This window comes from Rhinatrema bivittatum, chromosome 19 (genome assembly GCF_901001135.1).
Source record: "Rhinatrema bivittatum chromosome 19, aRhiBiv1.1, whole genome shotgun sequence".
Taxonomy (NCBI): domain Eukaryota; kingdom Metazoa; phylum Chordata; class Amphibia; order Gymnophiona; family Rhinatrematidae; genus Rhinatrema; species Rhinatrema bivittatum.
The window spans coordinates 41,501,427-41,621,872 of NC_042633.1; the positions used below are offsets into that span (position 1 = coordinate 41,501,427).

The 120,446-nt window shown below is 52.0% G+C and overlaps 4 protein-coding genes across 7 annotated transcripts; 2 read left to right on the top strand and 2 right to left on the bottom strand.

Annotated features, from left to right (window-relative positions):
• Positions 1-7,923: 7,923 nt before the first annotated feature.
• Positions 7,924-54,339, bottom strand: KANK2 (KN motif and ankyrin repeat domains 2). Of its 3 annotated transcripts, none has more exons than XM_029585196.1 (12): positions 54,256-54,339; positions 22,467-22,573; positions 20,245-22,038; positions 16,578-16,718; positions 15,671-15,773; positions 14,695-15,036; positions 14,164-14,251; positions 11,834-12,053; positions 11,152-11,294; positions 10,543-10,743; positions 10,291-10,389; positions 7,924-9,606 (listed from the first exon to the last, which is right to left on the bottom strand). In XM_029585196.1, exons 2-12 carry the CDS (start codon positions 22,501-22,503, stop codon positions 9,550-9,552), a joined length of 3,225 nt encoding a protein of 1,074 aa, XP_029441056.1. In that variant the 5' UTR covers positions 22,504-22,573; positions 54,256-54,339; the 3' UTR covers positions 7,924-9,549. The 3 variants fall into 3 exon arrangements, with proteins under 3 accessions (XP_029441056.1, XP_029441055.1, XP_029441057.1); XM_029585195.1 differs by lacking the exon at positions 54,256-54,339 and adding an exon at positions 53,935-54,182; XM_029585197.1 differs by lacking the exon at positions 54,256-54,339 and adding an exon at positions 52,821-53,129.
• Positions 54,340-61,313: 6,974 nt separating this feature from the next.
• On the bottom strand, positions 61,314-104,275 carry DOCK6 (dedicator of cytokinesis 6). Of its 2 annotated transcripts, XM_029585729.1 has the most exons (50): positions 104,111-104,275; positions 98,326-98,416; positions 96,810-96,985; positions 96,510-96,578; positions 96,286-96,415; positions 95,979-96,191; positions 95,678-95,763; positions 95,204-95,270; positions 94,946-95,098; positions 94,729-94,809; positions 94,375-94,531; positions 93,739-93,863; positions 93,439-93,532; positions 93,181-93,343; positions 88,106-88,223; positions 87,823-87,893; positions 86,913-87,051; positions 86,394-86,495; positions 86,085-86,171; positions 85,756-85,987; positions 85,110-85,274; positions 84,501-84,676; positions 83,556-83,660; positions 82,302-82,391; positions 81,825-81,920; positions 81,415-81,555; positions 80,522-80,635; positions 80,190-80,360; positions 79,757-79,896; positions 79,338-79,507; positions 78,045-78,208; positions 75,967-76,149; positions 75,651-75,777; positions 75,408-75,492; positions 75,171-75,267; positions 74,784-74,918; positions 74,348-74,500; positions 74,017-74,175; positions 73,726-73,826; positions 73,128-73,320; positions 72,530-72,673; positions 72,308-72,439; positions 71,397-71,411; positions 67,805-67,930; positions 67,102-67,191; positions 65,025-65,261; positions 64,501-64,644; positions 64,154-64,260; positions 63,416-63,583; positions 61,314-62,050 (listed from the first exon to the last, which is right to left on the bottom strand). In XM_029585729.1, exons 1-50 carry the CDS (start codon positions 104,158-104,160, stop codon positions 62,008-62,010), a joined length of 6,375 nt encoding a protein of 2,124 aa, XP_029441589.1. In that variant the 5' UTR covers positions 104,161-104,275; the 3' UTR covers positions 61,314-62,007. The 2 variants fall into 2 exon arrangements, with proteins under 2 accessions (XP_029441589.1, XP_029441588.1); XM_029585728.1 differs by lacking the exons at positions 71,397-71,411; positions 94,946-95,098; positions 95,204-95,270; ... (5 more) ...; positions 98,326-98,416; positions 104,111-104,275 and having other exon boundaries at positions 94,729-94,803.
• LOC115081207 (angiopoietin-like protein 8) lies at positions 89,653-92,811 on the top strand. The gene is made up of 4 exons (XM_029585730.1): positions 89,653-90,420; positions 91,332-91,502; positions 91,617-91,727; positions 92,404-92,811. The coding sequence occupies exons 1-4, from the start codon at positions 90,142-90,144 to the stop codon at positions 92,422-92,424; spliced, it is 582 nt and encodes a 193-aa protein (XP_029441590.1). The 5' UTR covers positions 89,653-90,141; the 3' UTR covers positions 92,425-92,811.
• An 8,092-nt stretch (positions 104,276-112,367) lies between the features above and the next one.
• TSPAN16 (tetraspanin 16) lies at positions 112,368-117,982 on the top strand. The gene is made up of 7 exons (XM_029585756.1): positions 112,368-112,424; positions 113,373-113,579; positions 114,373-114,447; positions 115,098-115,205; positions 116,129-116,266; positions 116,545-116,628; positions 117,877-117,982. Exons 1-7 carry the CDS (start codon positions 112,368-112,370, stop codon positions 117,931-117,933), a joined length of 726 nt encoding a protein of 241 aa, XP_029441616.1. The 3' UTR covers positions 117,934-117,982.
• Positions 117,983-120,446: the final 2,464 nt, after the last annotated feature.

Here is a 120,446-nt window from a genome sequence, read left to right on the forward strand (position 1 = left end):
AGATTTTCCTTTAACAGAAAAGGGAAAAGCCCTTTTAAATCTGGTGGTAAATACCATCACAAAATGGCTTCAGCAGACTAACATGATATTTGCTTTTGATGTTTAGGTCTAGATCATAACAGCATGACCTGTGGCCCCAGTGGCAGAATGTCCCCAAGGGCACTCGTCTATTGAGATCTAAAGTTTAGATTTGAGTTTAAAAGCGCATTGGAACACAAAAATGTGGAAACATCACAAATAGACTTTGATCCCCATTTATAGACATCTCAGATGCAAAGATATCATGGGGTAGGTCACCGGAGCAGAAAAGCCATGAGAGCTAAATCCCTGTGCTGAGGCATCAAGACCAGGTACCAATCAATAACAGCGCAGAGCTGCCCACGCCAGAAAGGGTTGGTGCAGATACAATGGTGTCAGGTACAAAAACTGCACCAAAATCTCATGGTGCTGAGTTTTTGGCACTGAGTAGCATTAACACTTTTGCGCATGCAGAACATGTTGCAGAATCACCGGTACCACAGAAAAAGAACAGTACAGAAAAAGACTAGTTTAACTTAAGCATACTACAAAATCCTCGGCTTCTTTAAGTGCCAGGACATCACCACATTTGCTTCAACTAGAGGCATGAGTAAAAAGGAACCAACACTTCCTTCTCTCTCAACTATAAGATTGTCATTTATTCATCCAAAAACTATGGACTGATTTTGTGAAAACTTATGTGAAGCAATTACCAACATTCAATTAACTTCCACATCTTATTTTCTAAAAACAGAGAAACAACCATTGGAAGAACCCGTTGAGGTTTCATCAGAAAAAGAAGTAAAATCACAATCCCCATCATATGTTTTATCACATTCAGAAGATAAGATTGCTATGACAAATTGAATATATACCTGGAGACCATTCACCTGATCCTCCATTGGACCCATTTCCTGAACCAAACAGAGCTTCAGCACCACAGAGGGTACTAGGTATCCATTTTTCATACAGAAAATGTTTGAGGTTCTGCCATTCAGTCTTCAAGAATTGGAAAAGACTATCACTGAATTGAAAGGCATTCTTCAGCACATACACCCACCACTGTAGAGCTACCCATATGCATTAAGCACTACTGGATATCCAGGTGAAATTATAAAAGACTCTCTTCTCTATCATACCAGTGGCTAAGAATGTCGACATCAAATATAGAATGGAGGACATAAGGCGCAATTACCACATGATTCTCTATTTGGACAATCAGCCAAGAAGAAAGCCAAAAAGGTCAACATGTACTCAAGAATCCTAGACAAAATAGGAAAGTATTAAAGGGCGCAATCTAGAATTGAGGCCCACCAATTTCAAATGATCCAGACCAGTACCACTACAATAATCTGCAAAAGCTAAAGCAACATGCAGAAATTTTTCCTAAACAGTTCAAACAACTCACTGAGGTTATAAAAGAAACTAAAGTGATGCACATAAGGAAAAGTAACCCACACTGTAGTTACATGATGTTAGGTTCCATAGAAGGAGTTACCACCCAGGAAAAGGACCTGGGCATCATCATGGACAATACTTTGAAATCTTTAGCTCAATGTGCAGCAGCAGTCAAAAAAGCAAACAAAATCATAAAAATTATTAGGAAAGGAATGAAGAATAAAATGAAGAATGTTATAATGCCTCTGTATTGCTCATGATGAGGCCACACCGGTAGTACTGGGTACAGTTCAAGGTTGCCGGATTTCAAAAAAGATATAGCTGAACTGGAAGAGGTACTTGGACCGGTGCTTTTCAATATATATTTATAAATGATCTGGAAAGAAATACGATGAGTGAGGTTATCAAATTTGTAGATGATACAAAATTATTCAGAGTAGTTAAATCACAAGCAGATTGTGATAAATTGCAGGAAGACCTTGTGAGACTGGAAGATTGGGCATCCAAATTGCGGATGAAATTTAATGTGGACAAGTGCAATATGATGCATATAAGGAAAATAACCTATGCTGTAGTTACACGATGTTAAGTTCTATCTTAGGAGTTACCACCCAGGAAAGAGATTTAGGCATCATAGTGGATAATACTTTGAAATTGTCGGCCCAGTGTGCTGTGGCGATCAAACAGAATGTTAGGAATTATTAGGGATGGAATGGAAAATAAAATGGAGGATGTCATAATGCCTCTGTATCAGTCAATGGTGAGACCGCACCTTGAATACTGTGTACAATTCTGGTCACCGCATCTCAAAAAGGATATAGCTGCACTGGAGAAAGTGCAGAGAAGGGCAACCAAAATGATAAGGGGCATGGATATTTTCAGCATTCTCCAGTTATATTAGCTTGAAATCTGTCCTGTCTTCCTAAGCCCTTGTTTTTTGCGCGCTATACTAGCGCCCAATGCAGTTAGAAGATTAGAATGCTCAAAATGGGTGCCCTAACAAATGTGTACCTGATAGCGCCCATCACATGTAAATTCTATGTAGATGAGGACATTATCTATTACCCCCCTCCCATGCAGGAAAGTGCTGGGAGCCCAATGCACACTTTTTACTGTGGGGAATTTAACTCCAGCTCCAGAGGCAGAATAAAGTCAACGCCCACTCAAGGGCTCATGAGAAACCAAAAAATATAGTCTTCTCTGTTGCAATAAATGTGTCCTCTTCTGTAGTATCATTGTGACTCTAATTTACTGATTGCGGAGAAAAATAAATGTATATTGACTTGATCAAGAAGAAACCCACTTTTCTTATGGCCACACAATTTAGACGCCCGTAGCAAGGGACACCTTATATAACACAGTTCAGCAACCTCAGCAAAAACAATAAAAGTGGGATCAAAACACTCCTATTGAGCGACTGTTGCAATTGTGGGCGCCCGATGCAATGACTTACTTTGAGTGTCAGGCACACAATTATCCCTTAGTGCGCCCTTTTTTATGCTGCCTCTCATTTAAATACTGCGTCGGGCACCCATTGGATGTGGCTGCATGCGCATTTAACTGCATCAGCCTGACAGTCAGTGAGAGAGGCAAGGATTAGAAGTGAGGCAGAGAGAGATAGTGACTCACCTGACTTCACATAATCATTGCAGTAATGTTTCCTCCTGACACTTTCCTCAAGCAAGCATTTTCCTTCTCTTGGGACAGTCATAAAAAGGGACTCACAGGTCGATGCAATAATCTGAGTTTTAAGAAACTGCACTGCTTTTGGGGACAGTAGCTCCAGCTTCTTAAAGCAATGTACTATTTGAGGCAACAGCCACACCACCTACCTGCCCTGGATCCTGTTTATATTGGGACAGATAGAAGGTGAGGGATCTTCACTTTTCATTCTAACATGAGTGGGTACAGAAAATTTAAAATGGTCTTTTTGTTTACAGCCAGAAAGGATAAGCCTTTTTTCTCTAGTCACGTATTGGCTGCAGTGTGTAGGATTCTTATGGATCTGGGAGGGGGAATCTGATAGGAGGATGTAATCCTTATATATCCAGTTTAGGGAGGGGAGTCTGGGAGATGGCAGTGTTGGAATTTTTAAGAAACTGTTGGAGAAAGGAGTCTGGGGATGAGGGTGATCCTTATGGATCTGGCTTGAGCAGAAGATGGGTCCTTATATGTCTAACTTGGGGCAGGGAGGAGATCATTATGTATCTGACTTTAGGAGGGGTAGCTGGAGGGTGGAGAGGTGGGGGAGATGCTTATGTATCTAAGTTTTGCAGGGGGTATGGGGGCATGTGTGTGATTTGTGACCACTTCAAGAGGTGAGGATTTTGGGGCACAGGTGCAAACCTATGACTTTGACTTCAGGGGGAGGAATCTAATGAATGTTAGACATTCACCAATTGTAAAAAGTCACCTTAAGGTTTCTGTAACACTGTTGCTCTACTTTAAATGGTTTCTAAACTGTGGATCATGATCCTCTATAGGGTTGCGCAATCAGTAGATAGGGTCAGAAGGAACAGGGCACGCTGGCCACATGGACATACTCTTCTCTCTTCCTCTGGGTTTCCACTTCAACTTGCAGCTGTCTATGGAAATCAGCATGGAGTCCTAGGCCCCCCTCACCTCTTGCAGTACAGAAATCCATGTGGAGAGCTGGGGGTCTGTTAGCTTGGGCTGGATCTCAGGCCCATGTTGAGTGTAGGAGAGAGAAGGGAGGGGGAGTAGAGATCGGAGGGGAGAGAGAGAAGGGTCTGGCGTTTTGCTTTGGTCGGCACGGGGGCTTGGTTATATTCTCAAATGTAAAAATGGGATCATATTGTATAAAAGTTCAGGAAGCGCTGCTCTGGTTTCTGATTTACAAGTTTCACATTCTAAAGTTCTCGCCCAGAGCGAGGGACAGAATGGGAGTTGCCTGGCATCTGCTGGCTATTCCCAGGAACTACATCATAGAAAGAGTATTAAACTGATAATAAACAGGCATTATATCACTTCCTATCCACCAAAGGCCATTAATTGCTCACTTTGACATTCCTAAATTTACGTGCAAATACATATTTACAGACATAGATGTATTTTCAAAATGTGTATGTGCGTGCAAATGCACATATATGTATTTGAGAGCAAGGGTTCTTGACCTTTTTTGCTTTTAAGCAACCACCAATTGTAAGAATTCCTCAACATGAATATTTTTCTATATATAAATTTGTTTAACATTTAAAAGACAAAAAAAAAAATAAAACAAATATACATGTTTACAAAAAGGCATGGGCTAAACACAGAGGATCTCTAAGGCAGTAAGAGGGGGTCATAAGGCTGAGTAATTAATGTGGATGGGCAGACTAGATAGACCATATAGTCTTTTTCTGCCTTCACATTTGTAGTACTGTTTGTTAGATTTGATCTTTTGCAGACCATTAAGAGAAGCCCCAACTGCCTGGCTGAGAAAGGACAAGTGGTCTTACCTGCTAATTTTCATTCCTGTAGTACCACAGATCAGTCCAGACTCCTGGGTTTTGTCACCATCTGCTGGCAGGGATGCAGACTAATGTGCCACATGCAACCCCTCAGTATTGACCTGTACCCAAGCCAAGATGAGATCTGAATATCAAAATGTAACATGCACTCCACACCCCCACAAACAGGAGGTTGGCAACTTGATTCAACTGAAAACTCTAATCCATAAAGAAGAAATATAAAACCAGCGTAGTAACCACCAATAACTCTGCAATCATACAAACATCCAAACAAGCAGAAGACTCTCCTTTCATAACACTGGGCAGGTCTTTGGACTGATCGGTGGTACTACAGGAAAGAAAATTAGTAGCTAAGAACCAATTTTCCTTTCCCAGATCAGTCCAGACTCCTGGGATGTACCTAAGCTCCCCTAAACTAAGTGGGACCCGAGAGTCCCGTTCGCAGAACACTCTTACCAAAGGTCTCTGATGGCGGAGCCCCAAAATCCAATCAATAATGCCTGGTGAAAATATGCAGCAATTTCCAAGTAGCTAGCCTGCAAAGCTCCTCAGGAGATACCTGCTGCACCTCACCCCAAGAGGCCACCTGAGTTCATGATGAGTGCGTCCTCAACCCTTCAGGCACTGGCTGACCCTTAGAAATGTATTTTGAATTAATTGCCTCCTTGAGCCAACGCACTATCATAGCCTTAGACACCCAACACCCCTTTTTCAGCCCATTCCAGAGAATGAAGAGGTGGGTCTGGTCTATGAAAACCATTCGTAACCTTCAGATATCGCTGCCGTCTGATTAACATGGAAAGATGAGACCAGTTTGGGCAGGAAGGAAAACACTGTATGCAACAACACTCCTGACTCCGAAATCTGAAGAAAAGGATCCCAACATCACAATGCCTGGATCTCCAAAATCCTCCTGGCCAAGCATATAGCTACCAGGAAAATCACCTTCAGAGGTGTCCTTTAAAGATGCCCTTCTGAGTGGCTCAAACGGAGCCTCACACAAACCTCCTAGCACTAAATTTATTCCAGGAAGGTCATGCCTTCCTCACTGGAGGTCACAAATTCTTTGCGCCTTGCAGGAAATGTAGGACATCCAGATGTGCCAACAAGAGCATGGCCCTGCAAAGTACCTCGGAGGCAGCTCAAAGCTGCCACCTGTACCTTAAGGGAGTTATAAGCCAATCCCTTGACTAAATCCTCCTGAAGAAAAGACAAACACTAAGGGAGGAGAAATAGCCTAGTGGTTAGAGCAGTGGACTATGAACCAGGAGACCAGGGATCAAGTCCAGCTGTCACGCCTTGTGACCTTGGGCAAGTCACTTTACCCTCCATTGCCTCAGGTACAAAAACTTAGCTTGTAAGCCCTCTGGGGAGAGAAAAATACCTAACCGGTGTGATATCTCAATTGAGATCAAAGGTCAGTATATAAATAAATAAAGATACCATAGCATCCAGAGACTGAACTCCATTGGCAAGACACCAGGAGTCAAAAAACTTCCAAACGTGCACATATATCAAAGATGTGGAGGATTGCCTGGCCTGCAACAACGTGGTAATGACCAAGGCAGGATAACCTCTCTTTTTCAGCCTTCTCTTTTCAAAAGCCAAGATACAAGACAAAAGTGCGCCACCTGATTTGAAAATACTGGACCTCGGTGGAGTTGATTCAATAGATGACCAAACGTTAGAGGCCCGTCTATGGCCACGTTCACCAGATCTGCGAACCATGGATGACGAGGCCACTCCGGAGCCACAAAAATCCCCTTGCCTGGATGTTTTTCTATCTGCCCTAATACCTTGTCCACTAGAGGCCACAGGGGAAACGCATACAGCAGAGCTCCCCGGGGCCACAGATGAACCAGAGCATTGACTCCCTCTGCCTCTTCCTCTTTTCTTCTGCTGACAAAACAGGAAGCCTTGGCATTCAGCTTGGTCACCATCAGGTCAGGATGCGAATCCCATTTCTAGCAAATGAGACCTATTGCACTGTCCAACTTCCCCTCCCCCGGGTCCAATGTCTTTCAGCTTAGAAAAGGCGCCTGAACATTGTCCACCCCGGCAATGTGAGAGGTAGCTCTTTGCTTCAAGTGCTGTTCTGCCCAGCAAAACAATAGCTGGGGCTCCTGAGCCACTGCTCAACGCTTGGTGCCCCCTGCCAATTGATGAACCCCACATTGTTGCACTGTCTGAGAAAACTGACTGATCGCTCGAGCAACCACAGCAGAAAGGCAAGTAATACGAGTCTGACCTCTCTGGTCTCTAATTGATTGATAGATCGGCCAGCTTCTTTCTTTGACCACTGGCCCTGCACCAACTGACCCTGAAAGGCTGGCATCGGTGGTGACCAACACCCAATCCGGAACCTTCAGTTCTACACCACGTTCTAGGTTTCTTCACTTGTAATTCGTTGTTTTACTTGTAAACCGGAGTGAAGGCCTCTAGCTAAACTTCGGTATATAAAAGCGTACAAATAAATAAATAAATGCATTAAAATCCAATTCTATATTCCCTCTGGCTTTTATGCCTGGCCGCTATTACAATTTAATGTTTGAATAACTGTTCTATATTTACACAGCACTACACAAATACATATAAAAGAAGGAACTATTTAACCGGTGCTATACTGTCGGCAGTAGAATAAGGGGACGTGGTCATGCTTTTCTATTGGCAGATGCCATTTTAGTAATTTTTTTTGCTACCCAGAAAAGGGTCAGGAACGTTGTGAGAAGGGGGTTTATCTACCTTTTTATTACCATTCAGTCTTTTCTGTTGCAGATGTAGCTCATACAGGAGAAATGCATTCTTCCATCTCCCCTCTCCCCCAGTGTCACCTGAGTTGGCCCCAATCCTTGTGTATGAGCTGCAGGTAAAGTGGGAATGCTTGTTTTTGAATAGTTTTACAGAGGTATTGTATCTGCTGACTTCCTTTTAAAAGTCAAACTGAAAAGGAACAAGAAGAAGATACTTAAAAAGAAGATACTTTATAAAGGAGAAGCACAGCACGTATTCTTTTTAATTTTGAAAAAAAATACAAGACATTTTTGGTTGTTTTATTTAGGCAGATTATAAACATTAACATCACAGTTCATATAATTCTGTTCTTTGGCAACCAGATAAATGGTATAGAAAGTGCAAAAAAATAAATGCAGCTCCGATTACAATCAAAATGAGGAGCGTGATTATAAACAGGGAAAAAAACAAAAAAAAAAACAGGATACATGAGGTGGTAGCTTAAAACACCTCCATAGTGAGCAGAAGCAAGCAGATCCTCCTCAAAGATGAGACTGCTGAGCTTGGTGGCTGTAAGGATAGGGATTATTTAAAAAAACACAGTTTAGCAAAAATACTTCTTTAAATAGGTTACATAGTCAAAACCTGCAGACTATAAAAGGATTCCTCTATTAGCCTATTATTCTGAATCCCCTAGCTACTCTCTGACATAGTGCCCTGCCTCCCATCCTACACAGTAGTGCACAAAGCAGTAGGGACCTGGATCGAAGCAAAATACCAGTCAAACAGTCCTTGACCAAATAAATATGAAGCAGGCCAGCTTGGTGTCCTAAAATTTATGGGTGTGGCTTCTTGCTTTAGCTAGGAAGCAAGACCCTTGCTCTCCTTGATCTACTACCCTGCACCAAGTGGTGTGCAGAATACGTTAAAAGGACTGTTTGAAGGTAGATCTGGTTTACATTAATTTATATGGAAGCAGAATAAAACCCATGCTGAGGTCATCTACCTCCTTTCCAAAAGGCCACACCAATAACCAGCTGCAAATGGCATTCACACCACCCTTGGTCTGCACTGGCGATAGCCCTGGGGAGCTAAAAGGCAATTTCTGCCCCGACCCTAAAGGGGACTGTGAGTTTAAAGCACCCAACACATATGGCTCAACCCAGCTCTCCCTAAACAAATGGAACGTGAGAACATGCAGAAAATTAGGTTGGCCTATGGCGTGGTTAAAAAGAAGTTTAAAAACTATACAAGTGTACATAAAAAGCTGAAATTCCTATGCTTTCTTAAAAACTCCAGCCTACCTTGCAGCCACTGCTAGTGGGCTTTTTAAATACAATTTTATTATAATACTTATTATAGGGGGATGGAGTTTATTTTGCTGCAGAGAGCTCATGCTCAGGCTGAAATCCTTCCTTCAATGCAAGTTTATTCTGCTATTACCTGGAAAACCTGTCCCTACATACAAACAATACTGCCCACTTGTTGGGGGACTTGATTCTCAGTGCACGGATCAGGACCGAAGAGGTAGGAGCCCAGACCCTCTTTCTCCTTTCGATGTTTGCTAGAGAATTTTCTCTCTTTAAAAAGAAGTGCTGTAGGTGAGTTCCTGCTGTAAAAAAAAAAAAAAAAAAAAGGCAGGGACTTTGTTCCCAGGGTCTCAAACAGCCTCCTCACTGCCACCATCAACCTTCCTGTGGCCACAGAGCAGCAGAGCAGTTCTTTGCCTATATTGCCTGAGCCGCCCTGGAGTTTGGGTGCAGTTTGCTTTTTTTTTTCTTGGCTGTGTCCCCTTATAGGAGTAATAGTGAGGGTCTCTGGCTGTTCCCAGGGTAATGGACAGCATGCTCCTGCCTGGGATTTTAAAGTCCTATTTCTGCTTGTACCGGATTCCTTCAGATTCTGTTCTGGGCAGGGTGCCCCTCCTAGCCTACTCCCCATCAGTGGGCAAGAGGGTACACTCTTCTTTCAGCTGTGTGGCAGCCCCCTAGGAAGACAAAGAAGAAAAAAAAAAACCAGAAAGAAAATGACTCACTGCATTTGTTTTCTGGTCCATTTCTCAGCCTGCCCAAATTTACCAGGCATGCAGGCACCAACTCTGGGTGGACAACGTCTCTCAGTATACTATGCCTAGTCCTGGAACAGCAACATGCAATCTTCACCATGCTTACAGAACGTTCAATCAGCCAAGCTGGTCCAGGCCCTCAGCAAGCTGGATTTTTTGCTCTTATAGCTAAAACCAGGGAACCTGTATGGTCAGGAGAGCTTCTGTATAGCATCAGCTTAAGAGAAATCTAAAAATAGGATTGCACAAGAATCTAATGTGCTTAATGGTGAATGCTCATAGCCTGCCTGTGAACATTTAATGCTCAGGTGCTTCTGACATCAGATGTTACTGCTGAGATTATGCACAATACACCCACTGACCCTCATGTTAACCATGGTACAGGTCACATCCCAACATAACTTGCGATGGGGAGATCGGAAGAACAACTGACAGAATATTTCATGCACAAGTCACTTTTCCCCCCAAAGTCTCTACGTCTGCATCAAGGCCTAATTCTAAAATGTTAAGCCTCTAGAAATTCACTGGGACCTGGGTGAATTTTAGGAAAATGATGATAAGAGTACTGAAAAGCAGGTTCTGGTACTTCCCAGATGTAGAACTGACCAGAGAAGGTGATTTTGTGAAGTTCATGTGAGCGTAGAGCAGCACTGCAATGTCATTGTTTCCAGCCTCCAGCGCGATGGACAGAGCAGTGCTTCCATCCTGAAACAAAAAAAAATATGGGTGTCAGAGGCAGCAGCCACACCATGATGCACATCAAAGGTAAGAGCAGTCACATGACACAAAGGTCAAAGTAATATCATGACTCTTGAGGTACCCGTCAAGGGCACAGCTTGATGCAGTTGCACAACTCACATTATCCGTCAGGGTGATGTCACAATCTGGCATGGCCAGGAGCAGGTTCACAATTCCTACATGTCCATGTTCACAGGCACACATTAGTGCCGTGGAGCCATCGTCATCCTGCAGGTTCACGTCAGCTGCACAGGTGAGCAGTGCCTTCACAACATCACTGCGCCCATGGCTGACAGCCAGCATCAGAGTAGTCTGACCTGCCTGGGAGGGAGAGAGAGAGGTGGGGGTGATTACCAGCACCAGAGTGGTCTGACCCTCCTCCTGAGAAGGGCAGGGATTTTGTGGCTTATCAAGAATCAGAGCAGTATGACTCACCTGTAAAGAGAGACAGACATGCATCACTAACCCATCAGCATCTATGTGATATTAGCAAAAGTATCTTAATAAAATATCAGGGGCTGCTGGACAAGATAGTATGCTCCCGCTCCCCTCATGTCCCTTAGCATTGCTACTTAGTGTCTGTATGCTGCATAAGGCAGGCACACTCCATAACAATCAATAGTTTTAAGTATATTTTTATGCCGAAGTGTAGAGATTTTCCCTCGTCCTGTAGTTCTGCTCATCCTCTCAACCCACTTTGCTCTGGTGGCTGGGATGTGGGAGGCTGACCTGGCTGGCTTTGGCGTTGACATTGCCGAGTTTCAGCAACTGCAGGACACTCTCCATGTCCCCTTCTGAGTGCAGTGCAGCCAGAGCTGTCAGCATGATTGGGGTGTATCCCGCCTTGTTCTGTCTGTCCACATCACAGAAGCCTGCAAAAGAAAAGGATGGCAGGGCTAAGGCAGGAATGGCCAGAGGACTGGATTATGCAGGCTGTGACCATTAAGAGCCATGGAAATCTAATTAATCAAATGTATGTCAGTGCAATTAAAATGGCTAATGTTTGCTTAGGTGTGTATGTATTGCTGGCTGTGTAACATAACATAGTAATGATGGCAGGAAAAGAACAAAATGGTCCATCCAGTCTGCCCAGCAAGTTTATGGTAATAACTGCTACTTTGTGTAGGTTATCCTCATGCACTTTGTTTCAAGGTGCTGCTTCTATGGGATGCCTGACAGCAGTTACAGTGCATGAACTGGGGATGGGAGGGAGAAAGAAAAAATGTTGGGGGAGTGTATATACAGGATTCAAAACATCAGCTGGGAGGGAGAAGAGAATTAGGGTGAACACCAGGATCCAGAGCAGGCAAAAGGTATGGGATACAAAAATCAATAGTGAGGCACTGTGAGAGAGTGCACAGACATCAGCAGGGGGTAGCAGGGGGAGAGAGAGGCACAGAACAGCTTTTACCCGTTTCGAGGAGTAGTCTGACTATGGGGAAGCTGGACTGCGAGACGGCATAGTGCAAGGCTGTGTTCCCGTTCCCGTCCGCCATGTTGATGATGAACTTCAGCAGCTGCGGGGACATGGCTCTGAAGATGGCCATGTGATGACAAACCACTTCTGGGTCAGCATCCTTGTGGCGCAGGACCTGCAGCCAGCCCTGTAGAACGGAGGCGTACGCTGATCTCTGTGGGAGAGAAAAACAAGCCTTCAGTCTAATGGGAACGTGCTCCCACAGCTTTAAAACCCTTAGTGGCTTCTTTAGATGAATAGGAATAGAACTACATAAGACTTTCCCCCCTTGTTCCTTCATCTCCCTGTTGAATGTAACTTTTTATTTCTCCTCCAGGAACTTATCCAAACCTTTTTTAAACCCAGCTACACTAGTTGCCTTAACCACATCCTCTGGCAATTAATTCCAGAGCTTAATTGTGCAGCGAGTGAAATAATTTTCTCCAATTTGTTTGAAATGTGCTTCTTGCTAATTTCATGGTGTGTCCACTAGTCCTCCAAAAGAGTAAATAATCGATTCACATTTACCCGTTCTAGTCCTTTCATGATTTTGTAGACTTCTATCATCTCCCCCCCTCAACAGTTTTTCCTCCAAGCTGAACAACCCTACCCTCTTTAGCCTTTCCTCATAGGGGAGCTGTTCCATCCCCTTTATCATTTTGGTCACCCTTCTCTGTACTTTCTCCAGTGCAATTATATCTTTTTCGAGATGCGGCGACCAGAATTGTACACAGTATTCAAGGTGCGGTCTCACCGTGGAGTGATACAGAGGCATTATGACATTTTCTGTTTTATTCACCATTACCTTCCTAATAATTCCCAACATTCTGTTTGCTTTTTTGACTGCTGCAGCACACTGAGCCGACGATTTCAATGTGTTATCCACTATGACACCTAGATCTCTTTCTTGGGTTGTAGCACCTAATATGGAACCTAACATCGTGTAACTTCTGCATAGGTTATTTTTCCCTATATGCATCACCTTGCACTTATCCACATTAAATTTCATCTGCCATTTGGATGCCCAATTTTCCAGTCTCACAAGGTCCTCCTGCAGTTTATCACAATCCGCTTGTGATTTAACTACTCTGAACAATTTTGTATCATCTGTAAATTTGATCTCCTCACTTGTCTTATTTCTTTCCAGATCATTTATAAATATATTGAAAAGGGTCCCAATACAGATCCCTGAGGCACTCCACTGTCCACTCCCTTCCACTGAGAAAATTGTCCATTTAATCCTACTCTCTGTTTCCTCTCTTTTAGCCAGTTTGCAATCCACGAGAGGACATCGCCACCTATCCCATGACTTTTTACTTTTCCTAGAAGCCTCTCATGAGGAACTTTGTCAAACGCCTTCTGAAAATCCAAGTATACTATATCTACCGGTTCACCTTTATCCACATGTTTATTAACTCCTTCAAAAAAGTGAAGCAGATCTGTGAGGCAAGACTTGCTCTGGGTAAAGCCATGCTGACTTTGTTCCATTAAACCATGTCTTTCTATATGTTCTGTGATTTTGATGTTTAGAACACTTTCCACTATTTTTCCTGGCACTGAAGTCAGGCTAACCGGTCTGTAGTTTCCCGGATCTCCCCTGGAGCCCTTTTTAAATATTGGGGTTACATTTGCTATCCTCCAGTCTTCAGGTACAATGGATGATTTTAATGATAGGTTACAAATTTTTACTAATAGGTCTGAAATTTCATTTTTTAGTTCCTTCAGAACCCTGGGGTGTATACCATCTGGTCCAGGTGATTTACTACTCTTCAGTTTGTCACTCTGGCCTACTACAAAGGAGGAAATTAGTAAATAAAATCATTTGCAATTTGACTTTTTGTACTCTCATAGGTGCTCTGTGACCCAACTGCTCAGAGCTCAGCACCCTAGTGTGCCCTGCTGCTGCCAGGAAGAGTGCAATCTTTTATCTCAGTTTCTAAAAGGACCTCACACCTGTGGACCTAAAGACTGATTCAGTGATGGCCTCTGCATACAGACTGCCATCTTTTCACACCTCAATTTCCTGTGCAGTTAATGCATCACTTCCTTTTTCAGAATTCATTAAAAAAAAAACAACAATCTTTAATTGAGCCACAGCAGGGCAGATGCAACAATAATTAGCTACTGACACAGCAAAATTCCAGAGATGTAAAGAGAAAAAAAAAAAAAGCAGCAATTTCTGGCCAGATAAGAGATGCATGCTGCTCTCTCTCTTTATCAGAGCCAGGCCTGTATGGGGAGCCTTTGTAGACATGCACATGACACGGATTGTTCATTACCCATACCATCTCTGCGTCCGTCAGAGTGTCAGGGTTCTCCAGATACTTCTGAAGAGACACACAGGCCGACAGCAAGTCTTTGCCGACCTCCACCCTACAGAGACAGAGAGACAGGAAGGAAAAAAAGTGTGCGTGACGGGAGCAAGAGAGAGATCAGTTACTAGGAATCTAACTAGATAGGCACACAGCACTGATAAGCTGTCTTTGATAAGTATTCTGCAATAGCAGGAGTCAGGGCAGTTGCTGAGAAGGGTAGAGCTCCTTCCAGCTATGCTGTCCTTGGCCCACGTGGTCTCCCTGGGTTGTTGTAAAACAGAGTCTGGGACATCTTGTAAAGATACTGATCTGTCCATGCTGAATATTGGAACTTCATGAGATTGAAGTAGGGAAGAGGGGGGCAATAACTACTGTACTCTTCCTCCAGTTCATATAGCCCTCCTCCTACTTACTGCTGGGAATGTGACACGTTCAATAGATCCACCAAGAGATTTCTCATCAGGTGGGGGGCACGCATTACACTCTGCTCCTGGATCTTACCGCTTCGGCCCTTCTTCACATTCCTTTCCACGTGGACTTTCTGCTGCTGGGGATGCACATGATACAGATGGGGTTGCTGCTGCAGCCACAGGGGATAGGGATGCTGGTGATGAGGAGGATACGGACGGTGTGGCTGACAGAGATGAAGGTGTTCCTGCCATTCTTGCCTCCTCTTTGCCAAGACCCGGGGCATCTGTCCTCAGAATCTGGGACTGGTTCTCACCAGTTTCCACGGGCACCAGCAGGAGGCCCTCGCAGGCCTCATGGTACTCGCTCTCCGTGCTCTCATTGTCCGAAACGTTCTCCGCTGTCCCAGAGTCCTCGGAAGAATTGGACTCGTACCTGGAGAGGAAAGGATGGGGTGAGCTGGCTGCTAATATCATAGTGTCTCTAGAAAGTGGTCTCCTTTAGGGCTGGCCTCACAGATTTGCTACTGTAGTACTAGAGGCCAGGGGTTTGGTGAGGAGTACTGAGCCTATGCTAATACCAAAGCAACTGATTTGACAGTAAATTTCTAATTCTAATTGAAAGGCATTCTGGGCAAATGTACTCCTCTATTCGTAAGAACAGGGCTGTAAGTCATAGATGGTTTGAAGCTAGGCCTGGCTATGACCTGGGCCTATTCAGCACTTCTGTCCTTCCAAGAAGCAGTAGGAGGTCAGTTGCTGAGGCCACATTTTAAAGAAGAGGGATCTTGGGAGACCCCCCCCCCCCCCCCACCCACACATCAACCCTACTCCAGACTCAGAACAGAAATCTGTTTCCAGCCCAAGATGGCCATCTTCTCATTAGAGATACAAATCTGTTTATCTGGTGGGATTACGCACAGGGTAGACTGTCACAAGCCGGCCTTCCAGTAATGCAGTTTATGGGAATTTGCAACATATTAGCAATCCAGTTAGCTAGTTCTGGCTTGCTGCTTCTATGATCACATGTGCACATGGAACACCACATGTCATAAATCGGGAACACTCACCCTCCATTCACCCCCACAAACTGCAGACTCTTTCTGGTGGCAGGGGAATCACCACTGTCCTCCATCTTCTTCATGATGGATTTGATAGCTGCCTGGGATGAGGCTGCAGTGCAAGAACAGTATTAGGACCATTCAAATGTTCCTACACGACGTGCAGTGCTGCAAGAGAACCAGAGGCTGGGGCATCTGGGGGAGACGCTGCCAGTGACACCACAGCTAAGCTAGCAGGCACTTGAAGGAACTCTGAGACAGAAAACCATGTCACAGTTGGGTAAGGTACGTGCTTAAGTCTAGCAGTAGCCAAGTAGGACATCACTTCTCAAAAAGATTCCCTAGAAAGGCTGCTGCTGACGGCTCTGTCTAGGTCAGGTGCCAAAAATCCCTTGTTTAGCCATCAGTTTCAGTAAAACCTTTGGGGCTTGTCGCCCCCCGCCCAAAAGCGACTCTCGTCGCTTATAGAGAACACAGATAGAGTCGGCATGGATAGGGGAACACTAGTGGATTATGTCTTGCCTTTCCTTTCACCAGTCTTTTTCAAATAAAACATTAATAACTGAAATGGAAGCAACCAAGAGATTGGGGTTCAAATCCTTTTTCTTCCACTAACATACCTTATGACCTAGGGCAAGTCACTTTCTGGTTGCCTTTCAGACTGTATGCTTTTTGGGTCAGAGACTTATACCTTTGCCTAGTTTTGGGTGCTCGGTAATCTGAATTTTAGATTTAATTACAAATCTAAATGCAAGGTGAGTTACAACTTCAGGTTTAATTAGTAGGTCCTAGTACTAGCAATTAATAGGTGCTCAAGTGATGTCTCTTATGGTAGAGAAGTTTAGTGGTATCAGGTGGGTGGATGTAAGTGATACCACCTGCTGGAGTACATACTTGCTCCTCTTTCCCTTCTCACCCAGTTCATCCTGTGGGGTGGCAGCCTCCCTTGTCGCATCTGCTGTGGCGGCTTCTTGCAACGCGGCCTTTGCAGTCTGCGAGGCAGCTGACTCCACAACCGCTCTGGTCATTTCCCACTCAGGCAGAGCCTCTGGAGGAGCTGCAGCCAGAACAGGCAAGTCATAGCATTAATGCACATGGAAATAGTCACAGTGCTGGAGGCTCTTAAAAACTGCATGCCTATGAAGATGAGGCAGCAGCGGCCATGTTTGGGAGAGCAACAAAAATCACAGACAGATTAACACTGTTATACACAATTACTGCACACAGTATGAGAGATGTCATTTCTGCATGGGACAATGTTAGGCTCCTCCCCACTAGACAACTGTAAAGGCTGAGGGACTATGAGCCGAAAAGTGCAATAGTAGGTTAGATGGCCAGGACTTGTACTACCCACTCCTCCCCCTGCCAGCAACCTCAAATATCTCATTCCTGGCCCAGAAGATGATTTTCCACCAGCTCACTTTGTTTCCCACTGCATCACAGACAGCATGGCCTGTCAGTAATCTGGGCAAGCTAGCGGACCCTTTGATCTCCCATAGAGGAACCTCCAGCTTCCCCTCCTCCTCTTTCTCCCTCTCCCACCCCCACTCGCTGTTTCAAGCTGTTCCTTGTCTCCTTCTGCACTCCGTCAGCAAAGTTTTCTTTTTAAATGATTTTAAGTAACAAAAAGACTTGTTTTTAGGAGGTAATTGTGGTAACACCCAAGATACCGCAGCAGTCAGGGTGAGAGATGGATGGAATCTGGACAGATCCCACAGCTTTCCCACAACTAAGGATCTTCTGTGCTTATCCCAGGCTCTCTTGAATTCAAATAATGGTTTTAGATCTACCATTCCCATAGGGGACCGATCCATGCATCTGTCACAGAGCTAATGACTTTGAACCCGCTGCAGTTGACGCTTTCTGAAGCTATGAGGTAATCAACTGGGTGATCAGAACAGGGCTGGCTTAATCATTAGGCAAACTCGGCGACTGCCTAGGGTGGCAGCAGGGGAGGGGGGTGCCAAAGAAAAGCTGCACTCACAGCAAAACAGTAGTGCTGTTTTAGTATGGCAGGTTTGTCTTTTTTTGCAGGGTCCTGTGTTACTTAAAGTATCTGGTAATGGAGAAAGGGAGTTTGTCACTGCTGCTGAGGTGGACACCAGAATCTGTTTTGTTTTGTATAGCGAACATTCTAGTTCAGCCAAGCCAGCCATTTCAGAAATTACCTTTAGCTATGATGATATGAATTTCTTTTCATTTATAAAATGTATGTATTCCTTGATTTTATTTATAGTCCACCTACACAAATCAGAGGTGACACATTCATCAGATACTAAAATATATTTCAGAAATCATGTCAAACATTTAAAAAGTCTAATGGGCAATTATGTATTTTTACAGATCATTCTGGGAGGGGTAGTAGTGAGGTGATTGGCCTGAGGTCCTGAAAGTTAATTGAGGGGGGGGATGGGTCACAAGGCTGAAGGTTTACCTGAGATACCTGTTAATATTGCACCAGCCCTGGATCAGGCAAACTGCTGAGTCATAAAGCACCATGGGTTGAGAGGCTGCAATTTTATTTCTCTACACAGAGCTCTAAATACAATTTAACCTCTGCATATGGGGTAGGAAAGCAGAAAGAGTGCTCTAAATGGACACTTGCCTTACTAGCACAAGGGTACTGGATCTCATTAAGCCAGAAAAGATATAACATAACCAAAACTGAAAACATAGAGGGGCTAAAGCCAATTACTGTAGCTAAACCACTTCATACAAAAAAATTCCACTTTAAAATGATAGAACATGGATTCTCAGGGCCATCTTCGAGTCACAAAACAGGTGGTTTCTCAAGTGACCAACATCTGCAGATTCTCTTAGGCCAAACATATGCAAACTTATGCAATACACATTCACCATGAAGAGAACATGTGCATTAGAATATAAGAACATGCCATACTGGGTCAGACCAAGGGTCCATCAAGCCCAGCATCCTGTTTCCAACAGAGGCCAATCCAGGCCATAAGAACCTGGCAAGGACCCAAAAACTAAGTCTATTCCATGTTACAGTTGCTAGTAATAGCAGTGGCTATTATCTAAGTCAACTTAATTAACAGCAGGTAATGGACTTCTCCTCCAAGAACTTATCCAATCCTTTTTTAAACCCAGCTACACTAACTGCACTAACCACATCCTCTGGCAACAAATTCCAGAGTTTAATTGTGCATTGAGTGAAAAATAACTTTCTCTGATTAGTTTTAAATGTGCTACTTGCTAACTTCATGGAGTGCTCCCTAGTCTTTCTATTATCCGAAAGAGTAAAAAACCGATTCACATCTACCCGTTCTAGACCTCTCATTCTGAAGGCAAGGGTGCAGGAGAGAGTAGGAAGCAGAATCACTCTGGTAGAAGACCTGGCCATTGCTGACCATATTCACTGGGACTGTGGTGGCATGTGGCTGATCTCGTACTGGAGAGCAAAAGAGAGGCAAGTTAAGAGTAGTCTGGGATGCCAATACCAAAAAAATGCTCAAGATCTGGAAACCTGAGGGCAGAAGATGGCACCTGATAACTAGGTCTTTTGTGGGAAAGGGGGCTGTATGTATTAAAACTGTGGACACACAGCAAGACCGCTTAGACTGTTCTATCAAATCAGCAATGATATCACCTCACTTAGAACACTACCTAATGCAACATAAATTGTTACAGTATTTAACATTTAGTGTGGGGTAACAGCAACTTTTATTTCTTCAATGATTATCTTATTCACATAAATCAAATTATCTTACAAACCTATAATATATATCACACTATTGCATCTCTATTATTTCTATCAAAGACCCAATATACATCTTATTCATTAGAGATGCATTAGTGTGATAAACGGTTTTGTATGATAATTTGATTTATGTGAATTTGATAATCACTGAAGAAATAAAGTTGCTATTACAGTATTTAACATTTAGTGTGGGGGAACAATTTCTGTTGCATAGGTACTGCTCTAAGTGAGGTGATATCATTAAGAACTGTGGAACCAAAATTAAATTGTCAAAAAACTGCACTTAATTTTCAAAACATCTCACCACCAAATCACTTGGACAAGGAGTAACACAATAATTGAACAAAAAAACACAAACCACAACCAATAGGCCAACATCAGGCAGCATGTTGCCAGTAAAGAGAAGATAGGAAAGGACTCTTTGCCTCTTTCGCTATAAAAGGTTTGTTTTCATTTTATTTCGTGTATACGAGTTGTTTACAAATTTAAGCACATAACCCAGTGCTCACGTTACGTATCATCACTATTTCATTTTACTCGATTTCAAAGATTTCTGATATACTTCCAGTAATTACAATCCCCACCAATGGGGCTCCAGCTTCCACCCATCAATGCCCTAAAAGGATTTATTTATACCGCCTATACAAAGGTTTTGTTAAGATCTAAGCGGTTTACAATAAAATAAGAAAATACTAAATTCAAAAGGCGGAAAGAAAGAAGTCTAAAGGAGAATAAAATGCAAAAACATAATAAGGTAAAGCCATAGGATACAAAAACATGAAGTGATAAAAACATTAAAATGAGTTGGATTAAAAAAGGGATCTCTCAAAAAGTAAAATACAGTGTAAAGATTCAGTTCTCATACCTTGACAAAGGGCCATGTCTCCTTTACTGCTGCCTGCACTCTCCTCTCCATGGCTTGTGATGCTGATTTTCTTCACCACATGGTGAAAGAGACTTGTGGTGGGACTGGCATGGAGTGGGAATGATGTCTGTATCACCTCATCAGTCCTGTACACTGTATATGGTGTTTCTGTGAGATGGTGAGTGGCTACCTCAGCCTCCGATGGGTCTCTCGCTGTCAATGCCTTTAGGCTAGCATAGGACTCCTTGTTCTCCAGGCTCTGAGCCCGCTGGGGCTTGTGGTCTACCCCTGTGGCAGTGCTTGCTGCAATTTCAGGTTCCTTACGAATTTGGACAACTCTCACAGTGTCCACTTTAATAGGGACCTCTTGATGCTTCCATAAGTCACCCATGGAATGTTCTGTTGTGCATACCGGCACTCCAATAGTCCTGTCCACACTAGGGTGTTGCCAACTGGACATTTGGAGCCCAATGTCAACAACCTCCCTACTCTGTCGTTTTTCTTGCCCTTCCGCATCTGTCATGCTGCTAGCATCTGCTACTGGTGGCTTGCTAACCTTCTCACTGTCCTTTGTCTCCATCACTTGCTGCTCCAATCTCTGCTGAGCTGCTTGGAGCTCACTCAGCGCCTTTCTCAGCTGCTTTTCCAGCACCGCTATCTTGGCTGAGAGTGCATGGATGACTTGCCGCTGCTTGTCCACCTCCACCTGGGTCCCCAGGGATGAGATTCCCAAGTCCTGCTCTTTGACTAAGACTCCTCTGCTGCTCATCTCTGGTGGACTTCCTGAGGCCACGTCTACCTTTTCTGTTTCACTCTTTCCAGTCGTTGGACTTTCTTCTGTACCAATGCCTGCTGACTTAGCTTCTTTCTTCTGAACTTGCTGGGTGACTTGGACTCTAGATCTTTCCTGGTCACTTCCTGGTCCTGATGTTGTTGGCGAGAGCACCTCATTCCCTCCACGATCATTGTCTTCTTCTGGTATGTCAATGTACAACTCTCCCCTAGATCTGCTCTTCCCCAGGTGCCCCAGGAACTTCTGGCTCTTCAGCTGTACACCGAGTTGGCGTTTCTCCTCTTGAAGGACAGAAATTTTCACCTGCAACACGGGGATCATCTTCACCTGCTCCTCCAACTGCCGCAACTTCTTCAGGGCCACTGCCATCTGCTCACGGACATGCTGCAGATGTACCGGAGTTGGGGACACTGGGGTGGACAACCCAGAGCTGAGAGGGGTGAACTGGCCTGGAGCTCCAGGCTGGGAGCCATTATGGGAAGACAACTTGGAAAAAGATTGATTCAGGCCAGCCCCCACTAGGGAGCTTGTTGACCCTGACCGACTGCCCTGCAAGCTTCCTAAATTTGTAATCTTTGACTTGCTACTGTCCCCAGAGTCTACGTGATCTTCCTCCAGCTTCTTTTTGGCATCAAGGAGGGTCTTCTCCACTCTCGCATTGAAGCCTCCCATAAGGGGAGCTCTGTTCTCCAGCCCATAGGCTGGGTAGAAGCCCTTCCCACAGTACGAGAAGGAGGACTGCCTGCTGTCCACGCTGGCATTGGAGCAAAGGGACTCCGTTGACGTCCACCAAGAGCCTGTATAGCCATAGCCCCTAGGGAGGGAGCTGTACCGTGGCCTCCGATGAACGGGGATCCGTTTGATGGTGTGTCCCTTCTCAATGTCGTCCACATACTTCAGGAAGTCCAGGTCCAAGCGGTAGCCATAGGGAGTCTCCACTGAGTAGGGCAGATCCTGCTCTTTCCCTCTGAAGGCTGAGGGAGATGTAGGGTTGGATTTTCCTGAAAAGCACAAGCAGTAGATGTCAGGTTGTGCAGTGAGGTGCGACTGGTACAGATCTAAGGAACAGGAATTAAAGGGACAATGGATTTGGTACAGAAAGGGGCAGTAGGGTCAGGGGATGTTTTTTTTTAGTTTGTATTTCCTATGTAATACAATTTTTATTTTAGCTGCCACTCATTTGCAGTTTTTGGTTTTGGCTTTTTCTCCTCTGTCTTGTTATTTTGGGCAGGACACTCTTTCTTCCCCCCATGCCTTCACCAGCATCACCATCATCCCCCCTTTGGCTGGACTTCTTCTTGGCTCCTACAGTTCTGAGCTTAGCCTACTCTGGCCCTGGCTTGAACTTTCAGCCCTGAATTTTCCAGCCTGCAATTCCACTAGGTGACATTACAGAAACTTTGAAGGAGGAATGGAGAGAGACACATACCTGGGAAGGCTGATTCCATGTGCAGAACCTGGGCCATTTTGACTTTTCACCTTCTTTTCTCCAAATCCAGGAGAAAGTAGCAAAGGTCTCAGTAACAGAGAGCCTAACTGGAGTTAGGAGACAAAAAGGAGGACAGCATTAAGGCTCAGTATTGTGGGACAAAGCGCAGAAACTTTTTCCCCACCCCCAACATGATATTCTGACACCAGGAAGCAGGACCGCTCCTTTATTCAAAAAAGGTTTCATCCAGCCAAGAGCTCGTTTGCTTTCTCTTGAGGGAGACAGGGGGTGGGGGTCACAAGAGCCTCACATGCTCAGAACGTTAAGACTCCATTTAACAAGCAGTGGGCAGTGCTCCAGGAGATTTTGCACACGGAGAGCAGCAGAAGCATGCAGCATGGGCATGCTTCAAATGTATCTCTCCAGCCAACACATTAAACGCTCTGCTCCTCGCACGCCCATATTGGTGCCTTGAAGCCAGCAAATTCACAAACCATCCCTGACCCCTAATCAGAAACAGCTAATCCCAGGGGTGCCTGGGCCATGGGACTGCTCCCAAACTCCATGTCACAAGGGTCTGGTTAGGTCAGGCCTGGTTGTTCCCCCACAGCATCTGTGGACCAGTAGTCCAGAAGGTCCGTGCATACAATAAAATAAAGGGGAGAGGTAAAACCAGGACTGACTCTGCCTCTTCTTGGTGATCTGCAGCTTTCTGAGAGCCCTAGGGAGCAGTTGCTACAGAGGCAGATGGAAAATAAAAAAAAAAACCCCCATGCATCAGGTTGTCATAGGACTGGTACCGTGTACGTTTCAAAGCAAGGCACTGTGGATGGCGTGAGGTCTTTGGCAGCTCTCAGGGGGATACACGGCAGAAAGATGACCTCAGCCTGCCTTTGGGCATCACACATCCTAATCAACAACCAGCAGGTTCTCGCCAAAACCATGCAACTAGTTATGAGCTGTTACTGTGATACCCAGGCCCAGCTTAATACCCTACCAGAATACACAGCTGCAGTGTGTAGCCTTGAACGTAGCAGCACAAAGTGAACGACACCAAAATGAGCGGTTTAGTCACATCAACGGTGCAAGTTAAATACACTCTGTAAGTCGCTGGAAAAAGAAATCCTCTTGCACACAGGAATGCAAGTTCACATTCTATTCAAGGCATCCAGTACAGGTCTAATTAACTGCCTTTTTTTTTTTCACAAAATATCCCTTTGCAGCATAGAAAGAAGCTGCAGACTGGAAATAAACGGTGCCCTAATGACTGTTATCTGCTCGGAATTAATCTTTATATACTTCTTGTTGCTTCATAATTTATCGATTCCAGCAATGTATACTTTGTTTTTTTCTTTTCATTATTGTCTTGATAATTTGAAATTAAGAAAAAAATAGCATCAAAGCTTTCAAAAATCCCCTGAAGATGAAAGCGCCAATATCATATTTTGGGGGGGGGGGACACGGACAAAGACCAGGTGGAAGAATCCTCGGCGTTGAAGAGCATACAAACCATTATTTTTTTTTTATCACAGCAGGACAGGGACAATTGGGAAGGGGGGAGATCTGTTTATGAACATGCACGTGGAGGGATGTCCCTGTGTGTGTGGCAGGAGTGCTTTAGTCTCTTACCTTGGGTAACTCCTGCCTCTGACATTGCTCTGCGCTTCTGGATTACCATCAATCCTACATTACTCTGAAATAAAGTGCTTCTCTCAGCCATTCCCACAACTGCCAGCACACTGCAGTCCCTGATGAGCAGATTACAGGACAGTTACCGGACTTGGGGAACCAGTGGCATGAAGTCAGGCATATTCCAAGGCTAGGTGATTGCCTTGTGCTTTGGCTTCTGATTACAGCGCTATTCAGGGTTTGGGATTTGGGGGTGCCCCGTAATGAGAGGAGATGCGTTTGAATGGGTGGGGGTCCTGCCCATTGTGACAGTGGCTTTTCCTTGGTGATCAAGTGACTAGATTAGTTTACCACTCTTCTACCCTATACCATGGTAATGTAGTGTATAAGGCCAATTGGCCCACTCAGTCTGACCAGTTGTCTTCCTTTGATTCTCTATAAATTCCCATATTTAAACCAACATCAGCTGCCCAGCCCTCATGTCTCTTACCCAACCTCTCAACCCTGTTCCTGGTGGCCTTTCTATATGCACTGCTGGGGAGAGGAGGTGGTAATGCATTAGGGGTGACTCTTTGACAACCCCAGCCTTATCAGGGGATAAATGGAAACCAGCTCTGCCCAGTCAGCACTAAATTCACTAAGATTAAACCCCTCCACCCCCAAAAGGGATAATAAATAGATGTCCCCATGTCCTCTGCAGCATCCTTCTAGAGCCCCAGCTTCCATTATCCCCACCCTCACCTACCACAGTCTGTCAGGGCAAGATCAAAGCTCTGACGAGGCAGGAAGGGAAGGCAGCTCAGGAAAAAAACAAATTATAAAAAATACAGGTCAACAAAACCAGGAAACAGCTCAGGGCCTTATTAGGGAAACACAGGAGCCAGTGGGGGGGAGTTGCACTGCTAGCAGCCTTGCCGTGGAGGACTTTCACCATAATAACTTTGTAGTTCTAGATCGCATTGCCAATGTTTAGCTCAAGACAGTTTAGAGCATGCCTAGAAGAGCTTGCAATCTAAGCGAGTACTTGATAAACTGACTTGCCCAAGGTCAAAAAGGAATGTCAGTGGGAGAACCGGAATTTGAAACCTGGGTTCTCCGACTTGTGGCTCTCACTGCTGTAACCACCAGACTGTTCCTTGGTGCTGGCAGCCCCGGAGCAGAAACCCATTATTCCAGGGTTGTCAGCACCATGAAGGCCAAAACCAGGGAAAGATACTTCCAGGGCCACACAATAAATCCCCCCACCATGACATAAGCTCTCATCTCTGCCTGACTCTCTCGCTCTCCAGTGGGGGGGATAACTAAGAGAAACAGGATGGGACGATAGCCTCGTTCCCTGGAGTGAGGACAAAGATGAGTCCAGAGCAGCATTACAAGGCACCAAGAGGCCATTACTGAAACGCTATTTAGCTAGGTAAGTAGGACTTATCTGGTTACGTGGTGGCTGCTGAATATATCCGGCTCTGTTCAGCAGCAGCTGCTTATCTGGATAAGTCATTTATCCAGCTAAAGTAGATAACCGGACAGTTAATGGGCGGCTCGGAGCAGGGCTACTTATTTGGTTATGTTAACCGGATAAGTGCCTATATTCAGCCTTTTTTGGTTAAATTAAGCAAATAAGTTAAACCTGCCCAATAGCAGGTCTAAAATTATCCAGATAGAACTTATCCAGATAACCAGAACTTATCCGGTTCTATTCAGCAGCATAGCCATGCACTTGAATACCCCTTCTAAGTTGTCCGGATAACATTTCTGGATATCTTTGAATATTGGGCTCCAAATGTATCAGGATGGGAGTCTGACAAAGAAAGGAGCAGAATGCAGACCTCCGCCAGCCCTGGGGGAATGGCACTGTCCCCGTGTGTCTGTGACTCTGAGACTAGTGCAGCCACACAAATGCAGCCAAAGCCTTCACAGACTTCAAAGGCGAGAGGGAGGGAAACCTAGAATGAAAACAGAGACAGACTGCCATTTCAGAGGAGAAAGGGTTCAGGCCAGGGTCAGAAATCTCTTGCATCCGCCTCCTCTTTCTGTTTTTCTTGAGACGTTTCGGAAGTAGAACCGCAAAATAATCTGAAAATCTGGAGCTGCAGCATAGTAGAAAGGTTTCAGCTTAGGAGGCCAGACCACTGGACCCAATCTATCTAGCTGAAAGGGAGGTCACTAGGGCTCTCTCCATCCTCCTGGTGCTCAGAGGCCTCTCCAGATAAAAAAAAACATTTGATTCACCCTGAAGGACAAGCAGGAGGGAAAAAAAAAACCAAAAAAAAACAGGCCCTTTCCCTATATGGAAGCAATTTTCTCTAAAAATAAACAGTTTTGCAGGCTGTTGGATGGGAACTTCCTGCAGCAGGCAGCAAAGAACTTGGCTAGTTCCCCTGCTACACCCAGTCCATGGGGAAGGAGGGAATGTACGGGGCTGGGGCTGGTAACCAGAAACAAATGCTGGAGGAGGAAAAAAAAAAAAATAATCCCAGCAACATCCAACTCAAAACATACAACAAAAAAACAAGAAAAGGCAGACAAATCCAAGAGACAGATTAGTCAGCTGGGAGGTGACTGCAGGGCTGAGAGGCCTGGGGTCTGCTCCTCAACCAAGCAAAAAAAGAAGCTGGAGCTGTTCAGAGGGAGGCTGCAGAGGAAGCTGCATCCTGATCTCGGCCACAGGTGGAGGGACCATAGCCCTTGGGTGGGGCTGATGGCTTGTGAGCCACAACACCTAACATGTGTTCTTAGCTGCCCCAAGCCACAACCCTACACATGCTTTTCAGGGCTTGCCCAAGGCTCCATGGGAATCTCTCAAAGACTGGTCAAGTGATGTTTAACCTCAATTTTCCAAATCCAGGGAGGACGACTCTTTTTAACAAGGGTCTCCTTAACCTTAGGGTCACACCACTGGCAAGCATAGACAGACAGCTGCAAGGACCAGGCATGAATAAAGGGTGCCTTGGACCACACGTGAGCCTTGCCTATCCCCCCTCTCCCCCCACACATCCCATTCATATGGGAATACTGTTTACCCTTACCTTTAAATCTGACCCTGTATGGGCTCCTCTAGGCTTGGGCCCTGGGAGACTGCCCTATCTGTACCCCCAACCTTTCCTTTAATCCATCACTGCTAAGCAGTGAAGCACAAGGTGCAAGCATGGGGGGTAACTTGCTGATGCGGCTGTTACTACCCTGATGCTTTTGATGCAACACTGCTCTCTGCTTCAACGGCAAGAGGTAACAGGGAACTGGACTCAGACAGTAACCAAAAAAGGGTCCCGACTTTTACAGTCTGGGGAACTGATAAGATTCAGGGTGATCTGTATGGTGCGGCAATGCTACCAGAAGCTTGTTGGGCAGACTGGATGGACTGTTTGGCCATATCACCGAACTTGCACTCTTATTTTATTTCTGGCCTTTCATGGAAACATAGAAATGACGGCAGAAAAGGACCAGACAAGAATTAAACCGCAACTTCCTCCTGATCCCAGGGGCATCTGCACTTAAGGTATTTTCAGCAGCAGGTACCATACCTGGAGTTTGTATGTGTGTGATGTTAACCTTTTCCTGTCTGCCCATGCTGCCCTGTGGGTCACAGGTGCTCAGAAGCAATAGACATTTTGCATCTACCTATTTTGACATTCTTCTTCTCTCCTCCCCATCCACACATCTATTTTTCCACCACTGCAGCAGATTCTACAAAGTCCCTCATGAGAGGCTTCTAAGAAACTAAAAAAAGGTTTGGATAAGTTTCTGGAGAAGACTATAAACTCCTATTAATCAATAAGGAATAAGCACTGCTTGTTGCCGGCATTAGTGGTATGGGATGTATTTAATGTTCAGGTACTTGCCAGGCACTTGTAGCCTGGATTGGCCACTGTTGGAAACAGGGTGCTGGGCTTGATGGACCCTCAGTCTGACCCAGTATGGCATCTCTTATGTACAAAGTTTCTGCTGCTGGATTGCGAGTATGTCACAGGAACCCTCCATTCCTCCAGAGTCATTCCCTGGGACATACTATAGGAACATTTCATCTGTCTGCAAAGTCCCTGGACAGCAACAGGAGGCCTTCCCCCTACCTCAGACTAGTGCCCCTCAAGACCTGTAGCTTTGCTGACCTGGGCCCATGGCCCTCCCTTCTGCAGCTGTCCCACAGCCCCTCTTGCCAGCAGAAGGTTACTTTTAGCTTGAGGGTTGGTGGTCAGTGAACCATTGCAGATCATAAAAGATTCTCACTTTTTGAAGGGGCATTGTGAGTTCTGGGGCAGTTTACCCACATTGAGTTTACAAGATAACCCCCCCGTGTTCTGGAAGCTTGAGCTGCAGAAGTACCTACCCTCCGTCTCACTGGGATGCAGTGTGAGATTGGTGGTAGCAGTGGGATTGGAACCTGGATCTGCAGAGGTCACAACACTGGGTTTTCAGCACTCGGCTTCACACCTAGCTCTATCAGAACGATAAGGTGCTACCAGAGACCCAGAGGCACATGAACAAAACCTGTTAACAAGTATTCCACTGCTCTTTACTGCTTTTTCTGCACAGAAAACGATAAACTAAACCAAGGTATTATAGCAGCAGAGAGATACTCTCACAGCAGACGGAGAATTAATTGGGCCAGCAAGTAGCCAATCATAGGCGATTTGACTACCATCCTGCCACTGGCTATCCATGTCCCCTGGATGTGTGTCCGAGCAGCAACTACACAAGGATGGCGCCGGGCGTGCACAGCTGGAGCCATGAGGTCACCAGCGAGATTGCTCAGAGCTGAAGCTCCAGGACTATTATTAGCAAGATGTGTGTGCTGGAGCTGGAATGTCAGCAAAAGATACAAAGAGCCCTTTATAAGATCAGGGCTCCCTCAGCGGGAAGAGAGAGGGGCTAGAAAAAGGCACGCGCGCTAGAAAGACTTGGGGGTGGGGGTAGGAAGCAGAATGAACATCAGCAGATATGCAGGGAAAAGCCATCTCCAACATACACAGCCAGGAGAGTGGAGGAGAAGGGGGCAGGGAAGCAGATACAAACACCACAAGTCTACATGCAAGATTTCCAATGCTCAGGCATCGCCCTGGGATCACATGTGCACACAAGACCTGGGTTTCTTAAGTTATTTCCAGCCAGAAAAATTCTGCTGCATGTCACCTGATCAGCTATCAACCAGCCCCACACCTCCCTTCCCACTACCACTGGACCACGTTTTATGATTCACTTATATTTCCTGGTAATGTCATCATTCTGTTCTGACCTGAGGGAGGGAATATTAGCACTCCAAAGCTTGTCAGGAAATTTATTAAGGGGGGGGGGGGGGGGGAGGTAGTTGGCCAGGTCTCTGCGTGACCCTGGGGAATGTGAGGGAGGAGTCAGCAGGGTGGGCACCAGGGCTGGATTTAGGCAGAGGCAACATAGGCAAGGGTTTGGGTGCCAAATTCTGAAGGCACTCAAAAACTGAGACTCTCCCTGCTGCATTATGATTTCTAGGGGCAAAACATTCTACCCCCCTTCCGTTCTCTGTCTATGGTCACCATAATCTTAAATCTGACCCTGGAGGGCGCACACAGCTGCAGTGAAAACATCTGGATCCAAAACACTCTTCTCCCTCTGCAAAACACCCTTGGGTGTTCATTCCTGAGGTTACTGTGTCTGTTGCCATGGTGAATGCTATGATGTAAGTAGTTTGACCTATGACATCACATGCTAGAGTAGAAAGAGGTCACAGGTTCCATAGCCACAAAAAGAACAGAGAGCCCAGATACTGTGAGCACAGTCACTTTCAAGGCTGCATGTACCCTCCCAAAGTCAATATCATCTGTCTAAATCATATCCACACAAGAGAATGGCATTCTCTGCGCCTTCCCCTATATATATACTAAATATTAGGCCAGAGATGCAGGAAGAGCAGGTCACAAAAGAGCCAAACATGTCTGCCACTGAACCCTGTAATCCTAGAGGTGATGGGTGCCGTATCTGTGCAGAGGAAGGAAACACCACTCTAGCGAAAGAGGCGTTATCTGCTTAGGGTTAGCTGCTAGAAGAGGACCAACATAAACAGGGGAAGTCTCTGGAGCATGGCACTTGCTTTGGGGATGATGCAGGATGGAGCGTGTTTATTCAGTTATCCATCTTACTACAGCAGGAATGTGTCGACTCCAAACACCAGAGGAGCCCAGTTACCCACCCCCACCATATAAGGGGAAAGAGGCAGTATTATCAAGCCAGCGCCAACCTGCCATCGTCTGATCTAACACAGCTTCTCACACCGTCTACCTACAAATTTCCAACTTATACTACAGCTTCCCGAAAATCTTGAGCTTGTGCCTAGGGATGCTGTTGAACTGTGCAGCATTCCCCTAGGATTAGAACCCCCCCAAGCATTTTGCTAGGAAAAATGCTCCTCTAGAACACCGCGTTATCCAAAACATTCCCCTAGCGATGCTGCACTACAGTACGACACAGTTCCACCTCTAAACACCTTGCTGGGCAGGCTGGATGGGCCAGTTTGGTCTTTTTCTACTGTCACTTATGTTACACCCAAAGTATTCCCCCTAGGGACACTGAACTGTAGCATGCCGCACCCTGAATTAGCCTTATGCCAAATCTATAGTGTGCCACACCTCAAGCATTCCCTTGGGAATACTCCACCAGGCGCTGCCAAAGGTGGACCCACACGCACATTGGGATAGCCCAAGCCCACTTCCTGAAAACCCAAGGACATGCTCCTCCTTCCATCCCTCCCCGGCAGCTGAATCTGGAACATTCCCACTGGCTTAGCAGTGCTCTCGCTCTCTCTCCCATCCCATAACATGCCCCAGATGTGGGGGTTTACAACTGTTTCACTCCAATGGCATGTGCCTTGCTGGACTACTCCCAAACCCCAGTCTAAAAAACCCTGCACTTTTATTTTCAGAAAAAAAAAAAAAGTCTAGCACTCGTTGCCATCTCGTTTTCCCTTTCCTCCCTTTATCTTCCGTTTTCTTCTTTTGCCAGCTGAGATGGCCCCAGATTTATCCACTTTTATTTAAAATAGCGAACCCTCCTCCAACCCAATATCTCCATGGGCTGGCGGTGTTCCAAGCACAACATAAATACTCATTGTACAAAGCAGCGCTGGCCAAGTCCAGTCTTCTGGGACCTGGTTTCCAGAATATTCAACCTAATCAATAGGCTGAATGCATGCAAAGAGAGTTCATGATTATTAATCATGGATACCCTGAAATTCAATGGTTGGCACATTGCCATCACCCCTACAGAGAGTTTCTTGCAACTCTCGTTGTTGAATATATGCATATGGAGGGGAGGGGAAAGAGTAGAGAGAGAAGCTAGACACCACCAGCTCATATAGAGGTGGTCTGGGCTTCTCACAGCATGCTGGGTATTGTAGTTCTAATTTTCTTATAGATCATAAAGCCTGGGAATGCCAGAAAGGAGGGGGGGGGGGGGGGGGGGTTGTGGAAGGGTCCGAGTGGAGGAATAATCTAATAATTACAGGAGCAGGCTGAGAACAAGGATTCAAATCCCACAGACATTCCTTGTGATCTTGGGCAAGTCACTTTACCCTCCAATTCTTCAGATACAAGCTTAGAATTGTAAGCCCTCTGGGACAGGGAACCACCTACTGTACCTGAATGTAACTCACCTTAAGCTACCAGTGAAAAAGGAGCAAGCTACATTTAAAAAAAAAAAAAAAAAAAAAAAAAAAGACAGGAAGAGACATGAGTAAAGAGCGTATGTTTCTGAAACAGGAGAGAAATTAGGGGATATTTCCCTGTAAATCCTGCTCCATTTGTATAAACTCTAAACCTTCACTGGCCTATAGTGACTGAAGCTGGCTGAAGTTCTGGTGTTTTGGAGGAGAAGACTTCAGTTTAGTTAGAAAAAAATAGCCATTCCCTCAACACCTCACTCCTCCCCCCACCCCAAAAAAAAAAATTCAATATAGTACTTTATAAACTGCTCGCTTATCCCCTCACTGTCCTCCTTCAAAACATCTGAAAGTGATTAGAAGAGAGCCAACAGGGCCTGAAATCCTTGAGAGGATGAGGCAGTGCTCACTAGCTTTCTGTAATACAAAACGTATCCAAATGGCATCTCATTCATTGTTTCTACTTCAGCTTGGAAACCTAATGGAACTTTTCTCCTCCTAAAGCAGCCTATTCCAGGGATGCACTGTGTCCCTAAGAAAAGTATTAACTCCATCTCCCAGTGTGCAACAGGGAGAAACCTGGACTCATCTGGGTTGAGCTGGGCAAGATCGTAACCCTGCCCCATCCCAACTTCTCACTGTACAACCTTCAAGTTGGGGGCAAACAGCCCATTATTAGGATCATCAACCAACTCCATTTTGCTTGGGCAGGCTAATCCAGCTCTGGATCTATCCCAGGTGCATGTAGGGACTCAGACCTGCTCTTCTTGGGCACATCAGAAATAAAAATCCAGGATGCAACAAAACATAACAAAGATATAAGATACGCCATACTGGGTCAGACCAAGGGTCCATCAAACCCAGCATCCTGTTTCCAACAGTGGCCAATCCAAGTCACAAATACCTGGCAAGTACCCAAACAGATAGATCACAAGCTACTATTGCTTAGTGATTACCATCATAGCAGTTTATGGATTTATCCTCGAGGAACTTATCCAAACCTTTTTTTTTTTTTTTTTTTTTTTTTTTTTTAACAAAACTAAAACCAAAACTGGTGCAGCTTGTAACTCTACACTTGGGATGCCTCAGGCCCAAAACTCCTTAGGTCCCCTTCCCCCAGACCCCAACACTTTGACAAAAGTGGCAATCGATCATCAACTGAAAGCTAAAGGTTAGGTTGCCACCAATTGCCCAAAAAAAAAAGGTTTTCCTATATGCCCTTTCTATTAAGAGGCTCACAACAGTGCATTATGGGGCTTATAGTGGTTTCTTCTATTGGAGTAGTAGGATTAACAGAACAGGAGTAGTGGGGCCAAGCAATCCCCCTTACCATTTAGTCCAGGACAGCTCTGGATTTCTCTGTATACTGAATGGGATGGGGATGATCTCAGACACTTAAAACTAAAAGGAACCAGGGCCTCAGGATAGCAGCTCAGATAAAAGCAGTAAGCAGCCAGATAAGACCCCGGTGAGAGTCCTGGGAACTTCAGAACAAGGCCCAAGGCAAGCGTGAGGCACGAGATAAAGAGCATATTTGGTGGCTGCTCAGATTATTATAAAGCTTGGTGGTAAGACTCTAGGGGTGGGATGAATTAAATCTGGGACTTGTAAGAGCCAGAAGAAGATGTCAAGACCTGGAACAGCCGACCAGCAGAGGTAGTGCAGGCAGCGCTGTGATGGAATTTAAACATGCTTGGGACAGATTCAGAGGGCACTGACAGGACAGCGTTGAGGGCTTGGATAAAAGAGATGGGTGGGGAGCTGGTGTTGGTTAAGTCTGGGAATTCTTATGCTCATCTACCCAAAGAGACAGAAAACCAAAAAGGCAGGCAACCGAGCAGACTGGATGGGCCAATTGGTCCTTATCTGCTGTCATCTACTACCACTATGTTACAAGGAGAAAGGCACTCCAGGGCCAGCCAAGTACCTTAGTCTTTCATTATTTCTTCATCCATACTACAGTTTCTAGAAAACACGAAGAAGGGTACAAAACACCAGTTTTCTCCTGCCCCGCAGCACATCTTGCTATTCCAGTACCGAGACCCACACACACATGCACAGCTCTGCAATGCACCTCACTCTTGCTCTTCAGCAGCTCCTGCTATTTCAGTATAGATCCCTCCTCCCCCCTCTCCATCCCTACATATACAACAGCTCTGCCAAGGCACCTCATTCCTGTTGTGCAGCACCTCCCTGCCATTCAGGCCATACACAACTATGCAAATGCACCTCCATTCTTACAAGTTTTGCCGCATTATGGTGAGATTATTCTTACCTATTCGTTTTCTTTCCTTGAGTCCTGCTAGACCAGCCCTTACACAAAGGATTTCCCCTCCCCTCAGATGACACACCTCTTTCACCTTCTTGCTCTGGGCTGTAAGAGATGTTGCCCCAGGCGGCTGCCAGTAGCCTTCTGTCAGCACTGTGACAAAACCAAAAAACTCCTAACACTTTAATCTAGTCCAGGATCTGCAAGGTGAAAAGAGGCGATAGCAAGAAATAACCTGCTATGGAGATGTTATTTCACTGGCCCTGGTCTGGTCTAGCACCACTTGAGGAAAGAAAATTATCAGATAAGAATAATTTCACCTTCCTTTTCTTCCAAGCTAGCACCCTGTAGTCCATCTGGCTTCCTCAGCTCTAGGCGAGGTCCCTGTAAATCCACCCAGCTTCATTACCTCCAGTGTCTTCTGGCACCTAAATCTGTATTCAATGTAGTACGATGATTTGTTTTGTATTTTGTAATCTGATTTATAATGTAGTCATGTAATTTTTGTTACCTACGTCTGTCTGTTTTATTGTACTCTGCCCTGAACACAGGAAGGGTGGGTAACAAATGTTTTAAAATAAATAAAACATACTTACACGTAGGATTTATTTAAGCTTGTGTCTTGCCAGGGAGAAAGATGACAGGGCTATTTTAAGTATTCCCGCCCCAAAGGCAGCGTCTGCCTTGGCTTGCGCATCCAGTCTATAATGCCTTGCAAAGGGATGACTATGTGACTGCCCTGCAGATGAGCTTAGAGAGGCCTCTTGTGGAAGGTGCACAGAGCGTAGATGGCATCTGCCTACCTGAGAGAAGCTAGACTGAAGCTATTGCCTCCTTGATCCTTCTAGGCAAAGTAGCCTCGGAGGCTGCTTCCCCTTCCTGGGGACCGGAAAACAAGACAAACCACCTGTCTGAGGGCGTTTGTCACTGTTAGGTATCTCAGGAGTATCTGGCGCATGTTAAGAGAGTGGAGGCTGCTATATCACTGCTTTTTCTAAGGGTGGGGAGCGAAATTGACTGATTTAGGTGAAATGCAAATACCACCTTGGGCAAAAAGGATGGCACCAGCTGCAGGGTGACCAAGTAAGGACCTGCACATTAGAGGGCCTGTACTTCCAACATGCACCTGGCAGCTACCAGAAAGGCATCCTTGAAGGACTTCTTTTACCGGCTCGAAGGGAGACTTCGCTAAGGCTCTCAAGACTATATTGAGATTGCATTTTGGGAAAATTGGTCTGAAGGGAGGTCAAAGGCACTTTACCCCTTCCAGAAACCATACAATGTCAGGATGCCCTGCCACCTGGATACCCCTGATCCAGCCCCTATAGCAAGATATAAGGAAATTAAAGGCCAAGTCTTTCTCCAAGCTGCTTTGCAAAAGTTTAGTATTTGCAAAATATATGATCTCCATGGGGAGCTGCCAGATTCTGAAGTATATTAAGGGAGGTCTTATGCGCCATTAACATGGTTGATATTACTAACAGAGCAGATTGCATGCTGGCCAGAGAGACATATGACGGCATCTGTCCCACTGGAGCCTCTCTCTGCCCGGGAGCTGAGGAATATGTTGGTTTTGGCATTTGCCCGGGTAGCCATCAGATGTACTCCCAGGTGACTCCATTGGGTCAGTTATTTGGAAGGCCTCAGATGAATTCCCATTCCCCTGGTCTGGTCCGTCTTTGCTGAGGAGGTCGGCCTGAAGATTCTTCTTCCTAGCTATGTAAGCTGCTGATAGGAGGAGCAAGTTCTCTTCCGTCTATTTGCACAGCTGGGCCACTTCAAGCACCAGGGTGACACTGGAAGTACGTCCTTGCTGTGATATTGTCCGACATGCTCTCCCTTTTATCAGGTATGGCCCTTGCCTCTAGCCTATTTATCGACTAAGATGCTGCTTCTGTTGTCCAATGCCCTTGTATTACCTGGCCCTGGCCAAGAGACCCCCCCCCCCCCCCCATCGACTGGCATCTGTGCTTACCACAATCCAGCTGGGAGACTCTAAGCTTTCTCCTTTCTGAAAGTTGGAAGGTTTTAGCCACCAATCCAGGCTCCTTCTTACATTGGGCAGTTCTTTTAACTGAAGTTGGTAGTCCTGAGATGCAGGGAACCAGCAGGACAGCAGGTTTACTGCAAAGGGCGTATGTGTGAGCTGGCCCATGGGATCAGGTCCAGTGATGCCAACATCAGTCCATGCAATTGGAAATAGTCCCTTACCTTGGGTGCCTCCTGAGCTCAGAAGGTTAACACCTGATCGACCAACTTGGAGGCCCTGCTTGGGGATAGGATGACTTGCCACTCTTGCGCATGAAATAGGGAAGATACTAAATTGCTCTTTGCATAGTTTACTACCCAGTCCATCTGTTGCAGGAGGTGGACTACAACATCTAAGGCCCGACTGTTCTCCTGCACGGATCTGGCTCTTATTAATCAATTGTCCAAACAAGAGAGCACCATTATGCCCCATTGGTGGAGGGCTGCCACCACTACCACCACCACGGTAAAGGTTCTGAAGGGTAATGCCTGAAACTAAAAATCTTGACCCTTTACACAGAACTGTAGCAGGCTCTGATGGGACTCTCGAATGGGAATATGAAAATATGGCTGTGCGAGGTCCAGAGAAGCTAAGTACTCTTCTCTTCTTACTAGCGCAATGACCGAGCGGAGAGTTTCCATTCGGGAGTGAGGTATGTAGAGGCATCTGCTGACCCCTTTTAAGTCCAGAATAAAATGGAAAGCACTGTCCTTCTTTGGTACCAGAAAACAAATCAAAAGGGTACCTTGAGTCTTACCCTGAGGGGAGAAATCAATACTATAACCTGGAAGTACTGCAGCCTCTGGAGGGTGTCTTTTACTGCACAAGCTACATGGGAGACCCTTGGGACTGGCCTCGGCCTTGCTCATTTCGGAGCATACGCCCTTCAAATGATGTCCACTACCCACTGGTCTGATGTAATTTGGTTCTACTCTGAATAGTGCGGTAAGAGGGGGGCTCTCTCTGGCATTATCATCAGAAGGGACTGCTGTATATCACGGGGTCCAGTGGCTTCCTCCTGCTATCGCAGGGGGGGCTCTGCCTTGGCTCTTCTGGCTCTGTGAAAGGGATAGATCTTAGTGCTTGCGATACACTGAAGGGAGCACCTAGCTGGTTTCGAAGCTGCACAGGTCTCATAGGTACTGAAGCCTAAGCCCCTGTGGACCCTAGCCAGGTCCTAACTTCCAGTTATCTTTGGTGTGTTTCCCCCCCCCCCCAAATCTTTGACCAACTTCTCCAAGTCTTCCCTGAAGAGTAAACACCCATTAAAGGGTAATTTACAAAGGCACATTTCGGAAGCCGAATCTGCTGCCCAGGTTGTGCAGTTAAAGAAACCGCCTGGCTACCACTCCAGAGGTCAAGCTGATCAAATCATACATCACATCTGTTGGCTATGGCAGACACCAGTTGCGCTGTTTTGGTGCTCTCTGGGAGTTGTTGGATCTAGCACAACGTTGTCTGACCATGTAACCCCCAGCAGACAGATGCCTGTAGAGCCATAGAGCTTGTAGAAGGTCTGTTTTAGAATGGACTATCTTCTTGACATAAGGATCTTTCGGGGCTGTTCCTCCCTCTACAGGGATTGTTTTTTTGTGTTATTGCCGAAACAAGGGACTTTATGCAGGGAATCCTGAGGAGAAGATTTCTCTCCTCCTCTAGGGGCAAGAGGGCATACTTTATGCATAACTCTAGCCCCTTAGAGTCCCCCTTGGGGTTTGTCCTATTCTCTTAGAGCCATACAGAAGCCTCCTTATTCCTTGAAGAATGGATCTCCTTCAGCCATATCCTTTGGGCCGGGGTCTGCAAATCTTAGGGCGGATACCACACCTGAAATAAGGGCTGCAAGTTCCTCCTTTTGGACAGACTGTGGACTTCTCGTCATCTGAGGCTATCCCCTTTCTTCTTAGAAACCCCCTTGGGATATATCTTGATCCGAGGCATCCCCTGACCAGGAGGTAGCCCTTGGCTCTACAGAAGATGAACACGAGAGATATCGTAGAAGCTTCCCTCACTCGCTTGAATACTGAGCTTTTCATGGGGAGTTTGAGACTTACCAGTCCTCACCTATCCACAGTTACAGGAGACAGAGACTACTGGCAACTACCTGGTGCCACCTCTCCCTTATAGCCCAAAGAAGGTGTGTCGTATCTCCATCAACTAATGGGAGGAGTAATTCCATGTAAAGACTGATCAAGCAGGAAGAAAAGGAATTCACTTTTTCAGGAATGTCTCTCTCCATCCTGCCATGAATGTAAAAACAAGAGCAGGACAATAAAACTACACAAACAGTGACAGGGAGCGACAGAATGCAATCAGAACAGCCAATGAGCAAGTCTAGCTGAACATTGCGCTGGTGCAGTTTTTAAATCAAGAGCCTGTAATGAATTGCTCAGTTCCCTCCCTGGTAGTCTGGCTGATGTCTCTGGCACGCAGCAGGATGCCCAACGCAGTGCCCTGTGGAGTCTGTCTCCTCTCAGAATAATCACTTTTTGAATGGTTAGAGCAGCGAGGCTAGGAACCAGGGATGCCAGGGCTCAAATCCTGCTTCTTCCACTGCTGCTCCTTGTGGCCACAGACAAATCACTTCAACCTCCCTTGCCTCAGGGGGCAGGGACCTTCCAACTATACTGAGTTAATGTCTGCTGTGGTACTGGTGTTCATTGAGAGTGCATTATTGCAGGGAGAAGCTTGAATTCGATATGTGGCTGGCTGATTTTTCCCAGACAATGTAACTGGCATACTGAGGCTATCAAGTGGCCTACACATTTGGCCTGAGGTGTTCTGGCTGTGTCTCTCCCTGCAGTGTGAAAAAGTAGAAAGGAATCCAGAAGAAGCCTTAGAAAGGGCCTCCTGTCTTGGGGGTCAGAAGGAGAAGCCCCTTTCCAGGCCAGAGTACCTGGACAGGGGCCGTTAACTTGGTGCCATTGCCTCCACCCATGGTTGCTGCTACTATGATGAGCAGAGAGGAAGATCAGAAGAGTGGACAGCCAGGTGGCTTGCTCTTTCATTTTTTCCTGCTGTAGCCCACCCATCCTAGTTGAGGGCTGATTATGGGGCATGGAGCTGGGGTCGGGGTACTTAGGAAAAGGATTATGGCTACAATGCAAGCTGTGGGGAAGTGGGTGCCTAAGCCAGTAAGCACCCAAAAGTGGGGTTGGCAAGGAGTGACTTGCACGCTTACCAGCCCGTCGTCCGGGGAGGTGGGTGTGGGCTGGGTTTGGGTTGCTGTGCCAGCTGCTTACCTCAGCCTTGGCTGAGAATGGAAAGGGGATGCAACAGGTTGAGGAATGGGGACCGGTGTGGCTTGGAATGCCACATGATAATATGGAATAAAGCTGCAACCCTGTTACACCAACAAAGTGAGTGTGCTGAGGTTGTGTGTGAGGAGGAGGGTTGGAAGGGATCCTCGTGGCTGCCTGAGTTAATGTCTGCTGTGGTACTGGTGTTCATTGAGAGTGCATTATTGCAGGGAGAAGCTTGAATTCGATACGTGGCTGGCTGATTTTTCCCAGACAATGTAACTGGCATACTGAGGCTATCAAGTGGGGACTCTGTGTCTTGTTCCTTTGATTACGTTTTTTTAAACTCATGAAGGGTAACTGAAGAGCTGCTGGTGGCAGCTTTGCTCACGTGCTGCGGATTCCAGGGCAGATCAGACTATATGCCTTTCTAAGAGAATAATTCAGGTAGGCATGATGGGATTATGATGACGCTGAGGAAGATAATTAATTTTGGATTCGATGACTTGCCTTTCAAAACTCGTGCCTAGAGCAAATTGCAGTCCAGTATTTATTTATTTATTTAACGGCTTTTATATACCGACGAACGTTGGGAACATCTCATCGGTTTACAAAGAACAAAATTAGCAACAGGCTTTACAGGTAACGCATGATTAAAGGAGGAACAAACTTTACAGGTAACACATAACTAAGGAGGAACAAAATCATCAATAACTTTACAGGGAAGACTTAAACTTAGTGGAGCAATAAATTCTAAAACGTTGAGACGGCATATATACACAGGATATAAAGATAATGCTATATATAAGTGATGTACAGGGATAAGATCGCAAGGACGGTAAGAGACAGGGGTAGTTGTGGAGAGAAATATACAATGTGGTGCTGGAATGTGCGTGCGGTTAGGTGTAGGAGTGCTTGAAGCACTCCAGCACCACATTGTATATTTCTCTCCACAACTACCCCTGAGTCTTACCGTCCTTGCGATCTTATCCCTGTACATCACTTATATATAGCATTATCTTTATATCCTGTGTATATATGCCGTCTCAACGTTTTAGAATTTATTGCTCCACTAAGTTTATTTAAGTCTTCCCTGTAAAGTCTATTGATGATTTTGTTCCTCCTTAGTTATGTTACCTGTAAAGTTTGTTCCTCCTTTAATCATGCGTTACCTGTAAAGCCTGTTGCTAATTTTGTTCTTTGTAAACCGATGAGATGTTCCCAACGTTCGTCGGTATATAAAAGCCGTTAAATAAATAAATAAATACTGGACTGCAATTTGCTCTAGGCACGAGTTTTGAAAGGCAAGTCATCGAATCCAAAATTAATTATCTTCCTCAGCGTCATCATAATCCCATCATGCCTACCTGAATTATTCTCTTAGAAAGGCATATAGTCTGATCTGCCCTGGAATCCGCAGCACGTGAGCAAAGCTGCCACCAGCAGCTCTTCAGTTACCCTTCATGAGTTTAAAAAAACGTAATCAAAGGAACAAGACACCGAGTCCCCACTTGATAGCCTCAGTATGCCAGTTACATTGTCTGGGAAAAATCAGCCAGCCACGTATCGAATTCAAGCTTCTCCCTGCAATAATGCACTCTCAATGAACACCAGTACCACAGCAGACATTAACTCAGGCAGCCACGAGGATCCCTTCCAACCCTCCTCCTCACACACAACCTCAGCACACTCACTTTGTTGGTGTAACAGGGTTGCAGCTTTATTCCATATTATCATGTGGTATTCCAAGCCACACCGGTCCCCATTCCTCAACCTGTTGCATCCCCTTTCCATTCTCAGCCAAGGCTGAGGTAAGCAGCTGGCACAGCAACCCAAACCCAGCCCACACCCACCTCCCCGGACGACGGGCTGGTAAGCGTGCAAGTCACTCCTTGCCAACCCCACTTTTGGGTGCTTACTGGCTTAGGCACCCACTTCCCCACAGCTTGCACTGTAGCCATAATCCTTTTCCTAAGTACCCCGACCCCAGCTCCATGCCCCATAATCAGCCCTCAACTAGGATGGGTGGTCTACAGCAGGAAAAAATGAAAGAGCAAGCCACCTGGCTGTCCACTCTTCTGATCTTCCTCTCTGCTCATCATAGTAGCAGCAACCATGGGTGGAGGCAATGGCACCAAGTTAACGGCCCCTGTCCAGGTACTCTGGCCTGGAAAGGGGCTTCTCCTTCTGACCCCCAAGACAGGAGGCCCTTTCTAAGGCTTCTTCTGGATTCCTTTCTACTTTTTCACACTGCAGGGAGAGACACAGCCAGAACACCTCAGGCCAAATATGTAGGGCCACAGTGCCATGGCTCTTTCCCCTTGCACAGGGATGGGAAAGAGGACATTAAAAAAACAAAACAGAAGAGGCTATGCCAAAGAGAAAGATAAACAAATATAAAACAAAGTCAAATGGAGGAGGAAAAAGGAAGAGAGATGGAAAAAATGAGGAAAGTGGAAGAAAGTGCCAGTTTGAGCTTCTTCTATTTCTAATGAGAGAGGGTGGCCCTTAGAAACAGGGGGATATCGGGGCATTTCTAGGGAGTCCCTTCCACAGAAGACTAATATTTTCACATCTGACCTCTTTAGAGGTCCGTGAGACTGGGGTGGGATGGGTGAAGGGCACACACAGGTGCTAACCTCATTCTTGGCTCCGGCAAGGCGGCGAATGGCTGCAGAATCTCTCCCAGCGCATATTCTTAGCTGTGTGGCACTCCTTCGGAGACGGCGCAGGGTGCCCTGGAAGACAATGTTCCAGCTCCCTCTCCTCAGCTCCTCTGTTTGTTTGTTCAGCCCGTGCATTTAGTCCAGATGCTGGAAAATATTTGAAATCCATGCAGCCTAGATTTCCCAGTGCTGTTTTAAAGGTGGTGGTGGTGGTGGGGAAGATTAGGCATACATATGCCAGCAAAGAAACAGTCCCTCTTCCAAACAGAGCACAGTCTAAGTGCCAAGAAAGCTGGTGACCTGCTGAAAGACACACACACACACCAATGCAATAACGTGCACCCAGCCTAGCGTATACGTTTATGCACGGTTGGACACGCCAGACTATCACCCGATGCAATAAGGAGATAAGTTCATCCAAAATGCATGCCCACACAAACGCATAGCTGATAGCGCTCATCATATGTAAATCCCATGTAGGTGAGGCTATTAGCTATTACCCCCGATGCAAAAAATCGCTGGGTGCCCAACACACAGGCAAATTTAACTCCAGCCCCGGAGGTGACGTTAAGTCAATCCGCAAGTAAAGGGCTCAGGAGAAATTTTAAAAAATGCGGTCCTCTATGGTTCCTGCTACTTAATATTTTTGCAATACTTAAATCTACTGCTTGCGGTGTTTAAGAATACAGGCTTGATGTAAAAATAAAATTCTGGACATGTAACAAACACGCTGCAGGCCGATTTTGCTCCTTGCTATTGCGCGTGTATATTGGGGGGAAATCGACCTGAAGTGGGATAAATTGGACACTTGTATTGAGCGCCCATTGCAATTGTAGGCGCCCGATGCATTTGAGCACTAGGGACGCACAATTCTTCCCTAGCATGGTCCTTTTTAACACGGCAGCTCAATTAAATATTGTACTGGGTGCCCAGGAAAGGTGGCTGTGCATGCATCAGGAAAACTCAATATGAGCACCCGTTTTAACATGGCCCCACTGTGTGAACCTGGATTTGCAGGTGTTCCAGGTGGCATCTAGATAAAATGCTCTTAAAACTCGCCCGTATATGAAGGCCTAACAGAAGGCTTGACATAGGGAGTGCAATAAAACTGCATACTGAAATTCAATAATAAAAATGTAAGTCCCAACGAAGCATACAAATAGTATGCTAATGCATCAGGAGTTAAAATGTGTGCTCAAACCTTTTGCACAAGCCTAGCACACATTCTAAGGAGCCTCTTCGACCTTTGATTTATGTGCATGAAAATCCTTTCTGCACATAAAAAAAACAAACTTTTGTATGCACAATTCCAACTACAGGTCCCGACATCAAACTCCTGCTTCTGCCCATAGACTAACACAAGTGTCCAAAACTTTACTTCACACTAGGAGTTAAAAAAACAAAACGTGTGTGTGTGTGTGTGTGTGTGTGTCTGACTAATGCCATCATTAGCATGAGAAGGTCCTAACCTGCATGCACATTCAAAGTAAAATTTGCACCCAAAAACCAAAAGTTAAAGTGTGTCCACCTTATTACATCGGCCTCAGAAGCTGCTTTCTCAGGCAGTTTAACCTTCCTAGGTGCTAACCGCATATGCCTCATTGGTGAGGGGGGGGGGGGGAAGGGGACGGAGAGAGAAGGTGGAGCAGTCACATGAAGAAGGGCAGCACCAGCCACAAGCATCAGCTGAAAGAGCCTCAAGGCAGGAAGGTCCTAAAATTGTTAAAAGTGAAATAACACACCAATTTGACTAGTGCAATGCAAGAAAAATGCCCCATTTATGTCCACCTAACAGGCCCAGTGTAAACGCTCACTTCAAGCCTGGACAGTATTGCCAGCACTGGAGTAGGCAGACTATGATTCTCTGCTACATCTACCCATGCCAGCAGGCCTGTATCCATCAGAGAACTGACCACCCACTACAGAGCTTGCCTCATTGTTCCATCTTCTACGGGAGTCAAGCCAACGCAGAGCACACCCATGACTCACTTTTCCTGAGACACATGGCAAAGACACAGCCAGCTGCTCAGAATTCACTTCACGGCATGGAGAATCCTCTGGATCACGATGGCAGCAGTTAAGAAGGTCCAAGGAACTTGACTACAAGGAGTTCCCCATATCCTCCCCCCCCCCCCCCCCCAACTGCACACTGAGCCCAGGGATCAGGACCCCCTGCCCCCCTCCCGCACAGAGTCCGGGAAATCTGACTGACCATCTTTGTTTCAGCAGGAAGACACCAACCAGCTGTCTTCATCTGGGAAATAAAATAGAGCCTGGAACAGAAAGATCAACACATTCACAAGAGAACCCATGAAACACAGCCTGTAAGGGAAGACACTCTCACTTTCTGACTCAAAGCAGGTCCACTCATCTCAGTCAAGCTCCTACCCGGAGTCTGACTTAACCAAAGTGATGCCTCAGCAGGACAGAAAGACTGTAAACTGCTCTCTTTATAAACCTCTCAACTAGATTTACAGACATCCTGCTATTTCAGTATTGATACTTCTCCCTCCTTCCCCAACACCCAAGTAGCTCTGCCAATGCACCTCACTCCTGCCCTGCAGCACCTCCTGCTATTCCAGTACTGAGACCCTCACACACAGCTCTGCCAATGCACCTCACTCCTGCCCTGCAGCACCCCCTGCTATTCCAGTACTGAGACCCTCACACACAGCTCTGCCAATGCACCTCACTCCTGCCCTGCAGCACCTCCTGCTATTCCAGTACTGAGACCCTCTCACACAGCTCTGCCAATGCACCTCACTCCTGCCCTGCAGCACCCCCTGCTATTCCAGTACTGAGACCCTCACACACAGCTCTGCCAATGCACCTCATTCCTGCCCTGCAGCACCCCCTGCTATTCCAGTACTGAGACCCTCACACACACAGCTCTGCCAATGCACCTCACTCCTGCCCTGCAGCACCCCCTGCTATTCCAGTACTGAGACCCTCACACACACAGCTCTGCCAATGCACCTCACTCCTGCCCTGCAGCACCCCCTGCTATTCCAGTACTGAGACCCTCACACACAGCTCTACCAATGCACCTCACTCCTGCCCTGCAGCACCTCCTGCTATTCCAGTACTGAGACCCTCACACACACACAGCTCTGCCAATGCACCTCACTCCTGCCCTGCAGCACCTCCTGCTATTCCAGTACTGAGACCCTCACACACAGCTCTGCCAATGCACCTCACTCCTGCCCTGCAGTACCTCCTGCTATTCCAGTACTGAGACCCTCACACACAGCTCTGCCAATGCACCTCACTCCTGCCCTGCAGCACCCCCTGCTATTCCAGTACTGAGACCCTCACACACAGCTCTGCCAATGCACCTCACTCCTGCCCTGCAGCACCCCCTGCTATTCCAGTACTGAGACCCTCACACACAGCTCTGCCAATGCACCTCACTCCTGCCCTGCAGCACCCCCTGCTATTCCAGTACTGAGACCCTCACACACAGCTCTACCAATGTACCTCACTCCTGCCCTGCAGCACCTCCTGCTATTCCAGTACTGAGACCCTCACACACAGCTCTACCAATGCACCTCACTCCTGCCCTGCAGCACCTCCTGCTATTCCAGTACTGAGACCCTCACACACACAGCTCTGCCAATGCACCTCACTCCTGCCCTGCAGCTCCCCCTGCTATTCCAGTACTGAGACCCTCACACACAGCTCTGCCAATGCACCTCACTCCTGCCCTGCAGCACCTCCTGCTATTCCAGTACTGAGACCCTCACATACAGCTCTACCAATGCACCTCACTCCTGCCCTGCAGCACCTCCTGCTATTCCAGTACTGAGACCCTCACACACAGCTCTGCCAATGCACCTCACTCCTGCCCTGCAGCACCCCCTGCTATTCCAGTACTGAGACCCTCACACACAGCTCTGCCAATGCACCTCACTCCTGCCCTGCAGCACCTCCTGCTATTCCAGTACTGAGACCCTCACACACAGCTCTGCCAATGCACCTCATTCCTGCCCTGCAGCACCTCTTCTTCCCTGTCCCCTGTGAGTCACTGCTAAGGTTTATTACAGAGTCTGAAGTAAACATTCAGGAAAATATTTCCATCTGTTTTCTTTCCCAGGAAGCTGTGGGCAGCACTGTGGCAGGAGTAATGGGATGGGATAGAAACACTTTGAGGCCACCCCCACCACAGAACCACCTGGCTCAGCGCGAGTACATGGAGAGGGTCTGTGCTAGCCCCAGAACTTTGAGGAAGGGGCAGGCATCCCAGACAGATCAATAATAATCAGGGTGACTTCTTCTGTCTCCCCTATTCCAGCAGGGATTGCCAAGCAAGCTCGGCTGGAAGTTTGCCTCTTTCTTTAAAGTAATGAGTCGTTTCCACTTTAAGGAAAGCTGTAAGCATGAGAGTTCTCCCTGGTCCCTGACTACATATGGAAAGGATTAGCCCATCCCTTCCAGTCTTCACCAGCAGGGAGCGGGGAAGGGAGAGCATGCCACAGACTCCCCCTCCCAGGCCAAAAACTGCATCCCCCTCCCCCCAGCCAGACATCCCCTCACTTCCACAGTACAGTGCTGCTGCCTGCACAACCACCGAGGACTCGAACCTGGATTCTTACAGTGCCCTTCAGCCAAGCGGCTTGCAAACACAGGCGTGCAGCCACCTCCGGGGTGGAAGGGCAGGAAGCGAGAGAGAGTGCTGCTGCTGCCCAAAGTGGGGTGGGAGGTGTGGCTGCAGCCTGGCGTGCACCAGAAACCCTCAGATTCCTCTGCAATTAATAACTGCTGCTGGGAGAATGCCTTCCGTTCAATAGGAAATAGTACAAAAGGCCTTAAGACGGAAAAACGGACCAACTAAACCAGCACAAACTCTGAAAGAGGATGGTGCAATTGTAATGCCTCTCCACCTCGCAGGGCAGATCTAATGAAGCAGGTGGCGAAGTAGAAATGCAGCTGTAAGGTATCTTACTGAGCCAAACGGATCAGCCTTTACCTGCTTGGATGGGAGCGTGTCAGACAGCTCCTGCTCAAACAGAAGCGGAGAGAGAGAGCCGGCAGCCCGTGCGGTAAAAGTGCACGCGACTTTGAACAAAGACACAAGAGATTACCCCCATACTGAAATGATTGGCCGGCCGGGATACTTCCTGTTACCACTCACCAGGAGAAATAACATAAAACCAGGCAGGTGAGAGGACAAAATCCTGCAACAAAGTCACTCCAAACCCGTACAGCAAACCTGCGATAACAAAACAGCACCAACTGCCAGAACTCAAACAGCAATAGCCCTGCCTACGAAAAGGCAGCCTTGCAACCTTCAACAGCATCACTCTTCTTCCCAGTAGGGAAATGGCGTGATCCAGCGGCTAGAGCAATGGGCTGGGAACCAAGGAAACCGCTTCCCCCCCACTCCTGGTGATCCGGGTGAAGTCGTTTTATTTCCCATCATAAATTACACAGTGAAATATACAAACATTGTCCCCTTCAGCCTCACTACCAACCAACCTTTGCTTTCCCTTCATGAACAGGAAGGCAAGGGAAAGAACTGGATTAGGCTACAGAGCGGCTCTTTTGCTCTGTTCCCCACACACTAGAGAGGAGGGGGCAGGAGCGGGAAGCCCGAGACAGGGCTCCTGCACAAGCAAACTAGCTGCTGCCCCAAAACTGCTGCACTCCAGGTCTTCCAAGTCTGGTTAATGGGATGGCTCCAAGAAAGCTGGCTTTTGGGGTGTGCAACCTGGCACTGGGCCGAAGAATAGCCAGGGTCCTTCAGAAGGGTGGCTGGCCCCTCCCCCCCCCCCCGAGTGCCAGGGTAACAGTGCTACTGAAATCCCCACTGACAGAAGGGCTGCGCTGGCACCCTGACCCGGAAGAGGAGGGGGGAGAGAGACAGAGATTCCAACAGCAGAGAGAAAGCAGCATTTATACTGCTGGCGGGGCCTGGGCAAGGATGGAGGGAGCGTGAAGTAAGAGGGAGGCTGCAGGTGATGGCATTCTTCGCCACAGAGGCATCAATTTCACTTTTCACGCAGGGCGCCTGCCAGTTCGCCTACAGCCAGCCCTGCTGACGCCAAAGGAAACTTTGGTGTGTTTTAATGAGAAGCAGGACAGGAGCTGGAGCGGGTCTGGCTGCCTTGGCCAGAATTGCCGAGTCAGCGCTCCAGGGTTAAAGCCATATCCTTCCCACCTCTTTTATGCAATAGCCGGGACATTCTCTCTCTCGTTTTTCCTGTGGAGTCAAGTCTGAATTCTAGGAATTTCCATTCAACATTTGCAGAGCCCCCTGCGGTAACAAGTCTGCCACCGGGGATCTGCATGACTCCGCCTCCCCGGCTTTTCTCTCTGTGTGCGTGGTAACTGCAGAGTGACACTGGATCGAGCAGCTCAGGATGTGTTCTGGGGATGCAGCCATCAGGCACCTGCAAGTCCTTCTCCAAGGAGATGGTGAAACTGCCCTAGAATACCAACTCCACAAACTATTTAAAAGGTCTGCTTTACACACTAGATTTTCATGCTACGAAATTACCAATTCATTGGTGCAAGCAGTTTGCTATTTCCCTTATCCCTTTATAGAGGTCCAGCACAAGAGGTCATGGCCTCTCCTGTCCCTCTTCTCCACAGCTGTCCTTGGCCATCCTCCCTCCCCACCCAGAGAGCCCAAGGAGGAACAGCACAGCAGGATCCCCTGACAGTCAGACAGGCTTTGGAGCACATCTCTTAATGCAAAAGAGGAGATGGGTGACTGCAAGCAGCCCAAAGAACTCTCCTTCCTCCAATGACCCCACAGCTGTCACCCTGTTCCAAGCTCAAACACACATTGGCTGGATTAGAAAGAAGAGCAGGAGGGCTTTTTCTCCATCTCACCAGGGACAGGACCAGAGTCACATGTAACTGGGAGATGGAAGGAGTTCCCCAGGCAGAGGGTGGGCTCACCCCACCAGGACAGTCCCAGCGTCCCATCATGCAGACAGCGACAATGGAGTTAAAAAAGCCCTACAGACAGTGAGCCAAGATTAGCCAGTGTGACCTCAATACCCTGTCGGAGTTGTACCGGAACGTGCCTACACACTGCCAGTCATTCACATCGGCTTGAGCACTAAAAAGGTACAACGTTTAGCTCTCTTTGTATTACTTGTGCATCCCAGGAGGTTTCTGACTCATCACGTTTTCAATAAAGACAACGCAAACACAAGAACGCACTCATCCCACCCACACAGAATACAGGTGGTATAGACTCTCCCAAGTCAATTTCTTCAGATGGCAGCAGCTCTGGCCAGAACCCGTTCTGCCTCGGTATTATTCTGCAAGACCCTTCCTTACATAAGTCATCTAAGGGGCACAGTGGGATCACTGGTAAGAGATGTTAGACCCTGCCATGAAGGCAAAGCTTGGGAGCGTTCAGAGAAATGGGAAAAGGCATCAGTGCTGTCCCCTGTCACATGTTTTATTCTGGGAACTTCAAGTAAATGCTAAAATGTTCTGGGCCAACCCTAGATCTTGCTGAAGTAGATGTCGCCTCACCGGGATCATCCTCTCTTCTGCACAGGCAGGCCTCGAGAGCCCTTGATCTGGGAGGGACTGAACTATAATTCTCCCATTCCCTCCAGCAAGTCACTGAGGCTTTCTACCAGGGTAAGATCAAGAGCAGCTGCAGAGTTTACAGCAGCTTTGGACTCCCACCACTCCAGCAGAGCCGCGCAGATAGCTTGAAACCCAACCGCAGCCCCTACAGCTTCTCCACGCAAAATTATTTTTCATGGATTGAAAGATCCAAGGATGATACCATCTTTTTACACAAACACACACACACACAGCTCTGCCAATGCACCTCACTCCTAGGTCTACCAACGTACCTCAGTGGATTTGTATGCGACACTATCCTTCTTGACACAAACTGAAACCTCCCACAGGTCCCCTCACTATTCGGGGATTCCTGGTCTCAATATAGTCCTTGGTCTGAGTCTGCCTTTCCATCAAGATATTTGGATTCACAACTGCTTTCCTTAAAATATCAGGAGACGGCAAGGCAGAGAAGGCTGCCATCAATAACCATCAATACAGCCGGCAGGTGCCCTTTCCTCCAACAGAGCAACCCCACCCAGTCTGTGCCAGACCAGTCCCACTCTGAGAAAACCTTGGGTGCAGGGCGGGCATAGGATAAAGCACCCAACAAGCTTTTCTGTCCCTCGGCTCAGGAAGTCTTCGGGCAGAGAGAGGATGGAAAGTGCAAAGAAGGGAATCAGAAGTCAGCAAAGGAGGGCACCAGAGGAAGAAAGTGGGGAGGGAGGGCGCACGTCCAGCCCCATCTGTATCTCATCAAACATTTCATGACTGGGACTCTTTTCTCTAGGAACGGCCTCTGACATGTTTTTGGCTCTCTCTGAAACCCTTCTTGCTTTTGTCTGAACTTTGACTCCCTGCCTGCGAGCTACTCAGGCCAAGAATTTACCGGGGGGGGGGGGAGAAGAGGTACCAGGCCCGTGCCAGCGGAGACTCCTGATGCCCCCCGTCCTCTGCACCATGAGCCCAGCAGACCACGGCGGGCTCTGCATCCCTCTGGCATTCTCACTCTATCTACCTGAGACTCACATTCCAAACTCTCCTCTTTGGGGGTGGGTTTTTTTTTTCCATAGATTCCCTGTGACCAGGGGATAAGTTAATGCGGGTTCTGATTCTGCCCCAGTGCATAATGGAAGATGTAGTTCCTACCTACAGAAATCAGCAGGGCAGCTTCCTGCAAGCAATAGGGCAGAGCCAGGACTGGTTCAACGTGACCCCCCTTGACAAGAAGCCATATGGTCACCCTACCCGTCATGAGGGGGGGAGCTCTCAAAACACTTTCAACCCTCCCTTCCTCCCTATGAGCTTGCTGGACAGAAGGACTGTGTTCCCGATAAAAACAGCTCCGACACATTTTTCCAGGTGGATCTTGGAGCAGCAGTACTCAGGGATCCATAGCCTTGAATAACCCCGACATTAGTCAACAAAAAAAAAAGAGCCATTAATCTCCTAGTTATCACCTCATCTGCCTCCTGCACAATTAAATGTCAGTCCTCCAGAACTCAAAAACAAGGTGGTCTGTGACCAGGCCAAAAAGCAAGGCGGTCACCTAGAGCAGCAATGAGGGTGGCTCAATCCTGCCAGCATGAGGGGTGCGGTGCCAGAGCCAATAGTAGTCCTGGGGGAATCCTGCACTACCGCAGCGCACAGAATTCCCCTCGTGTTAAAGATAGCGCAGGCCCTGGCAAGAGTGAGCCTGGGGGTGTGGGTGCCAGCTTACGTGAAGAGATTGTGGAGAGAGTGGGAAATGGTGTGTGTGAAAAAGGGATTGTGTGTGAGGGTACTTATCTGTTTGTGAGAGAGAGGGAGCCTAACCCAGGACATTGTAGCCACAGTTGCTCCCTTCTCTCCCTCCAGAACTTGCACCTAGTCAGGTTGGTGCTGCTGGTGGCTGAGACTTGCTGTGTGGCATCTCCAGCCTGCAGTAGGGAGCAGAAGCAGGATCCTTCTGCAGAGCCAGGCACAGCCCTGCACTAGGCATTAACAACATAAGAAATTGCCATGCTGGGTCAGACCGAGGGTCCACGAAGCCCAGCATCCTGTTTCCAGCAGTGGCCAAACCAGGCCACAAGAACCTGGCAAGTACCCAAACACTAAGAAGATCCCATGCTACTGATGCCAGTAATAAGCAGTGGCTATTCCTGAAATCAACTTGATTTATAGCAGCTTATGGACTTCTGCTCCAGGAACTTATCCAAACCTTTTTTTAAACCCAGTTACACGAACTGCTCTAACCACATAAGAACATAAGAACATGCCATGCTGGGTCAGACCAAGGGTCCATCAAGCCCAGCATCCTGTTTCCAACAGTGGCCAATCCAGGCCACAAGAACCTGGCAATTACCCAAACACTAAGAAGATCCCAAGCTACTGATGTCTCTAATAAGCAGCATTGTCTATTCCCTATTGATTAATAGCAGTTTATGGACTTCTCCTACAGGATCTTTTTCCAAACTTTTTAAAAATGCAGCTACACTAACTGCACTAACCACATCCTCTGGCAACAAATTCCAGAGCTTTATTGTGCATTGAGTGAAACAGAACTTTCTCTGATTAGTTTTAAATGTGCCCCATGCTAACTTCATGGAATGCCCCCTGGTCCTTCTATTATCCGAAAGAGTAAATAACCGAGTCACATCTACTCGTTCTAGACCTCTCATGATTTTAAACACCTCTATCATATCCCCCCTCAGCTGTCTCTTCTCCAAGCTGAACATCCCTAACCTCTTTAGTCTTTCCTCATAGGGGAGCTGTTCCATTCCCCTTATCATTTTGGTCCCCCTTCTCTGTACCTTCTCCATCACAATTATATCTTTTTTGAGATGCAGCGACCAGAATTGTACACAGTATTCAAGGTGCGGTCTCACCATGGAGCGATACAGAGGCATTATGACATTTTCTGTTTTATTCACCATTCCCTTCCTAATAATTCCTAACATTATTTGCCTTTTTGACCTCCATAGTACACAATTTTAAAGTATCATCCACTATGACGCCAAGATCTCTTTCTTGGGTTGTAGCTCCTAATATGGAACCTGACATTGTGTAACTACAGCAAGGGTTATTTTTCCCTATTAAGCATTAGATGTTTTCGCCTTGGCTGGTTAGAAGAGACTCCTGCTTATTATAACTTATAAACAGCTGGATCAAAATGTTATTTGGACCAAAATGTGATGGGGAACAAGGTTAGACTGCTGTGGCTTTCAGACCTGGGGTGTGCTGTGAAAAGGTACAAAGTGGAGAATTTTTCATAGAAACGCTTTGACTTAAACTGAAACCAAGGCTAGACAGAACGTGGTTTGTCTCCTCCAGCATTTCCAGCCCCTAAGAACCCACTCAAGCAGTTGCCATCTTACCCCTAAGAATACCTGCAAAGCCATGAGCAGTCTCTCTGGTGGCAAGGGAAGCCTGGGCAGCGGCGTTTAGCAGGATCCGGAAACTCGCTTTGCAGAAGTGGACCCTGGAGGAGTCCTGCCCTGGCACAAAGGCAGGCTCTCCCTCGCCACTTTCTGCCTGCCCTCCTCCCCCACGGGTGCCCAGATGTGCTGGCAGAGAGTTTCTGAGGCTGCAGCACTCCTCCAGCATGTGGCACGGGGTGGAGAGCCCGATCACCCACGGTGGGTGCCCTGGGCAGCGGTCACTGAGCCATAAAAAACGCCTCCGTGAAAGTAACGCGGAGCTCCTCCAGCTCGGGGGCAGCTTCCCACCAGAGCTGCGGCCGCAGCCGAGCCAATCCGTTTCTGGTCCCGAAAGAGTGGCCCGGGATCGCCGGCCGTGCAGCTGCGGACCGATCATTCTCGGAGTCCAGAAAGGTTTCCCCCACTGCCCCCCGAAGAGAGGGGGGAGAAGCTCAGGAAAACACATCCTTAAGTCTGAAACGGAGAGCTCCCAGCGCAGGCTTTAATGACAAACAGCTGCGACGCCCCCCCCCCCCCCCAGGCAGGGAAGCGGAGCAGAGAGCAGCCCGGGAGCGGGCTCTTTCTGCAAGGAGACCACATTCCTCCCCCCCCCCCCAGCAAGAACGGAGCCTGTGCCGAGCCACGTCCAGAGAAAGGAGGGAGGGGGGGGGGATCCAGCCCAGCAAGAGAGATTTCGGCCATCGGGGGGAGGGATTCCTTAGGCAAGGAGCAAGAAGGAACGCCAGAATCTGCAAATCCGAATCGAATCGACCAACCCACAGTGCCCCAGAGGAATGGGGGAAAAAATACAACCTCAAAGTCAGCGACACAGCAATCCCGCCGAGCATTGCTTACTGTTAGAATTAAATTCAGCCAATTTAGCTTCAATCTTCTGAGCCAGCTTGAACATTAAAGATGCATCTAACCCCCCCCCCCGGCAAGAAAGACGGCGCAGGATTGCTCCAGAATCAACACTTGCACTTTTGCACGGAGGAGAAAGTTACGCGGGGAGGGCAGTTGCATGCCCCGGGGGTAGTCCTCGTCCGCAGCTGTAGCTAGATGCGCTTCCTATCCGTTTTCTTACCTTGTCCTCAGGCTCCGCAGCTCCAGCCCTGCTGCCGCACGAGCTCCCAGCACCAAGACTACTGGAGCCCCAACCATGTCAAGGAGGGCTGAGAGCCGGCCCCTCCCTCTTAAAGGGCCACAGCCACCCGGAGGAGGAAGAGGAAAACCAAGCCCGCGTCGAGGTGGATGAGCCGAGTCCACCGGGAGCCAGGAGCGGGGCGCTTTGGAGGAGCAGCGGCTGCAGGCCAGGGCTCAAATCCCCGCTGCTGCGCCTCCTGCCCAAGTCACTTCACCCGCCATTGCCACAAGTACAAACTCAAGAAGACTGGGAATTACTTACAGTATAGGAATGTAATTCACTTTGAGCAACCAATGAAAAAGTGAACTCAAACAAACAAAATTACCAGCCTGGGTGGCTTGCAGGAGCTCCAAAACACTCTGTATTAGTGGCACATAAAAAAAAAAAAAGCTTTAACAAAGCAAAGATGCCTTATTTACATATAGATTTGCAGCACCAGTGTAAGGGGGGTCTTGGCCCTGCATTGGACCATTGATTGATTGCTTTGGGGACTGTGATTTTGTGACCCAGCTGAGGAGGATGTAGCCATTGGCTTATTTATGAAAAGATGTTTTGATGGTCAAGAATGGAGGTTGCACCAGCTTTTTTTTTTTTCACTGTGTTGTGGTGGACTTTTAGGACTGAAAAGATTTTTTGCGTGTTGAGTTTGGAGTTGTTCGGTTTGGTCTGGTGTCTTTGCATGAGTGTTAATGTTTTGTCATTGTGGAGTATACAACAATTTTAACACAATTATATTTCTTCACTGCCTTAAGAGGTCTAGAATGGGTAAATGTTAATCGGTTATTTACTCTCTCAGATAATAGGAGGTCTGGGGGTAACTCCATGAAGTTAGCATGGGGCACATTTAAAACATTTTAGTCAATGCACAATTTGTTACCAGGGGATGTGGTTAGTGGAGCTGGGTTTGGATAAGTTCTTGGAGGAGAAGTCCATTAACTGGTATTAATCAATTTGAGGTAGGGAATGGCCTCTGCTCTTTACAGGTAGCAGGATGGTATCTACTTAGTGTTTGGGTATGTGCATCCTGGATTGGCCACTGTTGGAAACAGGATGCTGGGCTTGATAGACCCTTGCTCTGACCCAGTATGGCATGTTCTTCCCACCCCCACCTTGCATGCACATCTCTATTCATTGTGGATTTCCTTAAAGCTCAACGCAGGTGTAGGAAGCCCTACTGTATCCAGTCTCTGCCCTTGTTCTAAGTCTGCAGCATGCACCTGCTCTCCAGCTTTATGTCCTTATCTCATCCATGGTAGTTGGAGACATGAAGTGGTCCAGCTCGTGGCCAATCCCACCCTTAAAGACTTGATCAAAGCACTTCACCTCCCAAACAGCAGGGTAATGGAAGTTGTAGTAAAAGCAGGCACCTGCTGGACCTAATAAATAAACAGGCAGACATAGGGCCGGTAACAGTAACACAATGCAAAGGCTCCACCGTTATCCATCATGCAGAACAAGGGCGCACAGCACCTTGCCTGGGGCTAGGGCTTGATATGTGTGAGTTAGATTGACCTGGACGGGAGATGTGAGTGGAGAGAGAGGGGTAGAGGTAAGGCAGGAGACACAGCCTTTAACCAGAGCCAGTAAAGAACTCTCTGCAAAGCTGGTACAGGACAGCTCCCTGCTAGCGCTGGACACGCCACTGTAACATTCTGCCCACCATAGCAGGCAGCTCCAGGAACGGCACAAGGATGCGGTTGACTCTGTGAGAGCTTTGGGCCCTCACTTATGACTTTGTGCTTACCAGAGTGTCTCTATTACAGTTTCAAGTCATCCTCTGTAGTGGCCTCATAAGATTATAAAGTCCTCCCCTGTAACCTTACACCCCTACAATGTTTGCCCCTATAACCCTATGCCCATGGGCCCAGACACTTCTCTACGACTTTATGCTCCAGAGAGGGAATTGGCTCTAGAAGGGCAACAGGGCCTCTCCTGTAACAATAAGGGTCACCATGCAGGAAGAGTCAGGCAGAGAGGCGACTTCTCCTCCTCCTCTGGATAGAGCAGGGAAGTTGCTCTGCTCACAAACAGTTGCCCCTGCTTCTTGTTTGGCTTTCAGAAGATTTAAAGTGCACGATTTTTTTTTTTGGCCACTGGACCCATGATGCACTGACCCATACCTTATCACAAGAGCTGCCTCTAAGGGAAATGTTTTTCACAAGGTTAGTACATTTTCAATTGCACCTGCCCGTGGAAGGCCTGTGGCACGCTCATTCAAGTCCACACATCTCATACCCCCAACCCCACCTTCTTGGGAGATGCAAATGTGGCATTAGCATATAGCCCTAGGTAGGACAGAGGCCACACCATGGGATGAGGTGAAAAGGACAAAACCAAGGCAGCATGACAGAGCGAGGGTATAGACCAGGAAGTAGCAGCAAGTTACAAATCCCCAGAAACCAGTAGGCTGGCAGCAGCCAACTACCATCCCACAAGGCCACAGCTAACAACAAAGGGAATTTGGTTCTTACCTGCTAATTTTCATTCCTGTAGTACCACGGCCCAGTCCAGACGCCTGGGTTTTGCCTTCCCTCCAGCAGATGGAGATAGAGAAAGTTTTACTAACACTACCATATAACTCAACGTGGAACCTGCAGTCCCTCCGTTTTGACCTGCACCAAAGCCAAAATAAGAGAAACACTAATACCAACCACAAACTAATATCCCCTGAATGAGCAGTGGGAAGTGGAAACTTGTCTACATTAAAAAAACATGAAGGACTAAACAAACTTATGAAGAATGGCACATTAATGACAACCAACAGAGCGAGCGGACTCTCCTGAACTCCTTACGTCAACCGGGTGGGCCTCTGGCCTGATCTGTGGTACTACAGGAATGAAAATTAGCAGGTAAGAACCAGTTTTCCTTTCCCTGTACGTACCCGGATCAGTCCAGTCTCCTGGGATGTACCAAAGCTTCCCTAAACCGGGTGGGACCGTGAGATTCCCACTCAAAGTACACTCTCTCCAAAGCCCATGGCGTCTGGGGCATCCAAACGATAATGCCTGGTGAAAGTGTGTAAGGACTTCCCAGCAGCCGCCCTGCCCATTCTTGCGGTGACACTCTCAGATAATCCACCACACCATCATGGCCTCTGACACCTTGTGCCCTTTTTGCACCACTCCACAGCAGAAAAAAGGCGATCAGTCAACCAGAAGCTTAATTAGTAAACTTTAAGATCCGCAGCAATACGCGCTGGACATCCAAAAGCCGCAACTCTCGCGCATCAGTCGCTGTAGCCTCCAAAATTGGGAAAGCCAGGAGCTCCACTGACAGACTTAAGTGAAAAGATAATACCGGCTTCAGTGGAAAGGCTGGAACCATCCCCACGGAGAGCCCTGAATCCAAAATCCTCCAGAAAGGATCTCTGTTCGGTGGAACAAATAGTCACCAAGGAAACCACCTTCAAAGAGAGATTTTATTTTATTTTTTTTTAATTAATGCTTTATTAATTTTTTACAATGTATTACATACATATTTCAAAAAAGAAAAAGCATATATTGGACATATCCATCAAGAAATACACATTTTCAGAAGGAAATTAAATCACATTTACATGCTTTTATGCACAGAAACCTTAAGAATTTGGCCGAAACTAATGGGAGTACTCATTTGGATACATTACGTTTAAACTCAATTAAAAACTGACAACGTTTTATACCGGTTATTACTTTGATTATGTTTATTCATGTGGGTTCAGAACCAGTTACATTGGCAGTAGTTCCAGCATATAAAAAAAGATTTTAATTGCTCTACTAAGATAAAAAGACAAAGTTCTCATTCTTGCATCTAATATTACACCTACACGGGTACCTTAACATAAAAGTATAACCCAATGCCAGAACCTGGGGTCTCAAACCTATAAATTCTTTTCGTCTCATCCGCGTGGGTCTGGATAGGTCCGGAAATATTTTGACCATAGAAATCGGAATTTTGATTTAAAAAAACAACACACAAAAAACTTTTCATGACCCTACTAACGTCTCTTCCAGTTATAAAGGACACTAGAAGAGTCCCTCTATCCATGAATTCTATGCCTGAACTTTCAATAAATTGTGTAAGATTATCCATAGTTCCCATCCAGGCTTCAGCAGATTTTCTCATTGATTTCACAAGGATAAAAGCCTTATTTACTATTGGAAGCTGTGCCTCTTCACGTTTCAGACATTCAATCATATATTTCTTCACTGTAGATTGAACTCCTTCCCCCAGCATTCTGGGGAAGTTAAGAAATCTTAGATTTAAGTGTCTGGATTAATTTTCTAGCATTTCCAATCTCTTGGAATGCATTCCAATATCTTTAGAACTTTAATGTTCACAGCTTGAATTTGACTCGTTGCTTGTTCTACGTCTGTCAGCTTACCTCCTAGATCTTTACTTTTGACTCCAAAATTCTGATTCATTGTACGTACTTCAGTTTCAAGCTTTTGATATTTTATATCGCAATCGTTGACTAACTGTCCCAAACTGGTTACCAAGTCCCACAGCTTGTCTAGCATAACTTTGGTTGGTTTGGGGGGCAATTGCAACTTACCCCCAGACTCGAACCATCGCTAGACCCGTAGCTTCCGGTCCCTGTAATTCCATGATCCTGCGTTCCTCCTCAACAGGTGCCAGTGGAGAAATAGCTGGCAAAATTCCCTCTGAGAACCGATCTTCCGTTGTCCCCAACGGGCTTGAGGAGAGCAGCTTAACCGGGTGAAAGTTCTTCTTCCTAGCATCCCCCTCCCATCGAGACGATGAAGTCATCGAACTGCGCCGGATCATGGAGGGTGGCCCGAGACGTCGGGGCCGGCGGAGGTCGACAATCCGGGGGGGGGGGGGGGGGGGGGGGCGAAGCATGGTTTCCCCAAGAAGGCTCAAAGCTCCCCCTTCGCTCCTTACAGCAGGGTATTGCTCCCCCGTTTTCTCTGGCATTGAGGTGGCAAAAGCTGTTTTCTTCTGGACCAGAGGTAAAGCGGGTTCGGGAGGGTAAACTCGCAGTTTACCTTTTCTCTTTGCAGGCATTTCTGAATAAGAAACCAAACAGACGGAAGAGCAGCTTTACATGCAGCCGCTCACGCTGCCATCTTGGCCTGCTCTATCAATGAGATCTTTCAAGACTAAGTTAAGGCTCCAGGAGGGACACGGTTTCTGAACCGGAGGGCACAAATGCTTCGCCCCCTAGGAGACAACGCCCCACATCCGGATGTGCAGCCAGAGACACTCCATGCACTTTTCCTCGAAGACAGCTGAAAGCTGCCACCTGAACTCTGAGGGAGTTAAAGGACAAACTTTTCACCAAACCTCTTTGCAAGAATATCTGATATGGAAGCTCGCAGAGGGACAACCCCCTGCTCCGTGCACCAATCCTCAAAAACTCTCCAGATCCTCACGCACGCCAAGGAGGCGGAAGACTTTCTAGCCTGCAAAAGAGTAGAGATAATATCCTCAGAGTAACCTCTCTCTCTCAAGTGTTTTCTCTCAAAAGCGAAGCCGCGAGATAGAAGCGAGCCGCCTGATCTGAAAATTTGGGACCTTGGTGCAGAAGCTTTGGCAAATGAGCGAGCCTCAATCACATCTGCAAACCAAGGCCTCTGGGGCCACTCCAGAGCCACCAGAATCACGTGGCCCAGGTGGACCTCCACACGTCACAAATCTTGCCCACCAGCGGCCATGGTGGAAACACATACAGCAGAAAGTCCTGCGCCCAAGGAAGAACCAAGGCGTTGTTGCCCTCTGCTCCACACCTCCCTTCAAAGCGCGGTGCCATAGCATTTCACACACTTGCCATTAAATCCATGTAGGGCTTGCACCCCCTGCAAGAAGAAATGAGTGGGACACTGTCTCCATCTGCTGGCAGGGAGGTAAAACCCAGGAGTCTGGACTGATCTGGGTACATACAGGGAACTGCTGGATGCAGAGAAATACTGAGGGAGTGCAGGAGGCACACTGGGTTATGTACAGTGTCAGTGAGTCTCTCTGTCTCCATCTGCTGGCAGGGAGGTAAAACCCAGGAGTCTGGACTGATCTGGGTACATACAGGGAACTGCTGGAGACAGAGAAATACTGAGGGAGTGCAGGAGGCACACTGGGTTATGTACAGTGTCAGTGAGACTCTCTCTGTCTCCATCTGCTGGCAGGGAGGTAAAACCCAGGAGTCTGGACTGATCTGGGTACATACAGGGAACTGCTGGAGACAGAGAAATACTGAGGGAGTGCAGGAGCCACACTGGGTTATGTACAGTGTCAGTGAGTCTCTCTGTCTCCATCTGCTGGCAGGGAGGTAAAACCCAGGAGTCTGGACTGATCTGGGTACATACAGGGAACTGCTGGAGACAGAGAAATACTGAGGGAGTGCAGGAGGCACACTGGGTTATGTACAGTGTCAGTGAGACTCTCTCTGTCTCCATCTGCTGGCAGGGAGGTAAAACCCAGGAGTCTGGACTGATCTGGGTACATACAGGGAACTGCTGGAGACAGAGAAATACTGAGGGACTGCAGGAGGCACACTGGGTTATGTACAGTGTCAGTGAGACTCTCTCTGTCTCCATCTGCTGGCAGGGAGGTAAAACCCAGGAGTCTGGACTGATCTGGGTATGTACAGGGAACTGCTGGAGACAGAGAAATACTGAGGGAGTGCAGGAGGCACACTGGGTTATGTACAGTGTCAGTGAGACTCTCTCTGTCTCCATCTGCTGGAGGGGAGGCATAACCCCGGGAGTCTGGACTGATCTGGGTATGTACAGGGCACTGCTGGAGACAGAGAAATACTGAGGGAGTGCAGGAGGCTCACTGGGTTATGTACAGTGTCAGTGAGACTCTCTCTGTCTCCATCTGCTGGCATGGAGGTAAAATCCAGGAGTCTGGACTGATCTGGGTACATACAGGGAACTGATTTGGCAGCTGTTTGAATTTTGCAGGTCTCGGAGGTGGGGGTAGATAGAGGGGGTAGATGCTTTTCAACCCAGCTTAGTAGAAAGGCAAGGAGGAAGACATGAATAGGTACAGTATCCTCCAAGTGCTCAGGTTTTACAGGCAGAAGCTGGGATACATCGTTAGCAGTGAGGACAGGAATAAAGTGGACAGGCCAATTGGCCTGTTACTGCCGTCATTTGAGTAGGTCATGGTATGTAGCAGGAAGGCAGGCTGCAATGTGAAAAGTCCTGTTTTCTTTTAAAATATCACTATCCCCACTTTTACTCGAGACAAGCACTGCCCAAAGCAAGGGAAGGTTAGGGAACACACACACACACACACACACACAGCTTGCGAGCCACTTACCAAATGCACAAGGACAAGGCTTGAGGTTCCAAAAAAAAAAAAATAGAACAAACCAGTGACAACATACTCCTCGTCCTCCCCACCGCAGTCACAGATCTGCAGTGGCCTGCCACAGGGGAAGAGAGGCTGGAATTTATTAACACCTTCAAAAAACATAAACATCAGAAAACCCCAGGCTAGCACCAGATAATGAGGAAGCAGCCCGGACACAGCCGAGTGACCCCTGGACCACAGCAAGCCTGCAGGGAAAGGCAAAAATTTATAACCTTCTTCCTGCACCTCTACTTTCCCTCCTCCCCCTGCCCCACATACAAACCCTTGCAGCCCAGAGAAGAAGGAATGCCAGGTCCCCCCCAACCTAGGGGAGGCTGCTCCCTGTGGTGTCACTGCTCAGTGCGAGGAGGCTGGAAACTAGCCCACAACAAGAAGGCACCTTTTTAACTCCTCCCCAAAACAGGAGGACCACCAAAACCACAAATACAGGCAAAGTGGGTGAAGCTTGCAGAGCGAGGCGAGGCGGCAGCCCTGCATCCCTCCTCCTTCTTCAGAGGGGCGAGATCGCCATTCACCCGGCTTCTAGCTCCCAGAGTGGGAGCCTGGGCCATAACCAGGCTCCGAGGGCCCGGCCTACAGTGCAGACTCCCAGGCCTGGCCCAAGATTTAGCATTGAGTGGCCTTAGCTTCTTTCATCGTTAAGTCCTTCCACCTCATGGGCAGCGCCTGGCATGGCGATTCCTGCCCCTGCCAGCCTTACCCATTGATCTTCCGCAGGCTCGAGCGGTTCAGGGAGTTCCTGGAAGAGATAAACCATTTAAAGTGGTAGGGTGTGAGCAGTGTGTGTGTGTCTGAGTGTGCGTGGGGGGTAGGTTGCATCAGTATTACCGTATTTCCACGCATATAACCCGCGGGTAATGTGCGTTTTTACCTACCCCGCATGCCCCCCGCGGGGTATAAACGTGGGCGGGTTATCCAGAAAAAATTTTACAACCAATAAAGTTTCCCGACTCTGAATAGGCTGCAGCTGAGAGGAGTCCGTCCTATCCCTGCGCCCGGCCGCTTCCTGATTGGTCGCGTGTTAAATCTAGGCCGCAGGCGGGTGGGCGCTTGTTCCAGGCGGCGGCGGGGGCGGGTGGACGCGCGTTAGTTCGAGACGGCCGGCGGGTGGTCGCGTGTTAAATCTAGGCCGGGTCGCACAGGCGCGCATTCATTCACTGCCGGTGGGGGCAGCCCCCACCGGCAGTGAATGAATGCGCGCCGAAAGCAGCTTGTTCCAGGCGGCGGTGGCGGGTGGACGCGCGTTAGTTCGAGGCGGGTGGTCGCGTGTTAAATCTAGGCCGGGTCGCTCAAGGCAATCTAGGCCGGGTCGCTCAAGGCAGTCACATGCCGTGACGTCACGGCATGTGACTGCCTTGAGCATCGAATCGCAGGGGTCGCATTCATTCACTGCCGGTGGGGGCTGGGGCAGCCCCCACCGGCAGTGAATGAATTCATTCATCCAGGCGGAGGAGCCGGCTGCTTTCAGCTGCCGCTGCCGGCTGCTTTCGGCGCTCAAGGCAGTAGCGGCGAAAGCAGCCGGCTCCTCCGCCTGGATGAATGAATGCGACCCCTGCGATTCGATGCTCAAGGCAGTCACATGCCGTGACGTCACGGCATGTGACTGCCTTGAGCGACCCGGCCTAGATTGCCTTGAGCGACCCGGCCTAGATTTAACACGCGACCACCCGCCTCGAACTAACGCGCGTCCACCCGCCACCGCCGCCTGGAACAAGCTGCTTTCGGCGCGCATTCATTCACTGCCGGTGGGGGCTGCCCCCACCGGCAGTGAATGAATGCGCGCCTGTGCGACCCGGCCTAGATTTAACACGCGACCACCCGCCGGCCGTCTCGAACTAACGCGCGTCCACCCGCCCCCGCCTGGAACAAGCGCCCACCCGCCCGCGGGCCTAGATTTAACACGCGACCACCCGGCTCCCGCCGCCCGCCTGGACCCACGCGGCCCTCCGACAGGTATTTAAAAATTTATTTTTTTTTTGAATTGCGGGTTATATGAGGAGGCGGGGTATATTAAAACTTTTTTTCATAAATCTTGAAAACCTGCGGGTTATGTGTGTGGGCGGGTTATATACGTGGGCGGGTTATTGTCGTGGAAATACGGTACCTGTGCCCCGTGGGGGGTATCAGCGGGGTGTATAGCTGAGGGATCTTGCGGTTGATGAGGGGATTCAGAGCCTCCTTCAGGCGGTGGAAGTTCCTCTCCAGCTCCCGGTGATACTCCCGCTGGTCCGCGCCGATCAGGGTCTTGTTCTTCCGCAGGGCGTCCTCGCACCTTAGCAGAACGGAGTAAGATTTTAACAGACGTACAGGGGGGGGGGGGGCCGGCCCCTCCCCATAACATCTGCCGCCACATCACAAGGTCCAACCTGCAGCCCCCTGGGTTACCACTTCCCTGCCGGACGGTCACAACCCTCAGCTGCCTCAGACACCTTCCACTTCCAGGGCGCTCCCACAATACACCCCTCTCTCTCTCTTCCTCCCTCTCGCACTGACATTTGCGATAAAAACCTTTTCAGTTGGTAAAACGCCTGCGGTGGATTAATCAGCGTGCGATGCGGAAAATAGCGCAGGCGCGATAAACGTATCCTGCGTTGCGGAAATTTCCTATGCCATGCAGGAGCATCATCCCCCCTCCCCCCCCCCTTTTTTTTTTTTTAATCACGGGCGCTATTTTCCGCTATATTTATAGCATTTCGATGAATCCAGGCCTGAGGATGGCAGACGCAGCATTTTGCAAGGTATAAGGCTTCCTGCAGTGCTGCTTTCCTGCCACCTACAAAAGGATAATCCTCCTCCCTCCTCCTCGGTGCAGGTTACGGCGCACACTTTCCTGGCCAGGCACCTTTTGTTGAAGTCTTTGAAGCAGAGACGCAACTTGTTGTGATGCCGATAGAGTTTGGGGTCATCAGGAATGTCTGCCAAGAACACCTGAGCTACTTCCAAGGGTCCCTAAGGGGGAGAGAGAGAGAGCCACAGAGAGCAGTCAGCGTTTAATGGGCCAGACCCCAAAGCCTTCTACAAGCTGAGCCGCAGATGTTGCGTGCAATGATGTGGGGCAGAATACACGATTTCCCAGCAGCAGGAAGAGGCCGTGTTCTCCAATGCCGACAGCTGTCCTGCCACACTAGCCCTGTCCCTCCTGTCCCAGTCATCAAAGTCCTTCCCCATAGGTCAGATCTCTGCTGTTACCTGATTGACAGTCGTCCCCACACAGCCCTGCAGGACCATCTGCAGCATCTTGGCATCTGCAGGGTCCTGATGGGTGGCGAAGGCCAGCTCCTGGGTCTTCTTCTGCATGTCCTCGATGGCCACCTCAATGGGCAGGAGAATGATCTGGAAGACAAAGAAGCCAGCAAAGCTGTCAGACCCTGAGGGGTAACAAAAGTAAACCTCTTGCCCACACAGCACCCACCACTGACTGAAGGCAAAATGATTCAGAAGATGGGGCCACCATGAAACAGGAAGCAACGTCACTGCAGGTGAACATGATTAAAGCCAAGAAGGGACATAACTTGCTGCTGCGAGATCATCCTGCAACTGCAGATGCAGCCCAAAACAGGATTTTCAGGGGACTCCAGCTTCACGCACCCACATATCCCTCCCCACCCCACAAGGACACTGAAAGCAGCACGCTGGAGCTTGTAGACCTGACCTCCCAGAGCAAAGCAGGAACTGCAAGCATCCAGACGGGCCAGCCCCGTCACACAACGCACCTCCTCCTTCTGCACGGCGTTGATGCGGGTCTTGATGTAGGGGAAGGCATGCGAGGTGGTGAGGATGGTCTTACGCTTGTACTGCTCCTGGAGGTCCCCGTGGGCACGGCCATCTAGCGTGAATGGCGTGCAGAACATGAAGGCACGCAGGTTGTAGTTCTTGTCGAAGTACGTGACACGGTCCTTCAGTTCATACGTGTCAAAGAAGGGTTCCACATACGTGATCTGAATGTAAGCCTGCGAGGAGAGACGGAGACAGTACGTGCTGTAGTTACACAATGTTAGGTTCCACATAGGAGCCACCACCCAGGAAAGAGATCTAGGCGTCATAGTGGATAACACATTGAAATCGTTGGCTCAGTGAGCTGCAGCAGTCAAAAAAGCAAACAAACAATGTTGTGAATCATTTGGGAGGGAATGGTTAATAAAATGGAAAATGTCATAATGCCTCTGTATCGCTCCATGGTGAGACCGCACCTTGAATACTGTGTACAATTCTGGTCGCCGCATCTCAAAAAAGATATAATTGCGATGGAGAAGGTACAGAGAAGGGCAGCCAAAATGATAAGGGGAATGGAACAGCTCCCCTATGAGGAAAGACTAAAGAGGTTAGGGGGGATATGATAGAGGTGTTTAAAATCAACAAGTAGATGTGACTCGGTTATTTACACTTTTGGATAATAGAAGGACTAGGGGGCACTCCATGAAGTTAGCATGGGGCACATTTAAGACTAATCGGAGAAAGTTCTTTTTCACTCAACGCACAATAAAGCTCTGGAATTTGTTGCCAGAGGATGTGGTTAGTGCAGTTAGTGTAGCTGGGTTCAAAAAAGGATTGGATAAGTTCTTGGAGGAGAAGTCCATTAACTGCTATTAATCAAGTTTACTTAGGGAATAGCCAATGCTATTAATTGCATCAGAAGCATGGGATCTTCTTAGTGTTTGGGTACTTGTGTCTTGGATTGGCCACTACTGGAAACAGGATGCCGGGCTTGATGGACCCTTGGTCTATGTCTTCAGCTCAGAGTTGTACAACTCTGGTGAAACCAGCTAAACACACCACTTCTTGAGCTTCTGGTAACATTTATTCCCTTCACTTATCAAGTCACACTGAAGGATGCATTTTCACAAAACGAGGGCTGCTGGGTTTAAGAACACATTCCCCCTACTCCTCACTCTCGCCTGCTTTTTTAATGCAGTGTAAATATCACACAGCACAGTTTATCCTGCTGTAAGCTTGTGTAAACTCAGCTCTTGCCACTGTCTCCTCCTGGCTCTAACCTCCAGACTGATGAACAGATCTAGAGCAGGACTTGATGTCCAGTGGGGCATTCAGGACCTTCACAGGAAGTCATCAGGCACAACACTGTAAAGCTAAAACTAGAATAGTGTGCTGAGACCCAAACAGACTCCCCCTTCCTCAGGCTCAGCCCAGCAAGTTTCCCACACTCCCTGTCTGCATCTCCTCTTCAGCACAGCATGTCCCCGACACACCCAGCCTCAGGCTAAGTCCAGCAAGTCCCCAACACACCCAGCCTGCAGCTCCTCAGGATCAGCCCAGCAAGTTCCTGACTCTCCCAGCCTGCAGCTCCTCAGGATCAGCCCAGCAAGTTCCTGACTCTCCCAGCCTGCAGCTCCTCAGGATCAGCCCAGCAAGTTCCTGACTCTCCCAGCCTGCAGCTCCTCAGGCAGCAGAGTCCCCGACACACCCAGCCTGCAGCTCCTCAGGATCAGCCCAGCAAGTTCCTGACTCTCCCAGCCTGCAGCTCCTCAGGATCAGCCCAGCAAGTTCCTGACTCTCCCAGCCTGCAGCTCCTCAGGATCAGCCCAGCAAGTTCCTGACTCTCCCAGCCTGCAGCTCCTCAGGATCAGCCCAGCAAGTTCCTGACTCTCCCAGCCTGCAGCTCCTCAGGATCAGCCCAGCAAGTTCCTGACTCTCCCAGCCTGCAGCTCCTCAGGATCAGCCCAGCAAGTTCCTGACTCTCCCAGCCTGCAGCTCCTCAGGCAGCAGAGTCCCCGACACACCCAGCCTGCAGCTCCTCAGGCTCAGCCCAGCACTCCCCTTTCATTCTTTTACCTTATTGGGATCCAGCTTTGCTTTGTCCACGGGGTTTGAATCCTTAATGATTTCCACCATTTCATCTCCAAAGCGTTCTGAATAAAATTCCTGAACATAGGTTTCAAAATACATCTCTTACAATAGCAGAAGGCTCACATCACTGGATTTCTGCAGCCAGGCTGAAACCCTGCCAAAGCTTCATCGCCCCCCCGCCCCCAGGCTGCGGATGCTCTGCTGGTCCCGCAACCTATTCCCCCCACCCCCTCCCTCCCCAAGTCAGTATAAATCAATAGCAAATGGTCCCCCTGGCTGTCTCCCCTGGCGCAGCTGGAAACATGGAGCTTAGCTCCTCCAACATGTCTGTGAACCAGCTAACAAGACTTCCTATTTCACTCCCAGCCCGGGCCAGGAATGCAGCCCAGGTCTCTGAACCCCTGCAGCGCCCGAGATGGAAATGTAGCCCAGATTCACCTGTCTGGCCTCGGAGATGCCCAGGACTTTCACAGAGACGCCTGTGATTCACAGCCCGGGTTTGCAGGGTTCTCGGGATCAGTGTACTTATGTCTCTCAGACATGGCTGCTGCCGAGCAGCTGCAGCTCCCTCCCTACCCTCCCCCCTCTCTGGCTGCTGCTGGCTAGTCCCTTCTCTCTCTCCTTCACTCTGGGTGGACTCTGAGGTTTTGCTACATGTACGACCCGCCCCCCCCCCCCAGGCCCGTACCTCCAGCCGGTGGGAAATCTCAGCCAGCTTGGTGATGGACGGCTCCTTGTACACAAACTCCTGCTCATCCAGATCCCCGAACTTGCAGCCGTAGAAGCCCACCCGGAAGTAAGTGCCGAACATCCTCTGACGTCCTGTGGGAGACCGAAAAACCAGGCACACAACAAAGACTGGGGTGAGGGACAGTGGCAGAGCCGGGGATTAGAACCGAGGCACTCCTGATCTCCAGTCCTCCCCAAAGACAGGGGGTTTTGTCACTTACCCAAATCATTTACGGGGAGAGCCGCAGCAGTCGGAGGAGTTACCAGAACAAGGGGAAAAAAAGACGAACAAAAAAACAGGAGGAGAGAATAAAAATACTAGATTAAGAAATACAAATGAAGAAGCACTTTGGCCACATGCAGAAAAGCCACACAAGGACAGCAAACACCCAATAAGTTGAAACCCGGATCCTTAGTTCCCCCAAGAAAAAGCACCGGCCATACCCACATTTTACCCCTCCCCAGGTCCCTGGGGGCAGAGCTACCAGTGACAGCACCTCTCCCCACTTCCCCAGGGGCAGACACTGCTCCCACTAGCACTGGTCCTCTCCAGACATCGCAGCAGACCAAGTGCCCGCCCGTTATTCAATGCATCCCCATGCAGCCGCCTGCACATGTGATATCACTCGCTGATGTAGTGGGGTGGTGGGGGCAGTGCCCAAAGAATTAAAAAAAAAAAAACCCCCTAAATTTAAAGGGCAGTCTCCTATTGCATCTAGAGCCGAGTCTATGTGGGCTCCTGGCAGCAAGGCATATTCCCCCTGCAACAAAGGAAAATTGGTTTTTATCTGCTAATGTTTGTTCCTGAGAACCACAGATCAGTCCAGACTCCTGGTGTTTTGCCATCCCGCCAGCAGAGGGAGACAGAGAAAGTTTCACCGACACTTAATCTGATGTAGCACCTGCAGTCCCCCTCAGTATTGACCTGAACCCAAGCCAAGATGGAAAAGTATCCCAAAACTCAATGTAACCCAGCAAACATCTCCCGCCAAACGAGCAGACGGAACCACTAAATCTGAATGAGCCTTATAACCTTATAAGTCAGAAAGTACGACCATCACTTGAGCCAGAAAGAGCCAACTGAAAATCCTTCCGCTTATATACAAACCCCCCCCCCCCCCCCACAGATTGAGCGACTCTCCAAACTTCCCTTTTGCGGCTGCAGGCTCCGGCTGTAAAGCTGTAGGAGGGAGGAGAGGGATCTCCCCCCCCCCTCAGCAGGTCAAGAATCCGGACAGACCCAGGGGGTTCCAACCCCTCCCGCTCGTCCGCTCCTCTACCTGAAAGGATGGCCCCCACCAGGACCTACCGACCTCCAGGGAAGGGCTAAGTAGTAATTCTAACCCCAACACTACCTGCAGGATTTTGCACCACCTTCCATCTGCTGGAGACGGAGAAATACTGAGGGAGTGCAGGTGGAGCACCAGGTTACGCGACAGTGTCAGTAAAGCTTTCTCTGTCTCCATCCGCTGGAAGGGAGGGCACAACCCAGGAGCCTGGACTGATCCGGGTACGTACAGGGAATGAGCAGAGCAGAGCAGTACAGGGACTGCCCCCCCGGCCCCTACATCTGCACCCCAGTGCCCGAGCCGTTCCCCCTTTAAAATCTGCTGCTCAGAACGCGAGCGATAAAGCAGCAGAAGCGATCAGAGAGAGTTACCCGGCCACAGGCGTGCTGGGGCGGCAGTGACCGGGACACAGGGAGGGGGGTCATTCGTTTTGGAATAAAAGCTGTTGCTTGCACTCTGCTACGTGACAGAACCCATGACACGCGTCGCTGTAACCGGTTACACGTGTGTGTGTGTGTGTGATGGGAACTGGCCAGGGCTGGCTGCTCTCAGAACTTGGCAGGTAACTTGTGTCTTACTGCAGGGTTTATAAGCAGCAGGGGACGGGCAATGAAACGTCAGCTCTGGCCAGCCACACCCAGGCTTGCTTTTTTGGGACAGACCCAATTCAGCAGGGGAGTCTTGGAAGCAAAGTCTGCAGTCAGGGAGGTCCTGAGAGCAAGGCCTCATTCGAAGCTCTCGGGGACAGGCACCGGCTGACGCCGTCCCCACTGCTCCCCCCCACCCGGTGGTGCCACCGTGCAAAAGTCGCACTCAGTCACGCCTGCTACGTATGAGGCACAAACGTCATTTATCTTATCCGATTTCTATGCCGCTCGTTCTCTCTCCAAAAGAGCTTTGGCTGTGCAGGGGACGGCGGAAGCCACAGGGTTCAAGGCAGCAGCCACGCCAGTACTGGCGGCTGATTAGATCATCACAAAGCTCTGCGGGGTTAAGACACGGGGGAGGGAGAGCTGCTGGACGCGACGTCACCTACCGACTTCTACTTGTGCTAAAGCTTCCGGGGCTGGCAGGACAGGATGGGCTTTCTCTGCCATCAGCTGCCCCCTCCAGTCCCCTTTTTCCGCAGGGAAGCTTTTTTTTTTTTTTTTTTTTTTTTAATGATTTAGCGGGAGGGAAGCTGAATTAAAAAAAAAAAAAATCTTGCAAAAAAAAGTCAACCTGGGAATGTGGGTGTTGGTAGCCGCTGCCTGGATGCCATCTGTAGGGTTTCTGTGCCCCCCCCAGAGCTCACCTCATGCCCCTTTCTATTAACACTGAAAGGAAACCCGATCCCCTCGCCCCAGGATAGGTTTGGGTCACAGTGGCTCTCGTTAACAGCTCTCAGCACTGGAGTGCTCCGTCACGTGACACTTGCTGTTTTGGCCTGTTGGAAAGGCTTCTCAGGTGCCACTGCAGCAGGCCAAGCACGTCAGATGCATATAAAATAAAATAATAATAGGAGGGGATCCTGGAGGCAAAACGTAGGATCTTAAAATTTACAGTTACCCTCCATGGACACCGGGGGGAGGGGAGGAGACTCGGTACTTAGCAGGGAGAGCCGCAGGATCCGCACTGCATCCTAACCTGGATTTGGTTGGAAGTTCTCCTCCCACCCTGCTGTATAAACCAAGTCCAGGTGCCACCGAGCCTCTGTATGCCTTGTCACCCTTACTAATTCAACATGCACAAGAGAGAGTGAGAGGGGAGCCTCCGGTGCCTGCGCACCTAAGGATTAGTGCAAGACAGGAGCTGTCACACAGAGTCTGGGCCTTGTATTTACACTGGCACGGCTGGTGAGTGGAGGGCACTGCAAACCCCTCCCCGCTGCACTGCCAGAAGGGACAGCTTTGGCCAGGTCAGAGAGAGCGTGTCCTGCTGGAAATTAGTTTTAATCGCACTGGGCCATGGGGTGGGTTCAGGGGAGTCCTCGCCGGCAGTGTTATTACGCTTGCAGTCACAGCCAGGACAGGGTTAATTCCGCTCTCGGTTCATGCATGCAGGGGGGAGAGGGGGGGGGTGTGTGCGGCGGTCGCTACACGCATGCCCCATGGCGCTGGCTCGTTCACGGTGCAGGATTCGCGTCAAGAACCAAAGCCCTGTATTTTAAAAGGTTACAGCGCGTGCAAGGTGTCTCCCCCCCCGTGCCTTTGTAACGAGGTAGGTGTTGGCACGCAACGCCATGCACTAGAGGGTAAGGGTAAGATAACACTGAACTCCTACCTCCCAGCCTGAACTCTGGCGAAGAGCGGAGCAGGAGAGAGAGAGAGAGAGAGAGAGAGAAACCATTAATAACGCACGCAACATGGCCTGACCTCCCCTAACCTCCCTACACAGGTAATGCACCGCCAGACCTCTCCACGCTGCCCCAACCGGTTACTGCTCGGCAAGCCTGTACGAAATGAAGGCAAGAGAGAGCCTCTGGGCTGCGAGGGACAGGCGAGCGGGGTTGACGACGCCACTTTAGTTAGATATAGGGGCTTTGGGGAGGTCGAGGCTGGATCCAGCTCCACCACTCGTCAACGTTTCCCAGCTAATGCAGCTCTGGCAGCAGGCGCATCGCCGTCACAGGTTTTCGGATTTAGCAACGGCCTACGTGTGCTGGCAGAGGTGCTGCAGGCCACTGCGGCGCATCCGATTTAGGGAGGATGTCCGTGCGGTCTTTGGTGCGTTGGCCGCCCATAACAAGTAAAGCCCGGTGTAAAATTCTTGCTGTCGTGCAGAGAGAGAGAGAGAGAGTGTCGAGGGGCTCCGGATCTGCCTAGTTAAAAAGGGAGAAAGTGCGCCGGCACGGCCCGGCTAGGCCTCTCCCGGCGATTCCATCGTGTTCCTCACAAGGGATAACCAGGATTATCAACCCCACCCCCATCTGGCAGCGAGAGGGCAACGGGCCCCTACAGACTTCCCTCTAGTGCCCCCTCACGGCCTCTGTGGTAAGGAGGAAGCAATATTTTTGTCCGCCGCTGTCCGAGAGACGAGAGTGGGGCTGGAGATTCCCTGGGCAGGGTGCGGGTCTGGCAGCGTACACGAGGAGGAATGAACCAGTTTTCAGGTTTAAGCTTCATTTAGAGAAGACGGCGCATCACTTACAAGGACAAGGACCCTAATGGAGAGCCCCCCTTGTTCCCCAGTACCTGGTTTGTTATCTTGCTGAAGGCGTCTTGCAGCTTCCCGTGCACAGCCCCCAACTTCTTGAAGTCCCGGTTCGCCTCGTGGATGGGAATCAAGACCTTGTAGACTTCATTCACGGCCTCAAACAGACCCCCCTAGGAGGAGAAGAGGGAGAGAAGAGAGTCAGAAGCCCTCTCTCGCCTGGGCGAATCCCAGAAAACCTGCCGGGCATCCCCCCCCCTCACCATAGTGAAAGAAGCTGCCGCCTGCTCCAGGAGTCCCACCAGCCCTGCCTCCGTGAAGTACTTTCCAGAGCAGACCCCCTCCTCATCAGGGGACAAGATGTCGTCCGAGACTGCAGACTCCTCCAGAACGTTAACGGAGATGCTCTGAAAGAGAGAGGAGGAGCAGCAGCGTCAGGGGAGAGCAGTCGCTACCGAACACCCCCCCCTACCCCACCCAGTCCTCCCACCAGGCGGGAAGGAGGAAGCCGGTCATTAATACAGACCCGCCCCCCCCGCCCCGAGAGGAAGAGGAGCGTTCAGGGAGAGAGAGGGGGGGGGGGGGGGGGGCGGAGAAGGGAACACAAAGATGGGAGGGGAGCATTCACCCACGGAGCTTATGTGCCTGAGCACGTTCGCGTCGCACCTGCATGTCAGCGTGTCCCGCTAGTGCACCATCTCTCATGTCCTCCGAACAGCTCCCACAGATAAGGGAAATCAGCGGCTGGGAGCTGTGCTTTTCCCGAATGGACAGGCCCGGTCATCCCCCCCCCCCCCCCCAGTTCTTAAGCCTAAAAAAAAGAGACAGCCCTGCCCCCCTCCTGTCTCGGGCGTTCTATACCTGGAAGCTGACGCAGCCGATGGGCAGGTACCGGCAGTCCTCCAGCATGTTCAGGTACTCCGCCACCAGGGCGGCGGCGTGCACCAGGCACTGGGCGGCCTCCGCGTGGTTCCCCCGCTCGGAGTGCTTCCCCGCCATGTTCTGCAGCCAGGTCAGGCGCAGGTCCGGGGAGTTCTGGTAACCCTTTGCAATCCTGCGAATCAAAACAAAAAACCAACAGGCCACACACGCTGGTAATGCCATTCCCATGGGCAGGGCGGCTGCTTGCAGCTGCGCAGAGGCCTGAAGAGAGGTTTCTCGCAGCTGCATCACCACAGATAAAGGGATAAAATGAAGGAGAGGTAAAACCCAAAGGATGCAAAATCATTCCCACTGTATTAAAGAACCAATATATATTTTTTTTAAGGATAGTTCATCATGTAACAGTGCCAGACTCTGCGGGGCAAGCGGGGAGAACCCTCTCTTTACTGATCTCCCCAAGGAAAGAGTGGGGGGAAGCTGACAGGAGGCCGCAACAGGGCAGTCTGTAAAATCCCACCGCTGCCACCAGCGCTGTCCACCTACCCTGGGGCACAGAGCGGAGAGGACCCACGCGTACCTGTACATTAAATCGATCAGCATCTCGGGGTCTTCCTGATGCTCCTTCATCTTCACCGTGTCCGTCAGGATCATGTGCAGGTTAAACACCAGGTCCTGAACCTGTACCATGAGCGAAGTGAGTGAGAGAGAGAGAGAGACAGAGACAGAGAGATACCCCATTAAGCGTTCTGCAGACACAGCAGCCCCCCCCCCCCCCATCACAGGTCTCCTTCTGCCCCTCCCTCTAGGAGGGCAAGGCTGCAGGGCCGCCTCCTCTTCCCGTAGCCCCGGGCCTTTCTGCCCCCGTTACCTGCTCTGGGAAGGTGGTGTCCCGCATCCCCAAGTCCTCCTCTGCGTAGGTGAGGATGGTTTTCAGCGAGCGCCGCAGATACTCCTCGTTGAAGGTCTGGGACATGCCCACCAGCGAGGACAGAGACATGGTCACCTGCATTTTCACCCGGGCGAAGTTCTGTGCGGAGGCGAGAAAAAAAAAAGTTCTCATCAGCGCGGCTGGAAGCCCTCGCCACGGGGCTACGAACGTTTTACAGCGGCGCGCGCTGCCCGGCGGAGGGAGTGCCGCGAGGGTCTGCACCCAGCATTTTCTAGCCCCCCCCCAGGTCCTGCATTTCGTGGCTACTCACGTTTCCGATTTCGAAGTTCTGGCGCATGAGCAGGTAGAGGGAGGCGCTGGCGTGGGTGCGCACGGAGCCCACGCTGCTGCTACAGTGCCGCAGGAGCCTCAGACACAGGTCCGCGCACAGCTCCGTGTCCTCCTCGAAGAGTATCTCTGGGAACTGGACGAGAGGGGGGGGGGGGGGGGGGGGAGAGACCGGGACACGGTTACACTTTCCAGGCCCCTGAACGTCAGGTCTTCCCGTTTCACCAGATCTGCGTGCCCCTGGCACCCCTGTGTACGCCTCCCCTACCCTCCCCCTCCCACCTGCCTCTGTGCAGAGTGTCTGTCTCCCCTCATCTCTGGCACCATGCGCCCACCTCGGGCCCTGGCATGCCTCAACGCCGTGCACACAGCCCCCCCATCTCCGCGCCCCCACACCATGCTCCCGCGTGCTCAGGTACCTTGCACACCAGCGCCCGCTGTGTGGTGAAACAGTGCTGCAGGAAAAGGACGCTCTGGTTACAGGCCAGGCTGTGTAGCAGGACCCTCAGGACGCCCCCTAATACACTCTCCTTTGCCTCCGACAAGACCACCGTCTGGGGGGGGGTACAGAAAAGGGCGAGAGCGGGACGTGTCAGGGAGCAGTGCCACGTCGAGGAGCTGGAGACAGCATTCAGAGGAAACGTCCACCTTGTACATCCCCAGGATGGGAGGGAGGCCGTCCCCCCTCCAACCTGTTCCTCACTCACTGGCAACAGACACAGTAAGGCGAGGGGGCGTCTGTGTCTCCGTATATACAAACGCACACACACACAGCGCATGTACAAGGCACAGCTCCCACCCATTACCTGCACAATTATTTCCAAGGTGTCCAGCACTACCAGGCTGGCCTCAGTGGCCAGGTTCCCCTCCACCAGGGCCTCCAGATCCCGCTCCGCTTTACTCCTAGGGATGAAGAAGCAGGATGGGGGTGTGAGCGGCATGATCTGAAGCCGCGATGCTGCCGGTGCAACGCCTTTCCCTCCGAGCGAGAGCCGGAGAAGGCGATGCCGCCTCGCCACACCCTTCACCCCCCAGGGACCTACTTATCGACTTTGTCCGAGTTCTGCTTCCAGTGGGTGATGTTTTTCCTCCAGCGGACGTTCTCCTGGGGGCCGTACGGGCTTCTCTCTGCGCAGAAGGGCGAGAGGCGAGGTGAGAAGCCTCCCGCGAAGTCACTACCCAACATAAAAAGCTGAGCTCCAGCCCCTGTGAAGGCTGGGCTGCCTGCGGGCTTCAATTCCCTCTGCTATCCAGAGGCGAGACAGCCCTCTCCCCATCTTCCTCACCTCTGCTGCGCCGCACCATCTCCTGTCGGGCACCGATCGTCCCCAGGATGGCCTCTTCCAGCCGCGCTTTCATGTCCAGGGACTTCTTAAAGGTCAGACTGTTCAGCTGCTCCAGCGTCTTCTGGCCCTAGGGCAGTAAAGACATCGGAAGGAAACGCCGGGTCAGACAAGGTCTTTCAGAATCAGCCCGTCACATGGCCGGACGTAGGCACACGCACACTCCGACGGGGGTGCTGAACAGCGCCTCCCATGGTACCGCCTCCCCCCTCCTGTGCATGCAGGAGCCCGACCGAGGCCCTCGAAAGGGCACACTCACCTTGTACTCGAAGCAGGAGACGCAGAGGTCCAGCAGGTCCAGCAGGCGGCCCAGCTGCAGGGTGGAGAGGTCAGAGAACCATTTCTCCATCACCTCCTCGTCTGCGTTCTTCAGCACCCAGAGCAGGCAGAGGAGCAGGATCCGGCTGCACTCCGCGGAGAGCATGCCAGGCTGGCGGGCAGACTGAGAGCAGAGAACAGCGGCTGAGACTGCGCCATCCAAACGCGTAACAAAGGAACAAGCCCCACCGCACCAAGCCCTGTACACGTACCCCAGATCAGTCCAGACTCCTGGATTTTGCCCTCCCTGCCAGCAGATGGAGACAGAGAGAGTTTCGCAGCCACCGCCACCGGCAGTCCCCTCAGTATTTCCAGCAGATGGAGAAGGTGCAAATTCTGAAGGAAGAGAAGGGGTTGCCGAGGGACGGCATGCTTGCCCAGATTCTTTCATCGCAGGCGACCGGGCGGCTCTTCTTTTATTTTCTCGTTCCTCCGGAGTTGTTTTTTTTTTTGCTTTGCTGCGGCTCAGCGCCACGTTTTCTATGCCGCGCGGGTTGTGCCGCTCTGTTTGTGGAGACGAGCGTTCTCTCCTGCGAGGGCCGATGCTCCTGGTGTCTCTCTGGAGCGTGGGAGCGGCGGCCATTTTGTTCACATTCTCAGCTGCCTTGCGAGCCGGAGGGGGTTTTCCCTCCCCTATTGTCTCCTGTAGTTAGGGTCTCCAGGGGAGACCAGGAGGCTGAGGGGAATCATGCTGCAGGCGAGGATGATTCCCAGGGGGATTCAGATTCTTCTTCTTCTTCCTTCTCACCTGAATTTGTTCTATTACATAAAGCTTATAAGGCCAGGAAAGCTAAAGCCGTGCAGGGGGCTTCGACACACTCAAGACGGGTGAAGAGTGCCAGGACCTCTCCAGCTACCGGGTTACGAGGGTCTGGCAGGTCCCAGGGGCCTCAGCACTAACTACTGCTGCTGCAGACACCTCCTCTGATGCTTCAGATGTGGGGGATCCGTGGGCGCAGACCAGGATCCAGATCAGGCGCTGACCAAAAACCTGACCGTAGAAGGGGAGCTGGATGCAGGGAAGCTTTGGCACGTCCCAGGAGCCTGCACTGATCTGGGTACATACAGGGAAAGGAAAATTGGATCTTACTTGCTAGTACCACAGAGTAGTCCAGAGTCCTACCCAGTGGAGGAAAGGGAGATCTGGAGAGTCCACTCCATCTGGTTTTTGTGATTACTCTGAAGAATGGCACAGGTTTTGTTAGTCCTACACAGGGTTTTGTGTGGGCACGGTTATCTGTTTCAGGTTTCCACTTCCCACTGCTCGTTCAGGGGATGTTAGTGGTCTTTGTTTCTATTTTTGGGCTTGGGTACAGGTCAATACTGAGGGTCTGCAGGTGCTACACCAGGTTAAGTGACAGTGTCAGTGAGACTCTCTCTGTCTCCATCTGCTGGCAGGGAGGTAAAACCCAGGAGTCTGGACTGATCTGGGTACATACAGGGAACTGCTGGAGACAGAGAAATACTGAGGGACTGCAGGAGGCACACTGGGCTATGTACAGTGTCAGTGAGACTCTCTCTGTCTCCATCTGCTGGCAGGGAGGGCAAAACCCAGGAGTCTGGACTGATCTGGGTACATACAGGGAACTGCTGGAGACAGAGAAATACTGAGGGAGTGCAGGAGGCACACTGGGTTATGTACAGTGTCAGAGAGACTCTCTCTGTCTCCATCTGCTGGCAGGGAGGGCAAAACCCAGGAGTCTGGACTGATCTGGGTACATACAGGGAACTGCTGGAGACAGAGAAATACTGAAGGAGTGCAGGAGGCACACTGGGCTATGTACAGTGTCAGTGAGACTCTCTCTGTCTCCATCTGCTGGCAGGGAGGGCAAAACCCAGGAGTCTGGACTGATATGTGGTACTACAGGAATGAAATTTAGCTGGTAAGACCCGGTTTTCCTTTTCACCATATAACTCTCCCCATCCCCGCCCACAGGTCCTGAGGCCCCTGGTTTTATCAATGGGGCCAGACTGGTGGGGATCCATCCCAGTTAAGATAATAGAAGGGAGGGTACTCACCACTGTGGGCACCTGGAAGGAGTTGGCTTTACATCCATGGGGCAGTGGGGAGCCCGCTATTGCCATGGCGACTGACTGACTGATGGTGCTGCCCCCGCTGTCGGTGTCCCCCACCTCGTCAAGGAGGATGGAGGAGGCAAGACGACCCCGCTGACTGTGAGTCTCTGCACACAGTGACAGAAATAAAAACCCATCTCAGACACGCACAAGGCTCCCGACGATGCTGCTCTGCAGGCAGTGCCTCATTCACACACAGCTGCCAACAACTCTGAGCATAAGGGCAAGCTAGAATAAGGGATCAGAATATGAAGCTGCAGGAGTAACTTCAGGAAATAGTCTTCCTCAAAAGGGTGCTGGGTGCATGGAATGTCTCAAAGGGGAGATGGTGGAGGAGGCCAGAAGAGTAATAAGAATTCAAGGAAGCCTGTAAAGGGCACAGCAGCAGTAGGGGAGTGAGGGGTAAAGCCTGGGATAAGCACAGAGGATCCTTAGCTGTGGGGGAGTGAGGGGTAAAGCCTGGGATAAGCACAGAGGATCCTTAGCTGTGGGAGGGAGTGAGAGGTAAAGCCTGGGATAAGCACAGAGGATCCTTAGCTGTGGGAGGGAGTGAGAGGTAAAGCCTGGGATAAGCACAGAGGATCCTTAGCTGTGAGGGAGTGAGGGGTAAAGCCTGGGATAAGCACAGAGGATCCTTAGCTGTGGGGGAGTGAGGTGTAAAGCCTGGGATAAGCACAGAGGATCCTTAGCTGTGAGGGAGTGAGGGGTAAAGCCTGGGATAAGCACAGAGGATCCTTAGCTGTGGGGGAGTGAGGTGTAAAGCCTGGGATAAGCACAGAGGATCCTTAGCTGTGGGGGAGTGAGAGGTAAAGCCTGGGATAAGCACAGAGGATCCTTAGCTGTGAGGGAGTGAGGGGTAAAGCCTGGGATATACACAGAGGATCCTTAGCTGTGGGGGAGTGAGGGGTAAAGCCTGGGATAAGCACAGAGGATCCTTAGCTGTGGGAGGGAGTGAGGGGTAAAGCCTGGGATAAGCACAGAGGATCCTTAGCTGTGAGGGAGTGAGGGGTAAAGCCTGGGATAAGCACAGAGGATCCTTAGCTGTGGGAGGGAGTGAGGGGTAAAGCCTGGGATAAGCACAGAGGATCCTTAGCTGTGAGGGAGTGAGGGGTAAAGCCTGGGATAAGCACAGAGGATCCTTAGCTGTGGGAGGGAGTGAGAGGGTTATTACAGTACTGATGGATATAAACATGCAAAAGAAACTAATCCATTTTCTCTCCCCCCCACCCCCCTTACCTGTGAAATCATAGAGCTGTGGCAGGGTGTCCATGACAATGCCAATGAGCGGCAGATATAGCTGGGCCACGTGCGCCCTCACGGTGGGATCGGCGTAGCGTGCGTCTGTGTCATGGCTGCACAGAAGGTTCTGGAGCGTGCTGATGGCCTTCTTGTGCAGGAAGAGGGCGCTGCAAGGTCAGGGGTGGAGTTGGGGGGGTAAGAGACAGTAATGTTACAATGGGGCCAAGAAAGAGACCCCAGTGGCAGGGGCCATGGTCTCACTTGTAACCCCCCCCCCATTACAATATCCAGCACCGCTTGCCTCCAGCAATCCCGAGCCCAGCGGCCTACAACGGGTCACTGTTATCTAATCCCTCCTCCCTCTGAGAACCAAGAACGAAAAAGCAAGCGGTCACCCCACCAACTGTGGAACTCACCCCTCCCCATCGGGATCCAGAATCAGCGCCAGCTCGGTCAACACCAGCCCCGTCAGAAAGTGCTGATGCCGGAAGGGCACCGACAGCTCGAACATGTTACTGACCCGCTGGTCCTGCAGGTGGCTGGAGAAAGCAGAGCTCTGCGAGGCAAGAAGAGATGGGGAGCAGGGGTGAAGGCATGGCGACAGAGGGGGGGGAGGAGGGGGGGGGAGGAGGCAGGGGGGTGACAGGGCAATGTCTTACCGAGACATGGCGGAGGGGAGGAGCAGAGGGTGCGGCAGGGCAGCTCTTACCTGGGAGGTGGCAGAGGACACAGAGGGGGAGGGGGAGGCAGGGGGCGACAGGGGGAGGCAGGGCAGCTCTTACCTGGGAGGTGGCAGAGGACACAGAGGGGGAGGCAGGGGGTGACAGGGTGCTGCAGGGCAGCTCTTACCTGGGAGGTGGCAGAGGACACAGAGGGGGAGGGGGAGGCAGGGGGCGACAGGGTGCTGCAGGGCAGGTTCAGGGTCACGTAGTGTTCGTGACTGCACACTATGCGGGTCAGGTCCATCCTCAGAGAGATAAGCACGTTGGGGTTCTGAGCACTTTGAAGCTTGTTGTTGACCTGTAGAGGTGCGGGAAAGGCCAGAGATGAGCGGAAGGACAGATGCCAGTGCACGGTACACGGGAATGGAAAGGTCAGCGAATGCGCCGTGAATCCGCTCACTGCAAGGCTGCTGGCAGTTATCAGGAATCTCCCCCCCCCCCGGGCTGCCGGTCCCTCACCTGCTTGTAGTAGCACCGTATGAGGCCGAAGACGAAGCCCCGGTCCATCAGGCTGAAGAGGTCATTGAGGAAAAAGGCCAGGCTGGCGTTCAGATGCTCCGCCAGCTCCAAGTCCTGCGCAGAACAGAGACGCAAGAAGTTAAGCAGGGCCTGGAAGGCTTGTGGCCCCCCCAGCTGACTGAACACGAGTACCCCCCTTCCCCCCACCAAAGTTAACGGAGACTCGCCTCAGTCACCCTTCCTACAAAACACAACAGCAACAACTTCATTTACTACACAAACACAGGAGCCCTTTGTACACCCAGGCTCTTCTCCAACACCCCTTTCAGCTGCTTAAGCAGCAAAGTCCACGCCGGGAACCGGCTATCGGACCAAGGCGCACCTCTGAGGGATCAATCTTTCTCCAATTTAAATGTAGAATTTCTCCTTCCAAAAAATACAGCGATCCCCATAGGGAGATGCACATCCACCATCTGCTGGAGACGGAGCGATACTGGAGGGCTGAGGTCACTGCAGGGGTGCATCTAGGGTGACGTCAGCTTTGAAGCCTGACTGTCTCCATCTGCTGGCAGGGGAGCACATAACATCCCATTGGTCCTGAGTCCATCTGGCTACTCACTAGGAAACATTTTTTTAAATAGTTTTTTGATCCCCACTACCCCCTGGGAGATGCTGTGTATTTATCCCAGGCTCTTTTGAATGGATGGAAATTTGGAAGCTGCACGGGTGGATGAACAGAAAGGGAATACATGGATGGATAGAGAAGTGAATGGAGGGAGATGTGAACAGTTAAGTCAGTGTTGGGAGAATGAAGGACAGAGAGAGAGGGGAGTGAACAGATGCGCCGTGCACAGGAACGCGGATGCGTCAGTGGAAGGACGTGGCGTGCTCACCTTCTGGTAGCGCCCGGCTATCTCTGTGCTAATGGTGCAGACCAGGGCGGCGATGTCATCCACGAACCTCTCCGGGAAGCGGGTTTTCCGGGGGGTGTCCAGCTTGTCCAGGAGGTACAGGTGATGCGCCATACTCTTCACCTGGACATCGGAAAAGGAAAAGTAATATCAGGCGTGTTTCACCAAGAAGCATGGCCCGGGGGGAGGAGAGAGGAAGGAAGCCAGGAGAGACTAAAAAACACAGCCAAAGGAGGATAGACAGAGGACGAATAAGAATATGTACAATGCAGAGGAGAAAAAAATAGAAGAGCGAACTTACAGAACAAGGGAGATGAGAAACTGAGGCAGCCAGGAGAGCGGGGGAATGCCAGGGTTCACAAGAAAATAAGAGAGAACGTCTGCCCCCGTACCATGAGCTGGAAGAAGAACCAGGCCTGGTGCAGGGCTGCCTCGCGGACCGAGCTGGTGCTGACCACCCACTGCAGGGCCAGCTCCTCGTGCAGCAACTGTGAGCAGAGCGAGGAGACAAGAGGCCGTCACAATACCGCAGAGAGGCTCAGCCCCCCACCCCCGACAAGCAAGAACCACGACACACGTTCAAATCTAGGACTTGGCTCTCCCTCAGGGTGGACCTGCCACACCCACAGGTCCAGATCCAATCCCCCGGCGTGCGACTACGCTATCTGCACACACACACAGACCCCCCTTCCCCAATCTCACCACGCGTGAGCCTGCGCTGAAAGCTTACACCCCCCCCCCTCCCCCCCTCGGGAAGCGTCATTACCTTAATTAATCATTGAATAAATGAATGCACAGAAAGTGCGCAAATTTACGTGGGAGGGAGGGCTGTGAGCAGGGAAGGCCCTCTCCCCCCCCAGACCTTCTACCTTTTTGGCTGTCAGCCTCTGCTGCCCCGGCGGGCTGTAAGAGGTGCCCTCAACATAGGCGGATGCACGGTTGGGGCTTCGCTCGCTGGCCTGTGAAACAAGGAGGGAGGGAGGGAGGGAGGGAGGGAGGGAGGAGGTGGTGGTGATGGAGAAGAGAGGAGTTAATGTGAACAGGAGGAAAATAAAGACAGAGCTGGACAGGCCATGAGGAGGGGGTGTCCACGGTGAGATACTGACCCCCCGACGCTCGGGCTCGCACGTCCGTCCGACGTGCACCTTGCAGGCCTGGCCACTGGGGGTCCCTGCAGGATAAGGGGGACGGCCGGGAGCGCACGACAGAAGCTGCGAGCACCCTCCGAGGAAAGGACCCCTGGTTGTAATGGGGCACAAGTCGATCCCTCCCCCCCACCCCGACGGGAATGTGGTGGTAAAAAAGAAGAAAAAAAAAAAACACAGACAATTTTTCAGCCGCAGAAAGTCGTGGGAAGTCCGCAGGATCTCTTAAGAGAGAGAGACGGAGACGGGATTCTGTCCTTCACAGCAGGAGTGGGGGGGGGGGGGGGGGGGATCGGGTACCGTTACAGCCAGCCACAATACAACAGGCACCACGGTGATGCTGACCGCAGGGAATACAATGAATGAAAGGGACCGGCCAGGCCAGGTGCCCAAGCAGCGACCCACGGGGAAGCAGATCCAGCAGGAGGAGTTTTTATCCACCCGAGTCTCTGCATCGTTCCCTGCCCCGTCTGCTCGCCGGACCTGCAGATCCAGCAGGAGGAGTTTTTATCCAGCCCGGTCTCTGCATCGTTCCCTGCCCCGTCTGCTCGCCGGACCTGCATAGCCCCCCCCCCTCACCTGCCTGCCTCCTTCACTGTGTGGGGGGCAGGGGGTGTCTTTCTTTCTTGGGCAGGTTATCTATACTGGTGGGTGGGCTTCACACTCTCGTACACGGACAGTGAGCTGCTGTTTCTTATCCGTTGCATCTGTGGCTCGGGCCCGGTCTCATGCATTTATTCTCTCGGATAACTCAGAGCATTTGTTGCACGGTTTTACTTATCGGAAACGGTTCTGGTGTTTGATGTAACGGCTGCGGTTTTTATATTTTAGGTGTTGTTATTCTGAGGTGCAGGAAAGGCAGTACAGAAACATGGACCAACGTAACCATGGTGTGAGATGCAGACAGCATGGAGGGACGTGAGGGGAGGGAAGGGATGGGACAAGGGGGAGGGAGGGGGGGAGAGAGAGAAACTGCACCTGTCTCGGGTCAACGCCAGAGCTGGGGTAATTCCTGCGCAGAACGGCCCGAGAGCCCCCCGGAGCGTAAGCGGAGTTCACCCAGGAGTGGGAGCGATCGATGCCCTGCAACAAGCAAGTGATTACCCGGGAGAGAGAGAGAGAGAGAGAGAGACAGTGAGACCCCCAGAACAGAAACCGTGAAAAAAACATCAAGACAGCAGGAGAACAGGACGCGATGCTTTCCAATGCAGGAGAAATCCAGCACCCGGGCAGACGAGACAATCCTGGGGGGAGGTCGCTCACCACACAGGGCCGGATGTAAAGAAAACACCAAAACAGGGCCGAGGCATGGGAATGCCAGCAGAGAAGGGGGCTCTCTGCCTTCCTGGGGGGGGAGGCCCACCCTGCAGAGGGGACCTGAGCAACACCCCCCCTCCCAAAAAGAAAAAAAAAAGCAGCAACTCCTGACTGAAAAGCATCGAGCCTCCGGATGAGAAGGATTCACCGCACCCAGAAAAGGAAAGAAAAAGCTGGATTTATTTTCCTGCACCGCCGGAGAGCACACGCGTGTGGCACGTGAAGAGATCATGCAAGCAGGGAGGAAAGGCACGGACGCCGCCGGCAAATGCCCGGCTTATCATCCCAGGAAGCATTAATAGCCCAGAAAGCCACAGGCGCAGACGCCTCATCGGCTGCGAGGCAGGGGAGCCGCCGGGGAACCAGGGCGAGGCCTAGCTACAACGCAAACCTTCGCAGTCCTCGAGCGCGCCTCTAACTTTTCCAGCTCTCTCTTCCCCTTCCGGTCCACGCTCTTCAGCTTGCTGCTGTTATTCTTCTTCTTCCCTTGCCCCTCACATTGTGCGGGCTGGCTCAGGCCACAGGCATCTTCCAGCTGCAGCGCTCGGGGCGCGCGGGAGCGTGAGGACCGACACCTGGGGGGTGCGCGCGCCCTTTCCCCCTTACCTTACTGCTGATGATCTGCTGTACCTCCAGGTCCGGGGTGCTGGGGGTGGTGGCCAGGTCGGGGTTGCTGTTGCTGATGCTCTTGGACCGGGACAGGCCCAGGCTGCTGGGGCGTCCCGTGGCCCGCGACAGAGTGGCGTACTGAATGGGGACCCCGTGGGGGGCGGCTCCGGACACTGAGATCGGGAAGAGCAGAGAAAAGCAGTGCGGTGGGGGGGGTGAGGAGGATTGCAGCTCAGATTCCCTGGAACTCCCCCCCCCGAAGGCGGTCATGAGAGACGGGAAAGAGGGGCTTGCAGGAGACCAGGCCCCTCACGTTCGCCCGCCCGCCCTAAGTGCAACGTCTCCTAGGGATCAGAAGATGCACCACCCCGGAAATTTCTCGATGGGAAAACGGAGGCAAATGGAAACCAGAGCAGCCGTGGCCTTCTGCGGGCAGCCCAACGGGAACCATGCATGCACCTCGGGATGGCACGAGGGCGGTCAAGGAAAGGAAGCAGAACGACCATGGACCGGGAGGGCTCAGGCTAGCGGGGACCCCAGCGGACGCCGTACAGTGGTGGGAGGGGAGCTAGTAACACCCCCCCCCCCCCCCCAGCGAGCACTCACCACTAGCCAGGGGGCCCAGCTCCACGCTGGGCAGGTGGAAGACGTGGTAGATGTAGGAGGCGAGGAGGCTGCAGCGTCCGTGCTGGTCCTGCCCGCCCTCCAGGCACCGGTGCATCTGGGTCACCATCAGGGCCATGGCCTCGAAGGCCGCTCGGCCCAGGTTCACTGCAAGAGAGAGAGAGAGAGAGACAAGCAGGTTGCACGCAGCGGCTGCTGGGGGAGATGTGGAGAGAGCCCGGGCATCGCCGTCACCCAAACCGATCTGGACTTCACTCCGCGAGCCTCCTACCGAGGCGGCTGTGAAGGAAGCGGATCTGAGGCCCATTCCCCGGTGCCGTGCTAGACACCCCCAGCTGATCTCCGACCCTCCTCTCCCTTCTTTGCAACCAGGGACCCTCTGGTGCCCAATCCCGGGCCTTCTGGACTTTGGTTACTGCTTCTGTCTCCAGCAGGTCCCCCCTGGGAGGCCTCTCCCCGCACCCAACTCCTCATCCCGTGAAGAAACCTCCCCCGGCGCTGCTCTTGACCCGACCCCTCTAGAGCAGACTGGAGCAGGCTCGCCTCATACTGCGATCTCTAGATCTGGAGCAGACTGGAGCAGGCTCGGGGGGGGGGGGGGGGGGGCTGGCGCTTAGCTCCCGCTCACCAATCTGCCCCCCGATGACCGGCGGCCGCACGATGAGCAGGATGAGTTTGTTCAGCACGTGGTGCGAGAAGGCCACCAGCGGCTCCAGGCTGGCGGCCCGCAGGTTGGCCACGCTGGACTTCAGCTCCACCTCCACGTTGCCCTCCGTGATGACGACGTCCTTCAGGCGGAAGGGGAAGGCGCGTTCCTCCAGCACGTGCACCAGGGTGAAAAACTTATCCAAGCAGGCATCCTGCGCCGGGGAGGGGGGAACCAAAGGGTTAAAAAACGCTCAATAACTACGGAGGACGGGTCCGAGCACACCCCTAACCCCTTTCCCACCTTCTCACCTGAGGGTGCACGGAGGATGCAGCCACCACCTCCACGTTAAACACGGCCTTGTGGTTGTCCACCCACTTCATGCCCGGCAGCTGCACCTGGGAGGGAGAGAGAGAGAGAGGGGACTCCCGTGGGCTGAAGGTCTGCAGAGCCAGGGACCCGCACAGGGCACGAGCAGGGAACCCGCCCAGGACAAAATAAAGCGCACGCCCCCTTCTTGCCCCTTCGCTATTGTTTTTTTCCGGGGTAGGGCGGGCGGCGAGAGGATGGATCTGGGCCTGAGATGGTGGCCGGTGGGGGGGGGGGGGGGGTTTACTTACATCGGGCGTCAGCACAGAGTAGCTAGGAGGAGGCTTCTCCATGGACACCGGGAGGCTGAAGTGTCCCGTCCTCAGACGGCCGTGCTGCATGAGAGGAACCCACTGCAGGGGAGAGGGGGGAAAAAGGGGTCACACAGGGGGTCCTTTCCAGCAAAGGCCTCAGTTTCACGTTTCTAAATTTTGGTTTTCTACGTATTTTTCGTAGAATTTCGGCACCTACTAGAGCTGATAAATCACCGACGAGCGTCCACCTCGTTTCCCCCCCAACCTGAATCCGCCTAAATGGAAATTCCCACCGAGATCTTCTTGAACATCAGCTTTCTCTCTCCCCCCCCCCCCCAAATCACTCTGTGCTCAGCCCACGTCAGGATCCCAGCACACGAGAGCCTCCCCCCCACCTCCACGCAGCCCCCCCTGCCTCTGAGGTTTCCATATCACCGTGCAGACCCCCTCCCTCCGTGGGAGGGGGCTCCTGCACCAGCACACAGCTTCCCCCCCCCCCCCCCCGGGCCGACGCACCGTGTAGCCGATGGGCACCTCCAGCGGGGTGTTCGGCTTCTGCTGGCAGCTGATGTGGTAGAAGGTGAACAGGAGGTGGTCGTTGTCCGTCAGGTTGGGGGGGATCTTCATTTTAAACTCCTCGTAGAACTCCGGAGACCTGCCAGAGGAAACGGCGCACCCCCCACCCAGAATTTATACAATCAGAGGTTCAAAAATAGACCATAACCAGGAGCGGAGGGAACGCCGGGCAGCAGGCACAGTGACAGAGCCGGGGATTAGAGCTGAGGCACAGGGGGATAAAGTGACTCACCCCGAGGTCACACACAGAGAGTCAGTGACAGAGCCGGGGATTAGAGCTGAGGCACAGGGGGGATAAAGTGACTCCCCCTGAGGTCACACACAGAGAGTCAGTGACAGAGCCGGGGATTAGAGCTGAGGCACAGGGGGATAAAGTGACTCACCCTGAGGTCACACACAGAGAGTCAGTGACAGAGCCGGAGATTAGAGCAGAGGCACAGGGGGATAAAGTGACTCACCCTGAGGTCACACACAGAGAGTCAGTGACAGAGCCGGGGATTAGAGCTGAGGCACAGGGGGATAAAGTGACTCCCCCTGAGGTCACACACAGAGAGTCAGTGACAGAGCCGGGGATTAGAGCTGAGGCAGAGAGGGATAAAGTGACTCCCCCTGAGGTCACACACAGAGAGTCAGTGACAGAGCCGGGGATTAGGGCTGAGGCACAGGTGGGATAAAGTGACTCCCCCTGAGGTCACACACAGAGAGTCAGTGACAGAGCCGGGGATTAGAGCTGAGTCACAGGAGGATAAAGCGACTCCTCCTGAGGTCACACACAGAGAGTCAGGGGCAGAGCCGGGGATTAGAGCCGAGGCACAGGAGAGGTGGTAACAGCGTGCAGGGCTGTACTCACCGGTTGTGATATACCACGGCTGTACAGGCCTCTTTCATAAACTCACTGCAGTTTGACTTTCCAAAAATGACCTGGAACAGAAGCAAAACCCAGGGAACCTTTCAGTCTCCTGCTGGAAGCCTGCAAACGGCCCCCGGCGATCCCCCTCCTAACTGCTCCTCCTCCACCATCCTCTTCAGATCCCAACCTGCCACCTTCGATCTATACGGGACGGCAAGCTCCTGCGGGGGTCGTGCAATTTACCCCCACCCCCCCAGGGTGGCCCGATGCCGTCAGTACTCACCGGCATGACCTGGCTGGCGTCCTCCCCAGCCATGAACTGGATTTTGACAGCAATGTTCCGGACCGACCCCTGCCGACTGCTGAAGTTCAGGCTGTGCGGGTACACGTACAGCAGGTTCCTGCAGCGCGGGAGGGGGGAACACAGGTCAAAGCGAGCACGGGACACCCCCTACTTCAAAGCACAGCCCACGAGGTATCGCTGCGGCGCCCCTGTCACTGTCCCCCGTCCAGAGAGCGAGCGAGTGCAAAGCCCGGGATAAGGGAGAGAGAGACACCTCAGCCATTCCATCATCACCTCAGGAAGGGGAAAGACATCATTGGCATAAATCCCCATGCTGAGGTGACAGAAAGCCCTGTGCTAACAAAAACACGCAACTCGGTCAGTACACACAGACAGGATGACCGGGTCACAAAGCAGCAGCACTAACCCTCCCTCCCCAGGCAAGGTCGTCTGCGAGCAGACAGGAACTTTGCACCCTTCGGAAAGCTCTTTCACTGGGAAGGGAGGAGTGGGACGCCAGCTCGCAGCTCTCCACTTTTACCCGTTTAAGATAAAAAAAATACAAGTCACGTTTAGCTGTTTTACCATTCACGCAATCTGTCGCTGCAGAGCCGCGAGGGAATCGGAGGCACGGGAGGCGCTGGTCCTTTCCAGATGATAGGGGGAAAATTTACACAAAAAGGACATCGGATCTGATCACCCCGGGGCCGTCCCCCACGCACAGAGCGCAGCCTGAGCTTCCTGGTCCGCTTCGATGCTTCCCCAGTACAGAGGCCGACGTCGCACAGCGCAAAGGGTCTCGCAGAGCAGCCGGACGCACTCTGCACCTCATCCCGTTAGAGGCGCACGGCGAAGAAAGCGGGCTATAGGGCCGTCAGAACCAACACAGCTTCGGGCTTTTAGGATTCGAAGGAAAAAAGACACGCAGGGAGCCATTTCATTTCCCGGGGGGGGGGGACGTCCCTGGCGACATCGCTACGTCCTGCCGTAGAGAAAGGGGCGGCGTTACCGTTCGCTTCCGTGCCCGCCTTCGGGATAAATTATCCAAGATTTCCAGAGAAAGGTCCGGGGCAAGCACCAGCAAAAAAAAAAAAAAGCGAAAGCAAGACCCACAAGCCAGGGCGAGGCGGGCTGCCTGTCGCCGACGACGTCATCAGTGCGCAAGACGGCCGCCCCCGTGTCACAGCCGCAGCACAGAATCGGACATCGCAGCCGTCTTTAGGGTGCAGGCACGGCCATCGGTTCTGGTCTGTTGTGGGGAGGGGGCAGTAGCAGCCGTGCCCGGAGAAGGCCCCGGCTCGTTATCTCATTACATAATCACACAGTCCCAGAGAAGCCGCAGGGGAGGGGGACAGAGGGCGGCTGAAATTAGGACACAGGGATGGGGCGATGAGCCTGGCACGGCGGAGGAGAAGTGGGAGGCAGCCGGGAAAGAAGGAATCCCCCCCATTCACCCTTCTCTCCCAGCTCCAGTGCATGGGGTTAATAATAACTCTGTGCATGTCAAGACCTCAGTTCTCACGCGGGATCAGGCCTCCTCAGACACACGGAGGCGGGTGCACGCCTGCAAGAAACGCCACACACAGGCACACGGATATTATTCATGCTGCAAAAAGAGAGACTGCCAGAGGAGACCCGGGCAAAATGCAGAAACCTTGCAGCCAGGCAGGATAATGTGACGGATGGGATACATTTATTAAAAAGAAAAAAAAAACAGAACTGGAAGGTTTGCACAGCACCTGATGGGCCCCTGACGCAACACTGCTGTCACCTGTTCCTTGCACAACGCCTTCCATCCAGCACAGAGCTCCAGCACCGCCGCGGCCGGCGAGTTAAAGATTTATCAGAAGAGGAGGAGTGGGACCCAAACATTGGAGAGCTGCTGGGGATAAACAGCCCTCACACCCACCGCACCGCCCACACCCACCCCTCCACCACTCCCGGAAGGGGCAGCGGAGAGAAGAGAGCGCTCAGTTCCCGGGTGAGAGGACCCCCCGGAGCACGCCCGGCCGCTCTCTTGCTGCTGGAAGGAAGCCATGCTGACCGTCCTCCTCCTCCTGGCGCTGCCGGCCTCTGCCCTGCCCGCTGCCCGCGCCGCGGGCAGGGCGCAGCAGGAGGAGGTGGACGTGCTGATCTACGGGGTGCTGCAGTTCAGCCAGGCGCTGCGGGAGAACCTCGAGGGCACGGCGGGCAAGATCCGGAGAGCGCTGCGCCGCCTGGAGGGCAGCAACCAGAGCCTGAGGGCCCTGGCCGGGGAGGCGCTGGGGGCCAGGCAGGCGGGGCGGCAGCTGAAGGCCGTCGTCAGCAGGCTGCAGGTGGGTGGCCGCCGGTCGGGGCGTTTCCTTCAACGCGGAAGAGAGAGAGAGAGAGGCGTCCCAGCAGAATAGGCTGCCCCTCCCAAAAAAAAAAACAAAAAAAAAAACCCCAAACCAAAACAAAACACAAATAAATTGAAAAAAAAACCGCAGCTGTGCAACCTTCCCAGACCCCGTTCCAAGGGCAAAGGCTGTCCCTGAGGCTGATCCGGGCACCAGGGGAGAAAAAGGGTACAGACTGCCCCCCCGAGCAGGGCAGAAATCCATGGTGGGTGAGGTCTGGTTCCCCCTGCACCGACTGCGGGGGGGGGGGGGGGTCCCCCAGTTCCCCTTCCCTGGTAACATCTCCCCCGGGAGGGTCCGAGCATCTCGCCCCGCTCCGATTCTCGGGAAGGAGGCACCGGAGGGTCTCGCTGTCCCTTTGAGATGCTCGTGCCGTCCCTTCCCGGGCAGTGCTTTACAGAGAGAGAGAGAGAGGGTCCCGACCTGGGATTTGCTTTTTTTTTTTGGGGGGGGGGGGGGGGAAATTTAACCCTCTGGGAGTTTCCTCTCAGCCCCCTCCTGAGCCCGTTTCCCTTTGTTTTTGGATTGCGAATCAAAGTTTTGTATTTTTCCATAGCAAAAAAAAAAAGCAACCGTCGCAGAATCTCAGGACCTCCTCCTGGGTGAACTGGGATTTGTGTTCTCTCTTCCTTTGGCAATCACTAAGAAAATAAAAAGCTCACATCTGCTGGCGGAAGCCGAGCAGGATCCTCGTCCCCAGCGAGGAATAAATCTGGATTATCTCTTCCTTGGCCTGGGCAGGGAGTGAAAGGTCGTGAGGAGCCTCAGACCAGGACAGGGGTCTGGAATTCATGTTTCACTTTTCTCTGTGTGGTTTTTGTTTTTTTTCTATTTTAATACATAATCAGTCCGAGGAGACAGCGATGCGGCTGACATCTCTGGGCATCCACAGAGCGCTCCGGGGCGTGCTGGAAGGGCAGAGGAGCCTGCAGGAGCACGTGGGGAGGCTGGAGAGCCGGGTCGGCAGCCTGAGGTGGCGGCCAGCGGGGCAGGATCCCGACTGCCTGTCCGCCCTCAGAGTAAGAGCGCTCCCCCCCACCCCCAGCCCCCGGCAGCGTTAACTCCAGTCAGGTTAAGCCATTTCACCTCGGTGCAGGGAACTGATCAGTGCTGCCGGCTGTCACACCTTGCAGGCCCGGGCGGAGCGGCAGGGCGTCACTCTCCGATACCTGAGGGCCACGGTCCGGCGGCAGCAGAGGCAGATGGAGCGGCAGAGAGCGCACCTGGCGCAGGTGAAGCAACAGGTGAGAGAGAGAGCGAGCCCCTGGCAGGAGGAGCGCACGCCGAGCAGCCCAGGCCTGGCCATAAGGGCGCAGGAGCCTCCGGATACCGTACGGGGAGGCAGGGGGACGGGGGACACGGGACTCCCAGAACCCCGAACGCCCGCCAACCGATCGCTTTGCTATTCCAACCGCGCCTCAAAAAAGCCAGGGGGAGAAACAGTTTTCTGGCCGAAATGTCTCTGCCATCAGGTGCTCCGTGCGTGGTCTTGTACCAAGCGGAGGTGGAGCTTCGATTGAGCTGAAACTCCGTTGCGCACACAGAGCGATCGGTAGGAGGAGGAGGAACGGGAACCCTTGGTGGGAGCGGTGGGACTGGAATCCAGATCTGCAGATCTCACAGCCCAGGCCTTCCCACACCCGTCCCGGTGACTTTCCCAGCCGGCCAGGAGAGCCACGGTGAATAATCCAGACAGGCAGACACCCATTCCCATACAACGGAGACTCTGTGTGCAAAATCTGAACTCCCACACATTCACTGGGAATATCCCAGAAACCTGAGTCAGCGGGAGAGATGCGGGGAAAGCCCTGCTCTGTCCCTATTTCACGCAGGCGAGCGTCCCGTCCCGCCCCCACCACCACCACACAGGCTGTTTTGTGCTCGATCTCTGCGATGCCGTTCTTCCTTCTCTGCTTTCAGATGGAGAGCCAGCAGATGTGAGGCGACGCGAGGATAACTCACGCTCACACCCAGCTACCAGCTCCCCCCACCACCCCACCACGCCACACGCTGCCTAAAACAAGCTGCAGAGGGCCGAGACGGCGAGCAACGAGCGTCGAGAGCATCAGAAGAGGGCCAGTGACTCTCCCCCACCCAGAGCGGGCGCTGCCATGACCTCCAGGACCCACCCACGCGCACCTCCCTGCTATATATATTTCTCCAATGCCACACGGAAGAGCGTGGGCAGTGCTGGGCCCCGCGCACGGAGGACAAAAGCAGAGACACGGGGGGGAACTTTTGCACACTGTACGTGGGAAGGACGTGCACGGGTCTGGGAATGCGCCGGAGATGGGGGCAGAGAGTTAAATAAAAGCGTAAATTAACGTCTGCCGGGACGTGCGTGGCTGAGAGAGAGGGAGCTTTAACTCCTATACAGAACCGCAGTGCATCGCAGCTGAACAGGAAGGAGCCCTCCCCCCCCCTAACACATCTCGCTCCCCGCCCCCACCCCTGCTGCTGGCTACTGCACTGATGAGAGACAGGTCTGGAAAAGGTGGAACAAGATCATCGAAGTGGCAAGCTATCCCCCCCCCCCCCCCATCTGTCCACCCCCCCAAGGGAGGGGACCAAGGAGACGACTAGAAAAATCAGAGACAATAAATCCCCTGCTCGCGGCGCTGAAGGAGTCGCCGGGCCGGGGGGGGGGGGATTTAGGGACCCTGGCAGGAGCAGGATCCCGTCCCGTGGGGGTCTCACCTGTAGCTGATGCAGGGGACGTAGACCTCCCGGGCGGGGAACTCCAGGATCTCCTTGGTGGGCCGGACCCGGGGGTCGGGGTAGGGTTTCACGTGCAGGAGCTGCGGGGACAGGCAGTAGGGGGGGCTCTCGGGCGCCGGCGAGATATCGATTTTCAGCTGCGCTGCAAGAGAAAAAAAAAAAGACAGCAGGGAGGGGGTCAGCCGGGAGACGGCGCAACATGCGGGGGGCAACCAGGGGTCCCTCCCCGGCCCTCACCTGTGACCGGCCGCAGCCGCCGCAGGACGGAGGAAGGTCGCCGCATGTCTGCCAGGAACTTGTACAGGTCCTCGTCGCTCAGGCGATCCCCTTCCTGCAGAAAGGGCCAGAGAAGAGAGATAGAGAGAGAGAGAGAGGCTGCTGCAGGGGCCACGACAGCGGAGAGGGGAATGGGGGAGAGAGAGGGAGAGAGAGAGAGAGAGAGGGCTGGGAGAGGGGAATGGGGAGAGTGAGAGACACGGGGGGGGGTGACAGCATCAATGCGGTCCCAGGTGGGAGAAGCCTCTCCTCCTTCGGTACCTGCTTGAAGAAGTTGGTGACGGTGAGCGTGGCCGGCCGGAAGTTGGTGAAGCTGCAGGCCTCGTCGCCCAGGCTCATGCGATCCAGCGTCTTCCTCTTCCGCTCGTTCCACGTCCCCTTCCGTTCTGCAAGCGAAAGCCGCGGGCGTCAAGAGCCGCATGCAACGCGTGGTACCTGTTTGCCCTGAAATGCCGAGACCTCCCTCGGGAATTTATTAACGCACGGCCTGGGCCAGGAAATGCAGGGGTCTCTCTCTCTCTCCCCCCCTTTGGCTGCCAGGACGCATGGAGAGCATTTTCCCGATTTTCAGTCCCTCGTGATAGGAGCAGGAGGCACCCACCTCACCCCCCCCCCCCCAAGCAAGCGCCAACCCCATCGCACCGTGCAGACCCCACCAGGGCGCCCGGATCTAAAATCCGGTACCAGACACGTTTACTGGGAAGAGGCTCGGGTGCAGGGGGCGACGTCCCTGAACCACGGCTGCGGGTGAGAAAGGCTCTGCCGCCGGGGGGGGGGACCGAGCCCCGCTTCCTGCGCCAGGCTGTCCCCGTCCCCCCGTCCCGTCCCCCCGCCGGGGGACCGAGCCCCGCTTCCTGCGCCAGGCTGTCCCCCCGTCCCCCCCCACCCTGCTGTTACCGCTCTCCGAGTCCGAGTCGCCCCTCTCCAGGCTGCCGGCGCTGCTGACGATGTTCATGAGGTGGATGGCGGTCCAGGCGAAGGGCATCCGGTACCTCCCCAGCCGGGCACAGAACTGCTCCGCCTGCCCCCGCAGCTTCTCCAGCTTCTCTCTGTTCTGAGGAGGAAGAGGAGGGAGGGAGGGCGGCTCACACTCACACTCAGCAGTGCATAAACCCGGACACCCCCAGCCCTGAAACATAAAAATCCTCACCAGGGGGGGGGGAGGTGGAGGGCGCCACACGCTGACACCAGCTGGAGGAGGGAGGGGGTGGTCACTAATGGAGAGGGAAAAGGGGCCATTGCTTCACTTACTTTGCAAGCATCGGACTCCTTCAGCACCAGGTAGGGCTCACAGCACTCGCCGATGTCCCCCTGCTGCAGCACCTTCTCCAGCTGAGAGAGAGAGAAAGAGAGGAGAGAGGGAAGAGCGGGACCCCAGACTCGCTCCGGGGGTGTTTCCAGGGCTGGGACCACCCCACAGACACACACGGGGCAGCGCCTTTCCACTGAAAGCGACGGTGGGCCCTACCTTAATCACCAGGAAGATCTCGGGCGAGGGGTAGCTGATGGAGAAGACGGCCGACCTGGCCAGCGTGGAGAATTGGCTGGGTGCGCGACCGTGGCCCTGCAGCATCCCTTTCACCGGCTCCGAGTTCAGGTCGAAGTAGAAATTCTCCGAAACCTGCAGCAGGAAAAGGGGGAGAGAGAGACGCGTCACTGGCAGCTCGGGCCGAGGCGAGAGGAGGATTTTTACAGAACCTGCACCCCGAGCCTCCCAGGAACTCGCCTTTTTCTTCTCTCGCATGTCGTACAGCGCCAGGATGCCGAAGATGGGCTCGATTTCTATCTCAAACCTGGGAAGGAGAAAAAAAGGGAGAGGCCACTAAAAATATATAAACAGGCAGAGCCCCTAAAACTCTGCAAACAGAAGAAAGAATCAGCATTGCTGCTGGAGGGTGAAGGGATAGGAGAGGGAGGTTAGGGAAAGATTGGGGAGTTTCTAGCTGTTCATACGTTTGTCTGCTCGTAGATGTTGCTAGAACACGATTGCTGGATTAAATAACCTCAGTGCTGTGCGCTTTAAAATGACTTTAACAAAGACATTAAAAAAAAAACCACACAAAAAACAAGAACAGCCTGGATCCTAAGTTGAAAGAGCACTAGGGATAGTGCTACGGCCACCAGATACCCGGAGGGCCTGCAGGCCACGGCACGGTCGCGCCTGCAAACGACAGCAGAAGCACTAATCGAGGCGACTTACTTCAGAGACAGGCACTTCACCAGGATCCTCTGTCCAAAATGTTCTTTGGGGATTTCGGGCACGAGCAGCGCTCCACTGGCCTCATCCTGCAACACAGAGATGGAGGGTGATCGTGTGAGAGAGTGCGCGAGAGAGTGCGCGAGAGAGTGCGCGAGAGAGTGCGCGAGAGAGTGCGCGAGAGAGTGCGCGAGAGAGTGCGCGAGAGATGCGCGAGAGAGTGCGCGAGCGAGAGAGAGAGTGCGAGAGAGAGTGCGCGAGGCCTTGCCCCGGGGGGGGGGGGGGGGGGAGAAGAGCGCCTCACCTCGTCGGGAGCCGGGAAGAGGGACATGATCTCCCCGTGCCGGTTCTCCTTCCTCATCTCCCTGTTCCTGTAGTCCGTCTCCTCCATGGCCGCCCGCTCCAGCAAGGAGGGGAGCAGGGAATCCGGCGTGGAGTTCTTCAGGTCGAAGATGCTGGAGGCCCAGCTCCCCCGGGGCGTGTCGTCCAGGGACACCGAGCGTCGCTTCACCTCGTCCTGCCGGGAAAGGGCGCCCGGCATTAGCAGGGGACTGCCCGACTACTGAGCCCCGTCGCCCCGGCCACCCCCTACTTCCCTCCCCCCGTCTCACCGAGTCGTCCTGGCTGCCCCTCTCCTCCGCGGCTTCGTCCAGCTCGTACGCCTGCCGCGCCAGCCCCTTCTGACGGTCTCGCTGTTTCTCCGCCGTGTGCGGGCCGTACATGGTGCTCAGACCCTGGTACCTGGGGGAGGGAAGCTGCAGAGTCAGCGGGACGAGGGGGGGGGGGGGGCACGCGCATCGCGCCCAACCCCCCCATCCCGTCCCCTTGCACCTACTTCCTCCGAATGGTGACCCAGTCATCGGTGTAGACCTGCAGAGCGTCTCTCACCCGAGCGTCCAGTTTCCTACGGGAGAAAGCCACAGGCAGCGATCACGAGAAAGCGCGTGCGGGGGGGGGGGGGGGGGGGGAACGCGGGGGACGTGCGGTTTGCGCGAGAAGCACGGCTGGCGTTTTTTTTTCTGATTTCCCCACACGAGAAACTCCTGAGCCAGCAGAGATTAAAAAAAAGAGAGAGAGAGACTCAGACGACGAGCGATACCGCTCAGCTCGGGCGCACCGCCAAGAGGCTCCCTACCCTTCCTCGGGGATGCCCGGCTCCAGGGTTCGGCTCTCCCGTGGCTCGTGGTTCACCTCGATGTCATCGGCGGGGAACTCCATCACCTCCCGGAGAGGCCCCGGCTCGGCGGCGGGCGGGTGAGCGTCCAGGTAATCTTCGAAGTCCACGGGCTCCACCACCTCAGAGAGCGGGACCTGCGGGGCAGCAGCGCGCGGGGTGAGGACCTACACTCAGCCCCCAGCATCTCCCCCTTCCTGAGTAATCCTAAGGGACCCGCAGGCAGCAGCGAGATGGGCATTCGGGACTATGGAGCGCTCAGGGCAGCTCCCGAGGCAGGGGCCGGGCAAACAGAAACAGAACTGCCCCAGGGGGATGGGGGGAAGGATTTCAGCACCGTCAGTCCCTGCTAGTTAACTGGCAAAGGATGAGGCATCCCCCCGTCTTCCCACCCTACCACCCCCCCCCCCCAAGACAAAACCAGCGGCAAGGAGTAAATTAGAGCGTTTAAGTCGACTTTGTTCTCTTTCCTTCAAAGTTATCCCCTGGGAGCAGCGGTGGGGGCGAGCGCGTCCCCGGCGACATCACGTACACAGGAAACGCGCCACGATGCTGTGACGTCACGGGGAGAGCGTGTCCCAGGTCACGGGAGGGTAAAACCCACACAGAATAAGGGGTGCGGTCTCTTCAGCTCACCCAGCACCCCCCCCCCCCCCCCCCAGACACAGCCTGTCAGGCAGGGCAGCTGTAAGGAGAAAGGCATCCAGACACCCGCACACAGGTTGCAACAGCCCGAAACCCCGCCGCCCTCGCAAACCAGCAACTGGCACCCAAACAGCAATTAGCTCATGTTTCTTTGTCTTCTGTCGCTGCAGCCGATCCAGCTGTGCCGGCAGCTGGAAGGAGCACCCAGGCCTCAGAGGGTGGTTCCTCCCCGCGCGCACACACACACACACACACCCCCCCAAACCTCCATCAGATCCTGCTCCCGGGCACCATAGTCCCAGCCCTGCTTTCATACTGGGTGACAGGGGAAAGGGGCTTGGCAATCACTTCTGGTTAATCCCACGACGCAGCCGTAGCCTCCCCAGGACAGGCCACAAGAACACAAGGCAGCAGATTGCCCCGGGGATTTCAGAAAAGGTGGGGGGTTTTATTATCCCATTCCCAGTTTTTATTTATTGTGTGGGTGGGGGTAAGCGTGACCTTGCATCTCGGACAGGGGGTGAGGCGTGGGCCAAGACCAGCAAGCTAGCCAAGTTTAAGCTCTCCAACACCAGCACCCCGTAACCTCTGACCCGAAGCTCTGTCCCGTCCCCGCCACTCACTCATCGGCCCCAAACAATGCAGGGAGGTCCGGGCAGCCAAGGTGTAAAAGGAAGCTGCAGTTTAAAATAAGGCACTCGGGACTTTTAAGAAAGGGTCCCTGCTCAAGCTTCCTCCGAGCCAGCGCACAGTGCGCAACAGACGAGTCACGCAGACCCACGGCGTGCCCGAAGCTGACCGGGTTTTCAGGGCCTGGGGGGCTCGCACTCACCAGCTGCTGGCAGCCTCCCCTCTTCTTGGACAGCTGCGGCGAGCCACCATACTCCCGGGACACTTGCTTTCTCACTTCAGCTGCCACGGTCCTGGGACGGAGACAGAATTTATTTACTAACTAAAATAAATAAATAAACTTACAGACCTCCTACCTTCAATCCTAAGCGGTCAGAGAAGGAGACGGCCTGCAGGGGACGGAGTTAAAGGGTCCCAGTCCACAGCAGCCTGAAGGCAGGGATAGAGAGGGGGAGGGACGGGACCTACATGCTCTGGGATTCACCACCACCTGCTGTGGTGTAGCTGATTAATCTGACAGTAAGGTCCGAATGGACTGGGCCGGCCGTGGCTTAGCCTAGTCCCTGTAAAACGCTCTCATGTACAAAAGACTCCTGCAAACAGCACCGTCCCGTCGCGGGGCTCGCCTGCTCCCGGAACAGCCGCTGGTGCCACCCTGTGTAAAGCGGAGGCTGTCGTCCCCTGGCCTAGGATTCTGGGGACAGGAGGCACAGCCTGCAAGCACTGTGTGTGTGTGTGGTGTGGGGGGGGGGGCTGGCATCACCCTTCCAGACCCCAGTACCATCAACAACCTTCCCAATCCACCCGCTTAAGTAAGCGACCTAAGGCGGTAAGCTCTTTGGGAAGGGAGGCCCGCTTAACGGATGTATGGCCGAGCACCGGGACTGGAGTCATCACTCTCACTGTCCTGCCTGCTCAAGGATGGGAGTGGGGAGAACACAGCCCCCTCCCTGCCCCAGATTCCCTAATCTTGTGCCGTTAATGAGACGAGGGCAGGCAGTGCCTTACGCACCACAGGGAGCACTAGGTTTCCTCTCATGGGACCTCTCTCTTCCCAAATCCTCTGCCTTCCCATGCCTGCTGCCAATCCTACCAGCTGCTAACTAACATCCCCCTTTAACCCACCCAATGTGGTTTGCAAGCCAAGCAACACAGGGGGGGGTTGGACATAGAGCACCACTACCCCCTCCCTCCCCCCCCCCCCCCCGAGCAGGGGCAGAGCCAGCCAGCTGCTGGCCTGTGTTCAGAAAGCGCCAGGAACAGAGATTTGCCTATTGTGTAACAAGATGACACCCGATCTACCACCACACAACCCGGGGGGACCCTGCAAACAAAAGGGGTCTAACTCCCGTGACACAAGGCCCAGCGTAGAAATGCGATGCCCAGGCGTGTGTGCGCCCACTCTGCGACTCCCAGTTTAAATCAATGCCATTCACTCATTAAAAAACTCACTTTTTTTTTTTTTTTTTACACACCACATCCTGCAGGGAGAGGACAGCATAGGAAGCGCAAGCTGTGTTCTTCCTGCAGTCGACTTATTCTCACATAAGCAGCTGATAGTGACAGACTTTCACTCTCATAGCCATGCTGCATTTAGTTTGCAAAAAAATCCTGGTTCCACTCCAGTGTCCTTAATAGAGAGGTGTCGCGTTAGCCTATCAGAAGGAGCTCTCCACAGCTGAAGGTCACAGGAGGACAGCAGCATCTCTAGCTAGCGAGAGACAATGGCTCCGTCGGCGTGAGCCTCTGCTCCCAAGGGCTGCACGTCTCCAACAACCTACTACTGAGCTCCCCCCCTCCGGCAGCCTGTGCCGCAGACCAGCGACTTCTCCTCAGGTCCTGAATTCACGGTTTGAAACCATCCAGCTGGGGGGGGGGGGGGGGGGGCACTCAGCCTCCAACAGAAAATCCAGATTTCCAAAAAGGAAGGATCTCCAAACTCTGCTCTTCACTTCCGAAAGCCAGCAGAGACGGCACGCGCCCTCCGGGTTCCAGTCATACTCCCCCCGAGTGCCTGGGAGGATCGCTGTCCCTTCGGGTACCTGTGCTGCATTCACTCTCTGGTAACCGCAGTCTCCTCGCCCCCGAGGTCTCTCCCCAGCCGTAATTCGGACCTCCAGCGCGCGGCGCGAGCGGCAGAGCAGAGAGGAGAGGAGGTTTCCCCAGCTCTGCCCCACCATCTCTCTCCTGGGAAACGCAGCCGTGAGCGCCAGAGAATTCCTATTTTCTATTTGCATTTCCCCCCCCCCCCCTACCCTCTCACTCCCCCCAAGGATTGCTCGGAGCGGCTTGCAACGGGATTAAAGATATGATACATAATGTACAAAATACAAAACTATTCCCATGTACTCGTGAGTCAGACAGATAAGAGACGGAGCTCGGCACTTCCACGCGAGAAGCCTCAACTCACTGCCAAGCCACTGATCTCATCCCTGGAAGAGGGAAAACCCAACCCAGGGGCCAAAAACCAGCTCCCAATCCCAGGAAGGCTCCGTGCATGTGACGAAGTACTGGGGGCTATGGCCATCCCGATCCCTCCCTGATGAGAGCTGGATGAGAAGGCATAAGGCTGCACATGATGGCTCCCTGAGGAGAGCTGGAAGGAAGGGCAATAAGGGGAAGGCACGTCCGAGAGCTCAGGTGACCGCAGCGCTTCCCTGTATTATTATTCAGGGGGTGGGGGGAAAGTGCTGGGATTCTGCATGGGCAGATGGTGGAGACTTCTGGAAGCAGAGCAGTTAAGAGCAGCTGCTGATACGAACTCCCCACGCAGCAGTGGGCAGAGCTATTTATCACCATGCCCGGCCCGCGACCCTCAACCGCAGCACAGTGTCATACCCGGAGGGCAGCAGCTGGGACTGGGACACCTCCCGGGACAAAGCCAGCTGTGCTTTTAATCCTGAGGAGATCGAGAAGGGGAGGTAAAGCTGGAAGGATTGGAAACAAAGAGGAGAGAGAATCCGGCCCCAATGCTCATTAAAGACCAGGACAGATGCAGTAAACGTGGCTGTGCACGAGGCGTTCATCGCAGGCCTGCTCCTGCACACGCAGCCTCCCGCTCCCGTGCCACGTCCGCGCACAGTTTCTCCCACGCTCCCATAAAAGCCACTGCTGAGAGAAAACTGGGCGAGGGGACCGGAAACAGAGGGACAAGCGGTCCGGGCAGTAGCGGGGCCCGTCCGCCCATGCAGGGGATTCAGAGCCATCTCCGAGGGTGCCCGGCCGAGGCAAGAGCACAGCCTGCCCCACGCCAGCGACCTTCAACCTATTTCCGCGGTCATTCGCCCTCCCCGCCAAGACAGCGAGCTCCTCGGGACAGGGGGCTCATTTTACTCCTGGACCCCCATTTCTGCCGCAACATCGGATAAAGCAATAAAAAACACACAACACACGCGCTAAGCCTGGGAGTCTATTTTTACTGTGCAGTAACTGCGTAAAACAAGAAGTGACTTTTACCGGCCAAGGACAGAGACACAAAAGCCAGAAGTGACGGCACTGGGAAAGGATCTCGGCTTCAATACTGAGCAAGACCTTTTTATTTAACTACTAGACCTTTATTTAACTACAAGACCTTTTTATTTAACTACAAAGAGAAGGAAACCCATAACAGAGTGTCAGGCTGAGATTATGATGTTTCAGAAACACCCGAGAGGCCACGTTTAGCCATAAACAGCGAGAGACGCACCTAGAGCTCCCTGCCAGCAAAAGACGGATGGAGGAAAACCTTCACTCATTCTCTGAGGTTTCTCTCTTCCGGCTGAACCCACTGCATTTACCCCGATTCCTCCCATCCTCAGTCAGAGCCGCATACCGACCAGCAGCCGAGAGCTCACTCAAATCGTTCAAACACAGAATAAGGGCACCTCCGCCAGGCTGGCCAGCTGATCTCATCTTTTCAGGACAGGTTGAAGCGGGGGAATCTGTCGTTCCGGCTGCTTTTCCATGCAGCCTCTGATAAAAAAAAAAAACCTCGCTTCCAGAGACAGATCTTCGGAGCGCTGCTAACAGGGAACCACGCGAGACGGCGGCGGAAAATCAGCAACACTGCCGAGGATGTGCCTCAGCTGCCAGTTAAGAGAGAGCGTGCCCGCCTGTAGGGCATCACTTCTTATCCGGATCAGTTACTGCCCTCCGGCATTTCAGGCAGGTAGGTGCACGGGCTCTCGCCTCCAGATTCCAGTTCAGCCCCCGTAACAATCCAAACCGGCGAGGCCACTGCCCAGAACATCTGATCATCTGGATCTCTTCCCATCACCACCGAGCTGCTTGTACCAGCCTGGCTACCCCGTGGCCTGCAGCATCACTCGCTCGCGCTCTTCTTCATTTGCTCCTCGTTTCTCGCTGGACAGAAAAGCATTCAAGAATTGAAATCGAGCAGGTTTCCACTCAGAACTAACTATTGTACCATGCAACCACAGCCGCTGCTGCTTTGTCAAAAACTCCTTAACTTGTCAAACCCATCACAAGCAAACTCGGTCAGCCCCTAGGGGCCACAGGGGTAACATCAGCAGACCCCCATCATGCCACTATTAAAAGTACTGCCAGCAGGGCCACTCAGGGGGATGGGAGGGAGGTACAACGGCTATGGGTATCACCTCCAGCCAGCAGACTTCTTTTTCCACATCGAGATGTTGGCAGGATTTTCAGCAAACAGACCCCCCCCCGAAATCCCTGGTACCCGTGAGATTTAATAGGCAAGCCACAGCAACCCCACTGCCTGTGCCCAGCAGCAAGAAAGGGGCAGGGCTGGCTCTGCAGGGAACATGGCTGCATCTTGGGTGTGTGCTGGGGGCAGGGTTCACCTGCGAGCTCCAAGCACCTGTCGCTCACAGGGGATCCATCCACCCCCGATCACAGCTTTTACTGCCTTAAGACCTCTCTCTCTCTCGCCCCTTGCCACCGTCTGTGCCCCCGCACCCGATGTAGCGAAAGGAAAGGATTAAGACCTCATTCTCACACTCTGGGCAGCCGACAGGGCTCCTGGACTCGCAGTTCAGAAAGGCAGACGCTGCAGTCACATGGGGGAGGCAGAAACAGAAAACCAGATATTCCTGTCTGATTCCCTGGCTTGGCAGGCAGGGCACGGCCTAACACCAGGCCATCCCCGCTTCCAGTCCTGGTTCACGAATGCCACTCTGCTCTGCTGGCCCCGCTGCTTCTGTTTCAGGCACTGCCAGGGTCAGGGATATGAAAGTGAAAGGGGGAGGGCAGACTAAGGAAATATTTCTTTACAGACAGGGCGGTGGGACATGGAGCAGCTTTTCAGTGGAGGTGGTAGGGAGGAGAGCAGGATCTGAACTGAGGAAAGCACGGGAGGTGAGGGAGAGGAAGGGGTATAGGTCTGCACCTGCCAAAGGTTTACAGAGACCTGCAGGAGGGGAAGGGCTGAAGCCTGCTGCGAGCACTGGCTTAGTTCACACCTGGGCAGGTGCGAGAGGAGAGGAGAGGAGAGCCCCCCCCCTGCCATTCCTGCATAATTCATTGCCGCCTGCCAGCCAGGGAGTCCCTTACTGCTGGGAGAGCCTCCAGGGGGTGCGGGGAGTGTCCGAGCTGCAGCCTCCCAAACTCCAGAGAGGAAGAGGATGTGAGAGAGAAAGGCCAGCGGCCAGGAGGGAAACAAAGGCAGGAAGCCGAGCTTCCCTCTCCCCACCCAATGCAACTGAGAAAAAAAAAAAAAGAGGACGAAAAGCAGGAGCCAGAGGCTGCAGCCCGGGAGAGAAGGGAGGGTTTCACGGGCGGGAGGGAGGAGAGCTGCGTGGGGAAAGGGCTTGCAATCGGAGGGAGGGAGGGAGGGTGCTAGGCTCGCTCTCCCTATCGCCTCTGATCCCACTAGGAAAGAGGAAAGTTTCCGAGCACAGTCCGGAGAAAGGGGGGTGAGAGGGTAGGGGGCGTTACTGCGCGCCCGGGGCATCGTTAATGCACCCGAACACCACCGAGTACGGGGGGGGGGTGAGCTCTTCCTGGGGGGGGGCAGGGTAGGCTCTCACCTGTTGATTTTGTGCGCGAAGGCCCTGCGCTCGGTGCCTGCGGCGGCCATGACCCGAGCAGTGCCCGTTCCCCCCTCCGGGCGACCGTCAAAACGCCGCCGCTGCTCCTGCCCTCCTATCCCGCGTCTGCCCCGTGCTCGCCTCCAGCCGCTTCCGGCTCAACCAGCGCTCCGCCCCCTGACACGCCCACAGGACCACGCTCGTTTACCCGAAGCGCCCAGCGCCCCGCCCCCATGACACGCCCACAGGACCAGGCTCGTTTACCCGAAGCGCCCAGCGCTCCGCCCCCCTGACACGCCCACAGGACCACGCTCGTTTACCCGAAGCGCCCAGCGCCCCGCCCCCTGACACGCCCACAGGACCTCGCTCTTTTACCCGAAGCGCCCAGCGCCCCGCCCCCCAGCTCCGCCTTGGTCACGCCCACAGCAGCCGTCCGCTGTACCCGGATCGCTCAGCGCCTCGTCCTTAGCTCCGCCCCGTCCCCGCCCAATCCGAGGCTCCCCCGCCGGCGGCTGCAGGCGAAGGCCAAGCACCAAGGGGAGGAGGAAGCGCATCTCCGGCCCACGCGGCGCCCTTCCTCTGTACACAGCACTGCACCACACAGTGTGCACAGCTGCCCGAGGGTGGGAGCAGGGCGCAAGATTCTACCTAAACCCAGGCCAGGGGCAAACGTGTGCAAAATATACCCCGGGGGGGGGGGGGCATTTAATGTTGTGGGGCTGAGCAGACCCATTCCTGCCCTGGCCTGTCTCTGCTTGTAATAGCAATAATTACTGCGGAGCCTGCCACCTAATGCCCATCAGTACCCAGATGTAAACCAAAGCTCAGAGAGGGTTCTTCCAGCTGCCGGCTACTTCAGGGGGTCCCCGACTGGCTGCCCTCCCAGATAGGGTGCTGGGCTTTACGCCTGTGATTAGCCCGCTCACAGCTTTATTGATTTTTTAACCATTTTCTTAAATCACTGAATTCCCAAAGCCTCTTTTGCCCTGCATGACTTGATTAGATTGTAAGCTCTTCATAGCAGGGACTGTCTTTTTTGTCCAAGCGCTATGTAGGCTGAGTAATAAGAACTGCCCTACCGGGTCCATCGGTTCCGGTATCCTGTTTCCAACAGTGGCCACTCCTGGTCACAATGATGCACAATCAACGACAAACCTTCTCCGCTGGAAAGAAATCAGTAGAACTAGGGGTCACGAAATGAGACTCCAGGGAGGACGACTCAGAACCTACGTCAGGAAATATTTCTTCACGGAGAGGGTGGTGGATGCCTGGACTGCCCTTCTGGAGTAGGTGGTGAGGACAGAAACAGTGAAAGATGTTAGAGGGGCCTGGGATAAACCCTGTGGATCCCTCAAGGCTGGAGGATGGGAATGAAGGAAAGAGCGCATGGGGGTAATTTGCTGGTGTGGCAGTCACTACCCTGAACCAATAAACCTTCATACTCTTGATGCAGCTCCATCAGTGCTCTCTGCTTCAGTGGCAGGGGGAAAAGGGGAATTGGATTCAAACAGCAACCAACGAGTGCCCCGACGTTTACAGTCTGGGGAAACAAATAAGCATGGGGGTGACTTGCTGATACGGCCGTTGCTACTCTTATCCAATAAGCCTTCATACTCTTGATGCAACTCCAACATTGCTCTCTGCTTCAACGGCAAGGGTTAAGGGGACTTGGCTTCAAACAGCATCCGAGGGCCCCGACGTTTACGGTATGGGAAACTGATAAGCATGGGAGTAACCTACACGGCAAAGCTTGCTGGGCAGACTGGCCGCTAGATCATTTGGTCCTTTCCTGCCGTCATTTTATGTTTCTACGTGGAATGGCAGCATCCAGTCCGAGATCAGTAGCAACTTAACATTTCTGGTCAGCACAGTAGGGACAATAATAAATGCATCGCATCTCAGCAAAAGAATGGCAAGTTTGTGGTTTTTAAACTTTTAGGTATATGTAGCAGGATTTTAGACAGAGCATTACATTTTTAAATAAAGTCCTTTCCCCAAACCTAAATTTACGACCTAATCCAGACTCTCTCCCCTCGGCCAGTTTCAAGTTAGCTCTTTACTGAGGCAAACACTTCAATTCTGACAGCTGCTGGCCGCTGGAATCGATGTCCGGCTTTTCCACGGACGATGCCGGGCTGTGTCCCTTCCGAGGGACAGAGCGAGCCCTGTTGCTCACAGCAGGGAACAGATCGGCCATTCAGGGAGCAGAGAAAGTCTCATTCCTTGAGATCGCTTTGCGCGGAGGTCCCCTCCAGTCACTGACGCCCTCCTGGTGGATCTGGAAGGGCTAACAGTAGGCGCATACAATATAACGCTCCGTCACACCCCCCCACCCCCTGGTACCTGGGGTTATACACTCGTCCGCCCTGGCTTCTCTGTGGCTAGGCTGTGCAGGGCTGTGTATGCTGTCGGCGCCATGGGAATGCACAATAATGATGTGCTAGGGCTGCTCACAAATTAGCATCACAGTCTCAGATAACAGTGGAAAAGGCGAAAGGAGTGACTACTGGGGCTAGTGATGGCACTGTGAGCGCCCGGGCCACACACAGATGGCAGACAGAGGAAGCTTGGCTACCAAATAATAATTAGAGCACTCCTAATGGTGACTGTAGGTAAAAGGCTGTATAATTTTGAAAGGTGCAGACTGCAGTTCACTTCTCGGTATTGCACACACAACAGTAATAATAGCTCTCAGGCATGGCACCTTCTTTTTTTTTCCTCTCGCAGACATAATATTATCGCCGGTAAAAGTGCTCAGAGAGAACACAGTCTGCGAAGGTTTTCCTGTGGACGCAGAGGGTCTGACGTGAATAAAAAAAATGCCAGGTGAATTTTAGCTGGCATTTTCCACACGTGCACATCAAAAATTGAGCTAACTCTGGAAAAGGTAATCGTAGACGGATGCACTGGACGGGCCGGCGCTGCAAGGTATTGTCCAGCCTAGCACACGGTTTTTACTCACGGCCCTAACAAACCCATGCCGGATAGCGCCCTTCGCATTTCAGTTCTACATAAACGATGGCATTAGCTGTAACCACCCAAAGCAGGAAAGCGCCCCCAAGGGCTGGACGCCCATTTTGTAGGGATGTGAATCGTGTGATCGATCGTTTTAACGATCGAATTTGGCTGGGGGGGGGGGGGGAGGGAAATCTGATCGTCATGGTTTTTTTTGTTAAAAAATCGTCAAATCGTAAATCGGCGGGAAAACCGGCGCACCGAAACAACCCTAAAACCCACCCCGACCCTTTAAAACAAATCCCCCACCCTCCCGAACCCCCCCAAAATGTTTTAAATTACCTGGGGTCCAGTGGGGGGGGGGGGGGGGTGTCCCGGCGCGATCTCCCGCTCTCGGGCCACGGCTGCGTTAATAGAAATGGCGCCGGTGGCCCTTTGCCCTTACCATGTGACAGGGCAAAGGTAGCGCCGGCGCCATTTTGGTTCCTGTCACCCGACGTCACGAGTGTCAGACAGGGGAGAGGGGCTCCCTCAGTCCATGCTAGTGTCAAGCACAGGTAGAGAGGATCCTTCAGTCTGTGCTAGTGCCAGATATGGGATGAGGAACTGTCTCAGTCTGTGTTACTGTCGAGGATCCCTCGGTCTATGGCATTTGCTTATCAAGGCTTTCCCAAGCGCTCTTTCTCTCCTGCTGGAAGCCGAACACTTGGCAGGTGAGAGCTGAAATCCCAGAGCCGCACTTCAGGTACACCTTGAGTACATCGTGCACATCAGGTCGCTAGGAGAGCAGGACCATTAACCAATGAGCAACAGGTCCTGGCACAGAGCACTCTGTGGGAGAAAAAAGATTGGAAAGAGAAAGGCACGCAGCAGAGGTCAGAGCAGTCGGAGAATACCGAGGAAAAGTGAAGACCTCGCAGGACTGAGAATCAGAGCCCTGGAAACACCCCTGACCAGGTGAGGTGGGTACTGAGGCAAGAACAGTCTCTCAAAAAAAAAACAAACACCAAACCTCTATTGGAATATAACTAACAGAAAGAACAAATGCAGAGAAAGAGGGAGAGAGAGAGAAAGAGAGAGAGAGCGAGACAGACAGACAGTTCATGTAATATATGGGTCAGGAGGTCCCTCATTCTGAGCTAGTGACACAGGGAGAGGAACTCAGTATCACAGGAAGAGGGGCTCCCTCAGTCTGTGCTGGGGTCAGAGGAGAGGGGCTCCCTCAGTCTGTGCTGGGGTCAGAGGAGAGGGGCTCCCTCGGTCTGTGCTGGGGTCAGAGGAGAGGGGCTCCCTCGGTCTGTGCTGGGGTCAGAGGAGAAGGGCTCCCTCGGTCTGTGCTGGGGTCAGAGGAGAGGGGCTCCCTCGGTCTGTGCTGGGGTCAGAGGAGAGGGGCTCCCTCGGTCTGTGCTGGGGTCAGAGGAGAGGGGCTCCCTCGGTCTGTGCTGGGGTCAGAGGAGAAGGGCTCCCTCGGTCTGTGCTGGGGTCAGAGGAGAGGGGCTCCCTCGGTCTGTGCTGGGGTCAGAGGAGAGGGGGTCCCTCGGTCTGTGCTGGGGTCAGAGGAGAGGGGCTCCCTCGGTCTGTGCTGGGGTCAGAAGAGAGGGGCTCCCTCGGTCTGTGCTGGGGTCAGAGGAGAGGGGCTCCCGCGGTCTGTGCTGGGGTCAGAGGAGAGGGGCTCCCTCGGTCTGTGCTGGGGTCAGAGGAGAGGGGCTCCCTCGGTCTGTGCTGGGGTCAGAGGAGAGGGGCTCCCTCGGTCTATGTTGGTGTCAGAGGAGAGGGGCTCCCTCGGTCTGTGCTGGGGTCAGAGGAGAGGAGCTCCCTCGGTCTGTGCTGGGGTCAGAGGAGAGGGGCTCCCTCGGTCTGTGCTGGGGTCAGAGGAGAGGGGCTCCCTCGGTCTGTGCTGGGGTCAGAAGAGAGGGGCTCCCTCGGTCTGTGCTGGGGTCAGAGGAGAGGGGCTCCCTCGGTCTGTGCTGGGGTCAGAGGAGAGGGGCTCCCTCGGTCTGTGCTGGGGTCAGAGGAGAGGGGCTCCCTCGGTCTGTGCTGGGGTCAGAGGAGAGGAGCTCCCTCGGTCTGTGCTGGGGTCAGAGGAGAGGGGGTCCCTCGGTCTGTGCTGGGGTCAGAGGAGAGGGGCTCCCTCGGTCTGTGCTGGGGTCAGAAGAGAGGGGCTCCCTCGGTCTGTGCTGGGGTCAGAGGAGAGGGGCTCCCGCGGTCTGTGCTGGGGTCAGAGGAGAGGGGCTCCCTCGGTCTGTGCTGGGGTCAGAGGAGAGGGGCTCCCTCGGTCTGTGCTGGGGTCAGAGGAGAGGGGCTCCCTCGGTCTGTGCTGGGGTCAGAGGAGAGGGGCGCCCGCGGTCTGTGCTGGGGGCAGAGGAGGGGGGCTCCCTCGGTCTGTGCTGGGGTCAGAGGAGAGGGGCTCCCTCGGTCTGTGCTGGGGTCAGAGGAGAGGGGCTCCCTCGGTCTATGTTGGTGTCAGATGAGAGGGGCTCCCTCGGTCTGTGCTGGGGTCAGAGGAGAGGAGCTCCCTCGGTCTGTGCTGGGGTCAGAGGAGAGGGGCTCCCTCGGTCTGTGCTGGGGTCAGAGGAGAGGGGCTCCCTCGGTCTGTGCTGGGGTCAGAAGAGAGGGGCTCCCTCGGTCTGTGCTGGGGTCAGAGGAGAGGGGCTCCCTCGGTCTGTGCTGGGGTCAGAGGAGAGGGGCTCCCTCGGTCTGTGCTGGGGTCAGAGGAGAAGGGCTCCCTCGGTCTGTGCTGGGGTCAGAGGAGAGGAGCTCCCTCGGTCTGTGCTGGGGTCAGAGGAGAGGGGGTCCCTCGGTCTGTGCTGGGGTCAGAGGAGAGGGGCTCCCTCGGTCTGTGCTGGGGTCAGAAGAGAGGGGCTCCCTCGGTCTGTGCTGGGGTCAGAGGAGAGGGGCTCCCGCGGTCTGTGCTGGGGTCAGAGGAGAGGGGCTCCCTCGGTCTGTGCTGGGGTCAGAGGAGAGGGGCTCCCTCGGTCTATGTTGGTGTCAGAGGAGAGGGGCTCCCTCGGTCTGTGCTGGGGTCAGAGGAGAGGGGCTCCCTCGGTCTGTGCTGGGGTCAGAGGAGAGGGGCTCCCTCGGTCTGTGCTGGGGTCAGAGGAGAGGGGCTCCCTCGGTCTGTGCTGGGGTCAGAGGAGAGGGGCTCCCTCGGTCTGTGCTGGGGTCAGAGGAGAGGGGCTCCCTCGGTCTGTGCTGGTCCGGGCAGGTGCACCTGTAAAGCTCTCCGCCAGCTATAGCTGAGATCCTGCTCCTAAGCAACAGCCTGAGGTCGTGCAGAAGCAGCACGGGAAGATCACAAACAAGAAAACACTGCAAGTGAGAGAGCTCCAAGCTCCTCCGAGTAGGCTTAGGTGAAACAAATACAAACAGCAGAATGAGGGCTTTACACGGTTGGGAAAAAAACCAAAATTGATTCCTGCAAAAAAAACAACTTTGGCCTTAGAATGTAATGGGGAATTTTTCTCAGAACAGGCGGGACCTGCAGCCAGGGCTCCTTGATCCAGTCCCAAAGTAATACACCAGGTTGGAAGAGAAGACGGGTTAAATGCTGTGCAGGACTCTGCTCTCTCTTCCTTTTCTTTCTCAGGAAGGGAGGGATATTGCCCGGCTGACTGGGGCTGCATTGGCTGCAGGCATCCAGAAAGCACCTTTATTTGTAATGAATAACTCCCGGATCTGCGGTCCCGACCTTTCCGTCCCCGGATCACTGCAACCCTCCTCAGAATGATCCCAGTGCCCTCGGGTCTCCTGAGTGTGGCAAAGGGATAAGGCGACTTTACTTTACTAATAATGAACAGCGTTTATAGAGGTGCCGAGTGAGCCGAGAGAGGGGCTTTCAGGCCAGGCCTCCCCCCCTCATCCTGGTGCTCTCTGGTTCCCGTAGCGCTGAGCTCCTTAGGTGGAAGCAGGGACTACAAGGACCACAGTGCATGAGGACCAGCCTTGCTCCTTAGCAGCAGTGACCTAGCGAGCCATGAATGTGCATGCATAGGAAGGTGCATGCATGGGAAGGTGCATGCATGGGAGACAGCCGTGCAGATGTGTTCTGGATCTCCTGAATCCCTGACTGGAGGGGGCTCAGCATGACAGCTGTGCAGCTCTGCCCGTCCCAGTGACCTGCGAGCCATGAATGTGCATGCATGGGAAGGTGCATGCATGGGAGACAGCCGTGCAGATGTGTTCTGGATCTCCTGAATCCCTGACTGGAGGGAGCTCACCATGACAGCTGTGCAGCTCTGCCCGTCCCAGTGACCTGCGAGCCATGAATGTGCATGCATAGGAAGGTGCATGCATGGGAAGGTGCATGCATGGGAGACAGCCGTGCAGATGTGTTCTGGATCTCCTGAATCCCTGACTGGAGGGGGCTCACCATGACAGCTGTGCAGCTCTGCCCATCCCAGTGACCTGCGAGCCATGAATGTGCATGCATGGGAAGGTGCATGCATGGGAGACAGCCGTGCAGATGTGTTCTGGATCTCCTGAATCCCTGACTGGAGGGGGCTCACCATGACAGCTGTGCAGCTCTGCCCGTCCCAGTGACCTGCGAGCCATGAATGTGCATGCATGGGAAGATGCATGCATGGGAAGGTACATGCATGGTAAGGTGCATGCATGGGAAGGTGCATGCATGGGAAGGTGCATGCATGGGAGACAGCCGTGCAGATGTGTTCTGGATCTCCTGAATCCCTGACTGGAGGGGGCTCACCATGACAGCTGTGCAGCTCTGCCCGTCCCAGTGATCTGCGAGCCATGAATGTGCATGCATGGGAAGGTGCATGCATGGGAGACGGCCGTGCAGATGTGTTCTGGATCTCCTGAATCCCTGACTGGAGGGGGCTCACAGTGACAGCTGTGGGAAGCCGCTGCCCTTCCTGGGGTGCTAAGCGCATACCTTACAAACTCCCACGATGCCCCACGGAGTCACCCGGCCTCATAGCTCCGAGCTGCTCAGCACTTGGGCTGTGGTGAGAGAGGGGCAAAACCTGCAGTGCTTTGACCTCTGCTTTATGAAACTGGTCCTCGAGCACTGGCAGAGGCTCTTCTCTTTGGATAAGACGGGGAGGGGGTGATTTCTTTTGAAACCAGAAAGCCCCACCTCGAAGGGGACTCTCTGCCTTGCCTTCTCCAACTTGGGGGGGTCCCTCCTACACCTATGGGGCCCCCTATACTTGCTTTCCTGGCCCTGCGTGCAGGGGCCCAGTAGATGCAGGAGGGGCCCTGGGATGGAGAAGGCAATGCAGAGTCCCCTTCTGAGGGGCCCCTGTTAACCCTTTCCTGTCTGTCTTGTAGGTGACGGAGTAACATGGGGTGCGTCTCCTTCCTGAAAACCATGATGTTCGTCTTCAATGGTGTCATATTTGTAAGTGAGAACTGGCTCGGGGTGGGGTCCCTGGGCCAAACCGTCACCATTCAGCCGCTACCAGGTGTCTCTTCATGCCACCGCCCTCCACCTTCCACCCATCAAACCCCCATCCATTGAGCTTCTGGGTGCACTTCCATTAGCACAGCCCGGCCCCCCTCGTGCTCCTTGGCAAACAGAAAAGCAGGGACATCGAATGTCACCATGCAAAGGGACGCGAGCCGAAGGTCCAGGCCCACACTCTCCCTCCCATAATGTGGGTCTTGCCCGCCCCCTTAACTGTTCAGGCAGCAGTTCTTGCCTATTTATATTATCATAAAGCTTTGGGGTTAGGTAATATGGAGGGGGGGTGGGAGCTGGAGGTGAGCTAAGTAGGGGATGTGTGTGCACATCTGCCCAAGAGAGCAGAGCCCAACTCTGACCCGCTAGGGAATGATGTCCTACGGCTGCTCAAGCTTCTGAAGCCAGAAGCGTGGACCAGAATAGCAACGCGGCAAATGGTGGCAGGAAAAGACCAAAAATGGCCTGTCCTGTCTGCACATCTCTTTTGTTGGCCGTGCGCAGAAATTTCCCAAATGCAACCCGACCCCAGTTCCCCCCCCTCGGGTCTTCCACCTGATCTCTCGCCCTGCTCTCCTATCTGTCCCAAGCATGGCCGAGTCCATCACGGCGTTCACACCGCCGCAGACCCAACCACGGGGAGATCAGTGCGGAGAGCGTGCGCTGCGTGAGCTTTGCACGAACATGTACAGGTGCCTCCTGCGGAACATCCCGGGAAGGGTCCGATTCACCAGGGGGGAAAATAAGACTTGCTGCCTTTACTCCAGGAAGATCCCTGGCCTGGTTTTATTTGCAAGCAGCCACCACTGTAGTTCTGTAAGGAACGGCTGGCTGGAGAGACCCAGACTGCAGTGTCCAGAGCTGATCCCGGTGTCTTTCCGCTCACAGGTTGGAGGGATTGCAGTGCTGGGCATCGGAGTCTGGGTGAAGGTGGACGGGGGCTCTTTTGTGAAGATCCTGGGGGCCGCAGTACCACAGCTGACGCAGCTGGTAAATGTGGGGTATCTCTGCATCGCCATCGGAGCCTTCCTCCTGCTCATGGGGTTCCTGGGCTGCTGTGGAGCAGTGAAGGAGAACAGGTGCATGCTGATGCTGGTGAGTTCTAGCCCTCAGCGTTTTACAGCGACTCTGTGTGTGTGCGAGACCTTAGGGCGAGTCAATACATCCCCCTGGGCATCAGTTCTAATCCCCAGCTCTGTCACTGACTCTCTGTGTGGGACCTCGGGGAGAGTCACTTTTTCCCCCTGTGCCTCAGCTCTAATCCCCGGCTCTGTCACTGACTCTCTGTGTGTGACCTCAGGGTGAGTCACTTTATCCCCCCTGTGCCTCAGCTCTAATACCCGGCTCTGTCACTGACTCTCTGTGTGTGACCTCAGGGGGAGTCACTTTATCCCCCTGTGCCTCAGCTCTAATCCCCGGCTCTGTCACTGACTCTCTGTGTGTGACCTCAGGGTGAGTCACTTTATCCCCCTGTGCCTCAGCTCTAATCCCCGGCTCTGTCACTGACTCTCTGTGTGGGACCTCAGGGAGAGTCACTTTATCCCCCTGTGCCTCAGCTCTAATCTCTCCCCAGCTCTGTCACTGACTCTCTGTGTGTGACCTCGGGGGGAGTCACTTTATCCCCCTGTGCCTCAGCTCTAATCCCCGGCTCTGTCACTGACTCTCTGTGTGGGACCTCAGGGAGAGTCACTTTTTCCCCCTGTGCCTCAGCTCTAATCCCTCCCCAGCTCTGTCACTGACTGTGTGTGACCTCAGGGTGAGTCACTTTATCCCCCCACCCCTGTGCCTCAGCTCTAATCCCTGGTATAGGCCCCAGGCTCCCACTATCCCACAGAACCAGGTATTTGGAATGGGAGGGCATTTTCTAATCACTCTCCCTTCCCTGCAGTTCTTCATCATCATTCTGGTCATCTTCATAGCAGAGGTAGCGGGAGCTGTGGTGGTCCTGGCCTTCTCTGCCGTGGTAAGTCACCGGGAACGCAGAAGGGTGGCTCAGCGAGCGTGCGTGGAGGCTGCTGGCCTTTGATGACCCCTGTTTTCACTCTTTTTGATAGGTTTGCTATTTTGCTTCAGATGTTTGGATGCAGTGACCCTTTTAATCCCACGCTTCTTATTCTATGGTTTGCTGTTCTGCTTGCTGCGTTGTGATCCCTTGGATATTTTCACATTATGCTGATATTTGAATGCGTTAAATGTATTTGATATACTGCCTTCAGCGGTGTGGAAAAGAAAGAATGTAATTTCCACAGTAAATATGCATGAGAGAGATTTGCATGCAGTGGAGGCACCACATGAAAATCTCTCCCATCGATACGCATTGAGGAGATCCTGAAAACCTGTGGGGCACTCGAGGAGCAGGTTGAGAACTGCTGCACTAGATGATCTTAGCAGCTAAAGGACCCCTTCTGAGAGGTATCAGGATGATCGGATCCTGGTTTTCCCCCCTCCTTTCCCCCTCTCTTTCTCCCCCTAGCTCCAGCTTCCCTAAAAAGCCAATAGACGTCCTGGGGTGAGTGGGTGGGAGGAAGCCAGGGTCACCTGAAGCACGGGGATCCTGATCTCCCCCTGCCAGCGCCGCTTCTCACCCGCTCTGTCATCTCTTCCTCCTCCCAGTCCCAGATCTTCCTGGAACACGTGAACGACTGGGCCTTGAAAAGCCTGAGAGAGGACTACGGGATGGAACCTGAGATTACCACCATCTGGAACGCCACAATGAAGGAGGTGAGAGGAGAGAGGGGCTGATCATGCAGGGCAGGGGGACCTGCTCCAGTGTCACCCACACACACCGGCATGTACTTTCAAGGAGGCTGGCTGAGTTTAGTTTGTTTATGTAATTAATCGCCTTTCTAATAAATAAAATCAAAGCCATGTGCAATAAATATCAGTAAAAAAAAAATCATAAACACAATAAAATCAGTATAACTGATAAAGGCACCTGCCTATAAACTATGATAGCTACATTATATTAATTTTAGCAGATACGACAAGAACAAAACAAGGCAAGGACAGCTCATTATAAAAGCTTGAACAAACGATGAAAGTTTTAATCTGTTTCCTAAACTTCCCATAGGCAGAGCACCCAAAGCAAGGACTTTCACTATAGAGGTGCGGAGTGAGAAGCTGGGCTCTCGAACTCCCTGCCATCTAATCTCCCTAGGGGAGGGAAACCTCACAGGTTCTCTTGTTGGAGAGATGGGTAACAGACAGGAAGGTTAGAGAGGTGGGGGGGGGGGGGGGGGGAAGAGAAGCCCCCCCTGGGCAGACACGAGATCCTCAATCTTATCCTGGAAACAACTGGAAGCGCTTCGGGGATGGAGAACATGGGTCCTACCTGTTCCCAAAAACCTACTCTGCCGCAGGGTTCTGTAAAATCCGAATCCTTTTCAAAGAGTGCGAGGGCTATGCCTTGATAAAGAGCATTGCAGTGGTCTAGGCGACCGCTTACCAAGCAACGAATAAGAGTTTTCAGATCACCTAGATCCAAAAAAAAAAAAAAAAAAGGATGCGGCCTTCGATTAAGGCCTAAAAAAAATAAAAAAAAACTTATGCTAGAGGTTTGGGGAGTGAATGAAAGATTCGAATCAATCATAAGCCCCCCAGCCTGAATCTTTATTCATTTTTTTTGTCTCTCTCTCTCATGCCAGCTGAAGTGCTGCGGGTTCAACAGCTACACGGATTTCAAGAACTCGTCCTTCTCCAGTATGGCCAACAACAGCTACCCCCTTCCCTGCTGCTCTAGCAAGGACCCCTGCAGGGAAACGACCATCGACCCGGAGGTGAAGGTAAGGGCAGCGGCGGGGGACAGCAGGGACGACCGCCCCGGTCAATACACGCCGCAGCCCGGTCAGCCAGCGTGCACGCAGCTAGGCAGCGCATTCACCCAGCGCAGCGCGCCAAGGAAGGGCAGACCAGTGGTGCCCGAGCCACCTCGCCCTCCCGCGCTCTGGCACAGAGAGAGCAAGTAAACAAGCAAAAGCCGGTCCTTAGAGCAGTCGTTCCGGGTAGTCCCTCGCACAGCTAAATGCACCGACGCCCTGTGCTTTCCCCCCCCCCCTTCTAGGGCTGCTATCTGGCGTTTCAAGTCTTCCTGAACAAAAATGGGAAAATTGTTGGCGGCGTGGCACTGGGGATTTGTGCACTAGAGGTAAAGCTGAATGTATTTCCGCGGTGCCGTTCTCTCTTCTGCCAGTCTCATTCTTCAGCTGTCTGTGCTGTGGTCCGTGCTTTGGCCGTCTCCTCTCCTGAGGCCTCTCTCCGGCTGTCTGTGCTGTGGTCCGTGCTTTGGCTGTCTCCTCTCCTGAGGCCTCTCTCCGGCTGTCTGTGCTGTGGTCCGTGCTTTGGCTGTCTCCTCTCCTGAGGCCTCTCTCCGGCTGTCTGTGCTGTGGCTGTCTCCTCTCCTGAGGCCTCTCTCCGGCTGTCTGTGCTGTGGCTGTCTCCTCTCCTGAGGCCTCTCTCCGGCTGTCTGTGCTGTGGTCCGTGCTTTGGCTGTCTCCTCTCCTGAGGCCTCTCTCCGGCTGTCTGTGCTGTGGTCCGTGCTTTGGCTGTCTCCTCTCCTGAGGCCTCTCTCCGGCTGTCTGTGCTGTGGTCCGTGCTTTGGCTGTCTCCTCTCCTGAGGCCTCTCTCCGGCTGTCTGTGCTGTGGTCCGTGCTTTGGCTGTCTCCTCTCCTGAGGCCTCTCTCCGGCTGTTTGTGCTGTGGTCCGTGCTTTGGCCTTTCCAAGCCTGTGCTCCTCCTCCTCCTCCTCCATGCTCCCTCGTCAGCTGTTTGTGCTGTGCTCCTCCTCCTCCATGCTCCCTCGTCAGCTGTTTGTGCTGTACTCACACTGGGGATGTGCAGAGGGATGACAGGTAGCCATCCTCAGAGCTGCAGGCTTTGCAGACCTAGGTCCCAGGCACCTTTCTTTTAAGGACATCGAGTCTCTTTACAAACTTTAAACTGTAATTGCTGTGCAATACAAAGGATCCCCAGTGGCCCGAGATTACATGTTTTCACTCAAGTCGCTGTGGGAGACCAACTCACAAGAGACAGTAACTCCCGATCCCCTGCGGCGCCCACAGACACGCTGGCACATGCCAGGCTGGGCCCAGAGTGCCCCTGGGAAGAGGCTCTGGGCAGGGCTGTAAGCACAGTTTGACTGCTTGGGGTGGGGGGGCCAACTCAGCACTCACCCAAAACATTTTCTTGAGGGGAGAGTGCCCCCTCCAAGCTATACCTGCAGGTGGGGGGGAATCAGACCGTGAGTCACAGCCATGCAGCCTCCACCAGAGGCAGGGGGGATCTGCCGCTGACTGGAGTTAGGATCCGGCACCTCTTCCTTCCCTCTGCTGCGGTGCATGCTTTGGCTAGTTTATTAGTTTATTGCAGACCAGGTTTGTGCTTCTTTCTCCTCTCAGCTGGCTGCGATGGTGGTCTCCCTCATCCTCTTCTATAAGATTGGGTCGAAGTCCTGACGGAGGAGGAGAGCAGCCCCCAGCCCCCGGCATCGCTCTCCCAGTGGATCCTGGACACCCGCAGACACACAGCCTGCGCCGCACTCGGCTTCTGATCTAGATAACGGGAGGTGGAGATGGGCTCTGCCCTCTTTGTAAGGCCACCTGGGAAAAGAGCCAAAGCAGCCCCGGAGGCCACGCGGCAGGAGCTCCTAAAATTAGTGGGGAAAAAATAATAATAATAAAAAAGAAAAGACACAAAACAAAGGCCTGCCGCTCTGTTTCCTTGCACAGGTTTGAAAGAGCAACCTCTTTGTCCGAGCATGGAGGATCCTTCGACAGCAGATAGGGAGAAGAGCTGCAGGGCAAACGCTGCAGACAGACTGGGCTTGATGCAATAAGGGGCTCTGAGCTATGCACACTTTTACTCACACGTGCACGCACGCGGAGCTGCGCACACGTTTTTACACACACACACACACAGGGCTATGCACACTTTTACTCACACGTGCACGCACGCTAAACTGCGCACACGTTTTTACACACACCCACACAGGGCTATGCACACTTTTACTCACACGTGCACGCCCGCGGAGCTGCGCACACGTTTTTACACACACACACAGGGCTATGCACACTTTTATTCACACGTGCACGCACACTAAGCTGCGCACACGTTTTTACACACATCCACACTGGGCTGCGCACACTTTTACTCACACGTGCACGCACACTAAGCTGCGCACACGTTTTTACACACATCCACACTGGGCTATGCACACTTTTATTCACACGTGCACGCACACTAAGCTGCGCACACATTTTTACACACACCCACACTGGGCTATGCACACTTTTATTCACACGTGCATGCACACTAAGCTGCGCACACATTTTTACACACACCCACACTGGGCTGTGCACACTTTTACTCACACGTGCACGCACGCTGAGCTGCGCACACATTTTTACACACACCCACACTGGGCTGCGCATACTTTTACTCACATGTGCACGCATGCTGAGCTGCGCACACATTTTTACACACACCCACACTGGGCTGCGCATGCGTTTTTACTCTCCCTGGAGCAAGGAGTTCTACGTGCAAAGAAACATGAACACAAGCTAGCAGTCCTCCGTTTAAATCCCTTGTTAATGAAGGCATTAGCTGTTACTCCCCGCTGCAGCGAGGGGTTTCTTAATGCTCTAAGTTTGACACCTGGGCAGAGCTGGAGTAAAGTATCAGTGTATAGAGCTGAACGCAGCGTTCACGAGAGGAGACCTGCACTCAGACCCGATGCACAAAGCAGATTCTGAGCACCAAGCCAACGCTCCATGCACAGAAATGGTGTTTTGTGCATATCGAGCCTGCTCTGAGGATAATCATTTATGTTCCACCTTTCATGACACTTCAGAATGGATTCCACATAGGAACTGCCCTGCTCTCTGTGTAGAAACAGGGCCTGCCCCTGCCTTGGTTTACCGCATGGGGAGTGATGGTTATAGCGCGGGCTCGATTTCAGGGCAGTTTTAATGCTCAGCTTTTCACAGCAGCTCTAGAGACGGCCATGGCCTTTCGGCCCTTTGAAAAACCAAAATCAGGCAAGAAGGCCCTCCCTGCTTTGCGTAGGGTTTTGCTTGAGTTTTTTTTTCTGTAGAATTTTTCCTTTCCAGAAGTTGTAGGGAGTTAGAATCTTGGACAAAAAAACCCCCCATTAAATTAGAAAATTTCACTTATTTTACCTTCTCAGATGAAGTCTCTTGGGGAGGGACTTATTGGACCTGAATTCTAATAATAGCACAAGTTTCCTTGAGCATTAAGGTGGACAGGACAGCTAAATCCAAAAACTATTAATTTTGAGGAGCACAGCAAGAGCAGAACCATGAAGCCCAAAGTACTGCCTGCCTGCCTTTCAATGCCTCCGCACGCTCTCTTAAAAACATTAGTTTGGAAACGCCAGCAGACACAGAGGCGGCCATTTTGCTTTCCAGTAATGGCACGGAGGAGCAAATGCTACTAGAGATGCAGCAGGGAAAGCTGGCAGAATAGATAGGGACGAATCAAAGAGAGGAAGACTGAGGGATAGAGGGAGCAAAAAGATGATATAGAGGGCTCTAAAAGAGGTTACAATGGGGAAGTAAGAGAGCAGGAATGGAGAGATGAATTGAGGGAGAGATGCAAGTCAGAGAGCAAGAGTTGGAGAAGAAAAATGGAGAGAAAGGAGACTGAAGAAAGCTGAGAGGTAGGTGAGGGAAAGATGAACGAAGAAAGGAAACAGACAGAAGGAAAGAAAAAAATGGAGCGAATCAGGAAACAAAGAAAAGAAGAAAGCAGAGACTGAGGGGAGAATCCTTTACAATCAAAACAAGAGAATAAACAAAAAAAGAAATAGAGTGTTTGCTATGTCTCTTAAAATTCGCCCAGGAGGAATGGGAGTCTGCTTCCGTGTGGGAAGTTCTGGGAGCCATGGATTCATCAGCGTTGGGCAGCCCGGATGGGTCATTCACTATATCACAGGACAGTGCTTATTAAA

What these genes read in the sequence shown, in the direction of transcription:
- KANK2 (XM_029585196.1), bottom strand. Translation starts at nt 22,503, where the DNA reads ATGGCCCAGGTTCTGCACATGGAATCAGCCTTCCCAG. An exon ending in TTTGTGGGGGTGAATGGAGG is followed by an intron (nt 15,037 to 15,670) that starts GTGAGTGTTCCC and finishes TTTCCTCTCCAG; the next exon opens with GTACGAGTCCAATTCTTCCG. An exon ending in TCAACGCCAAAGCCAGCCAG is followed by an intron (nt 10,744 to 11,151) that starts GTCAGCCTCCCA and finishes TCTCCCTCCCAG; the next exon opens with GCAGGTCAGACTACTCTGAT.
- LOC115081207 (XM_029585730.1), top strand. Translation starts at nt 90,142, where the DNA reads ATGCTGACCGTCCTCCTCCTCCTGGCGCTGCCGGCCTCTGCCCTGCCC. An exon ending in CCGTCGTCAGCAGGCTGCAG is followed by an intron (nt 90,421 to 91,331) that starts GTGGGTGGCCGC and finishes ATACATAATCAG; the next exon opens with TCCGAGGAGACAGCGATGCG. An exon ending in ACTGCCTGTCCGCCCTCAGA is followed by an intron (nt 91,503 to 91,616) that starts GTAAGAGCGCTC and finishes CACACCTTGCAG; the next exon opens with GCCCGGGCGGAGCGGCAGGG.
- DOCK6 (XM_029585729.1), bottom strand. Translation starts at nt 104,160, where the DNA reads ATGGCCGCCGCAGGCACCGAGCGCAGGGCCTTCGCGCACAAAATCAAC. An exon ending in AGATCTTCCTGGTGATTAAG is followed by an intron (nt 94,810 to 94,945) that starts GTAGGGCCCACC and finishes TCTCTCTCTCAG; the next exon opens with CTGGAGAAGGTGCTGCAGCA. An exon ending in AGCAGATCATCAGCAGTAAG is followed by an intron (nt 83,661 to 84,500) that starts GTAAGGGGGAAA and finishes TGCTTGTTGCAG; the next exon opens with GGCATCGATCGCTCCCACTC.
- TSPAN16 (XM_029585756.1), top strand. Translation starts at nt 112,368, where the DNA reads ATGGGGTGCGTCTCCTTCCTGAAAACCATGATGTTCGTCTTCAATGGT. An exon ending in ACAGGTGCATGCTGATGCTG is followed by an intron (nt 113,580 to 114,372) that starts GTGAGTTCTAGC and finishes CCTTCCCTGCAG; the next exon opens with TTCTTCATCATCATTCTGGT. An exon ending in GGAACGCCACAATGAAGGAG is followed by an intron (nt 115,206 to 116,128) that starts GTGAGAGGAGAG and finishes CTCTCATGCCAG; the next exon opens with CTGAAGTGCTGCGGGTTCAA.